Below are 121,896 nucleotides of genomic sequence, written 5' to 3' on the forward strand. Positions count from 1 at the left end.
GGCTCTTTGAGGGCTAGAGTTATGACTCTGTAATGTTAGCTTCTATTGTCAAAGACTCCTAATATTTTCATTTTCCTTTCCCCATACATAAAGCTAAACAAATCATCTACAAATCATCTAATGCACAAAGGGAGCCTCGTATTTAGAATAATTCAATCATGAATCTTTTTTTCAAAGGGGTAATCCATCCCGATATAAATAATTGTCCTGATTGATGTGTTTTCACTCTCTTTTGGCCGTTTCAGGAAGGAAGTCTTCCTGTGCCTTTACTCTTCTGAGCCATGAGCCTCACTCGCTGCCTCGCATTCATCAGACCAGCCCCTCAGGGAGAGGGTGGGTGTTGTTAATAACCAAATGGGCATTTAGTCTCCATCTGACAGATTTCCCATATGGAAGTGAAAAGCTCCCCACAGGAATGTGGATTCTGAAAATTAATGTCTTGCTGGCGACAAGCCGTCTCCTTCTGAGTAGCTTCTGTAAATGAATACTAGTGTAATATCAGCTTGAAATGTGTCTGATGTAGAACTGAGAGCTTGGAAGAAAGGAAGTTAAGCAATGGCTCGAAATAAAAACTTGGACTTGGATGGGGTGGAGAGAGGGAGGGACTCAGAAGCCTAAAGTGGGGAGTGCAAGGACAGCCAAGTGAGAACCAGCACAGGCGTCTCTGCTGTATGGAATATGCATTCGTTATGCTGGCACATTTGGATACTTGATTTTGTCATCTTCACAGTTCAACCTTGATGGTGAGGTCAAATAGATTAAATGGCTTTCTTGAGGTCCACTTGATAAGACGAGTACGGATTTTCATCCGGCTCTTGACAGAACTACTGTTCTCTTATACCCATTGGCAGTCAACTGTCACACTAGTTTGGGGAGTGACGGGGTGGGAGGCTTCAACAAGAAAGGGGAATATATAGGCATCAGGCCTTTAGCTCTCAGAAGAACCACACATGTTTCTGCCACAATGGAGTGTGGAAGCACAAAGAAACACACCCAGAAATATGCCTTACTGGGTACCATAACAACTATGATACACAAACTGTACAATCTGATTTTTCATAGGGACTAAAACATAGGTTTCGTGGTGAGGAAAGTTCTTGCTTGGGTTGAGGAAAGAAAGGGGTTGAGAAGAAAAGAAAGGGGAAGAAGAGGAGACTGGGAAAGGGGAAGTAGAAGAGGAGGAACAGAAAGAAGATGAAAAGAAAGAAGTCAATTATATGGATCCAGTAGGAAAAGAAGCTGAGCTCAGACCAAAATGTCCTCCCTGCTGGGATAGCTGCTCCCAGACTCGCTTCCAAGTCTGGACACCCATGAGCTCTGTGACTTCTGTAAGTCACTGAGAAGGCTCCCACGTGAAGCAGATGCTGACCTTTAGTGATAGTTCTTCTGTGTGTTGCTCAGGAGGCCACCCTTCTAAAGGGGGGTGGCAAGAGGCTGTCAAAGCCTTGGATCCAGGAGAAGTTCCTGGTCTCACTGAGCAGCAGTGGCCATGTGTCAGAGGAAGCTTCTCCTATAGGTCAGCTTCCATTCCAAAAACTCCCTCTTCGCTCTTCTCTCCACAAGCTCCATGATCCACTCTCCTCAGACAAAGACTGCCCTGTGCCTAATGAGACTGATAATCTCAAAACAAATTTGATTTCTGAACTCCCTGATCCAGGCCAACAAGGAGGTTTTTGCATTTAAAATATAAATTCTTGTTTTGTTGGCTTTGAGCTTGATGTCATGAAATATGTAGTAACTTAGACTAACTGTGGCTACAAACACCATCACGCCATTGATATGTGTGGTGGAAAATTAATCCCCACCACTCCACCCCCCATCCCTTACCCCCCCACACACACACACATTCACAGATACCATCCAGTACACAAAACCAGATCCGAAGTTGGACTTGGGTGTCCATCATTGTGCTGTTCCTATTCAGGAAGTAAATTTCTACAGTCCTTTTTATTCTCACAGAATCTAATTACAGAACATTGTAATGCAACAGGGATCTAGAGGTGAACCGAATTATTGAAAAAACAGAAGCCAAGAGGGCACAGAAAGCTATTATGTGTACTCATAATAGATTCACCAAACTTAAAGGTGCTGAGAAATCCAAGTATTTAATTCAGAAGGCAAAACTCCTCTTTCATAGCCCATAGAATAAAAAATGCTTTTTCCTCCAAACCTTCCACAAGCTTTGGTAATTATGTTAGACAAAGGCCAAAAGCATGGAACAGAGTGCAAGCTCTCTAAAGAAAGATACATTGTTGATTTGGGTTAAAGTTTAAACAATTTATCTACTGAAACTGTTGCATACAAAGGTGGCTTATTGTTTTCTATCAAAGTTGTCCCAAAACATTAATAGAAAGAGCTGAAATACACAAAGGTACTCAACCAATGGGTGAGCAGGAATGTGGGCTGGCAGTTTTGAAGGATTGAAGAGGCATCTGACTCTGGGAGCAGTGCCCTGTCCTTCGAGTTAAAACCTTCTAGAGTCATTATTGAAAATACTAAAACATCTTTTATCTGCATTAGAAACTTTAACTTTCAAACACATGGACCAAAGATGGAAACCATAATGCTGTGCATTTCAACTGATAAGTGTTATATGATGAAGATGTGATCCTGAACACAAATTTTTTTTTAAAGATTTTATTTATTTATTTGTCAGAGAGAGAGAGGGAGAGAAAGCAAGCACAGGCAGACAGAATGGCAGGCAGAGGCAGAGGGAGAAGCAGGCTCCCTGATGAGCAAGGAGCCCGATGTGGGACTCGATCCCAGGACGCTGGGATCATGACCTGAGCCGAAGGCAGCTGCTTAACCAACTGAGCCACCCAGGCGTCCCCTGAACACAAATTTTAATAGTAATTGGAAATTTCTTCCAATTAAAAATAGGGAGGGGAAATTCAGGGGATTCAGTTTATGCTTTGATTTTTTGCTTTGAGTCATATCAAGAAACTACTGCAAGAAGGTTTTTAAATATCCAATGTCATTATTCACTAAACATAAGATTATCTCCCTGAGTGAGACATTTCCAAGTGCTGCTTTCGTGATTTCTCCAAGTAGCAGAAGTAACCACACCTCAGAAGTTGTGATGGCGTTGAGGTCTGGGGGAAGGTTTATTCCTCCATCACCTGCCTACTTCCTACTCATACTTACCAACTGGGGATTAAGTTTGTTGAGTACTTTCCAGAGAGCATTTTTTACTTCTTTGTTCCTCAGGCTGTAGATCAAGGGGTTCAGCATGGGGATCACCACTGAGTAAAACACAGAAGCGATTTTGTCAGTGTCCATGGACTGGCTGGAGCTGGGCTGTAGGTACATGAAGATGATAGTTCCATAGAAGATGGTTACAGCAGTGAGGTGGGAGGCACAGGTGGAAAAGGCTTTCTTCTGTCCTTCAGCAGAATGCATCCTTTGAATGGCAATGTAGATGAAGAGATAAGAGATGAGGATGACCAGGAGGGTGAAAAAGACATTGAAGCCCACGACACAGAAGACAGCCAAGTTGCTGATGCGTGTGTTGGAACATGAGAGAGCCAAGAGTGGAGGAATGTCGCAGAAAAAATGATTAATCTCATGAGAAGCACAGAACGAGAGTCTAAAGGTGTTTGCTGTGTGAATGGAAGCATTGAGGAAGCCACAGATGTAGGAGCCCACAGTCAGGAGGGCACACACACCTGCTGTCATGGTGGTGGTGTAATGAAGAGGCTGGCATACGGCTGCATGGCGGTCATAGGCCATGCAGGCCAGGAGGTAGCACTCGACAGTGGCAAAACCCACAAAGAAGAAGAACTGGGCAGCACAGCCATTGTAGGAGATGACTTTGTTCCCTGACTGCAGGGCAGTCACCGTTTTAGGAGCTACAGCTGATGAGTAACCCAGGTCTACGAAGGAAAGGTTACCGAGGAAGAAATACATCGGGGTGTGGAGGTGGGGGTCAGAGTGGATGATCACCATCATCCCCCCATTCCCAACCAGAGTGATGAGGTAGATGAACAAAAATATCAGGAGGAGGGGGACCTGCAGATTAGGGTCTTCTGTTAACCCCAAGAGGATGAACTCTGTAGCTTCTGTGCTATTTTCCATTGAGGTCAACTTGAATTTCATCTGATGATTAAAGGAGAGTCCATGAAAATGGCAAGAAAGTGTAGGCTGGATAATGGGATGGTATGAAAATATTAAACCAGTATGTGTTGACAATGTAAAAGGCACATGCAAAACCCTTCCATTATATTATAGCTTTGAACCCTATGAGGTAGGTGCTGCTATACCCATTTTACAGATGAGACAGTTAAGGCTTGAGGAGCTTAATATTGACCAAAATAACCTAACCAGCAGGGGTCAAAATCAAAGGTCCTGAATCCAAAGTCCCATACATTTAGAGCTTGAATTATCCTGACTGCTTACATCATATAAAACAAATTATGAGAAGTCCAGTAGCATAGTTTTTAAGATTTTATTTATTCCATTTTTAAAAATCAAAAAGAGAGGGGCACCTGGTTGGCTCAGTCAGTTAAGCATCTACTCTTGGTATTGGCTCAGGTCAAGATCTCAGTGTCCTGGGATTGAGCCAAGCCCTGCATCTTCAAGGCTCCCCACTCAGAGAGGAGTCTGCCTCCCCTTCCCCTCTCCCTCTGCTCCTACCCCACCTCGCACACCCTCTGTCTCTCTAAAATAAACAAATAAAAATCTTTTTCAAAAAGTCAAAAAGAGAATAGTAAGAAGTAAAAAATATAAATCCCTCATTTCTCATCTTCTTATTCCACTCCCAAGAATATAGCCTCCAAGGAGATTTCCTAACATTTTCCATGCACGTATAACTAAATGGTACTAATCACAGAAATCACAGCACTGGCTCACTCTATGCAGGCTTTACTCACAGTGAACTCATTTAATTCTTCAGGTTTGATCCTATTATTTTCCTCACTTTACACAAGGAGAAACTGCATAATGATAACACCCCACTCACTTGATTCCGGTTTTTCACCTTTATAAACAGTGCTCCAAGATAGAGCATTTTTCTCTCTTAGATTATTTCCAGTTTGCAGTATATTTTATGTTTGCTCTCCCTTTTCTGGCTACTTTCTGCTCTTAATATCTAGTAGCTTTTAGATGGGACTGAGGAGCTATTATAGTAATAGTAGTAACTATTGTCCAAAGTCACATAACTAATAAGTGTTGGAAGCAGAATGAAAATCTGGGTCTGCCTGATGTTAAGTCCAGAGGTGTTAATCACAACCTTTAATGTCTTTCTGATTTTATTCTTCAACAGCAATTCAATTGATATTTACATACTTATGTGGAGATATGGATGTCCTCACCTCCTGTCAGAAATCACAAATTTTTATTATTAACTCAGGAAACAACAGATGTTAGTGAGGATGCAGAAAAAGGGGAGCCCTCTTACAGTATTGGTGGGAATGCAAGCTGGTGCGGCCACTCTGGAAAACAGTAGGGAGGTTCCTCAGAAAGTTAAAAATAGAACTACCCTATGACTCAGCAATTGTACTACTAGGTGCTTATCCAAAGGATATAAAAATAGTGATTTGAAGGGGCACACACACCCCAAAGCTTATAGCAGCAATGTCCATAATAGCCAAACTATGGAAAGAGCCCAGATGTCCATGGACAGAAATATGGATAAAGAAGATGTGGCCTATATATGCAATGGAATATTACTCAGCTGTCAAAAAGAATGAAATCTCGCCCTATGCAATGACATGGATGGAACTAGAGGGTATTAGGCTAAGCAAAAGAAGTTAGTCAGAGAAAGACAAATGCCATGTGATTTCACTCATGTGGAATTTAAGAAACAAAACAGATGAACGTAGGGGAAGGGAAGGAAAAATAAAGTAAGATAAAAACATAGAGGGAGGCAAGCCATTAGAGACTTTTGACTCTAGGAACAAACTGAGGGTTGCTGGAGAGGAGGCAGGTGGGGAATGTGCTAAATTGGGTGGTGGGCACTAAGGAGGGGACTTGCGATGAGCACTGCGTGTTGTATGTATGTGATGAATCACTAGATTCTACTCCTGAAACTAATACTACACTATATGTGAATTAAATTGAATTTAGATAAATAAAAAAAAAGAAATCTTTGTGATTGAAGCTGGCTACTATTATTAAGTCCTCTCTTCCTGCTCTCTCAAAGCTCAAGAGTTTGGCTTGCTTATCACACAATTAGCTGGGCAACCACCCAGTTCCATGACTTGCTCAAAGCCTCTTGGGAACTTTGTCTTCACAGGCTCTGGCCTACCCAGTCTACTGTGGCCCCTTGGCACACATAGATAAATACTTGATGAATGGGACAGAACATCAACAGCAAAGTATTTAAACATTTTTCATGCTACCTAACTCCACAACAAATTGCTTATTGTTCTCTCATCTATCTGGACCCATGTTTTCTGCCAAAATGTTAGCTTAGACTTGTGGTATGAAAAATATTCAGAAACAACAGTGCAAATGGAGCCAGCAGACCTGGAGAAGGGCTTGTGTCCATGTTCGAATGCACTGTCTCTCTCGCTGTTTTTTATTTTCCCTGAGCATGAGGCCATTTTGCCCTTTTCCTGTCCCTGGAAGTAGAGCAGAGGAAGGGCTCAGACAAGGGAGACAGAGAAAGTATGGAGGAAGGAGAAGAAGGGAGAAACAGGGATGAGAAGGGGGAAATGTCTCAACTGTGCTTGACCTTGGCTTACTTGGAAAGCAGCTGCGGTCATCAGATTGAGGAGTCTTTTTTGTAGGGGGGGAGGTATAGTTAATATACCAGTTTCAGGAGTACACCATAGTAATTCAACAATTCTGTACAATATCCTATGCTCACCATGAGGAGCCTTTCTTACAGCATCAAACAAGGAGACCACCAAGCCTGCCCTATTGGGCGAGGGTTTCACGCACCAGTGCTGTGCTGGTGTCACAAGAACGGGCTCAGCCAGCCAGTGAAACCCTACTAGACACAAACCAGCATCCCTCTTCCACTCCTTACTTTCCAGTGTTTCCCCTTTACAAACAACGTTCCATTGAATACCCCTGCACAGGACTCCTCCTTCCTTTGTTTTTCCTCAGGATAAATCCTACAATTGTATCTTTTTCAGCCTCTTTTGCTTATTGATAGATTCCCATCCTGTAATGTACCAGCTAACTTTCCAAACTGGTGCTCTTTCCATTACATTGATCCAGCCCTTTGATTTTTTTTTTTTCCTCTTGACTTTTGGCATGTGCTTGTTCCCTGTAATTTCACAGTTACAGTATCCTGTCATCTATGATAGGCAATTTCTTGATCTTATGTATTAAAAACTGAGATATGTGATGTCCCCTTGATCACATAATTACTTAATTGCAGTATTTATGCAATGCCCCAGAGCAGGAGTTCTCAACCTGGGCACTATTGACCTTATGGACTGAACAGTTCTTTAGTTGCTGGTGGGAGGAGGTTGCCGGCGGGTGGGAGGACTGTCCTATGAAGTGCTGGACGTTGAGCAGTATCTCTGACCTCTACCCACTGGTTGTGACAACCAACAATGTCTCCAAACACTCCCAAATGTCTCAAATGTTCCCTGGAGGCGGGGGGTGGGGGGAGCAACAATGTCCTCACTTGAGAACCACTCTTCTAGAATTCATAAACTCTATTGATCAGTTCTACATTTAACCACAATTCCATCAGTCACATATACTATACATCTTACAGTGCACACACACACACACACACACACATATAAATGCCTATATCTATGTATAAATATATATACTAAGAAACTAAGACTTGGGGAGATCAAGTGGCTAGTTCAAGGTATGGAGCACCAACTAAATATTGCTGATCTTTGGTGGGGGGGAGACCAGGAAGGGACAACCACTTATTAAGTACTGGGATCCTTTGACTAACAAGAACGTCACCCTCATATCTCATAAACCGACCTCTTCCCCAACCCAAGAGAGGATAAACAACCTGGGAAAAGTCCAAGAATGAAAGGCAGCTGACAGCTTGGATCCTGAATTCTATTCCAAAACACCTTCTCAAAATGTTTGCTTGATCAATTTCCTTGGGTAGAACTGACCCCTCAATTATATTCAATTAAGCTAGAGTTATCACACACTCCCTCTACTGAGCTGTGCCGGATGGCCAACTTCATATGTTAGCAATTAATATTTGAGGCATTTTCTGTGTTCTCAAGATGGACAACCCTTTCCATTATGCATCACAGTCACTGTTGATGAATGTGTCTGGATCCAGAGCAGCAAAGAGAAATCTGAAGGTTTCTTTTGCCCAATGCCATCTCTGCAGGGTTTCAAGGCCAGAATCCAAACCCCATGGTGTTCCTGCCACTGTATTTCTCTTTCTCAAGTCCTGAAAAGGCCTAAAGTAGATATCAGAAGGAGCCTTGAAAGAATAATGATATTTTTAAATATTTGAAGATACTATGGGATAGACCGCTTTATTTAAGAAATAAGAAAATGTGTTGAAAACTGAAAAACATTAAGACTTAAGGAATTTCAGAAGCTTATATCACCAAGATAGAGAGTCTGGAAATAAAAGTTTCATCACAGTTGTTTCTAGAGGGGTTTGAAGACCTACCCCTGACCATCACATCCCATTTGGGGAGTTCCAAAGAAGGTTCTCAATGGAAAAGGACTGGACTGGATTTCACGAAGAAAGAGACAAGGTCTGTCACTGTTCTGTACATCATTATTCTCCATCTAGACTGGTGCCTGGCACATGGTACACTCATATATTTGTTGAATGAATGAATGGACTAGAAGCTCAATAATTGAGTTAGAATAATAGTTTTAGGGGCACCTGGATGGCTCAGTCACTTAGCCTTCGGCTAAGTTCATGATCCCAGGGTCCTGGGATCAAGTACCACATCAGGCTCCCTGCTCAGCCCTTCCTGCTCAGCGGGAAGCCTGCTTCTCCCTTTCCCACTCTCCCTGCTTGTATTCCCTCTCTCGCTGTCTCTCTCTCTGTCAAATAAATAAATAATTTTTTTTTAAAAAAGAATAATAGTTTTATTGTTTACTATCTGGGCAACCATAGGCAAGTCATGTTCCCTCTATCAATGAAGGATTCAGTAAGATCAGCTATGGAAAAATCCAGTCACTATGTGGTCTATGGTGGTTCCTCAATACAAACCAATTAATTCTTTTTCTGTTAAACTGTTTGTCAGTCATACAAACATGGCTTCTGGGTTTTATTAACACCAAATGGTATCTGCATTCTATCTGGCAATGACTAAGTCAGTTCCTGTTTAAGACAAGGTGAGCCAAAATTACCTATGGGAGGCTCACTCCGGCTCCATTTTTTATAAGCTGTGGCAGAGGAGGATAAGAAAATAGAATTGAGTCATTTTTTATACCTACTTCTGAGCCCTTTTCTCCTAAACAAACCCATTATTTTCACTCCCAGCGTGAAGAATGCTGCTTTAGAAAAGGTCAGGGAAAACATACCTGGTTCCTGGGGAATTATGAGATCTCACTTCAGAACTAACTGCCTTCAAGTACCAGACTTTTTGAATATGAAATGGAAAAGCAAAGCTGTTTCGTCTCTGAGAACCTCAGATTTCAAATAGTAAAAGATTTCCTCAGGCTACATGGTAAAAGTGTAAAGGCAGTTGGGCTGGTTTTAGTTTCTTTCCGAACCCAAGTGAGTCATCCCAAACTGGGGGGGGGGGGGACGGGGGCCAAGCAGGAGCTGGCAGTCAGGCAGATTGGGGATCCTCTGGAGGGGTGTTCCCCAAGGTCTCAATCCCAACCCGGGGCTTAGTGTCATGCACACAAGCAATCAAAACACCACTTTCCTGGGGGAATGAAACATTGGCATAAGATGGAAGAGGCTTCAGGCCCAGGGGGAGCCCCAGTTCTTCAAGCACAGGTGAAAATTATTGATCTCAAGTTCCACCAAAAATGTCCTCAAAGGAGCTGGAAGGTCCAACTGTCCCTACTTCAGCCTGCAGATTTCTTGTGGGCACTGGGATTTGGCTCCATCTCCAAGACTAAATGGGGAGAACTTTTTAAATGCCAAATACAGATGGTAAACATCAGAATCCCCGACTTTACCTAAACTCAGCTTGGATTGAAGAATTGAGTTCCGAGGAGCTTTCTTTCAGGAATATTTTTCCCCCCAATCAATCTGGTTTTCAAGAGCTTTCACATGCAGCTTATAGGAAGTGAAGGATTCTATTACAGCACCTCCTGGATTTTCAGATAATTGGTGCTTCCTATGATTCAGGCCGTTGTTACATATGTATGTTTTTCACTGAAAGTTCACACACATCTATAAGAAATGCATTTCCTTTCCAATTTTACAGATATGAAAACTTCTGCCTGGTGTCCAGGCCTTGTTTTCTAATCATGTTTTCTAAGAGAAGGAACCTGGGCTCCTTGGAGAAATGACTGGTTTTTGAACCAGAATATATCAGACAAACCTGGAGGGTCTTACAGTTCCAGTGAGAACATGCTCAAGTCTGTTGGACTCAGAGTCTCTGTGCTTTTACACTATGCTGTACAGCTCCTGTGGGGGTCAGTATGGAAGAGCGGGGATGTTCTCAGAATCTGGGAAAAAGTCCTATTTCTCATAGGGTCTCACAAATGCCTGTTCCAGTAAAGTCGGCTACATCTGCAAAGCTTATTTACTTTTTTTTTTCCATGAAAATTCTTTCATGGAAAAATTTCCTGCTAGAACAGTTAAAAAAATTTTTTTATTAATAGAAAGAAAGAAATGAGAGAAAGAAAGAGGAAGAGAAAGAAAGAAAGAGAAAGACAAAAAGAAAGAAGAAAGAGGGAAAGAAAGAAAGAAAGAAAGAAAGAAAGAAAGAAAGAAAGAAAGAAAGAAAGGAAGGAAGGAAGGAAGGAAGGAAGGAAGGAAGGAAGGAAGGAAGGGAGGGTCCAAATAGGTGGCAAGTTAAGTCAAATTAGACCAAGGAGTTTTTGCACCACTCTTGGAATTATGTAACCTCTAATCTCCTGACCCACACATCCAACTCTGAAGACTAGATGTCCTCCTCATTATTTTATTTGATCAATGCAGCAACCAAGGGGAAAAGAGAGGAAGAGGGAGAGATGGAAAAGATAGAGAAGAAAGAAGAAGAGCAAGAAGGAGGAGGAGATGGAGCCCAACAGGGGGGAGAAGAGGGAGAAAGGGAGGACAAGGAGGACAAGGAGGAAGAGGGGGAGGAAGGGAAAGATGGGGAAGAGGGGGGTGGAGAGAAAGGAGGGAAAGGAGGACAAGAAAGAAGGGGGAGGAAGGGGAGAGTGAGGAGGAGGAGGAAGAGGAGGGAGAGGAAGAGAAAAGGAAGGAGAAGAAATGGAAGAGAAGACAGAAGTGGGGAGGAGGAAAACAGAGAAAACTTCACTTCTAGGACCAAAACTAACAACTGGGACAACCTAGCCAAAACACCTGGCTCTATAAAATAATTTAATATTCTCTTTTATCAGTGTTTAATATTTTTAAAAATTACATAGCTGAAAATGAAGACTATTAACATGGTGAAGTGGAATGGTCCTGGGTAGCGGTGATTGAGAGACCTAGAATGTGCCGCTTACCTCAGATACGTGATCTCTGCGTCTCATCAGCTTCTCACAGCACTGGACGTGCCTTCTTCATTTTCCCTCTGGAAGACCCTTGAGTTCCAGGGAATACTTCGGCTTTGACTTCTCTGGCTCCTTCAACAGTTGGTTTCCTCACAAGTCTAAATAGTGACTTCACATCCAAGTAGTTATACCCTAGGGTTTCAGAAAAATGAAGGGCAAGAAAGGGGCTGATTCTGAGTTGGGGGCTAGTTCAAGCCCAGACCGTGGTGTCTCTCTATCCATCTTTGAGTTAATGCTGCCACCTCGCGACCATTTTATGCCTTCTGTGTGCTGAGCCAACCCTAGTGGTGCTGGATGGGAAGGAAGAGAACTAACTGGTCTTCATTAAGTTAGAATCAAGAAGCTACTAGTCTGGCTAAAAAGTTAATTTCATGGACACAGCATATATCAGCACCTTTGACGAACTCAGAGATCACTGGGTGCATGGTACACAAGACACTGCCGTGTGGGTTCGAATCCCAGCTCTCCCCACTAATGCCTGGAAGGCTCATAAAGTCAGTTAGCCTCTCCATTCGTCGCTTTCTCATTACAGGGTTGTTGTGAGAATTAATTAAGTTAATGGATGCAAAGTACTCAGAATACTAAGCACCGTATAAATGTGTGTTATTTTGGAAACATCTAATTTTCTCCAGGAATAAACAGACTCACAGAGGTGAAGTGATCTGCCTAAAGCCCGAGCTGCTGATTAGCAGCATCAAGGAAACCCAGGGCTCTAAGACTGCAGGCTCATGTGCATCCATTGACTCCACAGGCGTTCCTGAGCCCCACTCAGGTACCAACGTTCTCTGAGGATGACATCTCCCCCTCCTTTACTGAGGGCCCTCTGATGTTAGCTTCTCCTTGGCCACACCTTGATTCCATCCTGTCTCCTTCTGCCTTCCTTGCTTAAAGCTTCATTCCTCTCTTCTCAGGTGGTTCCCGCCACTCACATACTGTTGATCCTGCCTCCACTTCCTTTTGTGAGATCTCACTACATCCATTAATGCCCATTCTCTATGCCCTCCCGTACTCGCTCCCATCTTATTGGTCCACAAACATGCCCAAGTCATCCATCACTTCCCCCAGAACTCTCAAAAGGCTTTCTCCCACCCTAACATACCCAGGGCTATCCCAGGGCCTCTACCATCAAAATTATCAAGGGTTGTCTAACCTCATCTTCCATTCTGTCCTCCCACTGTAGCCTCCACTAACCCACCCCTTCCACTGAAACGATATTCTTTTTTTTTTTAAGATTTTATTTATTTATTTATCTGACACACAGAGAGGGAGGACAAGTAGGCAGAGAGGCAGGCAGAGAGAGAGGAGGGAAGCAGGCTCCCCGCCAAGCAGAGAGCCGGATGCAGTGCTCGATCCCAGGACCCTGAGATCGTGACTTGAGCCGAAGGCAGAGGCTTAACCCACTGAGCCACCCAGGTGCCCTGAAACAATATTCTTAAAGGTCGCTCCAGAGCCCGCTTCACAGACACACATCCAGTGCAGTCATGCAGGGCCCTGTGCTAAGAAGGGCCCCATTCTTGGGGGTTAATGCTCTGCAGCTCCCAGCTCCTGCATGGCCAGCCCCTCCCCCCACCCCCGCCAACCCCCTGCTGCTTCCCACTCTCTTCAATCCACCATGTTCAAAACCATGATGGCTCACCTGCTACCAAAAAGATAATGGACAGCCTCTGCCACCTGACATTCAAAGCAAACTAGACCCAACCAACCTTTCCAGCTTGATTCATAACTACTGTGTATTCTACCTTTTATCCTCACAAACCCCAAATTGGCTACCACAGCGTGTGGCCCAAAGGTGATCCTCAATAGACAGTTTCCTTTCTCCACCTCCCAGCACATTTCCACCTTTGCCTTACTTCGTGCTTTTCCCTCAGGTTGAGATGTTCAGTTTTCTCTCTTTCACTTACAGGTTCAAATTAAAGCCATCTCCACCATGAACTTTTTCTCTGCGATGGTGGAAAATCTGTGTGGCCTTCTATTTATAACACTTCCTCAAAGTGCCTTATAATATTCAGTTCTGTACATTTTCTTTCTCCTTTTGTTTCCTTACCCAGAAGTCAGACAGTCCCCAACTTATGATGGCTCAATTTATGATTTTTTTTTTTACTTCATGACCATGTGAAAGTGATACACGTTCAGTTGAAGGTGTACTTCGAATTTGAAATGTTAATCTTTTCCCGGGGCCAGTGATATGCACTACAATCCTCTCTCAGGATGTGGGGTTGGGGCAGAAAGTTGCAGCTCCCGGTCAGCCCTGCCATCACAAGTGTCAACCACCAATACACCCACAACCATTCTCTACCCACACAACCCTCCCATCTTCCACTCTCAGTACAGAATTCAACACATTACATGAGAGCAGCAACACTTTTATTATAAGGTAGGCTTTGTGTAAGATGATTGGCTCAACTTGGGGCTAAAGTCTGAGCACAGGTAAGGGAGGCTAGGCGAAGCGGTGATCTTTGGTAGGTTCAGTGTATTTCATACATTTACTATATTTTCAACTTAAGATGGGTTTATCCAGACATAACCCTACTGTAAGTCAAGGAAGTTTTCTGCTTTCACTTCTCCCATCCCACGTCTCTGTGTCTTTCACAACCTTTTCGTTAGAGAAGAAATTATCCTGTGTGGACAAGTTCATATTAGGACTGAATGTGCCACCAAGAGAATGTAAGCTCCCTGAGAAGAGAGAGTCTGTCTTACTCTTCTTAGGCTACCTTCTGGAACCTAGAACAGTGCCTAGACAGTGTGGGCCTACTGAATTATGTAAATCCCATTGGATTCTCTGTTTAGTAAATTGGATAAGAGATCTAGACACAGAAATGTCACTTGAGGAGCTCACTTATGAAAAATGTATTTGTGGGGCGCCTGGGTGGCTCAGTGGTTAAAGCCTCTGCCTTCGGCTCAGGTCATGATCCCAGGGTCCTGGGATCGAGCCTCACATCGGGCTCTCTGCTCAGCAGGGAACCTGCCTCCTCCTCCTCTCTCTCTCTGCCTGCCTCTGTGCCTACTTGTGATCTGTCAAATAAATAAAAATCTTTAAAAAAAAAAAAGAAAAAGAAAAATGTATTTGTTCTTAACTCACCAAACATGGTAGTTTTTTAAAAGGACTGTGTGATTCTCATTAGGAATAAAAATAGAAAGGGGCGGGGCGCCTGGGTGGCTCAGTGGGTTAAAGCCTCTGCTTTCTGCTCGGGTCATGATCTGAGGGTTCTGGGATGGAGCCCCACATCGGGCTCTCTGCTCCGCAGGGAGCCTACTTCCTCTTCTCTCTCTGCCTGCCTCTCTGCCTACTTGTAATCTTTGTCTGTCAAATAAATAAATAAAATCTTTAAAAAAAAATAGAAAGGGGCACCTGGCTGGCTCAGTAGGTAAAGAATGAGACTCTTGATCTCAGGGTCACAAGTTCAAGCCCCACATTAGACATGGACCCTACTTTAAAAAGGGGGGGAAGGATAAAAATGGAAAATTATCTCTTTGTAAGTTTGTAAACCTTGAAGGCTTTTTTGTTAGTGAAAAATAAAAAGGAACAGTGTAAATTGGTACTGTGAAATATATTTCCCATCTTTGAAAAGGAAAGCAACCTCCAGCCTCTGTATCACAGCACATTTGCATATATAAGCACATAGAAGATGGGCCGTCTTCATTCCTAAGGATAATGCTCTCATCTGGGATCTTGCCTCCACCTCATCTGTCTCCTTCAGAACCTGATTTAATCAAATTTTCATCCTAAGTCTTCACAACCATCTTAATCTTCACCTTAAGCTCCAGCATCCCCATGGCCACAATCCCCATCCTCTCAGCACACAAACATCCAGGAAACACTTCTCCACTCCGGTTACCCTCACAGCTTCTTCTCTAATGCAACTTTCTCTTCCATAAAACATCTCAAAAGAGATGTTCGTGTTCACGGAATGATTGAACAAATGGTCAAAACTCAAGCGATGCCACAGGAGGTAACAGAATGAGTGGGCAGCAGAGCTGGATGGAAACCCACACCCGAAGGCAAGACCCACATCCCAAGGTCGTCCTCAGCGAACCATGACTTCTTGTGTTAACTCAAAGAAAACAGGATTACCACACAAGCAGAAATCATTATATCCTGTATGTATGTTGGTCAAGACCACAGAGGCCAACAGGAATATCATTTCAAAGATTGGTCACCAAGATGCAGCTGAGATCACTCTTCGGCAAAAAACCTCTTAGGGTGGTCATGGGGAAAAGGGAGCAGTTCTTTTGGAAAAGAATGAATTTTCATCCCTCAGAGCAGAAAGTGAGAAAATAAAACGGGAACTGCATCTGTTAAAGGAATAAGTAGTGGATAAAGCAATGAAAATCTGAACGGATTTGAGTGCAACCTAGAAAGAAGCAGAGTGAAAAAATTGTGTCCACTGAGTGAAAGGAAGCTTCTGGAAGTGAAGACAGAAATGGTGGCGTTTCATGCCAGGCAAGATCCTGCCCTCATCCAGACAGACCCTGTGGTCACCAGCCTCAAAACCACGCTCCAGTCACAGAAGCTTGATAATATTAAATATTTAACAGGTCTGTATTCACCTGCCTGTGGGTGGCTCTGGGATTTTATCACCTGTGGATAGAATAAGGTGTCTCTTTAAAAAAAAAAAAAAAAAAAAAAGACCAAAATTTGCCATTGGTGAATTTAGGATTAGCTAACAGAGTGACACCACCTATCTGGTCATCAGAAAGCATGTAGAATTGTATCTTTGCCACTGTGTTCTTTGAAATCATGTTTTGGGCTGAGTTATGTCCCCACAAAATTCCTGTGTTAAAGCCGTAAACCCCAATGTGTCTGTGTTTGGAGAAGGTGTCTTTAAAGGGGTCACTAAGGTTAAATGAAGTCAGAGGGTGGAGAGCCGATCCAATAGGACTGGTGTCCTTACAAGAAGAGGAAGGGATACTAGGGAAGCATGAAGCAAAAAGGCCATGTGAGGACACAGCGAGAAAGTGGCCTCAGGAGAAACCAAACCTACTGACCCCTTGATCTTGGGCTTTCCACATCCAGAACTGTGAGAAAACACATTTCTATTGTTTAAGCCACCTCGTCTGGTGTTTTGTCACGGTAGCCCCAGGAGACTGATACAAGTAATGATGATAAGGATTTTCCTGGGTATTTCCCTTGAATTATGATTAGGCCACTGACAGGCAATGAAAATCATAATACTGGTAGGTTCCCAAACTTCCTCCCTGTGGCTCTGTTTCCTTAACCCTGGTTTGCTGTTTTCTGTCTGTGGCGAGCCGCTAACAGGATGGATTTCCTGCACCATGGAAATCACTCACTTGTGAGCGTTGCTTTGTCAATATGTTGCTGCAAAGAAAGATTATGGGCTCAAATTCAAGCTCTTCTAATCTCTCAGCACTTAAATTCTATCAGCTTTCATCCTGAGCCTTAAAAAAGATTTCTAAAATCATACAGAAACAACGAAAAGCCTGCCATGGTTTCAGTCTCCATGGCAATGCCAGAGATGGAAGTGATGTTGACTTCGTGTAGCTCTTGGACTCTTTTGTTGATGCCTTTTATGTATGGTTTGGGGTGGTTTACAAAGCCCCTTTTTCCACTTATTATCTTGGTTAATCCTCACAGCAAACCCACGTGGGAGGAATTATTCCCCACATTTAGCCTATTAGGAAACAGATTTGGAGAAGATAAGTGGCTTAACCAAGGTTAACGCACATTGCTAAGTAGAAGACTCAACATTGGAACTTTGATTTGTCTGATGCCAAAGCTACTCTTCTTGATACTATAACCAAAAGTGGCAGCAGTGGCTCACTTTCCTGCCCTGGTGCCCTCACTTGTCTCCTGAAAATGTACCGCCCAGGCCATGTTTCTGAGACCAGCTTTGATGCAGAGCCTCAGCCTAAGAGCCAGTGTCCTAGGCAAAGACGAGGCACACTTTGGTCCGGTTCTAGTGTTATCATTAAAATTGAGTGATTTGGGCCTATTTGCGTAATTGATCATCTTCTCCAAAGGTAAATTGGAAATCATAATTCTTGCCCCCTCTCCTTCTCAATCCCCTCTACCATTTGCTACACTAGATGAAATTCATTAAGCTTTACAGAGCTGGGAGCATTTTAAAGCTTTGTAAACAAAAGTATTGTTTCAAAGTATTATGATTATCAGCGATTGGAAAAACTATCTGATGAGTATTTGCTCATATGCTGACCCCTTCGTAACTTCCCCAACAGACGCTGTGAGTCCCCCACCCCCACCCCAGCCCCCCACCCCATATCAGTTGGCATTGGCTGCTTGGTGCACACTGATGTTCTTGGAAAGGTTTCAAGCACCTGTGACTTAGATGAGGGGCTTTCTTTGGCCACAGAAACATGTCTGGCTTACAAAGTGGGGCAGGCTAGAGGACACAGAGGTGGGGTAGTGGCACTGGTTGACATCCCATGGGTCCTACAATAAATTCCAGAGAGCCTCAAGAATCCTGAGCTCCATCTTCTCGCACACAGCAGTAACATGTTCATCAGTGCACACTGACCTGGACTGCTTCTTCTTGCTGTCTCATTTTCCCCTCTCTCCTACCTATATATCCAGAGACACACACCCCCGCCTCAGTAGACTATTACACACAAATCCTACCCTCAGGGTCCACTTCTAGAAAACCCAAACTCAGAGACACTCCAGAATAAGTAATAGCTTCCCCTGACAGTTTGTATAAGGGGATGAAGTGAGTGACAGACAACCCGCTCCCCCCACACCCCCTGCCTTTCTCTACCTCACAGAGAGTGTGTTATATGTCACCTTTATCTTAGCCATGTTTCTTCCTTTGCTGAAAGCTCTAGAAATTTCACCTTGCTTAACTCACAAGTTCCCTTACATATCCTATAATTTTCTCCCCTCCCACTTTCCCTGCCGTTCAAATTTTTCAGATTATTTTAGGAAAATGTCTCTCCTTCTAAGCTCCTCACTTTATTTTTGAGCCTCCAATTTTTCTTTGACTCATGTCTGAAAAGGCAAGAGCACCTGGAGAGGGAAAGTCATGTTTTCCAAGTGTCATTGAACATAATGAAAATCGTCACCCTCAACCTCTGAAGCACTGAAAAGTGTCCTAAGATCTCCTCTCAGAATCACTATAAATGTCTTTTTTCTCTTCCTCAACCTCTTGTAAACCCAATTTTTGTCAAGTACCAAGTTTCAGGATAAAGGTAAATCCAATTCTCTTAAAATTTTCTATTTTTTTTTGTTTGTAAGTAAAACATCAAGATTTTTCTAAAACTCCTTTCCTGATAAATACACAGCCTTATAGTAACATTAAAGCTATGATAGTTTTCTATGGATGAGCACTAGATAAAGCTGCACATTTAACATCATTTCCAACACATTTTTGCATAGAGAATGACAGCACCCTCTTCTCCCTCCTTCCCCTTAGAGATGCTGATAAGCATTACTCAGCTTTACTAACCACTTGGACAGGAACAAGAAGTTTGTATTTTCCATATACAGCTATCCACAGGGTGCCTCAGACTTAAAATAAGAAGTGTTTCCTTGTGCTCTCATGTAAAAAGCATTGAGAAGATGTGATGCTTGTCTAGTAGTTTTGCACGGTGACATGCAGTGTACATACCCTGCCACTGGTGGGTTTCTTCATTCATTGATCCATTCTTTCACAAGACTCTATGTCTATAAAGGAGAGAATATGTCTAATCTGCTTACACGGTTCTTTGGTCACAGTATTCCAACTCAAATCAGTTTAAGCAAAAAAGAGGACTTATTTGCTCACATAACTTCCCAGTCTGTGGTTAAGATATTGTTATGGTAGGATTGAGTGGCTCAAGAAAAAGAAGACATGACCTTTTCCTTTTTTAAGATTTACTATTTATTTGAGAGAGAGAACTGGGGCAGGGAGGGGAGGGGAGAGAGAGAATCCCAAGCAGACTCCCCACTGAGCATGGAGTCTGACTTGGGGCTTGACTTTACAACCCTGAGATTGTGACCTGAGCCCAACACTCAACCAACTGAGCTACGTAGGTGCCCCGAGATATGACATCTTCATGACTCAGCAATTCTTTTCTCAATGTTGGCTTCTCTCAGGTAGACTCCCTATATGTCACCAAAGAGATATCTCGACAACAATAGGATTTTATTATGGTCACCACCAGAATCTCAACCAAATGAGAATACCTCTTTCCCAATAAACCCAGCAAAGGTCCTGGGAGAAATCTAGTTAGATTTGTTTGGGTCACATGACTACTCTTGATCCAATCACCTTGGTCCAGAAGAACAAAGCACACTTACTGGTCAGGCCTGAGATGTATGTCCATCCCAGAAACTAAGGGATGGACAGCCCCACCCAACCACCTGGGCTGAAGATGGGAGCCTGTGGTACTCCCATTCAATTTCACATCCTCGATTATGTCCAGTCATAGGACATAACTTAGGTTTAATTAACTTGAGTTTTCATACTTTAAGTCAGGTTCAAAGGAAGTGAAGTCCTCTTTGATTCCCTGGTCTGCTCATGCTGAGCTATAGAAGTTGCCCCATCCGCACCTGTGACCTGAGATATCATCATCCGCACCTGTGACCTGAGATATCGTCTCAGTGGAATTGCAGTAGTTATCCCAGGCCAAAATGTTCCTGCTAGTAAGATACAGTATTTGATAGCATGGAGGACAAGGGGAGATGGAGAGGAGAGGGGAGTTGAGGGAAATTGGAAGGGGAGGTGAACCATGAGAGACTATGGACTCTGAAAAACGATCTGGGAATTTTGAAGGGGTGGGGGGTGGGAGGTTGGGGGCACCAGGTGGTGGGTATTGTGGAGGGCACAGATTGCATGGAGCACTGGGTGTGGTGCAAAAATAATGAATACTGTTATGCTGAAAAAAAAATAAATAAATAACACTTCAGAATAAAAAAAAAAAAGATACAGTATTTGGTGAGATGTGGTGATATTCAAAATAGGAGGTAAGAAGAATCGCTCAGCAGGATGCCAGCAGGTCTATTCAATTGTCCAGAATCCATGATCTGTGAACCTAAATGCAGTTAGGACATATCTTCCCACAGAAAATTAATTTAGGTACCATGTGTTTACCATATCTAGGAAGGAGAAAGCTCTTACATAAAGTGTCTCCTTTCTTACAGAATAAATTTGAGACATTGCTGCCGCCTGGCAAAGTTATAAATTTGTAACAAGCACAACTCAAGCCCCAGCTCTTATCTGAGATTTCTCTCTTTCTCATCCAGTGGATCCCAGTAGATTTCCACTTCTCCTTTGAGCTCTGGGTTCTCATGTGCTGCCCTGATGGTGAGTTCTGCCTGGTAACACAGCCTCCACAGTATTTAGGGGGTAGGTCGTCCCTTTTTCAGCACCGTGTGTGAGTGGCTGCCACCACTGCCCTTAGTAGGCACCTGCTCATGCCCAAGACAATTGCCCCTAAAGAAAGTTGTTCCTCCTTCTCATCTTTATTTCAGCCAGAAGAGCTCCCTCTTTGGATTCCAAGACTAAGCCTGCTTTTGATGCTTCTTAATGCTGTGTCTCTAGGGTCCCAGCGAAGGCCTGTGCTTCTGCCCCCCAGTCTTCATGCCACCATCATTCCTGGCTCTCCTCTGTTTTGGACTTCTGTTAAGTTCTGACATGTTCCCTCGGCGCACTAGAAATATCTGCTTGCTTACCTTCTGTATTACCTTGAAACTCCGAAATGCTTTAATGTTTTTGCTTTTGAATATATAGTCCTGCAAATTTGAGATTCTTTACCCCCTCCTCACCTGTACCCAGATTTTTAAAGTATTCTCATCTCCTCCACACAGCCCTTGTGTTTTCAGGAACTTAGCCCTGCCCCTAACTCTAGGAATGGTCTGGTTTGTCTTAAGCCAAGCTGCATAATCCAATCTCCCAGTAAAAATTCCTGGTGAGTAATGATCTAAGCTACTTTGGAGTGAGGATAAATCTCAGGACCTTCACTTGCAAAGCTGGAGAAAAGGGCTCTTCCTCCCTCTACTGGTCATGAGAGAGACAGCATGCGGAGGGTGGCCAGCCGACCACCACGGAAGTACTGCTACAACTTGTATGGAAAAATAATTGTCGTCCTTCACCTTGAAGGACTCTATCCTTATCCCAAAGAATAACTGGCCACATGAATTGAGAAGTTTTTCTTTGAGATACCCATATATGTGGACATAGATACAGGTACAGATATCTAGTGCTCACTGGTAGAAAAGCCCCATTCTTTCAAGATAGATTTTGTTTTTTAAACCAAGAGTGAATAGGTAGATGACCAGTTTGTGTAACAGGATTTCTCTTGTTTTTTGTTTGGTTGGTTGGTTGGTTTTTATTTCCCAAGGAAACCTTCTTGTGAATGGTTTCCTAGCTGCTAAAACGCCCTGAATGCAGCATCTCTTCATGAGCAAATAATACCACTTACATTCATCGTAAGGTGAAAAAGTCTTCACTTCTTAGTTGCACCTGGTCAGCACTGCCTTTTCTCTGACTTCTTAAATATATAGATTCTACCAATATCTCGAAATAGCCAATCATTAAGAAAGAAAAGTGTTAGCACCTGAACATTCTTCCTTAAGGGCTAAAACCTCGAGCATACGTTGCCGAAGTGCCAAGGCAGCCGTGAACACGGTCCTGTTGGCACCTGCACGTGACATCACAGATCGCAGCTACTGTAAGAAGGATGTTTGGAAGAATGAATACTCTGCTTGGTCTGGTCTCAACCGAACAGGGCAGGAGGCCCGATGGCTCCGTGCGTGAAACTCCCACGTAGCTTGGATATGTTGAAGTTCCTGTTAACTGTTACCTCCTTGTAATTCTCAAAACCCCATTATGATACGACCCCACAGAGGAGACAGATGTGACCAAGTTTAACAAGAATCATTCTCTAAGAAGCCTGTTCCCATACCAGTCTAAAGACATTAAATTGGTCCTATTTTTTAAAATAACTCTGGTTGGGCGCCTGGGTGGCTCAGTGGGTTAAGCTGCTGCCTTTGGCTCAGGTCATGATCTCAGGGTCCTGGGATCGAGTCCCGCATCGGGCTCTCTGCTCAGCAGGGAGCCTGCTTCCCTCTCTCTCTCTCTGCCTGCCTCTCTGCCTACTTGTGATCTCTCTCTGTCAAATAAATAAATAAAATCTTTTAAAAAAATAAAATAAAATAAAATAAAATAAAATAACTCTGGTAAAGGATTTTCCTCAGTACCTTAAACTGTTTTTTTTTTAATAAATAATCACACAATTATTTTAAAACCATGGTAAGAAAGGCATAGTGCAGATCTTATCAATACCTCTTTTGAGGAACCAGGATTCCTTCTGAGGCTTGAGATAGGACATGAGAAAGGCAGACTCATCAATAACTAACGAGCTTTTCTACAAATATACGTATGATGTATTGCAGAGGAACAAGTAATTAAATGGGGATTTTCTTGGGGCTTAGATTTCCTAATCCAAACTGGAAATTATCAGATGATCCTTTATAGCAACTTTCATTAGAGATGAAACAGCCACCTTGTCTTTTTGAGATAATTATGAAGTTGAGAAAAATGTGTGTTTTTAAAAAAACAGCTTTATTGAGATATAACTGGTATACAAAAAAACTGGACTTATTTAATATACACAATTTAATGAGTTTGTAGAAATGCATACAAATATGAATTTTCAAGTGTCTAGCAGAGATCTGATTTTTCACTTTGGGTAAACAAAGTGATGAAAACAATTTTAAGGGGCTTTGCCACCTTTTAAGATGATTCAATCATGTCAGTGCAAAAAATAAAATAAAATGTATGTTATGGGCCCAAACTAAGAGAAAAGTTAGTGAACAGGAGTCCCTCCATTCAATTTCTTTTGATTAAGAAAAAGTGCCTATTGTATGGAAGTAAACAAGAGATAGGATATGGATTTAACAGCACAGAGTGTTGAGTATATAACACAGGAAGCAGTTTATCTCCAAACACAGCAGTAAGACGTTAAAACTAAAAGCTGTTTTATTTATCAATGATGTCAGTACTCAAAGTAGTCCAGTTAAAATCTACTTCCTCTTGAAATAGAGAAGGAGTACACTGAAGAGAGACGCAGAGAGCTTCAGAGGGGCCTTAGGACTCCTGACAGTGAGGATAATGCATTGGTCATGGGAAAGTGAGTCAAGGGGAAATGAGGGAGGCGTGAAAAAGCCCAGTGACGAGGGCCAAGGCAGGAGTGAAAACGGGAGAAAGCTGAGAAAACTGGTGGTGGAATGAATGTGCACATGTGGAAGATGCAGCTGCAGAGGTTCTAGAAGCAGGACCTAGATCTAAACCCAGATACTTGACCAAGGAAAAAAAATAAGACTAGAAATGTAAAACCTAAGACTACAAGCCTAGGCATGTAACAATTAGAAGTTCATCACCTTTACTTCCCCTATATGCCCACTGAGCTGAAGAGCAGTAACAACAAAGTATACTCCTTCCCCTCCTGGTTTAAATTTTGTAGGGGATCTGCAGAGACTGTGGGTTCAGCTGAGATTACAGTGGGAAGAGTTTCGTGAAGCAGGCCTGACAATAGGTCTTGTCATCCTGCTCCCTGAAGATGCCCTTTGACAGCTGTGTCAGGCAGAAGGCACAGACGAAGTGCTCGGGATGGAACTTGTGGCCCATGGCACTGATGCAGCGGCCAGTGATGGGCTGTCCGCAACCGTGGCAGAGTGTTCCCCGGCGCTGATGGTAATGGAGCTCACAATACGGACGTCCATCCAGTTCAAAGAAGGAGCCAGAAGAGAAACTGCTGAAGCAGTCCTGGGGGACGGGTGAAGGGAAAGAAAAGGAATGCAGATGTCAAGAGTAGAATATCAGCAAAGTAAAACTTGCAGCCTTGAAATTCCTGCCAGCTACCCGACCAGTGGAGGCGAGAATATCACCCACTTGCAAAAGAGATGAGCAAATGCCCACAGCCTCTTTTACCAGGCCCACATCAATCCCTCACCGCGAGCTGTGAACCCTTTTTCCAGTTGCTGTTCTGCCCCTCAGAAAGGAAGATCCTTGACTTTGCCTAAGTCCAAAAGAGAGGTGAGTGTACAGACCCCACACACAAAGCATTCCGGGTGCCAGACGGTGTCCATGGCTGAGAGGTAGTTTTCCAACACTGGGCGGTTGCAGCCACCACACTTGGGTGAGAACATGGCTAAGAAATCCTTCTGGCAGTATGGCTTCTTGTCCTTCTCATGAAAGCCTGAAAAGGTAAAATCAACAGTTCACGGTGCAGGGTGACACTCTCCACCAAGTTGGAGGCTGAGAGGAGGCCAATGATTTCAATTCTCCCGAACTCAGTGTCCTCATGTTCAAGACCAACCTCAACAGCTCATTATAAGAAATACATGAGAAATAATAAATAAATAAATACAGGATATATTGGGGGACAGGTGCATTAGTGCTGGGCCTGGCTCATACCCAGCCTTTAGTATTAGGGTCTATTTCTGCTCAACATCTCTGCACTAAGTATCACACTGGCCTGCACACAGCTCTGCCCCAGGCTTTGGCGTGGCTAATCTCACCTTACCATTCAGAAATTGGTTCAAATGTCACCCAATCAGAAGCACCTCTTATCAGCCCATATCTGTCACTTCATCTTTTCTAAAATCATCTTTCTAGCATTTACCATCATCTGAAACCATCTTTGTGGTCTGTCTTCCCGCACTGGAGCATTAGCTCTGAAACTAGATACTGTTGGTCTTGTCATGTTATAACTCTAGTACCTAAAACAGCACCTGGAGAAAAGGGCTTAATCTTTAAAAAGAAAGTGCTGTGAAATAATAATTTCTAAGTGGATGCAAGATTCTAAATGTAACGATTCAAACCACACAAAGGCTTGAGTCAAAAATGAGTGGGTTCCTCGTGAACCTGGGAATGAGAAAACTGTAGTACACATGAATCAAATTTCAAAAGCAAGTTAAAAATCAATAAATTTAGCTCCATTAAAAATATATGAATGACTTGTGCATGACCAAAAGCACCATAAACAAAAGCAAGACGAGGGACAAACCTATCTGCCAATTTTATCTCAGAAAAACAGTGGGTAGACTGATAAAGTACGTTAAACATCATGAGGAAGCAGCCACAGTCAAATCAAGAATATGGGACACGTTATCAGACATAGGCTCCAGTTTCTTAACAAATCAATGGTATTTTTAAAAATGGGGAAGAGAGGATCATTACAGGATTTTTAAATTTTGAGAGATAAAATGGCCAAATGCAAGGCATATGTTTTGCCTGGACCCAACGGATTCAAACAAACCAAGTAAATGATGTAGTTTCAGAAATTTGAGAAGTTTAGATATGGGTTTTATATGATAATGAGGAATTAAGAGTTTCACTAGGTGTGAAAGTAGTTATGTTTTAAAAAAAAGTCTTGATTAATCAAAGATGACGCATGTTGAAGTATTTAATGGTGACAGATTTCTTTGATTTGCTTTTAAATATTCCAGCAAGAAAAAGGGGTAGACAGGTGAGTGGAGGTTAGAGGAAATTAGTTTGGTAAAACATAGATAGTTGGTGAACCAGGCAGGAAGCAATTTCCATAATAAAAAAAAATAATTTGTTAATGAATAAGGCTTTCTCTTAAATACTTTAATACTGGATATTTTCACAGTTGGGCTCATGTTAGAAAACCCTTCCTTGAGTCTTATACATCCTATGCCCAGATAAAGAAGGGATTACTTTTTTAAACCCTTTAAAATAAGTCGTCCTGGGGCCCCTGAGTGGCTCAGTTGGTTAAGCATCTGCCTTCGGATCCGGTCAGGATTCCAGGGTCCTGGGATCAAGTCCCTACATTGGGCTCCCTGCTCAGCAGGGAGTTTGCTTCTCCCTCTGCCTCTTCCCCAGCTTGTGATCTCTCTTGTTCAAATAAATAAATAAAATCTTTAAAAATAAACAAATAAAATAAGTTGTCCTCATAAAGAGACAAATAACACAAGACAAAATGCTTTTAGTTGTAATATGTTCAGCATGAGTAAATCATGAAACTCCAAGGAAAAAAGTAAAGTTCTAATTTTTGTTAATTAGGAGGTTCAATTTCTAATTTTAGCTAAGTAGTAAAAATAGTGTTAAATAAGTCTACCTAATACCGGAAAATATATGGGAGTGATTCACGTATTTATATATTCCCAATGACAAAGTTAAATGTTAGTATTCTTTTGGAAAATCATTTGGTAATGTTTATCAAGAATTTTTTTAAAAAGATATAAATATCTTTCTCCTGGGAATTAACCCATACAAATAATTGAAAGAAAATATTATGTCTAAAGATAATCACTGCAGTGCTACTAATACACAAGAAGTAATCTAAATATACTATTATGAACACAGTTGTTTATAATATTTGAAACTATAAATAAAGCTTTTAAGCACATACTTTTTATAATTTGTTTACATAAAGACCTAATGGAATAATTGATATTATTAAAATTATTATTATAAAATTATAAAGTCACATGAGGAAATTCTTAAGTGATGAAAAGAACTTTTAGGTACACCTAACTAAGGTATGCATAAATACTAAATGTAGAAAAATATTACTAGGGAAACTTTTTTTATGTTGTATTTGTTAACAAGGGTAATAGATTATAAGTAAAGATTTCTGCAAGGTTTTTTTTTATCATCTTTACATTGAAAAAAGAAAAATATAATAAATCAGTTCATCTTCAAGCACCTATTTAAGTAATATGTGCCCTCTGCCTTGAAAAGCACTTCTCTAAGATTCCCAGACAGTTTGGTCCTCCACCTCACGGAGGGGCCTGTTCAACAGAACAACAGACCCATCCACCCTGTTTCAAACAGCACCCTATCACTCCCTCTCTCCTAAAATGGTGGGTAAGTTGTAAGTGAATTATAAGCATAGAGTGAGTGAGTTAATTAGCTGGCTAGTTCTGATGATTATTGGTCTCTCTCAACTAGAATATATGCACCATGAGGGTAGAAACTCTGTCTTTTGTTGCCGTATCCCTAGTACCTAGAACAGTACTTAGACACGCAGATAGTAGTTGCTCAATAAATATTTACTGAATGAGCAGACATGTCAACAATGTTACAACTGCACAACTGAGACCATCAAAGGCTCCAGAAGTATGCTGTGGTTTAGAGCCCCTCCAGGACTAACTATAATATGTGTAAACAGGTGCCCTCTTCTGGCTTAGCATCCGTCAGGAGAGCCCGTCTAATGTGAAGATGACCGCCAGCAATCCCATTTACGTAGCACGTGCTTTGTAGCGGTTCCAAATGAGGGCTCTATCTGTGGTACTAAATTGAAATTGAATTCTTCACAGCAATTGCTCCCATCTCACAAAGGAGAAAAGGGAGGCTCAGAGAAATTACATATAACAAACTAGTCAGCAGGGGACCTGATGTTCAAGTCTAGGCCTAACTTCAAAGCCTAACTTCAAAGTCATACCCTTAATTTAAATATACCCTAGTGGTGACCTCTCTGTGAGGACTGATAGCATCAACTGAGCCCAAAAGCTTTGTAAATATGAGAGCTCTACCTGTACTTGCACTGAAAGCATGTAAGCCAAGTGGACTGGAAAGCAGCCCACTGTGGAAACACTACTTCTAGGAGCCCATTTTGATAGTAGCAGCCAGATCCAAAAAGGCAGTAAGAACAGCCCGGGGTTTGGGACCCAAATCAGGCAACCACGCTTTTTCTGTTCTCTCTGGTCATTTTTGGATATCCCTTGTTTTGTTCAACTAGGCTGTCTTTGAAGAGCAGACAACTGAATAGACTTCTGAGCATATACATCTAAGAAACTAATAATTTTATAAGCTGTCCTATGTTCTGCTAAAGCCCCTGGATACAGAAGAACTCACTTTACTTTTTCCACTTTATCAAAGAACGTCTAGAGTCTGATCAAGGACAACAGAATGCAGGAAGGCCTACCACTTCAGAAGAACAAACCAGCACCCACAACCATCCTCCTTGTTTTTGTGTGACCCGGTAGTTCTCAAATTCAGTGTGCATCCGGCACCTGGAGAGCTTGTCAATATGCAGATCGCTTGGGCCTCACCCCCAGAGTTTCTGATTCAGTAGATCGGGGGTGGGGCCCCCAAATTTGCATGTATGCTCCATAAAGCGAGTGACATAAAGCTGAACTTGCCTGTAAGTAGGTGTTACTTAAGAAAATTGTAAGACATGCCAAATGACCTGGGAATGACCCTCATCTAGGCATCTGCAGGGTAACTGGTCTCCAGAATAACACAGCAGGGAAGGAACACCCTCGGTTTCAACTAGGGTGAGTCTCAGGAGAGGAATCAAAAGCAATCAGCCGAACTTGCTGTGATGCCCCTGCATTCAGTGATCCAATAAACTGAGAAAGTTTCAGCAGTAACTTTCCTGGAGGCTCTCTCTGGGGCCAATTACCTCTGGAGAACGGATAAGAAACACTAACAATTAAAAGTGCCACAGAGACAGAGAGAGGTGTTTACACTCTGGGGAGACTCCCAGCCACAGGGGAAATTAGGGAGCACCTGCATGGCCTGGATAATGAACAATTTCAAAAGAAAGACACAGGCACTGAAGACCTGGTCCCTAGGGGAGGATGCTAAGGCCTGAAATGCTTAGAAACTTGAGCCTTCAAGAGGAATTTTCTGAACTGAAACAAAAATGCAGATGAATTTAATTTCCCAGAAGGTTCAGTAGTTAAGCTCTCATTATAGAAACTCCATGTGTGACTATGTGACCTGGGGTGAGGCCGGATGCCACCCAATTAACAGGCCAGCCATATGGCAGGAGACCCACTTACAGAAAGCAAAGGACAAAAACAAAAATATAATGTAGGAGGAGCTTCTGATAAACAAATGGCCTTTTGTCACGTGTCTCAATAAATGCTTTAAGTGTGGCCTGATGAGGACGTAAGGTCGTAAGAGACTTGTGTCGTTAGAGGAGGCCAAAGTCAAGAACAGTGAGTATTAGCTCCCTTCATGGTGCTTTCTGGTCATCCTATGGATGGGATACTTTTCTTTTGTATCTAACTGACATCTCGTCTGGAAACACGCCTGTTATTCTATGGCTCTGCTCACAGGAGACGTCCACAGCACACTCGTCTGTGGGCAGTAAGCACCTGCTGACTGTTCTATTCAACTGACTCTCCCACTTCTGTGGCTACCAATACAATATAAATTTACCAGGACACACTTCAATATGATTTAGATTAAATATCAATTAAAAAATCCTGCTTAACTAAAGCACAATCTAGAAATGAAATTCCTAATGATTTGTGAAAAGCATTAAACAGGCTTCCATGAACAAGCAAATTACTGCAAAGCACTTCGCTAGTGGATTATGTCAGTGCCACTGTTTCTGGGTCTATTGTCAAACAAGAGTGGAGCACAGCGGCACCATGAAAGTAAAGGGATCCAGCTGCAGAAGAAGAACTGAGTCTCTGTCTGGGGGCAGTTGTGATGATGTAGAAACAACACAGAACTTGCAGAAATGGGACCTGAGTTTTGGTTCCAACTCTTCAACTTTCTGGCTGTATCACTTTAAGAAAATTATGTTACCTCCCTGAGGCTCAGTGTTTCCATCTATAACTAGGTAAAATGTGGGATAAAAATACCCTCACCAGACCGTGGTGGGGATTAAATGAATAATCGTTAGGAATGTGCATAATAACCCTCCTGACATTTAGGTGAGTCCCCGTGCCAGTGAAGGGCAGGATACGGGGGATTATTTTCACTCCCTCTTGAAATACCACCAACACAATAGTTAAAGAATTATTTAAAATAGAAATACCCACAAGGAATAGGAGAAAAGGAGAGGAAATGCCATCAATGAGACATCAACAAAGTTTTCCAAAATTTTAAGTAGGTATAAGAGTGGCAACGAGCTTGGCAAACAAGGAAACTGAAGCCTGCATTTCTCCCGAGGGGAGGGGCCCAGACACTTCAGGCTGGCATTCTCCATCGCATCAGAGGGGCTCAGAAAGTGAATGTACAAAATAGTCTTCAAGGCTGGAAAGAGACTGGCTGAAAGTCTGAAGAGCAGTGATTAATTCTGGAACTATCACACCAGAGGATCTCAGGCACTAAAAGACCTACCATATGAACAGTCAGGGGTCTCCCAGCAAAATGACTGGAGCATGCTACTTGCGTACCACACAGCTGAGTCCACCAGTTGACAAGTTCTGCTTATACCCACAGAGCTTCCAATTAACATTTTAGGGGCAACCAAAGATCAGCAGCATTTGGCCGAGACTGGTGTAACAAGGTGTAGGCACAAGATCTAATGGATGTCAATTACAGATTGGGCTTTAAGACATCCCTCAAAGTAGATAGCCATAGACTGTTTATATGATTCTTGAACTCCTCACTCCCTGTGAGGATATAAAACGGGGAGGGAGGAAAGAAAATTGAGAGAGGGATTCCTTTGGAGAAAGCTATGGGTGCTCTACCACCATCACACAGCCAAGAGGGATGTGGTCTGGCATGGTTCCCGCTAACCTCAGGTCAAGAGAGGGACCTCAGTAAAGCCACTCAGAGATCTGGGTATGTGTCCCGAGCCATCAGTGGGATATAGTTGATGGAAAAAATCCATGAGTGAGTCTGGCTGAATAGGGAAACACAGCTGTTAACTGACTATAATCCCACTGAGTGTAAGGAAAAGATGCCAGTTTCCCATGGTCCATATAGGAAAGTGTGAAAGAGATATCTGGGACCACTGTGATCACTTCTAAGAAATCACCAGGAGGGAACAATGAAAACCCTGCAAAACTGACCTGTGTGGAATGGGTCCTTCAACGTACCAAGCAGAAAACAGTTGGTTAAGAGTCTGAAGTTGGACCTGTACCGAATTCACAAAAGCATCCAAGGGGGAAAAAAAAGTTAAACATCTGCCAGGTCCAGAGAGCATGACGCGAATTTCCATCAGCACTGAGCAAGTTAGGACTTTCCTGCCCTCCAGGCTCAACTTCCTCCCTGCCAGTTTCAACCCTGAAGGGGTCAGATATCAAGATGAGCAACAGGGGTGAGGGTGGTGGATGCTAAAGGCAGGAAAGGACAGAGGAAAGGCCATAGCACCCTTCCCTGGTCTTCAGCAGTGTAAAGGCCCGACCAGGGGACAGTAGCAGTCACTTTAGTATGCAGGTATGTGCTGGTTTATTTATTGAGTGCCGGTCACTTTAAGTAAGTTGGATGCTTTAGCTATTACACAGATGGAATTACCCAAGGACTGAGTTTTGTGTTTTGTGTCTGAAACTGATTTTCTATTTAGAACTTTTTATTAACAGTCATCAGAAAAGACATGGGACTGCCTAAGTTTTTATTTAGTTAAGAGGTGAATAGTTTCCCTGCTAAGTTAATTCAAAAAGGACAGGAAAAAAAAAAAAGAAAGAAGCTTTCTGATTCCACGCATGAGTCATACTTGTTCCAAGCAAACATAAAAAGAAGTCAGGAAAAAAAAAGAAATTAAAGTAAGGCAGAAGAAAGAAGGGAAAAAAAAAAAAAAAACTTGGGAAAAGAGAAGGACTAATCACACAGAAAGGATCAGGAATAAGAACAAAATCTTAAAAACTTCTCAACCATAGAAGCTGGAAGACAGTGAAGGGAGATGTCTTCAGAATTATAGGGGAAAATAGTTTCACCTAGCATTCTATGCCCTGGCAACTTAAGGTAGACAACAGAATTACAATATTTTCAGATATTTCAAGGTCTCAAAAGTTTTACCTCCTCTTCATTCTTTCCTAGGAGCTGTTCCACTAAAATAAAGGTAGTAACATGTATTAAAAGACCAGGGATCCAGGAAACAGAGAACCCAAAGATAAAAGCAGTCAAGTAGCAAAAGGAATTCCCAAGACAATGGCCAAGAGTAAATGCTTCACAGCAGGCCTGAAGAGAAACCATTGAAAACTGGGGCAAGAGGATGGAAGTCTCCTGGAAGGATGTTTCCAAGACAAAACCAGTGGGACTGACCCACTACCAGATGCAGCTGACTATTTTGAGAATGATTTCCCAGTCCTGTCACATCAATTACAGCTAGGTACAAAGAAAATTAAGCTAGTGAAAAAAAGAAATCTAAATATTAACTTCAGGGAAAAAATTATATGAAAAGGATTCCATGATAGTGATACTAATTTTTACTGTGTTTCCATGTGCCAGGCACTGTTCTTAAACACTACACTGTCATTGTATCTTAAAATCCTCATAATTACTCTGTAAGGCAAGATTACAGGGTAGGCCCATTTCACCAATGAGGAAAGCAAGGTACGGAGGGGTCAACTGACTTGAATAAAATCCTATCGCTAATAAATACCACAGCCCAGATTTGAACCATGTAGTCTAAACTCTTAAAATCTGTGCTCTGTTGTAACCAGATAATACTTTGCTATAGGGCTCAACAGTGAACAATATTGTCATGGCTGTGAATTGTGAATATGTGCACATTGAATACTGGTGTGACCTGTAACTATGACCTGATTCCATACTGAGAGAATGGGGGGAGAGGAAGAATGTTGGGGGTAAAGTGGGGTAGTAAATCCTCTTTCCTGGTAGGAAGTTAATATATAATGGTTAAAATTAGAAGGAAAAAAAAAATCAACCTATAGTAACAGATATAAATATATTACAGAAGAAAAAGCTGAAAACATTTGGAGAGGATAACTGGATTTGGGGGGCAGAGAAAGGAAAATCAAGGGACTGATGCTTTTCACTATAATATTTGAGCTTTTAAACTATGCATTTGCATTTCTTCAAGAAAGCAATTTAAATGATATTTGTAAATATTGGGGAAAGGTAAGGAGGGGTGGCATCTAGTACTAAAATGGGCACATGGACGCTGGCGGCAGGAACCGGGACTAGCAGCAAACCAAGGAAAAGCTCTGCTGGTCTTCTTGCCACCCCCTGGGACCTACCTTCTGCACCAAACACCTCTCCGCAGTGAAAGCAGAAGAAGTGCTCTGGGTGCCAGGTTTGGTTCATTGCTGTCAGCACTTTCTGGAAAAGGAACACACAGAGCCGTATTAGAAAGCCACAGAGCTATAAACCAGGACTGTGGTGCAGGAGCAGGAAAAGGGGGATGACTTACATCCAGGATGGGAGCAGCACAGTAAGCACAGCGTGGGGAAAAGAGATCGTGGTAGTCCTTGGAGCAGTAGGCCAAGCCACTCCGCTCAAAGAAGGGCTGGGGGCCAATCTCCTCCTTGCAGTGAGTGCAGACAAAGTGCTCTGGATGCCACACTTGCCCTAGAGCATGGATCACCTGGGGACGAAATAGAACATGGCAGGTCACGGCAGCTGGGGGCTGAAGGGCCTACTGGTCACACAATCTGGGACAGCACTTTTCCCACAGTATTCCACGCAAACGGCACCTCCTGGGGTGACCTAACATGGAGGTCTAGACCCTTCTAGGTCCCTTCTACGGGGTCTGTTGTCCATGCTTTATGGATAGTAAAAGGGTGCCCAGTTTCCTGACTAATCATGCTGATAAAAGTCTGTAGGTGTTCGTTAGGTGCTCTGGAGGGTGGGGGAACCAAACCTGAGCATAGGAGAGACAGACAGGGAGGGGAAACTACATTCTGGCCTGGAAGGGATCCCTGGAAGAGGAAAAGGCCAAATGAGAGTTTTATTCCTCTGGTCTGAGCACCTCACTCCTGCCCCACGCTGAGTCAGGACTCAGAGCCCTCTATTGTGGTTTTGGTGAAGGATGATGTAGAGTGGGAGTCTGTGGCCATGAGTTGGAGCTGAGTCAGCTGAAAGTTACCATCAATCAACTTGACTGGGAACGCTGGGACAGAGGGGCCACGGGAAAGTCCCTCCCAGGACCGGATGTACAGAAAAGCAGTTAAGAGTCACACTCAGGAGTCAGGCTCTCCTGGTTCAAATCTCCCCTCTACCTCTTTCTGGACTTGGACATGTCAGTTATCAACCTGGAGCCCTTGGTTCCCTCGTCTTTACAAAGGAACCATAATACAGTCTCCCTTTCAGGGTTGATGTGACCATTAAATGAATCTTCATACTCATTTAATAAAATGAATCTTTTATTCATCTAATAATGAATAAAATTCATTTCATTTCATTCGTAAAACTTCATTTAATAAAATGACTAATTTTAAAAAACGAGTCTTTATACTCATACTTGCAAAGCACTCGGCTCAGTGCCCGGAGCACTGTAAGGGATGAGTGATTACTAGCTACCATGAAGACATCTTGGAAAGTGACAGAACAATCCTTGATGGGACAGCAGACAGCTGGCTACAGGACCCACACCCTGGCCCATCACACCTTCCCAGCAATCGGTTTCCGACAGGAAGCACAGTGGCCCTTGGACACTGTGGCAACTCCAAGGTCCTGCAGATCCTGCTCCAAATCCCCCAGCATTGAGTCCAGAGAAGCCTTGGGATCCTGCTTATTCGCTGGGTGCTTCTTGCTGGCATCTGCTTTCACTGCAACCTGGCACCAGGGAAAGAACCATGAAAAACAATCAGTCTCATGAATATTTGCCCTCACTGGCATCTGCTACATGATCCCTTAAGCTCACCTCTACAGACTAATGTTTTCTTCCATACCCAACCTCCATCCAAGGCACTGGAAGAGTCCAACATTGTAACACCAATAAAAATGCTTCCATCTCCCTTTTATCCTCAATTCCTCAGGCCAGGTGAAACACCAGTAATCTTCCTCCATTTGTAAATCTTTTCTGAGCATGGGAAATTGAGTGCACGAAGATGCTACCTTTCCTCTTTCCTCACTCCTTCAATGACCACAGGTCAACAATTACTTGTATCTTCTTTTTACCCATTTATTCTACAGTGTTTATTGAGCACCTAGTTTGTGATGGTCACAGTTCCAGACTCTTGGTATAGAGCAATGCACATGGCAACCAAGAAAGTCTGCCGTCATGGAGTTTGCTTTTCTGGGAGACAGACAATACATGGATTAAATAAATGAATGATGTGGTGTCAGGCAGACATGAGACATAAGTCATATATCAAGATAGAAGTGCCAGAGGGTGGGACAGTGAAAGAGAACTGATTTAGATGAGAAGGTCCTCTAAGGAGGTGGCATTTGCACAGATGTACTGAGGGGCCCAGAAATACTGAATTGGTGGGAAAAGCACTCCAGAGGGAAGGAAGGCCCAGAGGAAGGGAACAGTTTGGTATGTCAGGAGAAAAGTCAGAAAGGTTGGGGTGCAGGGGCTGGAACAGAGGGAGAGGGGGTAGGTATGGCAGGAGAAGGTGATGGAGAGAGAGGCAAAGATCGTGTGGGGCCCTCATGGTAAACTCAGGTTTTATTCCAAGGGTGATGGAGCTTCCAGAGGGGTTCAGGCATGAGAGGGAAAGAATCTGACCCACAAGATCCCTGTGGTAGCTGAGGGAGGAGTTAAGTGTGGGCAAGCAAGAGTGGAATCAGAGACCCTAGCTTGGAAGGAGATTATTGTTAACAGTTCAAACCAGAAATAGTGACTTGGTCCAGTGTTAGCAGAGAAGGTGATGAGAAGCTGGTAAGACTAACTGATGGATTGGATTTATTTAAGGAAACCCCCCAAAATAGTTATTAGAACCCACTCAAAAGAAAAATCTCAAATTACAAAAAAGATGCGATGCCCAGCTTGTCCTTCATCAGTTCACATCCCGATTTTCTCTCTCAACTCCCTTCCGACAGGGCTACTACTCCCATCGACTTAATACTTCCTGATCAGGAAACAGGTGCTCTCTAGGGCCTCCACCACATCAGATTTGCACGCACTAGACAGACATTCGAAGTCTCCCATCCGCTGCCCTCGCTTTACCTTTCCAATCTCCTCTTTCATTACTCACTAAAAGCCTCCATTGTTCGAGGCCAGCCAGGCTCCCTGCAGTCTCCTGAATGTGATTTGTTACTATCTGCCCTGAGGCCTCTATGTATCCTATTTTTACTGCCAGGAATAACCTCACATTATCTCACTAATCCAAAATGCTCATTTCCCTTCAAGAAACTTATCAACTGACAGATTTCCTTCCTCCTCTATTATATAATGTTACTTAATGTTGAAGAGATTAGTGTTCCAAAGGTTACCGTCTAGAAAGTCCAAAAGGGTCATCAACATGAAGTAGGTAAAAACAGAATTTTATATGGATATACACATATACAAACACGCGCACATATATCTATCCGTATCTCCATCTGTTTGCTTACAGATTCCGGAATACTTCCAAATGAATATATAAGAAACAGGATTCAGAACTGGATGAGTGGGGACAGGGCTGATAGGTAAATAGTTCACTGCAAACTTCTGTACTTTCGATTTTTGTGCAACGTGAACGTAGGGCTCATTCAAAAAATAAACAGATATTTTTAAAATGTAAATAAACCGCAACACATGCTAAGTTAATTAGGAAACACAATTAAAATTCCTAATGCAGATTTTTCCCCAGTATGGTCAGATATATGATACAATGAGGAATGTACCCAGCTTTATTATAGGCACTAAAGAAAAATTATTTCTGATGTTCATTCACTTGTTCCTTTAATGTGTCAGGATCTTTGTAGGCACTGGGAGTCCACAGGTGAGTCACAAAGATCAGGCTCCTGACCTCTCCAGTCACACACTTTTTTATATACTGCCTTGCAATTATTTCATAGTCACTATGTGCGCATACCAAATCCTCCAATCAATTCAGAGTGGCTGAATTCTCCACCTTAAGAATTCTAGATGATTTCCCTTAACAAATTATTAAACCCAGTTCTCTGATTTCCATCCCCCCTGCCAGGGCACGTGAGCTCACCACTCATGCTCCAGAGGCTAGAATGAGGAGGCAGATTTTGTCTCTGTATGGGGCTCAGGACTCCTCATCCTCCCTGCTTTCAAAGCCACACTCTGATCTTCCTGGCTCGGCCTCCGTTTCGCCTCCTTGGTCCCACACAGTCAGGTCTCCCTGGGTCCTGCGCACTGCATCCAGCCTTAGGATGCCTCTGCCCTCAGGGCTCATGCCAACTGGAAGAGCCTCTTCTCTCATCTCTTTGTGTCTCTACCCTTTCCATTCTTCAGAATCCATCCCACATCCCATCCCCAGCTCTGATAAAGTCTCCACATTCTTAATAGCGGCTGCACATATTTTGATACACCATCTGTGTTTTAGTCCACAAATGTTACATGGGTTTCTGCTTCGTTTTACCAAGCACATTCCGCGCTCCTTGAGATCAGAGCCTGCATTTCGTTATCTTTTGTGTTCAGATAATACACAACACAAAGTTGAGTCCATCCCTGAATTAAACTTAGGCTGGGAGAACTAATGACAACCAAAACTTCCAAAAGGGGACAGCAGAGCTGAGCTCTGTGGAGACATACTCAGGAACTGTACTCACCTGGGCCTGCATCTCACACAGGTGGGCCATGAGCTCATCCAGCTGAGCAGCTGCTGAGGTTTTAGGAGGATGTGAGGCCTCCTCTGGCTCTTGGACCTTACTACAGGGAGAGAAAAAAAAAAAATCCTAACACATTGAAACTCAGATATATGTCAAGCCACACATAAAATACCAGAAAATGCAGTTTTAACTATTAATGGCTTAGATGTGAATAAAACTAGAGAAAGAAAGTATTTAAAAATAGGTAGTGGAGGGGCGCCTGGGTGGCTCAGTGGGTTAAGCCTCTGCCTTCGGCTCAGGTCGTGATCTCAGGGTCCTGGGATTGAGCCCCTGAACTGGGCTCTCTGCACAGCAGGGAGCCTGCTTCCTCCTCTCTCTCCACCTGCCTCCCTGCCTAGTTGGGATCTCTCTGTGTTGAATAAATAAATAAAATCTTTAAAAAAAAAATAGGTAGTGGACTACAAATCTGAATAAGGTCCCCCTGCCGTTTGTCTCTATATCTCTTTTCTGGTCATCTCAAAAGCTGACCATTGTTCTCAAGTGCATGAAGAAAAGTGCTGGACGGGTGGCTGGCAGGCCATTCTCCCCCAAGAGTCAGGTTCAAAGTAGCTTCTAAAAAGACCTTTAAGAAGACAATGGCCTGATATACATTTTTAATTTTCAAAGCATTCTTTTTGAAATTACAAAGCATTACACTTTCTCTCACTGTCCGGCAAAAGATTAAAAACTAAGTAAGAATAAAGAGCAAGCATCAGCAAGCTAAGGTCCATGGGCCAAATTTGGCCATGCCCATTCCTTTACACAGTGCTGCTTTCTTACAGAGTTTCTTTCTTACAGAGTTGGATAGTTCCAACAGAGACCTCATGGTCCAAGTTCTAAATATTTACTGTCTGCCCTTTACCGAAAAAGACCACCGATAAGAGTTTAGACAATGTACATGATGTTGGTTTCACATCCATATAATTGTGAATAAACTGATGATTAAAATTTGGACCCAAAAAACAGAATACAGAGTCTATTCAAACACTTGCCCAATTGCTAGAAAAAATTTTTAAAGATTTTGTCAGAGAGAGGAAGCACATAAGCAGAGGGTGGTGTGACAGGCAGAGGGAGCAGACTCCCCACTGAGCAGGGAGCCCGACTCGAGACTCAATTCCAGGAGCCCAGTATCACGACCTGAGCCAAAGGCAGATGCTTAACAAACTTGAGACACCCAGGCGTCCCAGGTGTTAATTTGTTAGCTAATTAATTGTGTGCGAGAGCACAGAATAAAAGCTCAATAAATTCTAAGAAGTAAATCATACACACCATATTCTTCTATTGCTTTAATACAAATTAATCATAAGAAATCTACCTGCTTAATAAGTACAAATTAACCCTAAGTACAAATTACAGTACAAATTAATCACAAGAAATCTACCCACTTAAGAAAAAATAAAGCAATTCCACATAATTCTTGAGACGAAGAAAAAAATTAATTGAACTTTCAACCTATTTAGAAATAGCAATGAAAGCACATAGACATACACACACACACCCTTCAGAGGTGAAGCAATACATTTTTTAAGATCGTATTCATTTATTTGTCAGAGAGAGTGCGTGTCATGCAAGGAGAGGGAGAAGCAGACTTCCCGCTGAGCAAGGAGCCCAATATGACACTTGATCCCAGGGTCCTTTGGCAGACACTTAACCAACTGAGGCACCCACATGGCCCACCAATATGTTATTAACAGGAAAAAGTACAAACGGACTCCAGTGCGATACTGAAAAATAAGACACTAGAAGCAAATAAACAAAACATCCAACTCAAGAATCTAAAAACAGGGGCGCCTGGGTGGCTCAGTGGGTTAAGCCGCTGCCTTCGGCTCAGGTCATGATCCCAGGTCCTGGGTTCAAGCCCCGCATCGGGCTTTCTGCTCAGCAGGGAGCCTGCTTCCTCCTCTCTCTCTGCCTGCCTCTCTGCCTACTTGTGATTTCTCTCTGTCAAATAAATAAATAAAATATTTAAAAAAAAAAAGAATCTAAAAACAAAACAAAACCAAAATAATTTAACAGAAGAACTAAAAGTATAACTTATTGAAACAGAAAACAAACAGAAAGTGAGGTTTTGGGGAGCATTATGTAAATTTCAAGTACATAGAAAAATATGGAAAATCACCAAATAAGTTCCGTAAATATCACAGAGACTCAATACTAAAACCAGACAAAAACTGCCTAGTGTATGTGTGTACGTGTGTGTGTGCACGAGCCTGTGTGTTGGGGAGGCTGGGAGGGTAAAAACAACAGAAATGAGTTTTAAAAACATCCTGGCTATATAGTGTCATGCCAGTGTTTCATGCATGGTTCAACATTAGAAAAAGGATTACTATAAATCATTATACTCAAGAACAGGAAAAAGCGGGCTGCCTGGGTGGCTCAGTGGGTTAAGCCTCTGCCTTCGGCTCGGGTCATGATCCCAGGGTCCTGGGATCGAGCCGCGCATGGGGCTCTCTGCTCGATCCCAGGGTCCTGGGATCGAGCAGCGCATGGGGCTCTCTGCTCGGCAGGGAGCCTGCTTCCTCCTCTCTGCCTGCCTCTCTGCCTACTTGTGATCTCTGTCTGTCAAATAAATAAATAAGTAATTAAAAAAAAAAAGAACAGGAAAAAGCTTTATAAACATATTAATAGATGCTGAAAAGCAATAGAAAACAAATTCTACCACAATTCCTATTGCTGAAGCCCACGGAAAAGAAGTTTCATAACCTGATAAAATATAAAATCTATAATGAGCCTCATATTTAATGGTCAAATACTAAACACATTTCTAATTAAGAGCTCTGTGCTTGGGGCGCCTTGGTGGCTCAGTCCTTAAGCATCTGCCTTTGGCTCAGGTCATGATCCCAGGGTCCTGGGATAGAGGCCCACATGAGTCCCGCATCAGGCTCCCTGCTTAGCAGGAAGCCTGCTTCACCCTCTTCCACTCCCCCTTCTTGTGTTCCTTCTCTTGCTGTCTCTCTCTCTGTCAAATGAATAAATAAAATCTTAAAAAAAAAAAAAAAAAAAAAAGAGCTCTGAGCTCAGCAGGGAGTCTGCTTAAGATTCTCTCCCTGGGGGGGAGCCTGGGTGGCTCAGTGGGTTGAGTGAGCCTCTGCCTTCGGCTCAGGTCGTGATCCCAGGGTCCTGGGATCGAGCCCCGAATCGGGCTCTCTGCACAGCGGGGAGCCTGCTTCCCCCTCTCTCTCTGCCTGCCTCTCTGCCTACTTGTGATCTCTGTCTGTCAAATAAATAAATAAAATCTTAAAAGAAAAAAAAAGAATTAAAAAAATTTAAAAATTAAAAAAAGATTCTCTCCCTGTCCCCCTCCTCCACCTCTCTAAAGTTAAATAAATAAATAAAATCTTTAAAAAAGAGAGAGAGAGAAGGACAAGGATCCTACTATCATTGATGGTCTATAATTTTATTGCAGACTGAATTACTGGATGCATTTGAGAATACAAATAAGAGATTTATATACTGAAAAGAAAAAAAGCAAAGCAATTCTCATTTCTATTTTCTCTTTTAAATAGATGGTATGATCACCTACCTGGAAAATATAGGGTAAATGACTGGATATTTATTAGAATGTATAGAAAATATCAGGATGGTTACTAGGTACAAGGATAAAATGAGGGGGTGCCTGGCTGGCTCAGTGGGTAGCATGTGACTTTTTTTTTTTTTTTGAAGATAGAGCACGTATGTGGGAACATGAGCTAGGGTGTGGGGAGAGTGGGAAGCACCGAGGGGCAGAGGGAGAGACAGAATCTTAAGCAGACTCCACGCTTAGCCTGGAGCCCTGCGATCATTACCCTGAGATCACAACCTGAGCAGAAATCAAGAGCCAGACACTTAACCGACAGAGCTGCCCAGAGGCCACAGGGCATGTGACTCTTGATCTTGGGGTTATGAGTTCAAATCCCATACTGGGGATGGAGCCTACTTAAAATAAAAAAAAAAAAAAAATTAAAACTAAAAGAAGAATAAAATGAAATAATTAGTATCTTTCCTATAGACCAGTAGTAGCCAATTTGAAAATCCACTGGGAAAAAAGAACATGTTCACAATACCAAGAAAAAAATGATAAAATATTAAGGAATCACTCTAACAAGAAATGTGTAAGACGGGGCACCTGGGCTCAGTTGGTTAAGCCCTTGCCTTCAGCTCCGTTCATGAGCCTGGAGTCCCAGGATCGAGTCCCGCCATCGGGCTCCCAGCTCCTCGGAGAGTCTGCTTCTCCCTCTGACCTTCTCCCCTCTCATGCTCTCTCTCTCTCTCTCTCAAATAAATAAATAAAATCTTAAAAAAAAAAAGAAATATGTAACACTTCTATGAAGAAAAACCCATTGGTAGGCATACAAGATGCATATAAATGATGATGCATAATATGATGTTAGTTTCTCCCATTAAACTATAAATTCAGTGTAATTCATACAGAAGTCCTAATAGAATTATTCAAGTTCATTAACAAGCTAATGCTAAAATTCATGGGCTAGAATGCTTGAGATAATTTGGGGCGGGGGAGAGAGATCAAGAGGGAAGACCTGTCCAATAGATGTGCTTTCCTATAAAGTGACAATAAAATTTGTGTCATGTTGGTAAAGAAACAGATAGACAGATCAAAGGAATGGAAGAGAGAGAGCCCAGAAACAGACTCCTGAACCATGAGAATTTTGCATATGCTAAATACAGCATTTCAAATAATCAGAAACAGACTATCAGACACAAAATGCATGACAACCTATTTGAAATACAATAAATTTAGATCTTTAACAAACGCTACACATGAATAAGTTTTAAATGAATTAAAGACATAACTGTGTTTAAACATTAAAGTACTAAAAGAAAATGGGGGACATTTTTTATTATTTGGGGTGATGAAGACTTTCCTAAGAAAGGCATAAAACTCTGAAATGAAGCCAAAAAAAAAATATCAATACGGCTAATCTCAAAAAAATTTGAACACATATAAATATTTAAAACATAAACAATATGCAAATAATAAAAAGTCGACAAATCAATAAGGCACGCTAATAGAAACATGGGCTAAGAATTAAAAGAAAAAAATACAAGTTTCAGAAAAAGAAATTTGAATGTTTATTACTATATGAAAATATGCTCAATCCCAATCTTTAATATGCAAATTAAATACTGAGACACCAATTTTTACTCATTAGTCAAAAATGTGAAAGATTGTTAACATGAAGTATTGGCAAAAGTCAGGATTATTTACACATATGCATTTACATACATCGTAGATAGCAATGTAAATTTTAATAAATGTTTTTCGAGGCAGTATCTACCAAGATTTCATAAGCATATATCCTTGGATTCAGCAATTTCACTTCCAAGATTCTATCCTACAAAAAAATGGAGCTATACATACAAAGGCATATGTATAAGTATGCTCCTTAAGACATAAAAAAGTACAGTCTTTATGAACAAATTAAAAATAAAATAAATGGCCATAAAGTTAAATAAATTATAGATACATGCTAAAGCATACTATGCAGCTGCTAAAAAGAATGCAGGCATAGATTTATATGAACTAAGGAAGATGTCTTTTTTTTTTTTTAAGATTTTATTTATTTGATAGAGAAAAACAGAGAGACAGCGAGCATAAACAAGGGGAGCAGCAGGCGGAGGGAGAATCGGGTTTCCTGCTGAGCAAGGAGCCCAATGTGGGACTTGATCCCAGGACCCTGGGATCATGACCTGAGCAAAGGGCAGACACTTAACCCACTGAACCATCCAGGCGCCACAAACTAAGGAAGATTTCTAAGATACATTGTTAACTTAAAAAAGCAAAGCTCACAACAATATGAAATCTATCCTTCCATTCATGTAAATTTATAAGCACATATACATAAGTGTGATTTTGCATACACAAAGGTGTGTAAGGAGACATATCTGACAGCAGTTACCTATGGGGATAGCAATTAGGTGGTAGGAGGATACATTCAAAGGGAGGTGGTCTAACTTTTTACTCTGTATATTTCTGAATTATTGAAGTTATTTTTACTATTAAAAGGCTAAATATAAAGTTCATGTAAGTATAGGAAATTTTAAAACTGCAGAGAAATATAAAGAAAAAATTAAAATCACATATAATCCTTCTTTTGAGAGGCAATTAATTATTCTGGACATGTTGGCTTACACCAACTATGCCCTTCTATGATTGTGCCTAATTTTGGAAAATTAGAATGACCTTTTTTCATATCTTAAAGTGAACATTTTCCAAATCTTTATTTTCTTATCCAACGTTGCATTCATGGCTAGTGCTTACTGTCCACCCTATACCAGGCTCTCCATAAAGGGTTTTACACATGTTTTCCCTAAATACTAATAACAACCTTAAGAGTTAGGTATTCTCACCCCCAGAAGAAAAAACTGAGGCTTAGAGAAGTAAAAAGCTTTGCTCCATATAATACAGCTGGTAAATAACAGAGTTTGGGCCTACAGACTGCAAAGCTTATGATCTCTAATACCATGCTCAACTATCCTCCAAAACAATGCTTAAAGGTTATCCAGCTTTCAAATGTAGAATGTACCATAATTTATTAAACCACTTATCATTAGACAGCTAGACTGTTTCTGATTTTCACTGTTATAATACAGTATATAAATATTTGCATCCATATCTGATTATTTCCATAGAGTAAATTTTGAGAAGTGGAAACACTGAATCATAAAGGTAACCGACTCTGGAGTAATGCTGTAATCAGCATTAACTAAGCTTAGCTAACAACCCACGAAAATGACTCTGACTCTCCCTCCCTCCCTCTCTCTCTTTCCCTCTCTCACACACACATATACACAAGCACACATGCACACAAAGCCATAAGTAAAACCAAATATTGTAAGTCTTCCACTAAATATTTTCAAAAAATGAAAACGTAGATGTACTAGTTTACTTATTTTTGTGTGTTTACCAACCAGCAAAAAGGCAGAAGGAAAACAACTTCTCCTCTTAAAGAAAAAAGACTATCTTTTGGGTACCACATGTCCCCTACTGATTTGCTTATGTTTGAGTATTTAGCTATAAGAAAAAAGTAGGAGGAAGTGGGTACCTTCCCCTTGGAAGATAAAAGATTTTGTCTTTTAGGTATAACATGGCCTCCTGCTAGGCACAATTGTTTTTGTTTATTTGTTTAATCTAGGAACAAAAATGGTCAGGTATGCACGTGCCTGATTTGGTCCTTGAAGGAGTCCAAGAAAGTGCAGGGAGCTCCTTACAACACTTTGGGATCATAATCCCTTAGTCCTTGCTGCCATAGGCATGTGTCTTGAAAGTACAAAAGCAGCAGGACTGTCAGCACACTCTCTGCTCTGTTTCCCCGTGTAGAATAAATGTGGCTTTTTTTTTTTTTTTAAGATTTTATTTATTCATTTGGCAGAGAGAGACACAGTAAGAGAGGGAACACAAGCAGGGGGAGTAGGAGAGGGAGAAGCAGGCTTCCCACCAAGCATGGAGCCCGCCAGGACCCTGGGATCATGACCTGAGCTGAAGGCATATGCTCAACCGACTGAGCCATCCAGGCGCCCCTAAATGTAGCTTCTTGTATGGGTCTGTATGATCCTAAAAACCTGTCCATCTCACAGTTGGGGCATCCTTGTGCTTACTAAAAAAAAAAAAAATACTTACCAATTTTTAGCAAGAGTCCTAGAGCAGGAAGGAAAGAGAAGTAGACCATTTTTGTGATAACCTAATAGTAACTGAGTCAACAATATAATATTCTAAATAAGAATGGAAAGGCCTTAAAGAGTTGGTGATTACATCACTATAGGAAGTGTTCCAAAAAAGAGAGGAACCTCGAAATCAAAGCTCCTTTGAGGTGTCCCCTCACATCTTGAAGATGGTAAATTTGCTTCGCTATGTCACGAACAACAGTCTAATTCATGAGTCAGAGATTTTAATAAGATCCAAATACAAGAGATGTGTTTAAAAGAATACAGACTCCTCATGTGAGGGGCTTCTCTGTGCTGGAGTTTTCCCGTTCACTCCTCTGTAATTTTTTAATGAATTTTTTTCTCCTTATTCTTACCAAAATTATTTTTGTTCATGTGCACATTTCTAAATTATTGTTCATATTGCTCTTGATATATAATGACACTAGAAATACGATTGCATCACTTAGTACTGAATACAGTTTCAAGGTTGGGAGCAACACTCAGTCCACTTAAGCAAGCTGAAGGAAATCGTGGACACGGAATGTGGGAGTCTAGTTTCTCAGTCTCAAGCGCTATCTCTACCTGGGAGCCTTATCAGCTCTGAGTTACGCCAGTCATAGGGATTTGCATCAGTCTATTACATATTGACAAGACCACCTGGATTTCCTATCAGTCTCCCACGCAAATCGACAGGGCAAGTATCACTCCCTACTTGGGGAGGTAAATCAGTCACTGCCCACTCAGGAAAATGCAAACACACTGGGAGTAAGCAGAAGGAATTCAATCCAGAAATTTGATTACACAGGTGATGGCAGAACTAAAGAAGCAAACAAAAGATATTAAAGTAACTTAGAGATTAGCCACAGCAGGTAGCCATTAGGCCAAAGGGACCACCACGACCATCACCAACAACAAAAGGCAAAGTTGCTAAAAGCCAGGGGCCAAAGCAGATAGGCACATGCTGGAACTGCAGCAGATGGGTCTTGTTTTAGCCAAAGCCATAAATGAGGTGTAGCTGCTGACTGGGATGACGATGTGGTGGAGAGACTAGGGGAGGACCTGTCCTGACTTGCTTGCCCTGCCTTCCGCCCTCCAGCTCTCTGCACAGTGCCTCCCATGGGTCAAAGCCCCGTGGGAGAAAGCCAGCAGGGGTCAGCTCCCCTGGAATACAGAGCAAACCAAAAAAAGAGAAAGAAATGGGTCCGGTGGGAAAAAGATCAAAAGACTTAGACAGTGGCATGCCATCGATTGATCACAATGCCAGATACACAGGAAAATCGCTGTTGGTCATGCTGGTTTTTACGTTCTGCGGGCCTGTGGTCACTAATATTTCGACTGAAGTCCTGGTATCCAGGTTTTTAAAAGTTAGTATTTAGGGAAAGCCTATGCATGCCAGGCACTATTTTGTTGTTGTTTTGCTTATTTTGATTTTATTTTTTTTTACAAAAATGATGGACAGGGTTGTCTAGGGGACATCCCACTAGGCAGTCTCCTGGAACTGGAATAAACTGGAAATTATATTAATAAACTGGCCTTACTCCCATCGAAGTAGAAAGTGTCCTCAGGTGGGAAGTTATAAAAAGACTTCAGGATAACACAGGTCCTTCCCTTATTTGGCGTCCTATGTGTGCACTACTGGCGGCAATTCTATAACCAAATAAGGTGTGGTGTGATACTCTTTACCAGCATGAACCTTTGTTATCTTGTTTCCCTTTTAATTAGTTAAGCCCTTCAATTTGTTTCCCAGAAAGCTGTCTGATTTTTTTTTTTTTTTTTTTAAGTTACAACCACTACCTGAAGAGAGAACAAGAAAAGCAGCCTTGGCCAGCAAAAACAATTTAGTAAGTGGATCTGTTTCAGTACATAACGTTTTTAAAAGGAAACCTCCTTCCCCGGCTAAATACATCTTGAGCAAATATAGAAAGAAGAAGTACCGATTCATTAGAAGTATATTTTCGGTATTCTGCTGCTGAGACCCTCTTGTCTCAGTCTGACCCTGATCCTAGTTTGTTAGGTGTTTCCTCTTCCATGAACTGGAGCATGCTATTTCAACTGGCCCGGCCGAAACATATGGGGTGACTAGAACTATTTACATTTTTTTCAGGTGGTGAAGGAAACAGCAGAGCCCACCAGCTTGGACAGCCCATCTAGAAGCCACATACCCTCAGTAACTGCCAAGTGAGCTTGGCAGAATTCCACCTCTGCTCAAACACTGTGGAAGAGGACGAGGGACTTAGCAGGAGTCTAATAATGAACACATGCTAAAGCAAACTGTTGTCCAAACATGGATGGATAACAATTATCTCATAACATTAACTTTTTAAAATATTTAATAAAAAACGTACCTGTAGATATTGGGCTCCTGGATATGGGTTGTATACACGAGCTGTACCTAAGACATATAAGTGACAGAGAAGAGCAGAGAATGAGTGTCTTTAGAATAATGTTGGCACTCATCTACACCCTGAATTAGAGGAGGTTTTTAGCTTCTAAATGGGACTGATAACTAGCATATCTCTGAGATCATTCACAGGGCAGAGGAATACCAGCCATCCTACAGCAAAAGGCCACATTCTAAGCAGAGCAGTTGGCAATGGGAACAAAGAATAGTGTCCCTCTCCCTGCCCCCAAGGCAAGAAATCGGGAAGTTGATGTACTCACATAGGAACAACAAAACAAACAAAATGAATCAGAACGGGGGTGGGGGGGTGGGGGGGGGTGGGGGGGGTGGGGGGGTGGGCGCCTGTTGGCTCAGTGGGTTAAGCCTCTGCCTTCCGCTCAGGTCATGATCTCAGGGTCCTGGGATCAAGTCCAGCATCGGGCTCTCTGCTTAGCAGGGAGCCTGTTTCCCTCTCTCTCTGCCTGCCTCTCTGCCTACTTGTGATCTCTCTCTGTCAAATATATAAATTTTTTTTAAATCTTTAAGAACAAACAAACAAATAAAAAAATAAACAAAATGAATCAGAACAAAGCCCCTTAACTAGACAGGATGGTGTCTAGGGGAAAACTATAACACAACTAAATTTAACATACAAAAAAAAAATAATAATAATAATGTGTGTCCTTAAAGGATAGTTGACCAGCAGCTCATTTATTTATTGAACAAATACTGATTGAGTGCCTGTCATGTGCCAGGGCCAGGGATGCAGCAGCTGAAAAACAAATGCACAAACAAAACTTGTCTGCCCTAACCTTAAACTATGGTGGTGAGAAATAGGTAATAATAAAAAAAAAAATAGTAAGAAAAAGAATAAATCTATTAGTATGTAAAACTCATCAGAAGGTGGGAGATGAGGAATGGGGGAGAGATGGCAATTAAAAATATATTGATCAGGGAAGGACTCACAGAGTAGGCGACACTTGAGTGAGGACTCATAGAAGGTGAGAAAGGTAAGCAGATTTCAGAGGTAACATGGTCCAGGGAGCCCTCTGTGGAACAGAAAGGAGGCCAGGGTAGCCTGCACAGTGAACTGGTGAGACAGGGACGGGAGTAAAAGGGGCCAGATCAAGCAGGTAGGGTGACCATATAATTTATTGTTCAGACTGGGATGTTCTTGAAAGTGAATGAGGGGAAGGTACCAAAAATAATACCACATAATTTTAAAATATGTATTTATTGACTAAAAATTTGGTTTTATTATATTGATGAACCTATAAAATACTTCTGTTGAAAACTTTTCTTTTTTTTTTTTTTTAAGATTTATTTATTTGACAGAGATCACAAGTAGGCAGAGAGGCAGGCAGAGAAAGATTGGGGGAAGCAGGCTCCCCACCGAGCAGAGAGCCTAATGCAGGGCTTGATCCCAGACCCCGAGATCATGACCAGAGCCAAAGGCAGAGGCTTAACCCACTGAGCCACCCAGATGCCCCGAAAACTTATTTTCAAAATAAAATTTTCTAGAATACTTTTAAATGACATGTAGCTGTAAACATCAATTTCTTCTAAGATTTATTTATTTTAGAGAGAGAGAGTGAGCACATGCAAGGGAGGGGCAGAGGGAGAAGGAGAGAGAATCTCGGGCCGACTCCCCCGTTGAGTGAGGAGTCTGACGTGAGGCTCCATCTCATGACCCTGAGATCATGACCTGAGCCAAAATCAGGAGTCAGATGGTTAACCAAATGAGCCACACAGTTGCCCCTAAACAATAATTAAAACAAAACAAAACTTTTATATTAATTATTCAAATATTTTTAAACAGCACAGTAAATAATTATTCTTGATATAGACTCACATACCTTAATTGGTTACCTAGCCATTGTTGTCTCTAACGTTGTGATGCAGAAATTTTTCTGAAAGATATCTTTTTTTTTTCCTTGGTTTCATTCTTGAAAGATAACTTTTTAAAAATATGATCTTATTATTTTCATAGTTTTTAATAAAAAATAAAAACTCTGCAAACTTCTGCAGAGCTGCATTTTATGGTTAATATATTTTGAAGTTGTTGACACTTTTTTTTTTAAGATTTTATTTATTTATTTGACAGAGAGAGAGATCACAAGTAGACAGAGAGGCAGGCAGAGAGAGAGAGAGAGAGAGGGAAGCAGGCTCCCCGCCGAGCAGAGAGCCCGATGCGGGACTCGATCCCAGGACCCCGAGACCACGACCTGAGCCGAAGGCAGCGGCTCAACCCACTGAGCCACCCAGGCGCCCCAAAGTTGTTGACACTTTTAATTGATGTTTCTCTGTAAACCATTATTTTTTAAATTGAGAAAATACTCCTGCTTGACTGCTGCTAATTCTCTAAGTTCAGGACATATTCTGCTAAATGGAGGATATCCTCAATTGTTTCTCATATTAAAATGTATAACTATTTCTACCCCAATATTTTCATAGGTGCTATATTTCTGCCTCAACTCAGAGCACCTTTCTTCAGTAATGTTTTTACAAGATGAGCTCTTAAGTTGTCTCTATTCATGATTCTTTTTAACGTTTTGCCAAATGTAGATACTGCAAAATCATAGGCCTTCACAATTCCATCCCATTCTGGTGGAGAATATAAATTTATCCAATTAAAATTAGAAACTCCATCAAAGGCAAGATTTTTCCAAAGCACAATTTTCAAATTAGGTAATTAAGACATTTGAGCTCCCATCTTTTAACTTGTTCAATTCCTCCCCAGCTTTTGTCAAGAGACATTTGAGCTCCTTCCTTTTTGCAAGCTTTGTTTTACATAATTGCAACTTGCTAAAGGCTTCAAAAAGCTGAATTTTCATTCTACATTCACTGAATAATTTGATTAAATATTTTTGACTGATTTTGCACATAATGCAACCTATATTTAAGTTGCTTTACAAAGCATTTTTTCAAAGGCTCAGGCATTTCTAAAAATCTGATGGATGACAGGCAACACAGAAAAAGCCTATGAAGCCATGCTGACATGTCTCCGTATTCAACATCAGCTTCTGTCACGAGAGCTTTGTAGACAAGTTATATATACATGTACTGCAATTGTGTAAGTACATATTTGTAAATTTTGACATTTGCAGTTTCTATTTTGATTGGTGGAATCCTGCAGCTTCTTTGGAGGCAGTCATGAATTCTGTGTACATCACAACCAATTCCAAGCATGTTTCTGCTTTATAGGTTTTTACATCTGTAAAGAACATATTTTTTTTTTTTACCATAAATCTGTACTCCACCAAAACCTGTATTCACATTACCACCAACCCCCCCCACACCCACTTTGTCTTCAATGTTGAATTTTTACCACGGCATGAACATTATCAGATGTTTCAATTCTTTTTGACAGAAGAATGAATGTCCAAGTATTTTTATGTAGATCCTTTGGATTGGATGGAAAAAACAAAAGTTTTTGGAATTAACAAATCTTCTGACTGAGGTGGCACTGATATAAAGCTGACATTATTTGGTGGCTTACAAAGGGAGCCAACTCAATCGTCACGTTTACTTTAGTTACGAGCAAAAGATACCTTGAAACTGAAAATGAGCAAAACCAATTTACAGGCATCACTTGATCCAAACAGGAAGGTGTGCTTCCCTCTGACAGGCAGACACAACTCCTGCAACTGTACGTGTTAAAGCATAAACTGTACATGTTAAAACATGTACAGGCCACTCTTCTGAAACTATTAACTTCTGAAGAAGAGGCTGATGCTTCTTCCCCATAGCTGTGTCTTCCTGTCTTCCAAGGGGGCAGTAACCTCTCCACTTGCCTCTAGGGCGGCCAGGAAATGTTGGCAAATATTTTGTGCAAATTACACATTCGTCGTCAATTTCTTGAGAAGATTAAACATGTAATTTTTTTTTTTTTATTTTTTTTTAAAGATTTTATTTATTTATTTGTCAGAGAGAGAGAGAGGGAGAGAGAGTGAGCACAGGCAGACAGAGTGGCAGGCAGAGGCAGAGGGAGAAGCAGGCTCCCTGCTGAGCAAGGAGCCCGATGTGGGACTCGATCCCAGGACGCCGGGATCATGACCTGAGCCGAAGGCAGCTGCTTAACCAACTGAGCCACCCAGGCGTCCCTAAACATGTAATTTTGGATTTGGTTTTGGTTTCAGCCAAATGCTGCTAAAAGCATCTACTGCAAAAATAAAAGCATTGCCAAATAATAAAATAGCTACAGCTTTACATATACAATTAAGGCCAAAACTGCTTTACCGAGAACATTTAGATTATGCTACACTCAATGGCAATGCTTAGCCTCTATTTCCTAAACACAATTTGTATGACATTAAGCCACAGGTTCCCATATTGTTCTCTGACCCTGAGGATGCTCCATGCATCTCATGAACATGAGCGGTGGTATACCAAATGGCCAGCTGGAGGAAAAGCCTCAGAAGTTTTCCTGCCACCACCTAAGACCAGAGGAGTTGACTGTTCCTGACTGTGCTTAAAGCTCTTAGCTTTAACAAACAGCACCCTGCATATTATCCCTGAAAGGGTGCTTATCAGTTAGGATTTGTCTGAACAGGATCAGGAAAAGAAGAGATGAGTTATCATTAGCCATCTTTTGGATTGAGCCATAATAAAGTTAGAACTCTGTTCACTGAATATATTTCACATGCTACCAGATGAGATGTTGGAAGAAGCCAGAAGAGCCAAACGGAGGTCTATCAACCCATGCTGGTTTATGTTAGTGGGAATACTAATAAGAAAACTTCATAAAATATGGGAAATCTAGGGTAAATGGCAAAGCCAATAACAGAATGTTGAGAAAACAAGCAAAAACCCAGGGCTCTTCCAAGTGAGCCAAGACATACAGTCACCCCACTTAGGTCAGCATCAAGACCAAGGCTTTTACTTCAAATGCAGATGGAAATTCACAGTGGGGTTCTGAGTAGAGGAATGACATGATCTAAGTTTTACAGGATCACTCTGGCTGCTATTCTGAAAATAAAATGCAGGGGACAAGTGTAGCAAACCAGCTAAGAGCCTGTGGCTATGATCTTGCATTGAGGAAAAAAGACAGTATCTTCCTAGCAGAGAAATAAATGTGCATCCTTAAAACCATGTATATGTAGCTGGAGAGAAGAACAGTTAAAGGGGGAACGAAACACAAGCTCAAACTTCAGGTCCACGCAACCTGTGATTTCATACCAAGCGTACACAAATGAATCAGAATATGTAGTTCAAAGCACCACATATGAAGAGTATCTACTTAATTCCTCTTAAACTAATTCCATTCTCATCAAGCAACTTCCTAATTATAAAGTAGATTCATGTAGACTGACCAACAGCAAGGGAAGATATGTATCAGCAAATTCTATTCTCTGTTCTACTTGAATGGTTTTGACTCTAGCCAGAAATTACTAAATTGGATTTCTGGGTTTTTCTTACACATCATTTTTATGAGTTTAGCTTATTTGTGTTGTTGGTTCCCTAGAGCATCACCGTCTGTAGGTATACTAATAATTGAGTTTCCTAATACATTCAACAGAAAATAAGACCTGGAAAGTTATGACCTTAAAAAGTCATGCTGATAAGACTTGTCTCAGCTGCCACTTGGCCTCGCCCAGGTGACCCCCCACCCCCAGTCTTGGTGAGTGCTATTCCAGTCAAACTGCAACATGCGGCTCTCATACCCAGACAGTCATACCAGAATATTCTGAGTAAATGAGGGAATACTGTGTTACCGTGCCCTCGTTAGAAAAAGTTCAGTTCTCAAAGGCTTATTCTTCTCTGATGATTTTCTGAATTCTCATCCTTTCCAAAAACGACAACCTTCAAGTTATTATAGAGGGATTTTTCTTTCTCTTTCCTGGATACATGATTCTCTTTTCACATCACTTTATGTAAGATACAATTAATTTTCAGAAAGGCACTCAAACTATATATATTCAAGGTACTCTAATAAACGAAAAGTTACCGGCAAGGAACGTGTATCATTCTGAACAACGGTCTCTGAAGTCTCAGCAAGGTCACTGTCCTTTCTGGAGCGCTGATCTAGGGGAAGAGGAGCTGGGCTGGAGGGTTCATCACTGTCCTGGAGGGTGGAGTGCTCCAGTTCCTCCAATAAGGCATCTATATCATAAGATACAAGAGAATCATAATACAGAACATGGGATGATTCCTCTTCTGGGATGATTTCCCCCTTAAATATCACCCCTGTGCCTCCATTCACCTCCTTCTTCTCTCTTGGGTTAAGACTATCTTCAATATCTTCCCTTACTTCTTATTTTACTTCAAGATGTGGTCTATTCTCCCAGAGGATGTTTAATACCTCCACATAATGTGACCTATTTTCTATGGTTGCATCCAATTTCACAGCATCTCTCAAGAATTTGACTTCTTATATTGCAGCACACTAATTTTTATCATTGATTTAGGGTGGGTTGCCCACAAAGATCCCCATTTAGAAAAAAAGGAAATCCTATATATTTTTCCTACCAGAAAAGTAAAATAACAATTTTTTTCCTAAATGTACCAACACAGTAATGCTTTTTCTTAACCCTGATTATTGTTTTCTTATATCCCAAGTACGAACAAAATTTTCAAATCAAAGTAGAAGTATTCTGTCTTTTAGGGCATATAAGGTTAAAAAAAAAAAAACAGGGTGGGGGGAGATCAAGGAGAAAATAGATATTGCAAAATCAAGCAAGATGGCATTGCAATCCAAATCTTGAGATTTGTTTCTGCTGTAGTTTTCTTGGAAAAAACCAAAGCACTTTACAAGTTATCAAACTACTTTTCTGTTACAATGAAATTAATAATAATTAATAAAAATGTACACATTACAGGCACTATGCCCAGGAATTTCTGTATTTCATTTAGTCATCCTAAAGCTTTAAGGCAGGTGATATTGTTGTCCTTATCTTATAGATCAAGAAAGAGACTAGGGCACCTGGGTTGCTCAGTTGGCTAAGCATCCAACTTTTGATTTCGGCTCAGATCAAGATTTCAGGGTTGTGAGACTGGCCCCGTGCCCCGTGGAGCCTGCTTTCTCTCTCCCACTTCCTCTGCCCCTACCAACCCTCTCCCTCTAACAAAAAAAAAAAAAAAAGAAAGAAAGAAAGAAAAGAAAAAGAAAAAAGTAGTGTCACATTGTTACTGATGCAGATCCTGTCTAATCCTGGGCTATCTGATTGTAGCCCTTGCACTAACTTCATGTCAAACATTCAGTCCCCGTCTTGATGTGGATTCTCAGGATCATCTTGGCACGATATGACCTTCTCTGAAGCCGTTTCCTCGTCTACACAATCAAGCAATTCTATTACAATTTTTTTCAAATTAGGGGCTGAGACCCATTAGTGGATCTCTGGTGGATTTTTTTTTTTTTTTTTTTTTTTACCACAGGTCATGATTTTTAAAAGTTTGCAAAACAGTGGATTATACTATTTGGCATTGTTTGATTTCTGCAAATTAAGGGCTACAGGGACATATTTACCAATGAACATGACATATTTGATACTGCTTTAAAATAATCCGGAACTGAAAGGAATGGGTGGGTGTATTAATGAAACAAGATTGGCCAAGAGTTGATCATTGTTAAGCTGGTTGATGAGCATACTAGATTTCATTAAACTATTTTCTTCACTTTTGTATATTTTAAAATTCCTCATAATCAAAAGTTTTTTCAAAAGAAGGAAAAAAGAAAAAAAAAACTAATGTGGAAAGAGAAAGAAAAACTAATTTTCTCATAACTTTACTAGCCAGATTGAATGCCAAACTTCTGGGTTCCAATTTTTTGTTCTATACCCCTCTAAGAAGATATAGTCCTTTTGTATTTTATAAGTTTTGCTCCAACCAGACTTCATGGATCTTCTTGGATTCAAAATAACAAGACATTAAGGGGCGCCTGGGTGGCTCAGTGGGTTAAAGCCTCTGCTTTCGGCTCAGGTCATGATCCCAGGGTCCTGGGATCGAGCCCCGCATCGGGCTCTCTGCTCGGCAGGGAGCCTGCTTCCTCCTCTCTCTCTCTGCCTGCCTCTCTGCCTACTTGTGATCTCTGTCTGTCAAATGAAATGAATAAAATCTTTTAAAAAAAATAAATAAATAACAAGACATTTATAGTAAAGATTAGGGGAGAAGGGATACTCTCTGTAAGAGAAGCAAACCATATCTCTAAGAGAAGGTTACCCTTAGAAGCATCAGTGAACCAAAGTTAGTGAAACTCTCTCTTCTGGGTCATGAGTTAACAGGGCTTTCTCTTCCTGTTTCCTAGGAGTGCACATAACACCAACACCCAAGATTTTCTTGCCTTCTGCCAGATCCCGTAATTTGCAGATGACTAATTTCAGTATGACAAACGTGGGATTATAAGGCGGGGGAGGTATTAGATGGAAAACTCTGTAGTCCTTCCCTGTAGCCCTTCATCTGCAGAAATCTGGTAACATCAACACTAACATAAAAGGGATAAAGTGAGGTCTCTTGGGGGGATCTCACTGGATTGGAATGATTTCATTCAGAGCCAGAATCTGTTCCTGGTTCCCCTTTTTCATCCCCGAGTAATGAAAGTTTAGGTAAAATCTGCTGGACAGAAACAAACCATCAAGTTTGGAGGAAGTACTGCAAAAAGGAAATACCGCCTGCCTTTGCTGACCTGTCTTGCACCCTATATCTCTGCAGCTGGGAAGAACGACCAACCCTAAATCTGGGTAGTTACTGAGCTACTGACAATCCGAACAAAGATAGATTACATGAATGTCACCTTCCAGGTGGCTTGATACGTTCTACATTTCTGGACCAGATTCCTCTACCATTCATCCTGCTCAAGTAGTGGAAAACTGTGCAAATCTAATTTTTAATTTTTTAAAATTATCTGGGTTGTTCTATTGGTTGGAACACCTGAGCCAATGCACTACTAAAAGAGGAGACTGCCTTGTAGCTTAATCGGTTTTGGTGTCAGGGGCTCCTGGAAGTGATGCTGAAAACATTTATTGTTCTTCTTAGTTATCTCATTGGAAGAAAAAACAAAGCAGATAATAGTTATTTCAGAGAGTTGCTTCAGACATTAACATGATTAATGTATGCAAAAATATCAAGTTTTAGTTTAAGTCACTAAATAAGTATTACTTCTTTTTTTTTTTTTTAAAGATTTTATTTATTTATTTGACAGACAGAGATCACAAGCAGGCAGAGAGGCAGGCAGAGAGAGAGGGAGGAAGCAGGCTCCCTGCCGAGCAGAGAGCCCGATGCGGGGCTCCATCCCAGGACCCTGGGATCATGACCTGAGCGGAAGGCAGAGGCTTAACCCACTGAGCCACCCAGCTGCCCCAGGTATTACTTCTTTTGAATTACCCGCATGAAAGCCATTAGGTATTGCTAAAATAAGAAAGAAGGCTAGATGCGAGGGAGCTGGACTTTGAACTCAGGCAGAAATGTGAACTTCCCTACTCTCACAGAGTTAAGAATCTGGTTTCTGCTCCAAGTCCAAAATACTTTCTACCCCACACTTCTAAATAGACTTTACCTCCAAAACAGTTTAATATTTATTAAATACCACCTTTCCCTCTTCATTAACATCTCTTCCCTCCTGTAATTTGCTTATCTTCCTCTCTGCTCCTCTAGTTCTCAAATTACGCTGCGAACAATTAACACCACCACCAAGACGATATGCAAGATACGTTTTAGGTTGTTCCCACTTTTGATGTACGCAAAACATACAAAAACTCAGAACACTGTGTAATTAATACACCTTGGAAATTGAGTAAAAGGTTAGTGACTTGGTGTTAATAAGGATGCCAGCAATAAAAGTCAGCAAAGGATAAGGAATGAATCCCAAGAATGACAAACCTTCCATTACTCCAGGGATTGGAAGTCAGGGATCTGTCTGAGCAATGTGGCCAATTGTTTCACTGCTGGTTTTAATTGTTCGAAATGGAAAGAGTATCATATTTGCAGGCCACAGTAATCTGTTACTTCAGAAGTCCTCTGAATAAAAAGCTTAGCAACAGAATCACTGGAGTTTTAGCGCTAATTCTCCTTGATTTAATACTAAACCATGGAACAAATGAAACCACCCTGGCCTTGCTCCAACGTTTACAGATCTCTCATTCTCGTTCTTCTATTCCATTTCTTTTCCTTATAACACCCCCTTTATCCCTCTCCCTTTTCTTTTTTTCTTCCTAAATCACAAATCTGTAGGTGCCAACTGTGTGAGCACCCTATGACGTGCAACAGCCCGCAAGGGGCAAATACTCATAATAAAATCACAATTCGGTCCAAAAGTATTTGTGCATAGTTTTCCCTGGTGAGCACCCAACTTTCAGCCTATTTGTGCCACTGAAAAGAGTGAACCAATAGTTCCCCAAAACAATCATAGTTCCTCATGCTTCACTCTTGGTTGGACTGAGGTCATGAGAGAAGTGGAAGCAAAATCTTCCAGTACCACCCTCCCTCTGGCTAGAAGTACACCCCACCACAGAGATGGCAGCCAAGTCTTCATTCCCCCAGAGTTTCTCCTCCAAGAAGGTCCTCACTCACCCAACTCTTCCATTGTCACACACCCAAGATGCTCTGGTCCCACAGGTTGTGAGGAACTGCTGTGGCATGTGCTGAAGAAGAGGACCGTAAAGGAACTGAGTGAGACAGTGTGAAGCAGCCTCTATAACCCTTTTGTTTCCTGTATTTGCTTAGCACTTCCTCTCTTTTTGATTTGGTGAGTTTCTTTTTTTTTTTCTTTCCTTTTTTCTTTCGTTCTTTTTCTTTCTTTCTTTCTTTCTTTCTTTCTTTTTTTTTTTTTGGTAAGTTAGAGTTTTGAAAATGGGACACAGAAAGATGGGTAGTAGGATTTGAGTTGTTAGTGCATTTGCAAGGGCGAGATTCAAAATTAACTTCAAAAAAATTGAGCACCTACTATGCACCCGGATTCATGGACCTGTGAATTCATGGGATAGCAGACTTGCACTTGTGTTTTTCCCCAGTGTGGGTATCCCACTGTGACTGTGCATCAGAAAACCTGCTGTATGTGTCTGAATGTGAGTGTGTGAGTGTGTGTGTGTGTGTGTGTGTGTGTAACTGATGACCATGGAAGTGGTTTCCTTCATAAAATTTCCATCAGAGTTAACCAGCAACCAATTCATTTTGCTGTCTTTATTTACTCAATGATCCAGAAATTAGGCTTACCTGCTTTCCTGAATAGACTGTAAATCCATTAAAAGCAGTGCAGAGTAGCTGTCACATTTGAATTTTCGGGGCTACTTGTTCTTTCTGCGGTCCAAAACACGAACATTTGTAGTGATCATGAAGAATGAAACTGGAAGACAAGACACGACGTGTTTAGCTGCAAATATCTCAGGGAAGGATAATTTCTGCCTAGTTATGTTGCCTAATAGCAGTTTCTCTGAAAAGGGACTCTGAGATTAACTTTTATTTTTTTTAAAGATTTTATTTATTTATTTGACAGAGAGAAATCACAAGTAAGCAGAGAGGCAGGCAGAGAGAGAGGAGGAAGCAGGCTCCCTGCCGAGCAGAGAGCCCGATGCGGGGCTCCATCCCAGGACCCTGGGATCATGACCTGAGCCGAAAGCAGAGGCTTTAACCCACTGAGCCACCCAGGCGCCCCCTGAGATTAACTTTTTTTCACCTTTTTTACCACTGTGATTTTACTCACCTTGAATGAAATAAAACATTTACAAAAGGCCAAATATGAGATAGCAGTATGTAAAGAACTATAATTATGGCTCTGTGAAACATAATATTATCTCCATTTTTACCAGTGGTGAAATAGATTCAAGGGATAGTAACTTCCTAAAGATAACAGAATTACAGGTAGCTTAACTATTTACTATAACCCAGATTTAATTTCAATCCCTGTGATCTTCCTTCTGCAATACATGGTCTTTTTTTGGGTGATGTAAAGGAATCATTCATTCTCCCTTTGCATTATGATGCTGATTTTTTTTTTTTTTTTTTTAAATAAAAAGGAGATTCCCGTTCTGCATTACTTGGAGCAGCCATTGGATGTCAGTGCTGTTCCAAAAGTCTGCTCCAAAAGTCCAAATGGGTTTGAAAAAATTCCCATCCCCACTAATCCATAATAGTTTTTACAACTGAAATGTCACTGGTCCTATGAAAGTGCAGAACACTTGGAAAATATAAAACATTTGCCTAATCTGTGGTGGTAACTGAGCCAAAACACTGAAAGGAAAAATGCACTTCAGCCCTTGGCTTGCAAATATTAGACTGTATCTGCAGTTTAAATGAATGATTAATGTGAAATTTAGAATTGGATCCCGAGATCTTGTTTCCATCCGCTTTCTGTAAGTGTGTGTGTGTGTGGGGGGGTGTTATCCCCAGATGCTTTATTTTCCAGGGCTAAGAACCGTTCTTTCAAACCGCTCCTTGATTATAGTGCATGAAAGGAAAGCTGGAAACCCACTGCTGTCACTGAATGCAAGTTGGAAAACAAAAGGAAACTGCCATTTGACGCATTAGGATAATTTAGTTGCACGCGCTAGTGGACAGAAAAGTAATTTCTGACAAAGCTGCTATTCTGACTGTGCTTCCTGTGCAGCAGAAACATTCAAAACCACAGAAGCCAAGTGGCTTCGAGACAGGTAGCACGAAGGAGGCCTTCGGTTTCTGTGAGTAGGTCACAGAATCACGCTAACAACCCTTCCCCTTCCTCTTTCCCTGCAGCCCAGGGACCACAGCCAAGTTAAGCAGCCGACGCCAGCTCCTTGGCACCGAAAACACTTAGTAGAACAGCAACTTTACAATTTCCAGACTTTTATTAAGACCCAAATGAGTGGTGGGATTTGTGTTCCGCCCCGAGCACCTGACAGATCCAGATTCAGTCCCTGACCTCCAGGAGCTCACAGGTTAGTGAGTCACAGAATTACGAGGCGAATACTGCAGGCATGAACGCTAGGAGGTGCGGAGTAACCAACCCGAACTAAGGGCTACTGACGTGGCCAAGCAAGAAATATTTCGCCAACACCAACTTAAAAACTCGGGAAAACCATCCCAAGCTATCCCGACCAGCAACTGGTTTGCCATTTCTGCTCGGATCTGTGCCGGTGTCGCGGCCTAACCCGGAAACACTACCTCCCTGAAAGAGCAAACGCGGACTGCAGAAAAAGTAAACTACCTTTCCCATCGTGCATCAGTCAAAAACCTCCCAGCATCCTCTCCGCCCCTTCTTTCTCATTTTTTTTTTCCCTAAAGCTTAGGATATTTGAGACTTCATTTCCCAAGATGCCTTCTGACAAGTTGACCCTGCGCATGCGCCAAGAGGCGGGCCATCCTTGCCCTCACGACCCCGCCTCTGTTCTACCGCCGCCATTTTTTCAGAGACTTTCATCCGGCAGTCGACGGGGTTTTTTTTCTTAAAGGAGAAGCGACAACTCAAAAAATTTCCCCCTTCTTCCCGCAAGACCTGGCGGCGCTGGGGACAGAAAGGCCACACACAGGAAAGTGGGATCGGGGTGGAGGCAGAAGAACGCCAAGGCTCCTTCCGCGGCTTAAGGAAGAAGGATAGAGAGAGCCCTGTGGCATTAGCGGCTCCTTAGGGAGGCAGGTGCGCGCGCAGCCAGTCCAGCGTGCGCGCGAGGCGGGGGAAAAAGGTGCGTTTTCCTCCCACCAATCTCCTCGCGGGACCTGCTCCTCCCATTGCCCCCAGCGCGCGTTGAGCTCGTGGCGCAGGGGGTGGGGGTGGAGGAAGGTCACTTTAGGATTGTCGCGAGACACAGCCGTTTAACGGTGAGAACGGGTGCGCGGGGAAGGAAACCTCGCGCGCTCCCTTGGAGCCGTTTCCTGATTGGTTGAAGGAAGGGGTGGGGGAGGGAACCGGGGACGTCGCTGCGTGAGACACCACGAGGGGCAGAGCGAAGAAGCCGTTCCTCCTCTCCGATTGGTCCGCTGAACGTCTGTGCCGGGCGCGCGCGCGCCGCCAGCGGTAGCGGGCCTTGAGTGGCAGGGGGCGGGGGGGGCGCCCTCGGAGCTGGGCGGAGGGGAGGGGGGGGAAAGAGGAGCGCAGAGTGAGATTGAGCCGGACGCTCCGGGAGGCAAAGGGGGCGGGGGGAGCAGCGCCGCGGCTGCCGCCGCCTCCGCCTCCGCCGCCTGGGACGAGGGGGTGGGGGACGGACGAGCCCCGATGCCGGGGGAGACGGAAGAGCCGAGACCCCCGGAGCAGCAGGACCAGGAAGGGGGAGAGGCGGCGGCGGCCAAGGCGGCTACAGAGGAGGCCCAACAACATAACCCTGCGGCGGCGGCGGCGGCGGCGCCTGCGGGGACCACTAGCAGCCGCGTGCTGAGGGGAGGTCGAGACCGGGGCCGGGCCGCTGCGGCCGCCGCCGCCGCCGCTGTGTCTCGCCGGAGGAAGGCCGAGTATCCCCGCCGGCGGAGGAGCAGCCCCAGCGCCAGGCCTCCCGACGCCCCAGGACAGCAGTCCCAGGCCGCGAAGCCCCCGTCTCCAGCTCAGGGCAAGAAGAGTCCGCGACTCCTGTGAGTAACGCAGTCTTTCAGGCGGTGGGAAAGACCCCCCTCTGTCCGCACGCAACCCTCTCGGCTCCCGTAGCGCCCACTCCACGTGACATCCTGCCTGCTCTGCCCCCTGCCGGCTCGCACGCCAGATGTCACGCCGCTCCCCTGCTAGCTGCCTTACCGCCGCTCTCTGGCCCTCCCCCCCCCCTCCCCCCCGGGTCCTCGGTCTGTGGGGCCACTTCCCCTCTCCCTGAAGTCGTCTTTTGTGGGATACACCTCTTTTGCTCTGTAGTGACCCTCCCCTTCCCTGCCGCCGCAGGCTTCGCCCGCACTCTGGCATCTGCACTCCCTTTGTGAGCCTGTCCCCCTCGTTCGGCGGCTCTCCAGTATTACATCACATCCCCATTAGGAAATCAGCACAATCTTAGCCTTCAGAAGTGTGCGTGTCCGTCCCCCCCATTAATTAGCTCAAGAGGCAGTTGTACTGGTAGCTTCATGTAGCTTTTTCCACTCTGCTAAATTTTCACATCACGTTCCACTTGTTTTACAAATCTGGTACTTAGGGTAAAACGTGGCTCTGCCAGTCTTTCACTCGAGACTAGCATGGTATTTTTTAGTGTGTTTTTTTTGTTTGTTTGTTTAGTTTTTGCTTGTCTACTTGTGTTTATGTTTTAGTGTAGGAACTTCGTCCTTACAAATTAGACTACTCTGAAAGGGATTACCTTATTATCTAGAAACAGTGGAGGGACCAGGAACATACATTTTAAATTTTAAATTTAGTACTAAAATGTTCCTATGTTGGAAATACTGAAGTGCATGTGTTTGTAAATTGTAGTTAATCATATTAGTCATTGAATTCGTTAATTGAAAACATTTGTGTCTTTTGACTTTCAAGTGAAAAAAGTTGATAAAAGGGGAAATTAAAGTGGGGGAATCAGAGTTTTAAGTGCCCCCACCCAGAGAGATTATGGCAAGATTTGGCTTATACCAAATTTAAAACTTGAAACACACCTGTTCCAAAATAAAGAATTAAGTCTGTGACCTGCTTGATTGCCTTAGAAGCTTCTCAGAAAGAAAAATTAAAAGGTGTCATGTTGTGGTATTAGATCTGCTTCAAATTTTTGAATATTATTTAAGTTAACATAATTTAGAGAATTTATTGTGTAACTACAGTTCTTTGGACAACAAAGATCTGTACTTACAAATTACTTGGCTGCAATTAGTATTCTAATTGCTATAGATGAATTGCACAGTCACAAAAATTTTAAGATGTTCTGTATTTCATTTTACCAGTTTGAAAAGAGCTGTCATTACTCTTACTTGAATTAATTTTCTTGAATGAATTTGTTAAACTGTGTATGCTTTAGTTCCACTATCTGTAGGAAATAATGTTAATCCTTATGAGATAGTGAGAAGGATAGCATGTGACACAAAGCCTGGTACATAGTACATAAAATATTTGTTAAAAATTATTGTTTTGAGTTGTGATGGAATGATAGAGGTATAAGTGGTGTGTAGTGATTCTCATGTAAACGCTGCAGAATTGGAATCTTTTTCATTTATTTCTGTTGCCATAGAAGGTTAATAATTTAATAATGTATTTCTTAAATGCCCTTCCATCCTTACCTACACATTTGAGAGTAAAATACAACTAGAGGGACGCCTGGGTGGCTCAGTTGGTTGTACGACTGCCTTTGGCTCAGGTCATGATCTCGGTGTTCCCGGATCGAGTCCGGCATCGGGCTCCCAGCTCCACGGAGAGTCTGCTTCTCCCTCTGACCTTCTCTTCGCTCATGCTCTCTCTCTCCCATTGTCCCCTTCTCAAATAAATAAAATATTAAAAATAAATAAGTAAATAAAATACAACTAGATTTCCTTGCTGCATTTCCCTCCCACTGTTTTACCACTACCAGTTTTACTTACAGAAATGATATCTTAAGATAAACTAGTGCAGTATTTTTTTTTCATCTCATTGTTTGTTTGTTTTCTTCACTAAGTCTTGGCAAAAAGTACTTATGGGTCTTTTTATTTCTACAATATAAAAAAAACAGTTGAAGTTGGATGAAGATGACTTGATTAAATCCCTTCAGTTTTTTCTTCATGTTATTCCCTGTGGGGAGAAAGATAGTCTTAATTCTTAGTGTCCCTCCCTCTCACATCCACTATCATAAAAGATAGTAGTGTCCTTTTACCTTCTCTTAGCCTCAGAACTGTCTCCTAATTATGTATTTTAAGTTACGCAGTTTTGATCAGATTGTTAAAATAAATTTTCATAGTGATAATTTATTTGTTCCATGTTTTTAATTTACTGCATGCCTTGGAAATCAGAGGAGTTTTAAAGCATCTCAGCTAGGTAAATCATGATTGAGCAGTACCTGGGCCTGGTTCTGTGCTGAGATAGGCTTTATGAAGGTAAATGAGACGTGGCCCTTGTCTTCAAGACCTCGCAGTATGGGGGAAAGATGCAAAGATTAGTGGAGGTTTGTCAGACGTACCTGTGGTTTACAGATTTTCAAAGTGATAAAGTAAACTTTAAAACTAATTAAGAAATGTAACTAATCCTTCAAGACATTTCATGAGATTTTTGAGTATCAATTTACTGAATCCTGGTCAAGTACCTTCTGACCTTCTCTGTTACCCTAACAACATGTGAGGTATTTAATCACCCCTTCTGTTCACGTTCTTTCACCATGTCCCACCATTTCCTCCTACAAATCCTAATAGCTGTTTCCGCCTACATTTGTTTCTCTTGACTGAAGAAACAGCAAAATACACGGCAGTTTAAAAGGTCAGTAAATACAGAGATTTGGATTGATTGAAACCTCTTTTTCTGCTAGAAGGCAAAGTAGTGCAGTAGAGAAAGCATTGGACTGTATAGTTAAAGTTTGTGTTCTCAGCTTTCCACTGCTCAATAAGTGACCTCAGGCAAGTCACTTAAGCTCTTTAAATCAGTATCTTCATCTATAACTGGTAATTTATGATTTGTTATAAGCATATGTGTGTATAAATGATAATTAGGTTACAGTTTTATATAAATTTACGTTTATAACAGCGTTTTCATTTGCTTTGAGACATTCAAGAGTTAATGAAAAGAGCAGGAAATCCTTGTGAAAGGAAATAATTAGTGAATTTGCTCAAGAGGAATTCATAAAGTTAAGTGCTAAAATCGTTTTAAAATAAAACTTAAAGCCAGTTAAAAGGAAAGATAAACCAAATTTGAAGAAAGGTTATATACATCAGTACTACTTAAAAATTAGGCTCATCATTTGCTGTAATTTGGTCCATAAACACCAGAGTTCAGATTCTTATATTTTAAATGCAGATATTTATATGCATATCTGATTTTAAATATATATAATATCGATTTTTCTGATTCATAAAGTTAAAACACCCATGTTTTCTACTAATATGGAAACTAATAGTTAAACTAAGACTAGGTTAAATCGCAAAAAGGCTTCTTTCCATTCTACTGTGATAAGTCCTCTGCATTTCCTAGCCAATGGATTTCATATAGAACTTCAATAAATACTTCTTTAAACTTACGATTTAGCTGAGTAGCCCTATTGGCTAAAACTGCGTATTCTTAGAGGTACTCCTACAGGTTCAGGTGGGTTCCAAATGAAACAAATACTGCTTTATTTTCTGGGATATGGAATTCCATTTTTGTTTTGTTTTCTTGCGTAAGGTAAAATAGTAGTAGACCTTCGAGTGACACTTTCTTGGTATATCATTTTGTACGGAAAAGGTGAACATCATGGATAGTGAGAATAAAGAGACAGTAATATTCTGAATTGAAAGAGCTTTTGTGGCTCTTTGGAGAAAGTTCCAGTTCTGTAAGTTTAAAATTCTTAAGTTTTCCTCCCAGGGAAATCAGTATGGTAATAGAAACATCTTCCCATTCCAAAAGGTGTTTGGAGGGAAGTTTATTGTGTAATGTTTCTGTATTTATGTATTATATCTATACTTTAGAGTTAGGATGATCGGTTGTCTTCTGTTAATTATTAATTAGGACATTGATGATATAATTTAAAATAAAGTAATACCCAGAGTTTAAGAAAGTGGGATGAGAAAATGACAGGTGTTCTTTCTAAAGAGAACAGAATTTGTATTACATTGCATCTCTGTTTACTTGGATATTCTTTTGTAACGTAACAGTTCTCATTTACATCAAGTTTACTTTAAAAAAAATAAAACAAAAACAAAAACACTTCGTACCAGCTCAAGATACCATGTGTCATCTTTATAGTAAAGATCCAGGACCTGTGGACTTTTGAATTTGGTTAATGGCTCCAGGATAGAGGTTCGTTATACTGTGCTTAACAGTTATGAATGAAAGAAATGTTACCAAATTAAAAACATGACAACAACATTTTTTAACAGTCTATAACACATTAGAGTCTTTACTGTTGCTAACTTGTAAAGTACAAGTTATATTAATTTCTGAAGTCCAATCTGTTGGCCTTTGTAGAAATAGATTTTGACTTGGGTATAGCAAATGAATAATTTGGGGTTTTCTGTTAGGTTCATTGAATTTTTATTATGAAAATTATCAAGTATACACAAAGTAAAAAAAAAAAAAAATACAATGAAATGCCCATGCCCAGTATTTACCACTAGATTTAGCAGTTATCAAGATTTTGCCATGCTTATTACCTTTATCTCCCTGTGCCTTTTTTTTTTTCTCCTGAAGTATTTTAGAGAAAATCTCAAAACACTATTTCACCCCTAGTTACTGCATTTGGTAAGACAAGGACACTTTCTTATATAACCCACTTAATAAAACAAAATCAATATTTTCTTTGTATTACTTTTTTTTTTTTTTTTTGCAGTTAAAAACTTTTTGAATGCTACTCTAGCTGTATGCTAACAGACTGGATAGCTGCATGATAATCTGTTTAAATTTACATTAATTAAAATTAAAAATTCACAATCCTCAATTACAAACAAGCTGTTTCAAGCACTCAGTAGCCACACATGACTATCATATTCGACAGTGCAGATATAGAATATTTTCATCACTACAGAAAGTTCTGTTGACCACACTACTCTAGATGTGTTCTGCATCACTCTGAAAATGAACCTGAAAGATAAATATCTGTGTTTTAGGAATGTATGCAAGATTGTTCATTTAATATTTGGTTCTCATTTCTTTCAGATGTGTAGACAAAGTAACAACTGACAAAGGTAAGACTTGGTCATTCTTACTCTGTCGTATATATTAACACTGATTATTTTGTGATCGGATAGGAAATAGAATAATCTCCAGCCTGATAATTCAGATCTTCCCATTTTAAAGTGACCTTCATTTAGTAAAATAAAATAATTGGAGTAGTTAGAACCTGTGTAGCTAATAGGTGTGGGCTAGTGAAACATTTGGCATTGTTTGGAAACCTAGTGATGGGAAATCAGATTATTTAATGTCGGTTTATTATAATTTGTTTTTAGCTGTTTGCATTTGTAATAAAGTAACTAGGAGAAAAATGATACACAACACAGGGTAAAGCTTAGACAAAATCTTGGTACTGGTAGAGACTCGAATTATAAATGCAGTTTGAAGAATGTGGAAAGAGAAGTGTTCTAAGATTTCAGCCTGGTGAATAATTAAATGGGATCATTTGGTTGTTTTTCACCAAACCAAATATATATATTAAATGTAGTCTTCTGCTTATCTCGATTATAAAGGAAAGCTAATGTCCACCTTTTTCTTTTAAAGCACTTCTTTAAGAAGATTTCATTCTGGCTTTGCAGATTGGGGTTATTAAAATTGCCCCTAATATGCTTTACCTCATACATTATTCATATAAAATATATTCATATATGTAGTTATTGGCTGTATTTCTTGATGTTAAATTCAAATATACAGCATCCAACTTAAAACTTGAGTAGATAAACTATTAAGCATATTTCATTTCTTAAGTCTGACAGAAATCTACTTAATATCTGAGGGTTGGCCAGTTTATTGTATATGTGCATGTGTTTATAAATAAAAAAATTAAGATTTTTCCCTTCACAAAGAATGCTTTGAAAATATGTAATATATAACACGTATAAGGCAAGTTTAAAATCTGGATTTTATGCTACTTGGAAGAATGAGACTGTGGTTAGGAACCAATAACTTGAATTGGTGGCTGCTTTGTAAATAATTAGCTATCAGGGATCGGTTTCTTTGTTCTCTGAATTTTAGAATCTGAGGCTGGTATTCATAGTTTACTAGGCAGAAGTATTTGTTCTAGGCAAATTTTTTCTGTGAGAAAACTTTGCCTGACCAATTTGTCTAGCAAATTCTTGGTATTGTTGCTGCTGTTGCTTGAAAAATAGGATATGTCTGCCAATAATGGAAGGTCTTGTGCTCCTTATTTAGAGATCATTTTGAAATGTTATGATGTGATGGAAATGTAGAGACAGGTGTAATCAAGTACCACAGCAGTTTTTATTAAAACAAAGGACAAAACCTCCATACCTGCCTTTATCCAGCTAAAATTACTTCATGTGTCTAAAGAGTATGTATAAAGGAATTATTTGGGTTGCTTTGAGGAGAACTTGGAGGATGTGGTGGAAATTTCGAATCCCTGTTAGAGATGAATTAATTGCTCTTTGTGTAGATTTCTTAAACCAGAAAAGTTGGCTTGTTACATAGTTGTGCAGCTGTGGTAAGATTAAAACTGCATTCTGGGTAATGTCAGTCTCAACATCAGTCCCGTTCTAATTCACTTGTTAAATGCTCTGGATCTGGAGTTAGAACTCAGGGTTTGAATTCAAGTTCTGCCTTTTATTGCAAATAATTCACTACCTGGAATCCAGTGAACACGCAGTAAAAAGTAGCTATTTGTAAAATCTTGAAAAAGTACTCCCATGCGGCTCCTATTTTCCATCTCTTTTGGTTCATCTTCATCTCCCGTCTTCATCTCTTCAGCTCTTACGGTAGCTGTTCAACTTCGAATACTATATAGGTACCACATACATTTAAACAACTAGATCAGGGAATAAAGAAATGGAGGCTGTGATGGTCACATTTCCCTGCGCTCTTTAATATTTAGAATTCACTTCAGCTCTTCCTTTTTCTTGTCACTTCTCAGAAAGTTGTTCTGCTACTCAGGAATACTTTTCATGTTAAGTCTGCTGAATTTTAGCTGAAGTAACTTGTACTTGTTTCAGAGGTTGAGGTTTTTTTCAAAACTTTGAACAGGTTTTGATATTTTGTAGAGGTACAGCTAGCTCTGTTTGATGGATATTGATAAAATGTTTTCAGGATTTTTGTTTTGTTTTCAGGATTGTTCTTATTTACTCCAAACGACTTGAAATTATATACTTTCCTCCTGTCAAAAATCACAAACTTTGACAAGTTTGAACAAATAGTTTTGCACACACACAAAAAACAACTCTATTGTTTTAGAATTATTAAGTTGCAAAGTGGCATGTTCATTCTTCACACTGAAATAATAGTGGTCCCTGTTCTTGCTGTATTTATTTAATCCTGATGGGTATTTATAAAAACAAATGGACATTTGCAAAAATAGTGTTTATTAATTCATATATTCATATAATTTATTAATTCATTGAATAAGTAATTGTTGAACATCCCACTATGTGTCCAGCACCACTGAACTGATTAAAATAATGTGATACAGTGTTTGATGAAGTTAATATGTCAAGGGAAGACCTCTTTTGAGAAGGCGACATTTGAGCTGAGACCTGAATACACGAGAGCCAGATGAAGAGCATCCCACACAGAAGAAGCAAAAAGGGCAAAACTTAAAACATGAAAGCTTAGTTTACCACTGCCAGAGGATTAACGTCATCACAGTGGAGCTTCCAAGAGTGTTAGCAGAAATTTTGAGGCATGGAGCCTGGCAGGGTCCTTTTAACTTGGTTTTAGTTTTCCTTCTGTTCTCTGGTTTCAACCAGTACTACTTTTATGGGAATGAAGTATAGCGATAGTTTGCCTCAGTGTAGTTTATTAGTTATTCTAGTATTACTTTATCCACTAATTTTCTTTCACTTTCAAAACTCCACCTGAAACTGTACAAGATAAATCCTTATTAAAAAAGGGAGACTATAATATCTTAATGTTTACTAGAGTGGGTTTCACATGTTTCATGGAATAGTATTAGAGTCAAATGTGGTAGGTGCTTGAGTCATCAGTGTGCTAGTTTATTTGTTGCAGGACCTCTCAAGAGATCGTGATTGTGAGTAATAAGCAGTATAAATACTGGGACACCTGGGTGGCTCAGTGGTTAAGTGTCTACTTTTGGCTCGGGTCATGATCCCAGGGTCCAGGGATCAAGTCCCACACAGGGTTCCTTGCTCAGTGGGAAGCCTGCTTCTCCCTCTGCCTCTGCTTGCCACTCCCCTGCTTGTGCACACTTCATATCTCTAACAAATAAATAAAATCTTTTTTTTAAGGCAATATAAATACCACAATATGCAGTAACTACCTAACTTAATTGACTGTAAGATAGCCCCCCTCTTTTAATGGATAGTTCATAAAATTAGAATTTTTAGAAAATATTTTGAAGTACTGGGTGTTTGAAAATTTGATTGTATTAAACTCTGGGTCTCACCTTTTATTTAAAATCATTTTACTATTTTTAGTTACTCTTGTTATGGATGGGGTAGTAAGATTGCCTTGATGGAATCAGCAAATAATTTCATAATAGATCTGGGAATTTACTTAGATTGTTTAGAGCTTTGACTATTTGGCTTATTTAGTTTATGATCAACATATTTCCTGGAATCACTAGTAAAATATTAGCTTGTTTTGATAATTCTTTCCTGGATCACATCCTCAGTTTTTGTTCTCATTGATCTAATTTATAGATAATAGCTCTGTGTTCCTTTTTTTTTTTTTTTTTTTTTAAGATTTTATTTATTTGAAAGAGAGAGCATGACCGGGGGAGGAGCAGGAACAGGGGTAGAAGCAAGACTCCCTGCTGAGCAGGGAGCCTGTCAGCCCCAAGACCCTGAGATCATGGCCTGAGCCAGAGGCAGACACGCAACCGACTGAGCCACCCAGGCACCTCTCTTCCTTTAAAAAATTAAAATTTATTTACTTTTATCAATTATAGTTTTGATTTCATCAGAGTATTTCATTTTTCCTATTTTAGAATACCTTGGATTATTTCTTACCCTGTCATTTCCAGTACTCGTAAACAACATTTTTGTTATTCTTAAATATATAGAACAGTCATTCCTACCGGTTTTTCCCACTCCGTTGAGAAAAATCTAATTTATAATTTTTACCATTTAGTTTTTGTACAAAAGGGTGATCTGACAAGTTACTCAGGACATTATCTTCACAATTCTCTCTTGAAAGATTTTGAGTCTCCTTGGCGATAACCTGGTTTCCCTAGTTAAACTGAAGTCTCACTGGTTTTGAATAGAAGTGTTCTGGAAGGAGATTCACTAGTTAAAAAAGGCATATACTTAGTTTCAGTCTTAACTCTCAATGTACAATCACCTTTAACGGAAGCATTCTTCACAAATCATACTCTTCTGAAATGGCTTAAATAAAAGTTTTAAAAAGAGAGCCTCGGGGCGCCTGGGTGGCTCAGTGGGTTAAGCCGCTGCCTTCGGCTCAGGTCGTGATCTCAGAGTCCTGGGATCGAGCCCCGCATCGGGCTCTCTGCTCAGCGGGGAGCCTGCTTCCTCCTCTCTCTGCCTGCCTCTCTGCCTGCTTGTGATCTCTCTGTCAAATAAATAAATAAAATCTTTAAAAAATAATAATAATAATAAAAAAATAAAAAGAGAGCCTCATTTTCCTTAACTTCTTAATATTGCTGATATTGGAATATTTCAAAATGGACTTTACTAATTATTTGTGGGAAACAAATAGAGCTAATTATAGAAATACACCTGATCAGGTTTCAGAAACTGGAGTTTCTGACTGTTAGGATAATGTTCATGTCTCAAATAGCTGACAGTATGTATAGCATTTTGTCTATCCTGCTTTCTAGGCCTTTTCTTAAGGTAACAGGAACTATGTTATTTCTCTCAGTATGAGAATGATCTACTCAGACATCTCATTCCTTGTTGGGAATGCCCCATGTCCTTTCAACCATTTTTAGTTCAAATATCTTGGCCTCCTGTGGTTCTTCCACTCCATCCTAGTTTTCTAGAAGTACAGACATACCTCACATATATGTGGATTGTGACATGGGCTTAGAAAGTACGTGGGCTTATCAGCTCACTTCAGTTTGGGATATTTTATGATTCAGATAAATGAGTCTTTCTGTCCCTTACATAGAAAGAAAGAATTCTGTAACAGTTCACCTATTCTGATTCAACTTATGTAGAAACCATCTCAAACAACCCTTGTAAGTTTATTTTGTAATATATAGTAATTATTTTATATTGAGATCCAATTCCTGCCATAACCATTTGAGAAGTGCAACAGAATGCCCTGGTGGAAGTAAACTGAAGCAGGAGTGGACAAGAACCTCTGACAAAAAGGAATTAGCTCTGCTGTCATGCCACTTGACCTTTAAGTCCAAGAAGGATCTAGCTCCTCTGAATTAAAACTAGCCAGATTGATCTAACTACATCAAGGCAAAGGCAAAGACCCCTTTAGATTCAGTACAAGTAATTGTCTTAGAGGTAACTGTGGTTGTATCTTCTGCCTATACATGATCTGCTAAGCTCCCAGCTTGTATCCTAGCTTCTGATTGGCTGATTCTGCTTGTGACTTTGCCTCTTTTAGAATTTCTAAACCCTCTTTTCTTTACTGTGACTCGCCCTAAATTCTGTCAGGTATCTGTTGATTTTTATAACAACCTATCCAAAAACTCAGTGGTTTAAAATACAAAAATTTGTTATTTCTCAGTTGGGCTCTTCCCTCTCCTCCTCATTGGTCTTTCAGTGTAGACATTTTCATGTCATGGTGGTCTCAAAGCAGTGTTCCAAAAAGGTTGAAGGCAAAAGCTGCAAGGTGTTTTGATGCCGCCTCACATGATACAAGATGAACATACAAAAAAATGAATTGTGTTTCTATATATTAGTAACAAATATACTTCAAACAAAATATATTTCAACAAAATATTGAAATTATAAAATGAACAAATTATACCATTTAAGTAGTATCAAAAAATATGAATTACTTAGGAATAAATCTCACAAGACCTGAAAGTACAAAACACTGTTGAGTGACATTGAAGACTTAAGTAAATGGAACAAATGATGTACCATCATGGGTTTGAGGGCTCAATATTGTTAAGATGTCATTTCTCCCCATTTTGATCTACATGTGAAATCTAATCCAAATCAAAATTCCAGTACATTTGTTTGGTTTGTTTGTTTTTGGAGAGTTTTGCCCTTGCAAACTTCTTGAAGGAGTTGACAAACTGCACTTTGAAAGCCTTAAGCTTGCACTGGTCAGGAACCCCACCATGTTTCTAAGAGTGGGGTTGATTGTTTAAGGAAAGAGGAAGGGGTAAAACAGATACTTGGTGGGTACCCAACCCCAGCTACTATACATGCATATCCTATAATTTGTTTAACCCTTACTTGATTAAAGGACACTTGATAATTCTCGGTGTTTTTTCTGGATTACAGGTGATATTTTTGAAAGTCTTTTAAGATAACACGATACATATGCAGAAGTACACTTGTCATAAATATACAGCTTCGTGAATAGTCGCAAGGCAAGCTCAGTTATGTAATCATCAGCCAGCTCAAGAAATAGAACCTGATCGACCACCCCCAAGTATAACCAGCATTCTGACTTTGAACAGCACAAATCTCTTTTTGCCTTTCTCTTGATTCTACATATATAGAAAAATAGAGTATGTGCTCTTAGGTAGGCCTTCTTTGCTCAGCATTATGTGAGGTTTCTCTAGGTTGTATTTTTAGAGATTGTTCATTTTCATTGTTGTAGGCCAGTGTGGAAGTATGATTTATTCATTACTGTTGGTTAGTATTTGGGTAGCTTTTAGTTATTGGCCTTTATGACTAGTGATGTGTTGCATATGTTATTAATATTTTATTGAGACATAATTTTCACACCCATTTCAAGTGTGTAATGCTATCCATACAGGTTTTCCTTCTCTGGGCATTTTATAAATGAACTTGTACATAGAATATATGTTTTTTTGTTTTTTGTGTCTGGCTTTCACTTTGCATAATTTTGAGGTTAATTTATGTTGTGGCACGTATCAGTATTTCATTCCTTTGTGTGGTATTTCTGTGTATGGAAGTACTCCATTTGATTTGTCCCTCAGTTAATCTACTTTTTAGCCATCTTGAATAATGATAGGGTGAATATTCATGGGCAAGCTTTTGTGTGAATGGATGTTTTTATTTCTTTTGGGTAGATATCTATGAGGGAAATTTCTAGATTGTATACGGTAAATGTATGCTAAAGAGACTGGCAAAGAGTTTTGCATACTGGCTGTGATATTTGTGTTCCCTAGTGATCGATGAGGATTTCTGTTTCTCCACAATCTCAACAATGTTGTTACTGTCATTCCACTATCCTGTCAAGCCAACCACTTTAGGACAGTGGGGCACATGGTAAGACCAGTGAATTCCATGAGCATGGGTCCATTGCTGCATTTCATTTGCTGAGAAGTGAGTTCCTTGTTCAGAGGAAATGCTGTGTGGAAAACCATGACTGGGATAAGGCATTCTGTGAGTCCATAAATGGTATTTTTTACAGAAGCACTGTATGCAGGGAAGGCAAATCCATATCCAGAGTGTTGATTTATTGCCACTTCCATAATGGAGTGGAACCTGCCATTAGGGAGCTGGCTGATGATCCTGGGGAATGGTACTCTATCAGGGACTTACTGCTGGTCTCTGCTGCTAGTAGATGGCACTCCGCAGTGCCTGTACCCACGTCGTCCTTGGTGAGAGTCTGGTTTGTTTTCCAGCAGTCTCAGCTCTACAGCTGTAGGAAGTAGGGATTTCTTTCAGGACAGGCACAGAAATGTTCAGGTCATTTATGTGATGCTTCAGCTTGGAATTTGAGTCCCTCAGCACATGCCTGTGTTTCTCAACTTTGTCCAGTGCATTTAGAAGCAGCTAGCCAATTTCATCTTAATCAGCTTGAAATATTCTAAAGTAACGAATACATGATAACCAGAACTTTGTCTCTTATTTAATTAGTGTTTGATCAGGAGTACGCATTGGTGATTTTTTTACCTGTTTTTATTGCTATATCATGCAGTTGACGTTCAGTGTTCTCTTTACTACTGAAAAATAGAGTCATTAGTGCCTTTAAATCTAATCAAAGAAACAATTCCAGAAATCCCAGATCCAGTTCAGAAAACTCATCCTCAAAATTCTCTTTAATAGGAAATTTATAGCAATACAGGCCTGTCCCAAGAAGCAAAAAAAAAATCTCAAATAAACAACCCAACCTTACACCTAAAGAATTAGAAAAAGAACAAGCAAAACCCAAACCCAGCAGTAGGAAGGAAAAAATAAAGAGCAGAGTAGACATAGACAAAAATAGAAACTAGGAGCTGGTTATTTGAAAAGTCAACAAAATTAGGGGCATCTGGGTGGCTCAGTTGGCTAAGCATCTGACTTACGATTTTGGCTCAGGTCATGATCTTAGGGTTGTGAGATCGAGCCCCGCATTTGGCTTCTGGTTCTGCACTCAGCGGAATGTCTGTTAGCGATTCTCTCTCTCCTTCTGCTCCTTCTCCTGCTCACATATGTGTGCATGCGTTGTCTCTAAAATAAGTAAAAATAATAAAAAATAAAAATAAATCAACAAAATTGGTAAACTTTTAGCCAGACTCTTTTAAAAAGGAGAGTGAGGACTCAAAATTAGAAATGAAAGAGGAGAAACAAAACTGACACCACAGAAATACAAAGGACTGGGGCACCTGGGTGGCTCAGTCTGTCTAACTTGTCTGTCAGTCTGTCTAACTTGATTTTAGTTCAGATCTGATCTCAGGGTCATTGGTTCAGGCCCCATATTGAGCTCTACATTGGATAGAGCCTACTTTAAAAAAATACAAAAGATTTATAAGAGAATATTATGAAAAATTAAATGCCAAAAAATTGGAAAGCCTATAAGAAATGAATAAATTCCTAGAAACATACAACCTCCCAAAACTGAATCAAGAAAAAATGGAACATTTGAACAGACTGATTACCAGCAATGGAATTGAATCAATAATCAAAAAACTCCCAACAAGCAAAAGTCCAGGACCAGAGAGCCTCACAGGTGAATTCTACCGAACATTTAAGGAACAGTTAATACCTGTTCTTCCTCAACTATTCCAAAAACTGGAAGAGGAGGGGAAGCTTCCAAATTCATTCTGTGAGGCCAGCATTACCTTGATACCAAAACCAGATAAAGACACTACCAAAAAAAGAGAACTACAGGCCAATATATCTGGTGAACATAGATGCAAAATTCCGCAACAAAATAGTAGCAAACTGAATCCATCAATACATTTAAAAAATATTCACCACAATCAAGTAGGATTTTTCCCCCCTTGGACACAAAGCTGGCACAGTATTTGCAAAGCAACCAGCATGATCTATCACATCAGTAAGGGAAGGGATAAAAACATGATCATATCAATAGATGCAGGAAAAGCATGTGACAAAGTACAATATTCATGAGAAAAACCCTCAAAAAAGAAAGTTTAGGGGGAACAAACCAACAGAATAAAGGCCATATATGAAACTCCCCAACTAGCATCATATTCATTTGTGAAAAACAGCACTTTTAAGATCAGGAACAAGATAAGCATGTCTACTCTTAGCACTTTTGTTCAACATAGTACTGGAAGTCCTAACCACAGCACTCAGACAAGAAAAAGAAAAGGCATCCAGATTCATAAGGAAAAAGTGAAACTGTCACTATATGCAGATACTTAAAGCCCTAAAGACTCCACCAAAAAGCTGTTAGAACTGATAAATGAACTCAGGAAGGTCCTGTGATATAAAATCAACATAGAGAAATCCATTGGATTTCTAGACACTAATAATAAAGTAGCAGAAAGAGAAATTAAGAAAATAGTCCCATTTACAGTTGCACCAAAAATAATAAAATACCAGGAGTAAACTTTACCAGTTTACTCCTTGACTTGACTGTACTCTGAAAACTATAACACATTGATGAAATAAATTGAAATGACACAAATAAGTGGAAAGATATTTCATGCTCATGGATTGGGAGAACAAATACTGTTAAAAAGTCTTATACAACCAAAAGCAATCTACAGATTTAATGTAGTCCCTATCAGAATACCAACAGCATTTATTTTATTTATTTTTTTTACAAAACTAGAACAAATAATCCCAAAATGTGTGGGGAGCCACAAAAGACCCTGAGTAGCCAAAGCAGTCTTGAAAAAGAACAAAATTGGAAGTAAAACAATCCCTGATTTCAAGCTATACTACAAAGCTATAATAAAGCAATATGGTACTGGCACAAAATAGACACATATATCAGTGAACAGAATGGAGAGCCCAGAAATAGATCCATGATTTTCTGGCCAATTTGTCTTTTATAAAGGAGGCAAGAATATATAATGGGAAAAGGACAGTCCCTTTAATAAATGATGTTGGGAAAACTGGGATAGCTACATGCAAAAGAATGAAACTGGACCACTTTATTATGCCATATACAAAAATAAACTTGAACTAAAGACCTAAATGTGAGACCTGAAACCATAAAAATTTTAGAAAAGAACATAGGCATTAATTTTTCTGATATTGGCCATAGCAACTTTTTTTCTGTCTCCTAAGGGGAAACAAAAGCAAAAATAAACTCTTGGGACTATATCAAAATAAATGCTTCTGTGCAGCAAAGAAAAAAACCAACAAAATAGTCTACTGAATGGGAAAAGATAATTGCAAATGACATACTCAGTAAAGTTTTAGTATCCAAAATATATAAAAAACTATAACCCAACACCAAAAAAATCCAGTTTACAAAAATGGGCAGAAGACATGAGTAGACATTTCTCCAAAGAAGACCTCCAGATGACCAACAGACAAATGAAAAGATGCTCAGCATCACTCATCGTCAGGAAAATGCAAGTCAAACCACAATGAGGAAAAAAAAGGCAAGAGATACCCCCTCACACCTGTCAGAATGGCTAAAATCAAAAACACAAGAAACAAATGTTGGTGAGGATATGGAGAAAAAACACTTTGTAGTGTTGGCAAGAGTGCAAACTGGTGCAGCAACTATGGAAGACAGTATGGAGGTTGCTCAAAAAATTAAAAACAACTACTGTATGATGATACAGTTAATTCCAGTACTGGGTATTTACCCAATGAATACGGAAACACTAATTCAAAAAGATACATGTATCCCTGTGTTCATTGCAGCAATATTTACAATAGCCAAATTATGGAAGCAACTCAGGTGTCCATCGATAGATGAATGGGTAAAGAAGAAGTGGCTATATATACATATATAATGGGATATTACTGAGCCATTAAAAAAAAGTGAAGTTTTGCCATTTGCAACAACATGGATGGATCTAGAGGGTGTAATGCTAATAAGTGAAATAAATGAAAGATAGCTATCCTAGGATTTTATTATATGTAAAGATAGCTATCCTAGGATTTTATTATATGTAGATTTTAACAAAGAATGGGGCGCCAGGGTGGCTCAGTGGATTAAGCTGCTGCCTTTGGCTCAGGTCATGATCTCAGGGTCCTGGGATTGAGTCCCGCATCGGGCTCTCTGCTCAGCAGGGTGCCTGCTTCCCTCTCTCTCTCTCTCTCTCTGCCTGCCTCTCCGCCTACTTGTGATCTCTCTCTGTCAAATAAATAAATAAAATCTTTATTAAAAAAAAAAAAAAAAAAAGGACCTGCACAGAAACATTTAGACTGCTGTTTGACCAAACAACTAGGTGGGGTTGGAGAGGAGGTGGTTTGCCACACAGCAGCCAAGCAATTCTCAGACACCAGTAGTATATCCAAGTATTCAACCAAATTCTGTCGCTGTGAGCGCCTGGGTGGCTCAGGTATTTAAGTACTGCCTTTGGCTCAGGTCATGATTCTGGAGTCCTAGGATCGAGTCCCATATCGGGCTCCCTGCTCGGCAGGGAGTCTGCTTCTGCCACTGCCCTCTCTCCTCTCGCACTCTCAAATAATAAAATCTTAAAAAAAAAAATCTGTCACTGTCTATAAGGAAATAGCCTCAGATTCCATAGATTAAGGGCTCAGGCTTAGAAGACTGCTTCCCCACTCCCCATTCAGATGCGGGTAGGAGGTCCAGGTTGTTACTGTTCTGAACAACTGGCTATAAATCACAAGTTCCTATGACCCCCTCCTTGTGTTCAGTTAATTTGCTAGAGCTACTCACAGAACTCAGAAACATTTTACTTACTGAGTAGCTGGTTTATTATAAAAGGATATAACTAATTCAGGAAAAGCCAGGTGAAAGAGATGTATAGGGCAAGGTATGGGGGAAAAGGGCAAGAAGCTTCAGTAACTGAACTAACATGAGTTGGATACTTGATGAGTCACAGATAGAAGCTACACCAGGCAAGTTGTTACAGAAAAGAAACTTTATTTGCAACAAATAAGGTGATCTCGGAGAAAAACTTCCAAAGCTGTGCTGCTCCTAGTAAGGGTGAATGGGTTCCTTTTATTTGGGGTTAGGATGAATATTTAGATAGAGAAAGTTTATCATATGTAGAGTCTGGTGAAGTCTGTATATGTACCTTAAAGAAACATGCTTATATGTATATGTTACAGAAATGAGGCTTGTGCTCCTTGGGCAGAGATTTTAGTATTTTAATGAGGTAACAGTTGTTGGTCATTTTAGGGGTTGGTTACTCCATGGTCCATCTAGGCAGGCGCAAGTCAAGAGTTACACTCAAACTGGTTTGGGTGGTCTCGACTGGCTTGAAGTCTTGTCTGGACAGTCACTATTGCTTGAGGGGTGGTTTCCGTTTCCATTTGCTTGAGTTAAGAGATAAGCTAGAAAGAAGAGCTTAAGTAAAACATGTGAGACAAAGGTCAGTGAGTACAAGCAGGTGGGCAGTAAAGGTCAGGTCTTGGGGTGTAGCTGGTGTTATTTCCCTCCCCAGTCAAAGCATGCCATTCTCCCCAAATCTCCATGTGTTTACCAACCTGGAAGCTCTTTGAACCCTGTCTTGGGTTTTTATAGAGGCTTTATTGTGGTCATGATTAAGTCATTGGCTGTTGGTGTTCCAGTTATCCCCCAGGCCCTTGTCTCTCTAGAGGTAGTGGGGAGGGTGGGGGAGGGAAATAAAAGTTCAACCTTCTGGCAACCTACCTTCCTTAGGTGGGGTCAGAAAGTCACGTTATTAACATGACAAGAAACACTTCTGTCACTCTTAACAGGAAATTGCAAGGGTTTGGATGAAGACCTAATATATATTTTTCTCACAGATCACAACATCACACTAGCCAAGTTGACACACAACACATAAATGACACTAAATTAAAATTCATGTCTGAAGTTTATAGCAGATTTTGTTATTTGTTAACTGTCATTTTTGCTTTCTCTGTTTAATTTGATCTTTTATCCCATTTCTTAACCCTTTCTGTTCTTGTTGTTTTCTCAGCTTAACACCTTTTCTTCGAGGTTTTAATTCTTGCTGTCATGTTTTTAATTTCCAAGAGTTTTCTTTGAGTGTTTTACTTTTGTTTGTTTTTTTAAAGATGTATTTATTTTAGAGAGCAAGTGTGAATTAGGGGAGAGGTAGAGGAAGAGAGGGAGGATCTAAAGCAGATTCCTCAGTAGGGAATCTGCTTTAGATCCTTTACCACCAGAGCCCAATGCAGGCTGGATCTCATGACCCTGAGATCACCATCCAAGGCATAGTCAAGAGTCAGCTGTTAAAGTAACGGAACCACCCAGGTGCCCATGTTCTTTAACTATAAACTTACCTCCCATCCTAGGACATAGTAATGTATATACATATTTTTTTTTCCTTCTGTTCCCTGAGTTGCCCATTTCTTTCAGGATGTTTTTCCATTTGTTTCTTGAGCCTCTCAGAAATTTTCATCAAGTTTTGGGTGTTCCCTGAATTCTGATTTTTAGAGTAAAGTACTAAAATGCTGATTGGGAGGTCTGTATGCATAGATTAGACTTCTGTCCACTATAAAGGGATGATGTGGGCCTGGTCTTTCCATAGGCCATTTCTGTTTCTTCAGAGAGAAATTCTGGTATCTATGGTTACATGAGGTAGGTGGGAGATCAGTGAGGAGGGTCCTTAGCATTTATTATTTTTGCTTCCATTTAATTACCCCTATTCTCTGATAATACTTCACCTCTACTCTTACCTGAAACTTTTGATGCCAGAACACGTCTAGTTCAACCTTTCCTAAATCATAAGCCTCTGCTCAAAAGGAGGGATAGTTGCAGGCAGCTTGGGATGAAAGGGTCTGGGTGTTCAAACTACTTTTCAAACCTTCCACCTGCTCTTTTTTTTCAGTCTTAACTCTTTGCGCCCTCTTTCAGAGGCACCTTGTGACTCTGATTCCTATTTCTGAAGTGGCTAAGAGTGTAGACGTGTGTGTGCTTGCTTGCTACTTGTTTATTTGCTCACCTTCTGGTGTGAGTTTGAACTCTACTTGATGTATAGAGTCTTTATCGCTATCCACGTTTTGGTCTCCTAAGATTCTGTTGAAATGAAATCATAGAACTTTTGTCTCCTTTTGAGTTCCTTTGACTTTGTGTTTCTTAGTCACTTTTAGTTCTTTTCTGTCATTTTAATGATGTTTTACAAGGAAACAGACAAAAAAGTGTATTTCAATCTGCTGTGTTTAATAGAAGTTCCCCTGCACGATATTTAAAACTTAAAACCTTGGGGCGCCTCGGTGGCTCAGTGGGTTAAAGCCTCTGCCTTCGGCTCAGGTCATGATCCCAGTGTCCTGGGATCGAGCCCCACATCGGGCTCTCTGCTGTGCGGAGAGCCTGCTTCCTCCTCTCTCTGCCTGCCTCCCTGCCTGCTTGTGATCTCTCTCTGTGTCAAATAAATAAAATCTTTAAAAACAAAACAAAAAACAACTTAAAACCTTGATTAATTATAATATTCCTCATAATTCTATCAAATCTATGTAACATTCCACCATATCTCTTTTTGTTGTTTTGTTTCTTATATCTGAGAATGTGAAGTGTGAAAGAGTAAATCATAATATTTATGTTGGAGATAATCTCAAGAGTTCATAATTTTATAGATGAGAAAATTGAGACTATCAGTTATGTCTTTCGCTTTAGAATACATCATCCTGACTTAATATCTTAATATAGTTTTATTTCTTGCTGTTCTTTGGTTGGCCGGGGGTTTTCCTGCTGTTCTTCTGGGCTCATTGGGCAGCTGCAGTCACATAACACTGAAACGGCTGGACGGGGCAAGATGGGTACACTGGCATATGTGGCAGTTGGTGCTGGCTGTGAGCCAGCACCATGGTTTTCCTCCTTATGGCCTCTCATCCTCCACTAGGCTAGTCCAGCGTCTTAATAACATGGCAGTCTCTGGGCAGCTTTCCAAAAGGGCAAGCCTCACTTGGAAAAGTGCCTCTCAAACCTCTGCTTGTGTCACATTTGCGTCTTCTATTCTATCGCCAGAACTCTTTGTATTCTGTTGTTTTGGACTTTCTGTATCACTGAAAATCTTGGGCTTTGCAGTAAAACCAAAGGGTTAGAAAGTTGATTGTTAACATGGCTTTAGGATAAAAGATTCTAGGAGATGGAGAATTAGTGATTCCAACATTTCCTAGCATCAGGTTACTTGGTAACTCATGCATCCTTTTCTAAATGTGTTGCCAGAACCACGATGTCTGACCACTGGATTAGTCTTCTTTTGCTGTGTAACAAATTACCACAAGCTGAAAACAACACCCGTTTGTCATCTCTTAGTTCATCTGGGTCAGGAGTCTGGACACAGCTTGGCTATATCCTCCACTTCGGGTTTCACGAAAGTCTAAAGTTAAAGAGGAGATGACCAGTAGATAGTTGGTTATAAAAGTTTGGGCTTTTATTTTTTTATTTTTTTTTTTTTAAAGATTTTTATTTATTTATTTGACAGACAGAGATCACAGGTAGGCAGAGAGGCAGGCAGAGAGAGGAAGGGAAGCAGGCTCCCTGCTGAGCAGAGAGCCCGATGTGGGGCTCGATCCCAGGACCCTGGGATCATGACCTGAGCCGAAGGCAGAGGCTTTAACCCGCTGAGCCACCCAGGCGCCCCAAAGTTTGGGCTTTTAGACAGTACTTGAACTCAGAGTGGATGAGGTCATGCAGGTATTTTCGGTAAAAAGAGAAGCAGGCCTGTGAACACCAACATTTCAAGAAGAGTATGGAGGGCCCAAATGAGACCACGAAGGATGAAAGGTCCAGGGAGAACAAATGGTAGAAATGAAGGAAAGGCAAAGCATTTTAAGTTTCGGATGGGGCAGCTGGGACAGTAGTGGCAGATGCTACCAAAAGATTATACATGATTAAGAACAGAAAGGTAGCGTTAGCTTTAGTTGAAGGGATCTGTGGATTAACTATATTCCATTATAGTTTTCTTTGTCTTATTTTCAAATCCTGTTTTACTTTATGTACTTAAAAAATAATAATCCTGAGAAAGGAGTATATAAGCTTTACCACATCCTCCGGAGGAGTCCATGACACACAAAGGTGAGAGGTCCTGCTCAACATTGTTGACCTTGGTAAAAGCAGTTTTAAAGGAACATTGGTATCATAACCAAAGTGCAAGATCTAGAGATAAGGATGTAGAATGCCAAGATAGAGGACAGAACTGAGTTCAAGGTTTCTTTACTGTGAGAGTATCACCATTAAAGAGCATAGTCTTCAAAATGGATTTGAACTCTGCTTTGCTTTGAACTTAACACGTGACCTTGGGAAGTTTTCTTAACTTTCCCATGTCTCAGTTTGCCTATCTGTAAAATTGAGAAAGTATGTAATGAGTGCTTAATGAGAGTATTGAGAATTCAATGTAAAATGAATCAGTGAACTACTTAGAACAGTGGCAGTCACATTTTAATATTCCTTATTATTGATCATTAATTAGGTTAGCTCACGTGCTAAATCCATTTTTAGGTGATTTTGTGTATGTGCTGTATTTTCATTGTATATTGATTTGTACTTTAATTATTAAAAGGCAACTCTTAAAAAAAAAAAAGGCAACTCTTTCCCAGTGTATGGCGAGTGCCTCCCTATTAAAGTACCACCGTCCTGCTTTACTGAGTAGATACCGAGACCCCTAGGAAGGTGGCTGTTAAGACGGATACTGTTTGACAGGCAAAAGTAGATTATGGAGAGAATGATAAAGAATAAGAGGAGACTCCGGGACTGAGTTGTGGCATTTAAATCTAAAGGACAGAGGAGGAGGAGAAGCTACCAAGGACGACCGAAAAGGGGAAACCAGGGAAGTGGGAAAAAGACCAAGGAAGTGTGATGCCGTGAAAGCCAACTGTAAAAAGATTAAGTTAAGATGGGAATTGAAAAATGTCAAACTACATGGAAGACATTGGGAACCTGAACAACAGCTGTTGTGGTAGAATAGCAGGGCCAGAGGTCACATAGCCATGATGCCTCTTTCTTTCTTACCTCTGCATCTCAGCATGGTCAGGATCATCTTGTTTTGTGTACCGCCCGCCCAGACTTGACCTCAGGTCTATCAACCTTTTATCTATTAGAATTTTTAAGTCAGGTCTTTAGTAAAACTAGATGCAATACAGTTGCATCCCAGTTCATTCTCTTAATTGCAACTCTCAGACTACCGCTCCTCTATTATGAATTCACCGTGTGCTACATTGATCTCTATTCAGGTCTTGTAACTCTTACTTTATAACCTGCAGAGATTCTCTAATCCCTGTCTAACTTCAGATTTCTTAGGCTTGGATTCAGAACCTCTACAGTGTGGATTTCCTCAGCCTTATTGCTCACAATTCTCCTTAGGTGGACTCCCAGATTTCTCCCTGTAGTATTTCTGAACCCCCGTTATCTCTGAGCTTTTCTGTTTTTGCAGCACTGTTGTGCTTTTTCCTTTTCCTGAATGTATGCTCATTGTCAGTGTCATACCCGTATTTCAGTACAACAGTCTTTACATGCCCAGATACTCTGCTGTGCTACATTTTACCATCAAAATGATGATAGACTACTTAGGAGAGAATGGATTAAAAGATTGAACAAAGCAAAACTGTACTATGGTTAGTTTTTTAAAATAGATTTTATAATACAAACTACTTCTGGAACAGAGGAACCAGTGAATAAGCAAATATTGGGAATACCTAAAAACATATTTCATGAAAGTTGAAAATTATTGTATGTGGAAGATACTAAATCTAGATTATATCACTATAATCAGACATGATGATGTCAGTTCCCCTTTGTATGTAGGTAGCCCAGACCCCTTCCTCTGAACTTCAGACCCACTGATGTTTTACTCAGCAGATATCTCAGATTGAACTTGTCCAGGCTGGAATACATATTCTCTCTACTGTTTCCTCAAAACAACAAAAGACACCTGGTCTTTTTCTGTGAGTTCTTTCACCATCTGTCCAATTGTGCAGGTCATAAATGTAGAAACTAAATCCATGTTCTCTCTCTGTCCCTCTTTGTCTTTTTATGAAGTCATTCTTTAGTCCTCTGTGGTCTCTCTCCTAAGTATTTTGCAGATCCCCAGTGCTGTTACTCTTTTCAAGCTATTTGTTGCCTAGTCTATTGCAGTAGACTTTTAACTAGATCTCTTTGAATCCACTCCCCGCCCCACACACAGGTCATTCTGTAGCCTGCAATCAGAGTGAACATTAAAATTGCAAATGTCATCATGCCACATTTCAACTTAAATTCTTCCTCTGGCTTTCTGTGGCTATTAGGATAAAATCTAAAATCCTTCAAGGATCTTTAATTTTTTTTTTTTTTTTTTTTTTTTTTTTTAAGATTTATTTGAAAGAGAAAGCACTTGAGCCGGGGAGGGGGGGCGGCCTGGGAGAGCAGGAGAGAGAATCTCAAGCAGACTCCATGCTGAGCACAGAGCCCCATGCAAGGCTCAACCTGGGGCTCCATCTTGTGACCCTGAGATCATGACCTGAGCCAGAATCAAAAGTTGGACGCTGAACCGACTGTAAGCCACCCAGTCTTCCCAAGGACCTTCTTTATTAGACATTTTCCTGCCTTTTCACCAACGGTATAAATGACAGTTTCTGGCCTATTCTCTCTGCTCCAGTCATATTGGTCTTCTTACTTTCAGTCCACATCTCATGACATTTGCATGTGTTCTTCCTTCCTACTTCCCATCTATCACCTAGCTAGCACTTACTCATCCTTCAGAGTCCAGCCATATTTATTCAAATTTAAATGTTAAATTTTGAGGTATAGCGACTATTCAATTAATGAACACTAGTTTTCAAAGTGACAGTATTAAGAATATATCCTTTCAATATATCCTTTTCTCAAACCTGTGTCTAAGCAAAGTCTCTCTCTCTTTTTTGTTTCTGTTTTTTTTTTAGATTTTCTTTATTTGACAGATCACAAGTAGGCAGAGAGGCAGGCAGAGAGAGAGGAGGAAACAGGCTCCCCGCTGAGCAGAGAGCCTGACTTGGGGCTCAATCCCAGGACCCCGTGATCATGACCTGAGCCGAAGGCAGAGGCTTTAACTCACTGAGCCACACAGGCACCCCTAAGCAAAGTCTCTTAACTTAATGTTTTTAAGAGACAGAACTAATTCACCTAATGACTGTACTTTGAAAATTAATAGCTTAGTTTGTGATTTTCATTTTTTGACCGTAAATTTTAAGATCCATAGAAATTTTATAAATGCTCATTAGTATTTTTTTAACCTTTATTTTCTTTCTCTTGGTGTTCCAGTGAAAAGGTAAGAAAGAATAGGTAAGGTATAGGAATAGGTAAGAAAGAAAATAAAAGCATAGATATAGTAAGTAGTGAGGAAAATGACTAGAACAAGAAAGAAAAATCTAAGTATTTACACATATGTGCGCGCACGCACACACACACACACACACATACACATAGTCTTGTTGTTTTAAAAATGGGTAAACCAGGGGTGCCTGGGTGGCTCAGTCAGTCAAGCGGCTGGCTTTGGCTTAGGTCATGATCCCAAGGCCCTGGGATCAGGCCCGGCATCAGGCTCCCTGCTCAGCGGAGAGCCTGCTTCTACTTCTTTCCCTCTGCCTGGTGCTCTGCCCACTTCTGCACACTCTCTCTCTCTGTCAAATAAATAAAATCTTAAAAAAAAAAGTAAACCAGATTGAAATACACTAATCATTTAATTTCCTAATTGAAATTTGAAAATCTCTCAGCTTTGTTCTGGTTTTTAATCATAAAATAGTCCTTCTATTTTTCTGTTTTGAAACAATCGTGCAGTTTTAGATTAAAAATTCACTTTCATGGAATAATTCTTGTAGTCTTTAAGCCAGTTTGTTGCATGAATGAGACCCTCTCTTGACAACTTGAACTTTCTGCTGAGTGGCTGTGAGCCAAATCTGAATAAAGCCCTTCACTAGCACTTTTCCTATTTCTTTTATATGGTTGGGAGTGGAATAATAGAAAGAATACAGACTTTGAACTTAGATATATCTGGCTTCAAGTCCCAGCTCTACAGCTTAATTTGTGAGGCTGGGAAAGTTAGTTACTTGCTTTCCTCATCTATACAAACAAGAATAAAAATTACTTGACAGAGTTAGGAAACTAAATTTGAAAAATATTATCATACTGTCAGGCACTTAATATTTATCAAGTATTTTTTAGTTTTCCAGGCAAAAAATGGAAATATTTAAATAGAAATGAGAAGAATTTTACTGTGGTTTCTTTCCAGTTTACCAACTATTCCCTGTTTTTACCCCACAATCATTGTTAGCTTTGTAATCTTGAACAAGTCATTTAATTTCTCTAAGCTTCAGTTAGAAAACTAGGGCAGTCTGAAGGAGAACTAGATCATACTAGGATAGCCCATCTAACTTGAAGTGTTTTATCATGGTGAAGTAGCTCTCATCTTTTGTAATTTGATGAGTTAGGTTATTTTGAAAGAATTATCTGTTGCTGTAGAATTGAGATAAATTACTGTTACATTTCATCTTTTGCTACCCAAAAGAATTAGGAGTAACTTTCCTGCCATTAGTGTCAGTATCTTTTTTTCTTTATTATAGTATCAACCATTCTTTCTTTGTCCCTTCTTCCTCTTTCAAGAATGTGTTGGGCGTCTGGGTGGCTCAGTGGGTTAAGCCTCTGCCTTCGGCTCAGGTCATGATCTCAGGGTCCTGGGATCGAGTCCCGCATCGGGCTCTCTGCTCAGCAGGGAGCCTGCTTCCCTTCCTCTCTCTCTGCCTGCCTCTCTGCCTACTTGTGATCTCTGTCTGTCAAATAAATAAATAAAATCTTTTAAAAAAAAAAATGAATGTGGTTGTATTCTCTGTGCCTACATGTTACGTTGCTCAGACAGTAGTTTACCTGATGTCTTCCTTCACTTAGGCTATTGTGGGTTTTTTTTCTTCTTTCTTATTATATATCAAGGAACCTGTCAACTGCTATTATGAGAAATAGCTAGAAATTATGGTTTTTTTTTTTTAAGATTGTATTTATTTATTTGACAGAGATCGCAAGTAGGTGGAGAGGCAAGCAGAGGAGGGCAGGGGGAAGCAGGCTCCCTGCTGAGCAGAGAGCCCAATGCAGGGCTCCATCCCAGGACTCTGAGACCATGACCTGAGCTAAAGGCAGAGGCTTAACCCACTGAGCCACCCAGGCACCCCAGAAATTGTCTTTAAAGTGCCATGCAAAAGAAACTTGGTTCCATTCTATCTGGTCATGATAGTTTATCCTAATATATGGGTTATCTGTTGGTTGTCAGTTTCTGTTGTTGGAGACTGACAGTGCCTTTTGGGATTTTTTGAGATTAAATTAACAAACTTAACTATTTTATATTTTATTTTTATTTTTTAATTTTTTTAGAGAGAAAAAGAGAGCAGGGGAGAGATCAGGGGAATCTCAAGCAGGCTCCACATCCTCTGTAGAACCTGTCTTCAGGCTCGATCTCACAACCCTGAGATCATGACAACTGAAATCAGAGTGTGGTGCTTCCCCTACTTTGCCACCCAGGTGCCCCAATATTAACCATTTTAAAGCATACAGTTTAGTGACATTTAATACATTTATAATGTTATACAGCATCATTTCCATCTAGTTCCAAACATTTTTATCCCCACCAAACTGGACCCCAAGGCCATTAAAAATAGTCATTCCCTATTACCCCCCCTCCCTAGCCTCTAACGAAGATAATCTGCTTTTACCTCATTTATCTTAAAACATTAATTTGAAGAAAAAAACACATTAATTTGAATTTACCTATTCTGAATATTTTGTGTAAGTGGATGTCTACGTATGACTTTCATGTCTCCTTCTGTTGGATTGCATGGTACTTTCAAGGTTCATCCATATTGTAGCATGTGTTAATACATGTTAGTATTTCATTCCTTTTTATGAGTAATATGCTCCTGTATGGATATACTTCATTTTGTTTCTGTTCAGTGTTTGATGGACATTTGGATTATTTTCACATTTTAGCTTTTGTGAATTGTACTGAAATGAACATTCATGTACAAGTTTGTTTGGATACCTGTTTTCAGTTTTGAGGGACCATCCCTAGGAGTGGAAATGCTGGGTTATATGGTAATGTTATGTTTGTTTTTGAGGAACTGCCTGTTTTCCACAGTGGCTGTAGCCTTTTACATTCCCACCAACACTGTACAAGAGTTGTAGTTTCTCCACATCTCTCCCAACATTTGTTATTTTGTGGTTTTGGGTTTTTTTAAGTTATTATTAAAGCTATCCTAGTTAGTGTGAAAAGGTAATCTCACTGTGGTTTTTATTTGCATCTCATAAATTATTTATATTGAGCGTCTTTTTGTGTATGTTCTTTTGCCATTTGTGTCTTTGGAGAAATGTCTTAAAGACCTTTGCTCATTTTTTAGTTGGTGTTCGTCTTTTTGTTGAGCTGAGAGTTCTTTATATATTCTGAATAGTAGACTCTTATTAGATATAATGCCTGGAAATAATTTTCTCCCATTCTGTAGGTTTTTCTTCTAAGGGTTTTTTAGCATTAGCTCTTATATTTAGGTCTTTGATCCATTTTGAGTTAATATTTATATATGGCATAAAGTAAGGGTTCTACTTCATTCTTTGCATGTAGATATGTAGTTGTCCCAGCACTTGTTGAGGAGACTGTTCTCTCCCCACTAATGGTCTCAGCAAACTTGTTGAAAATCAGTTGACCATAAATGCATGGGTTTATATAGACTCTGAATTCAATTCCTTTGGTCATTTTGTCTGTCCTTATGCCAGTACCACACTGTGGTACTAATTGATTACTGCAGCTTTGGGTTTTTTTGTTTGTTCTTTGTGTGGGGGGTGGAGGGTGTTTAAGATTTTATTTATTCATTAGAGAGAGAGAGCGTGCACAAGCACAAGTAGGTGGAATGGCAGAGGGAGAGGGAGAAGCAGGCTCCCTGCTGACCAGGGACCCTGAGATCAGGACATGAACTGAAGGCTGTCGCTTAATGAACTGAGCTATCCAGGTGCCTTGTTGTGAGCTTTGTTGTGAGTTGTAAATTGTGAGACTGGGATGAGTAAAGTGCGTCTTTTTCAAGATTGTTTTGGTAATCTGGGTCCTTTAAATTTTCATGTGAATTTTAGGATTAGGTTGTCAATTTCTGCAAAAAAAGAAGCTGGGACTTTGATAGGGATTATATTTAATCTGTAGATCAGTTTGGGGATTTAACATCTTACCTATATTTAAGTATTTTATTGTTTTTAATTGTAAATGGAATTGTTTTCTTATTTCCCTTTTTGAATTACTCATTGCTGGTATATTTAAAACAAAATATTTTTGTGTGTTGATCTTGTATTCTGCAACTTTGCTAAATTTGTCACGTTTAAAATTTTTGCAGAATCTTCAGAATTTTCTTTAGAAATAAGATAATTTCTTCTGCAAATAGAGGTAGTTTTATCTCTTCCTTTCCAATTTTGGTGACTTCCCCCCCACCACCACCACCTTAACTAGTGGCTCTGGCTAGAACTTCCAGTATAGCTTTGAAAGAAATGGAGAAAGTGGGGGGCATCCTTGTCTTGTTCCTGATCTTTGGGAGAGAGCTTTCAGTCTTTTACCATTAAATATGTTAGCTCTGCGGTTTTGGTAAGTGCTCTCTTTCGGGTTGAAGAAGTTTCATTCTGTTCCTAGTTTGCTGTGTGTTCTTACCATGAAAGTCCTCTGAATTATGTTAAATGCTTTTTCTACATTATTTGGGATGATTGTGGTATTTTATATTCTGTTAATGTGGTATATTATAACAGTTGATTTTTGTATGCTGAACCACCCTCATAATCCTAGAATACATACCATCTGATCTTAGTGTTAAAATCCTGCACTGCTGACTGGTTTGCAAGGGAAGTTGGTGAGTTGTTTTCTTGTGGTGTCTTTGTCTTTGGTATCAGAGTAATGATGGCCTGACAGAATGAATCAAGAAGTAAATGGTTCCCTCTTTTATTTTTTTGGAAGAACTTGATAAGGGGTTGGTGTTGATTCTTTAAATGATTGCTAGAATTCACCAGTGAAACCTCTGCTCCTGGGCTTCCCCCCCCCCCCCCCCCCCCCCCCCGCCACCATTGGAAGGTACTTGTTTTTGGAAGTCATCATTTTATTTATTTTTTTGTCTCAAATTTTTATTTAAATTCTAGTTAGTTAACACATAGTGTAATGTTGGTTCAGATGTAGAATTCAGGGATTCATCACTTAGAACACTCAGTGCTCATTATATCATCTGCCCTTCTTTCTTTTTTTTTTTTTTTTTAATTTTTTTATTTTTTCAGCATAACAGTATTCATTATTTTTGCACCACACCCCATCTGCCCTTCTTAAAACCCATCACCCATTTAGCCCATCCCCCACCCACCTCCTTCCATGAACCCTCAGTTTGTTCTCTGTAGTTAAGTCTCTTATGATATGCTTCCCTCTTTTTTTTTTTTACCCCTTCCCATATGTTCATCTGTTTTGTTTCTTAAATTCGACATATGAGTGGAATCATATGGTATTTGTTCTTCTCTAACTTACTTTGTTTAGCGTAACACTCTCTAGCTCCATCCATGTCATTGCAAATGGCAAGAATTCATTTGTTTTGATGGCTAATACTTCAGTGTGTGTGTGTGTATACAAATATATATATATATACACATACCACATTTTTTATTAACATATTATGTATTATTTGCCTCAGGTCTGTGAATCATCAGTCTTACACATTTCAGAGCCGTCACCATAGCACATACCCTCCCCAGTGTCCATAATAAGCCAGCCACCCTATTCCTCCCCTACTACCCCCCCAGCAACCCTCTGTTTCCTGAGGTTAAGAGTCTCTTAATGGTTTGTCTGCCTCCTGGGTCCCATCTTGTTTCATTTTTCCCTCCCTACCTACCACGATCCCTCGCCCTGCCTCTCAAATTCCTCATGTAAGAGAGATCATATGATAATTGTCTTTCTCTGATTGACTTATTTTGCTTAGCATAATACCCTCTAGTTCCATCCACATCATTGCAAATGGGAAGTTTTTGGAGTTTTTGATGGGTGCATAGTATTCCATTATATATCAATCACATCTTTATCCATTCATCTGTTGATGGACATCTAGGTTCTTTCCATAGTTTGACTATTGTGGACATTGGTGCTATAAACATTCGGGTCCATGGTGCCCTTTCAGAGCACTACATTTGTATTTTTAGGGTAAATACCCAGTAGTGTGATTGCTGGGTCATAGCACATACCACATCTTCTTTATCCATTCATCAGTTCATGGACATTTAGGCTTTTTCCATAGTTTGGCTATGGTTGATGATGTGCTTTGGGAGGTTTTTGATTACTGATTCTTTGTTTTCACTTGTTGTATGTTCAGGTTTCTGTTTCGTCTTGAGTTTTTTAGTGTGTCTAGGTGTTTATTTCATGTAGGTTATCTCATTTGTTTGCATATAATTGTTAATTGTGTTCTCAATCCTTTTTATTTCTATAAGGTCAGTAATAAGGTCTCCACTTTAATTTCCAATTTTAGTAATTTGAGTTTTTTTTTTTTTTTTTTTTTTAACCTTAGCTGAAGGTTTCAATTCATTAACCTTTCCAAGTAACCAACTTTCAGTTTTATGGATTTTTCTCTGTTGGTTGCTATTTTATTTATCTCTGCTTTAATCTTTATTTCCTTCCTTCCACTAGCTTTGGCTTCCTTTTTTCTTTAAGGTGTAAATTACTGATTTGCCATGTGTTGTTTTTTTTTTTCCCTTCTATTTTAATGTAGGCATTTATGGCTATAAATTTCTCCCCAAGCATTGCTTTTGCTGCAGCTTGTAAGTTATGCTATCTTGTGTTTTCCTTTTTACTCATCTTTAAGTGTTTTCTAATTTCCTTTGTGATTTCTTTAACCTATTTGTTTGAAGAGTGTATTGTTTAATTTCCACATATTTGTGAATTTCTAGTTTTCTTTCTGCTGCTGATTTCTAGTTTCATTCCACTGTGATCAGAGAACATTCTTTATATGATCTTTTTAAATTTCTTGAGACTTGTTTTGTGGCTAGCATATGGTCTTCCCTGGAGAATCTTCTGTGTGTACTTGAGAAGACTGTGTATTCTGGTTTTGTGTGAAGTATTTTTTATCTCTTTGTTAGGTCTAATTTTTTCACAGGATTGCTCAAGTCCTTTATTTCCTAGCTGGACTTCTGACAAGTTACTCTATCCATTACTGAAAGTAAGTCTCTCTCTTATTTTGGTACTGGGTATTTCTCCCTTCAATTCTGTCATTTTTTCCTTCATATATTAGGTTTGTATATGTTTATAATCCTTAAAGCTTCTTGATTGACCCTTTTATTGATATACAGTATCCTTTTCTGTCTCATAACAGTTTTTGACTTGAAGTCTAGCTTGTCTTCTATTAGTAGAGTCACTTGCCTTGGGTTGAATTGTTTCCCCCAAAAAGATGTTGAATACTTGTGAATGTAATGTATTTGAAATAGGATCTTTGCAGATAAATAGGTCTTCATGGTAACTTGTTATGGAAGTCCTAGGAAACAAATACAGAGTTTGGTACTGGAAGTGATGTGTTTCTGCAACAAAATACCTGAAAATGTGGAAATGGTTTTGGTTAATGGCTAGTACCTGGGGGGAATTCTAAGGCAGTTAATCATTAAGCAGCCTGAATTGCCTTAAAAAAAGGTTGGCAGAAATACAGATGTGAAAGGTAATTTGGGGAGGCCTTAGAAGGAAATGATAGACATGTTGATGGGCAGTGGAGACAAGGTGATCCTTGCTATAAAGTGGCAGATAACTTAGCTGAATTATGTTCTCTTGGGTGGAAAGTAGAACTTCTAAGTGAGGAACTTGTATATTTAGCTGAGAAGATTTTTAAGCTATGTGTGGTAAGTGCAGTCTGGTTTCTTCTTACCACTTCATACTAAAAATGAGAGGAATTAGATAAATTAAGGAATGAATTGTTAAGCAAAAAGATACCAGTACTTGGAATCTTTCTATATTGTGTGCCCATTAGAATAGGTTTTTAATTACTGTTTTATATATACCTGACTTTTAAGCCATGTAGGGGAAAAATGAGGAGTTACAAATCAAAAACACAATAATACTGTTTTATATTTATTTATGTAACTGCAGTTTTTTATTTCCTCATACATTTTTGAGTTACTTCCTAGTGTCCTTTCAGCCTGGGGGACTCCCTATAGCATTTTTTGTTGGGCAGATCTTACTAGCAACAAATTCTGCTTTTATCTGAGAATGTCTCCATTTTGAAAGGGTAATTTGCCAGATATAGATTTCTTGCTTGACATTACCACTTTATATATGGAATCCCTCTACCTTCTGGTGGTCTCTGTAGTTTCTGGTGAGCAATAGGCTGTTCATGATATTGAGCATTTCTTATACCTGATGAGTCATTTCTCTTTCGGTTTTCAAGGCTATATTTGGCTTTTGACAGTTTGATTGTAATGTGTCTTGGTGTGGATCTCTTGAGTCATTGACCTTAAAAGTAAAACAGCCAATTATTTTACCACCAAAATAGGTTTATTCAGGAATAGCAAAAGAATTAGAATTCTGGACAAGCAAGCAATAACAAAAGCCATAAGCAAATCCTGTGAACAAAGGAGACGAACTTTTGGTTGGGGGAGGGAGGTAGAGGGCTGTTATAAACACAAAGTCCATTGGAGTAAACTAGGAGTTTGAAATGTATTAGACTTTCATTGGCTGAGTTGTGACTTTGTCTCATTGCCTGGGCTGTTGCCAAGCAAGGAAAAAAGTCGTCTTCCTCCTGCTGGGATAGTAGATTGGGCTTCTTTCTTTCTCTTGGGGTCTGCAAAGGATTGCAACAAATGGTATGGCACGAGAGCTCCACTTTCTGGCCAGCCAACTCCACTGTAAATATGTTTCCTTAATTCAGTTTCACAGAATTTGTCCTACTGGAGTTTGAGCTTGTAGAGCTTCTTGTTTGTGTAGATTCATGCCTTAACTAATTTTGAGAAACTTTTAGCCTTTATTTTTTTCAAATAGTCTTTCTGTTCTATTCTCTGCACTCTCCTGAGACTCAAGTATATGTCATTATTCCTGAGACTCAAGTATATGTCACTACGTTTAATGGTCCCATGGGTATCTTAGGCTCTGTTTTCTTTCTGTCCTTTGGACTGGATACTCTTACTTGACCTGTCTTGCCAATTTGTTCTCTCAAATCTGTTAAATCCTCGAGTGAATTTTTTGTTTCATTTGTTTAACTTTTCAGCTCCAGATTTTGTTTTTTATAATTACCACCTCTTTATTGACATTCTCTATTTGTTGAAACGTTATTATGATTGCTGTTAGTTATTTGTCAATGTTTTAAAGCCTTTAGCTTTTTTGAGCATATTTTTTTTTTTTTAAAGATTTTATTTTATTTATTTGACAGAGAGAGATCACAAGCAGACGGAGAGGAAGGCAGAGAGAGAGAGAGAGAGAGAGGGAAGCAGGCCTCCTGCTGAGCAGAGAGCCCGATGCGGGACTCGATCCCAGGACCCTGAGATCATGACCTGAGCCGAAGGCAGCGGCTTAACCCACTGAGCCACCCAGGCGCCCCTTGAGCATATTTTTTAAAAACTGTAGTCTTTGTCTTCTGTCATCTCTTGTCTCTCTTTCCTTTAGCTTGTGTTCAGTGAGTGATTTGATCAAGATTTCCTTAAAGATCTTGTTTAACTCATCTTTTTTTTTTTTTTTTTCTTAGTGTTCACTTGGTTGCTAAAAACCAGAGTTTTTTACAAAGTTGATTCTGGTGTGTGTATGTATGTGCATGCACACGCATGCATATGAATGCACATTTGTTTCTGTTGAGGGACATTTTTGCTGACATCAGCCTCTGATAATGCTTTCTTTTTAAGACTAGAGTTTTGGAGGAATGGGGTGGTATTCATAAAATAGGCTATTATACTTTATAGGTAAAAGCAATTCTCATCAATTGCCATCATTTGATCGAGGTCAGGAAAGGGTGTGGCCATATAATCCTTTCATCATGAAGGAAAAAACCTTTACAGGGAAGTTATGGAGTGGGTTTAAAGTCCAAATTAGTTGTATTGAGTAAAAAGGAAGGCTCTTCATCATTATTTATTCTTCTTTATAGAGGATGTTGAATTGTTCCCTCTGAAGAAATTATCTTAAAAGCAGCCATGACCTAGATGGAGAAGTTCTTGATTGCTAGTCTCAAGACATGATTTTTATATCTGAGTCTTCTTAGCTAGCTTTGTGATCTTGAACAAGTTGTCTTTGGCCTTGCAGTTACTTTATGGGTAAAACTCATTGGACTGTATATAATTTGTTCATTTTTGTTTTTTTTTTTCCCCAGTGTTCAAAGATTCATTGTTTATGTACAATACCCAGTTCTCCATACAGTATGTGCCCTTCTTGATTACCCCCCACAGGCTTGCCCATCATGCACCCCTCTCCCCTCTAAAACCCTGTTTGTTTCTCAGAGTCCACAGTCTCTCATGGTTCATCTCCCCCTCCAATTTCCCCCAGTTCACTTTTCCTTTCCTTCTGATGTCCTCCATGTTATTCCGTATGTTCCACAAGTAAGTGAAACCATATGATAAATGACTTTCTCTGCTTGACTTATTTCACTCAGCATAATCTCCTCTAGTCCCATCCATGTTGATACAAAAGTTGGGTCTTCATCCTTTCCGATGGCTGAGTAATATTCCATTGTATGTATGGACCACATCTTCTTTATCCATTCGTCTGTTGAAGAGTAAACAACTCCTCAAACTCAACACCCAAAAAAACAGATAATCATGTCAAAAAAGGGCAGAAGAGGGGCGTCTGGGTGGTTCAGTGGGTTAAGCCTCTGCCTTCAGCTCAGGTCATGATCTCAGGGTCCTGGGATCGAGCCCCGCATCAGGCTCCCTGCTCAGCGGGAAGCCTGCTTCTCCCTCTCCCACTCCCCCTGCTTGTGCTCCCTCTCTCGCTGTCTCTCTGTCAAATGAATAAGTAAAATCTTTAAAAAAATAAAAATAAAAAAAAATTTTAAAAAAAGGGCAGAAGACGTGGATAGACACTTCTCCAGTGAAGATACACAAATGGACAACAGATGCATGAAAAAATGTTCATCATCATTAGCCATCAGGGAAATTCAAATCAAAACCACCTTGAGATATACTGCCTTACACCAGTTAGAATGGCAAAGATTAACAAGACAGGAAACAACAAATGTTGGAGAGGATGTGGAGAAAGGGGAACCCTCTTAAACTGTTGGTAGGAATGCAAGTTGGTACAGCCACTTTCAAAAACAGTGTGGAGATTCCTCAAAAAATTAAAAATAGAGCTACCCTATGACCCTACAATTGCACTACTGGGTATTTACCCCAAAGATACAGATGTAGTGAAAAGAAGGGCCATCTGAATCCCAATGTTCATAGCAGCAGTGTCCACAGTAGCCAAACTGTGGACTGTATATAGTTGAAGATATTTTTAATTCTAACCTTTTTTACTATTATTGTTATTATTATTATATTATCTTGATACTTAAAGTAGCTCAGATATGAGAAAGGCACTAATGAGTGGGAAGGAAAATTGAAAGGAAATGCATAACTAATTTAATAATTATGTCCAGTTATTAGGAGTTCACTTTGCTGTTCTCTACATTTCAAACTATTTTTATTTCAGTACTTCAGTATATTCTCATAAAACTGTCAAAGAGTATAGTTAAGGCTGCAGCGGCCCTCCATTCACCACCTTCTTCCACAGCGGAGGAAACTTTATTTTTCAGATCTTAAAAAAAAAAAGTTATAGTTTCATGTTTTGTTTTGTTTTTTTTTTGCTTAGTTTTTGTTTAACATAGTATTTTTACCAGCAATTCTATGTCATTCTTTACAGATACCTAATATTCCATCTCACTAATATGCCATGGTTTATTTGAACATTTTCTTATAGAGGATAATGGGATAGGTCGTTTCCATTCTTTAGCTGTTATAAACATGAACCTCCATGTGCCAGTTTATTTTCCTAGGATAGATATTGAGGAATTACTGGGCATATTTTTGGACCTTCTCTGTAAGTAACCAATACTTACCAATTTCTTGTACATCCTTCCAGAAGTATTACCGTATAAAAGATATATGTCTTACATATATAACATTTATTTCTCTCAATATAAAACAAATGTATACCTATATAATATTTGGATATTATATGGATGTGGGGTTTTATTGCACAATTAAGTATCATGGAATTATTTCTATGCTGTCCCCTCCTGATGTTTAGTTTTCTGCTCTTTCACTACTAAAAACAGTGTATAGTGATTGCCTCTATACCTAGGTCACTTCATAAGTGTGATTATAATTCTGTAGAATAAATTCCTAGTAGTTGAAATTACTGTGAAAGGTTGTGTATTTATAATTTTGATAGATACTGCTAAATTGTCCTTCATAGAGGTTTTGCCACTGCATGTGCTATCATCTGTATTACTCTTTTCTCCAGCCTTCCTAATACACACTTGTCAAACATTCAGATCATTGCCAGCATGATAAAGAACAGTGGTATCACACTAACCGTTTTCACTTGAGTTTCTCCCATTATGAGAGGACTGACCTTTTCGTTTGTGTGAAAGCCATGTGTTTTTACTGAACTGCTCTTTTTCTGTTGTGCTGTTAGACTTATAGCAGAATTTGCCATGCGGAAAATTTCTTTTATGTTTATATTGTCACAGGTATCAGTATTAAGACCTTAAATTTTGTATTGTTCTTAGAAAGGCCTTTTACATCCTGAGAGTATTAAAAGAATTGCCCATAGTCAAAATATACATTTAATATACTAACATATATATAAGTAATAAGTTACTCTAGGGACAAAAGTTATATTAAGCTTTTTTATTATTTATTTATTGCTCAGGAGTGAATGACCCTACCTCACTTCATTCACGCTTCAAAGCATGAAGAAAATATAGGATAACAGGGATAGATTGTTTGTGTACCTTTGCACAGCATCTCATAGGATGACTAAAGTAGGACTTGTCATGATTGCCCTATAGATCAGTTCACTCTCATGGTGTGGTTCTAAGAACTATTGAATAGAGTCAAGGGAAGGCATTTTTAATATGGGATTCCTCTTTAGCAATTTCTTCAGCATTGTTCAGTTGCTAAAACATCTGGAGCTGTGATTGTTCCTTTCTTGTGCTTCTGTAAGAAGTTCTGGCTATCTTTCTGAGAGCACTCACTTAATTCAGTTTCTTTTGTCTTGGATGTAAATGTTAGAATCTCATGAATTGAATTGGGTGCATTTTGCATACTTCTCTTAGTCCATTTTTTAGTAGATATTACAATATAAAACTGCTGCTTGACCACATGGAAGTTTTAGAACGATGACAGTAAGGGTAAGTTTTCTCTCATCTTGTTTCTGGTATCTCAGTATAAAAATCTGAGGGGCTTTGCTCCTGAAAAATAAATTAATTTACCTTCTTTTTTATTAACTTTTTATTTACAATAGTAGGTATACTGAGATGGTTATTGGTTAACCATAAGCAATGGTATATGTTTTCATCTAGATCCTAAGGAAGAGAAAGAGGAAGAAGATGATTCTACCCTCCCTCAGGAAGTTTCCGTTGCTGCAACTAGGCCTAGCCGGGGCTGGCGCAGCAGTAGCAGGACATCTGTTTCTCGGCATCTTGACACAGAGAACACCCGAAGTTCTAGGTCGAAGACTGGTTCATTGCAGCTCATCTGCAAGTCAGAACCAAATACAGATCAGCTTGATTATGGTACAGTACACGTGGAGTATGGTTCTTTAATAACCGGTTGCCTGCTCCTTTTAAATGTAAAATAGCTTATCTTTCACGTGTAGGTATGGTGATACAGGGGTTCCTTTATAAAGATAAGATTTTGTTCTACTTTCTTTCTCCAGATGGAGCAGAAGAACATCAGTCTCCAGGTGGCATTAGGTAAGAAACTTCATATTTCATATCAAGTTGCCTTCTACTTGAAAGAGCGTTGAGCCTTTAAAAAAAATTAACTTTGGTTTTGTTATTTAGTTCAGATGTCACTTCATTCTTGATGAGAGCGTTAACCATGTAATCTTTAGTTACCTTAGTTCCGAAAGCAGGTCTTGAGTACTTTCTGTATTCTGGCTTATTCTGTGTTAGCCACTGATGGGAAGTGTGGATGTTTTAAGTGGGATTTTTGAAATTTGTATCCCATGGTAAGTCTTGTGAATTTTTGTTTTCTTGGCTTATTCATCTTTTTGGTAAAGCAGATCACTGCAATACTAGATACAGGATTATGAAGTCCGTTGTTTTGTTTGTGTTTTAAGAGAGGGAGAACGGGTTGGTGGGGGGTGTTAAAGGGTAGAGAGAGAAGGAGAGAGAATCTTGACGTAGGGCTCCATGTCTCAACCCTGAGATCATGACCTGAGCTGATATCAACGTTCGGTCGCTTACCAACTGAACCCTCAGTTCAGTTGTTTTTGTTGCTGCTGCTGTTTGTTATTTTAGCTCTTAGTGATGTTGAGCAGTCATCACCTTACCTTTATTTAATGAAGGAATAGTATTTCTAGGATTTATGTATTTTTAGAATTACCACTGTGAGGATAAAACAGCTAGATTGCAGTCCAATTAGACCATAAGGATGAAAATTCTAGATAACTTACTGTGAATCTTTGGCAACCTCTAAATAAATTTAGCAAATAAAATCCAGTGGGATATAATCCTTACAACTAGAATTTCTAATCCAGAAATGTGCTTCTTTTTAGTAGTGATGAGGAGGAGGAAGAGGAAGAAGAGATGTTAATCAGTGAAGAGGAAATACCATTCAAAGATGACCCAAGAGACGAGACCTACAAACCCCACTTAGAGAGGCACGTCTTGGATTTTACTGCAGACATGTCAATGAAAAATAAGTTAGGAAAGCACTGCTGCATGCTTTTATTTCACCTTGTTGCTGAACTAATGGGTATAGACTTAATTTTAAATGAGTAATTAATTATGTATTTAACATTGTCCTATAACTCCTTCTCCCAGCCCTCTCTTCTAGTTACAGAACTTTATTTTTATCATATCCGGATTTTTGGATGTCTTCGTACTCCATCTTGATGAAACAAGATATCAGTTGCCTGAATACTTAGTTTTTTTTTACTTTTGTCCTTCTCTTTACAACTCTAGTTGAGTTCTGATTCCCAGGTATTGTTAGCCTGACGGCTTTTACTATGCACGTGAGGAACAGTTGACTGGAAATCACATTTCATCAGCTAAGGATCATAATTTTACAATAAATCGATGATAAGTGCACATTTACCCTTACGTTACAGTTTCCATTGCAACGATCCTTTGCTGGATACCAATGTTAAAATGTGTTTGTGTTTTCAGGGAGACCCCAAAACCACGGAGAAAATCAGGGAAGGTGAAAGAAGAGAAGGAGAAGAAAGAAATTAAAGTGGAAGTAGAGGTAGAGGTGAAAGAAGAAGAGCATGAAATCAGGGAGGATGAGGAACCTCCCAGGAAGTGAGTAGGCAATTACTACTAAAAATGGAAACCTAACAGATGTTGCAGCCACTGGTGGGGAAAAGAGTGGGAGTGTGAGGAGGGCTACTGACAGGTGCATATTGTTGCCTCAGGCAGCTGACAGTTCATTGCAGAGGCTCTCTCAAAAGCTTGGAAAGTTTAAATTGAATCCAAAGCCGTACTTAAAGACGTCTAAGTGAGTGGGCAGGACAGTAGCAGCTAATGGCATGCAGAGCGAGTAAAGATAGCAAGAAAAAGTATGGGAAATGTGAATCCTCCAAAGAAGGGCCAATGAGGGCAAGTGATTAAAGAATCTTGACTTCCTGTCCAGCAATCATTGCCTGTTGCAGAAATAAGATTTGTTTTAAGTGTTTAGTCTTTTTGGTTCTATTAAAAGGAGAGTATAGTTTATATTCTTAGGGTTTTTAGATAATAGACTCTTTGATTCTACTTTTTAAATTGATTAAGTGATAGAGTTTTTACTGGAACTACTCTTCAGGTAGTAACCTTGAGGTTTATCCAAACCTTCCATGTAATGTGTAGTTCGTGATACGTTTATATTTAACTTGTAGTGCAGATTTATTTCTGTGAAATTACTTCAGAATGACATCTTTGTTCAGCTTGTAAGATATGTTTTTGGTTCTGTGTGTTCTGCGTTACCCTCTGTTTCTGCCACCTGCTCTTTGATGTTGAGTGTATGTCTTTAGTCATCCTTCACTCTGTAAGCTTCATTCTGGAATATGTGGACAGTTACTCTATTCTTTAATTATAGGAGAGGAAGAAGGCGAAAAGATGACAAAAGTCCACGATTACCCAAAAGGAGGTAATTTATATTCTTAACTATGTTCCTTATTCCTGGTGGTAAGCATTTTGCTCACATAATTACTCATAATTACCCTGCAGGAATGGCTGTTTAAAAATTTCTCAGATGCAACTTTACTAATGTCCTTGATGCAGAATTCCTGTGTTTTTATTCCATTGTAGGGTCTTAAAGTTTCTAAAAATCTTAACACTTCTTTACCTTTTGGGGGGTTACTAGTTTATTTTGTGCTGTTTTTTTAAAATTCTTATCAAACAGTTGGTAGTTTCTGGTTATTTCTAACAAATTCTGTGCAAGCGATATACTAGCAAAGAGATATTAATTCTTCATGCTATAAAATTGCTTTTCCCCGTAATGCATTGAGTTAAGCCACTGTGCAGAGTGCCTCTTCTGTTTGCTAACTTTTCTCCTACGTATTGATAATAGAAAAAAGCCTCCAATCCAGTATGTCCGTTGTGAGATGGAAGGATGTGGAACTGTTCTTGCTCACCCTCGCTATTTGCAGGTTAGTAGATTGTTATGTAAGGCAGCCTTTCAGGTTGTGTTCCGTTACTGGTTCTTACATTTCATGAGATGCTATAATTTGTGAACTTGTGTAGGCTTTATCATTGCCGTACAGTGTCAAGAAAAATCTTTCTTTAAAAAGGCATAAAATTACTTTAGTAATTGGGTTAAAAGAAAAATGTCTAACAACATGAGGTCAAATAAAGGATTTCCTTGGAATCTTGGAATAGTCCAGTGTTTCCCATTGTGGTGGTATAAATACTACTGATATAAAGAGATGATTGTACCGACACGCTAAAGACACAGTTAAACAAACTTTATTATAATGTGTATTTTTAAAAAATAAATTTAGCAACTCTAACCTGTGATTTCTTAAATAATGTTTAAAGGAAATAATTAATTTTTAGGGTTTTTGGTTTTTGGGGTTTTTTTAGTAGATTTTTTTTTTAATGAATTAAAGATGCAGCCTATATTTAGGTCTGGCAGAAAACATGAAAGTGAAATGTTTATAGCTCAAGCTAAAGAAATGCCTGTTTGATTTTTAGTTTAGCAGCAAGGATAATGCGAGACTAAGACCCTAACCCTGATTCTGTCTCTGTGATAGTAGTGATTGCTTCTGTCCTGCCACTGTATTCCATGTGCTGCACTAAGCACCATACAACTTGTGATCTCTGTATCCTCGCAGTAATGCTGTGAGACACTTAGAGTTACCTCCATTTTACACATGAGAACTGTAGCTCACAGTATTTAAGCACATCTCCTGAGGTCACACTGCTCATGAATGACAGACCCAGGTTGGAACCCAGGTCTGTCTTATTGTCATAGCCTGTGTTCTTAACTGTTTTATTATACTGTTATTCCCCGCCCCCTGCCATATTCAGAGTATCTGGTTTCACTTTAGCACTTTTTTGGGTAGGGGGTGGGGGCAGAGGGTTAAAGAGAGAGAGAGAGAGTCTCAAGCAGACTCCACCCGGCATGGAGCCTGATGGGGGCTCCATCTCAGGACCCCAATCATGATCTGAGTCAAATCAAGAGTTGGACGCTTAACCAGCTGAGCCACCCAGATGCCCCTCTTTAAAACTTTTGACTTAGCAAAGGAACAGGCTTTCAGGAAGCCTTCATTTTTTCCCCTCTTTATTTTCTCTTACTATTTTAGCACCACATTAAGTATCAGCATTTGCTGAAGAAGAAATATGTATGTCCTCATCCCTCCTGTGGGCGACTGTTCAGGCTCCAGAAGCAACTTCTACGACATGCCAAACATCATACAGGTACTTTTTTAAATAAAATGTTTTATCAAGTGTTAAATGCATTCTGCTTTTAAATGTGTGTAGATGTGTAGATTGGTGATTATATTTCTTCCTAATGTAAATCTTAGGAGTCTACAGTCAAGTGTGAGAGAAAGGTATGAAAATAAAATGTACTAAAACAAATTTTGCAAGGGATGAGCAAACTAGGGCTTTTTACTTTTATCCTTTGACATTTTTTTTTTTTTAAGATTTTATTTATTTATTTGAGAGAGAGACCACAAGCAAGGGGAATGGGAGAGGGAGAAGCAAGCTCCCTGCTGAGCAGGGAGCCCGATGCAGGACTCGATCCCAGAACTCTGAGATCATGACCCGAGCCAAAGGCAGACGCCTAATGGCTGAGCCACCCAGGCGCCCCTATCCTTTGACTTTTTAAAGAACTTCTATGACCAGAATAATTTTTTATTGAGCTCATATCCTGTATCAACTGTTAACTGCTTATCCATCCATTCAGCATTACCAAGTTCTCTTGTTTTATCCTTGTTTTACAGCTAAGAAACCAGAGGCTTTGCACATTAAGTAACTTGCCTTTGGTCACACTGCTAGATTCTAGTAGTACCAGGATTTTCTAATGCCATTTCCAGTAGATACTTGCAGGAGCTTTTACGGACTGGAAGTGGGGATTATGAAGAGAGAACCTCGATGGTAAAGAGGCTTGCCTGTTGGTTTATGGTAACTACTAAGTAGCTTCTGGCACTTCTGCTACTACTGCAATCATGGAGGCTAGCTACTGAAGTCACATGTCATCTCCTGTAGGAGTTATTGACTCAAAAAGAGAAACTGAATGTCTGTATTATACATAATGTAGGATGATTTCAGATTGCATTCATTTTTAGCCACTGACAGTCTGTGTACAGTTCAGCTAATGGGAACAAATGAAGATGGGTATTAGTGCTAATTGAGTAGGTGCCAGACTCTGTACTGTTACATGCCATGTTCTCCACAGTCATAGAGGGTAAGACTAGGAATTCTAGTTGTCTCCTACCCCAGAGTTATACTGATAGATGTACCCTTCCCAGTGTTTATTATATGTGTGACTTAGGCAAGTTACGTCTCACTTTCCCTCATCTGAAAAACAAGGGATAATAATGTCACTGATACGGGGAATTAGTGTAAGGATGAAATGAGATCACATATAAAGTGCTGTTTACTGCATAGGGCCTGGCACAGAGTAGACATTTCAGAGCAGCAGGACTTGAGCTCAGGCCTGAATCACTGCAGAGTATAGTCTCCGCATTATACCATGCTGCTCCCTGGAGAGGGCTGTCTCCACTCCGTTCCTTGCAGCATGCTGCCTTTTTTCCACTCCTCCCTGTTAATTATGTTGTTCTCTACAAAAGTAGTTTCTGACAACCAGTTTAGACTACTTTAGCTAAATATCATAGGCCTACTGTGACAAACTGACTGTTTTAGAAGTTCAGTCCATTCCAGATATTTACATCTGGTTAGTACAGTTTTATGATGTTATTGTAGTTCTCTTTTTCCAAATTAGTGCAGACAGATTCCCTTTGAAGATGTGATTTATTTAAGCAAATGGATGCCCCACCCAGGCTTGCCATGTGACTATAAAGCTAGAAAGGTGGACAAGACCTGGGAGACACTTAGAGTTGTGTCCCTGGGTTAAAAGTGCATTTTTAGACCTTGCCTACTCAGCATGTAGAAGATAGCCCAAGAGGCATCGGTGGCACTTGATCCGCTGTTCGAGATGCAGCATCTCAGACTCTGCTTCAGACCTGCGCAGCTAGCCTCTGCATTTACTAATATTCCCCATGGATTCCTAAATGTATTCTAGCTTGAGACAGAGTTGGCTCCTCTTCTTGTTTTGACTTTAGAATGATATGGGATGGAATATAGAATTAAATTGCATACTATTTGCCTTTTAACTTATCCTCATGTTTTCCCTGTGACTTTCTGTAGCAGTTTTAAGTGAAAACGATAGAAAACAATAGTGGTCATTTATTCAAGAGCTACAGAGCATCTCTATCTGCTTCTCTCCCAAACCAAGTGATAAAGAAATAATTAAGTGCAGTGCTCCTTTTTGGCCCATAGATTCAACACCATGTTACCAAATTCATCAAAATGCTGTGAAGTTTGAGGGGATTGTGAAATGACAGGGAGATAGTTGAATGCTGCAGAAGATGTGGGGTAGGAGAATAAGATAAAGAATATAGGTACTATTTACATATATTTGAAAGCAGCAACTTGAACCTCTTGAGAGGAATTTAAATTGTTTATTTTGGGTAACAGTTTTTAAACTTGAAACAGAAGATACGAGTACCACTTTAATTGTGGATCACTTTTCTTCGAGGTAATGCCAAATTCTGTGGTGGTGGTGGTGATTTGAGTGCCAAAATTCTTTATATGTAAGCTTTCAGGGAAATGTTTTTTCAGGGAAAATGTTCTTTACTTACTAAGCAAGTTTTCCAAGATCTGGATTACAGGGATTGAGATTGGGCTTCTAATTCTCATATTGCCATTGTTTGTTTTGCTTTGTTTAGCTTTTTTTTTTTTTTTTTTTTTAACAAGGCCTTATGCTACTGAATGTATGGACTTTTAAAAAAAAAAGTTGAAAATGGTGTAGTTCTTTTTAAAATTTTATTTCTCCAAGGTGTTTTATACATTGAAACAGCGTTGCCCTTATTGTAACTGACTTGACTGATGATCTGCTTACTTACTGTGAACTGGGAAAATTAAATACTTATAGGGATTTTCCATGGAACCCTAACCACATTATTTTTCTTTTTAGATCAAAGGGATTATATCTGTGAATATTGTGCTAGGGCCTTCAAGAGTTCTCACAATCTGGCAGTCCACCGGATGATTCACACCGGCGAGAAGCCATTACAGTGAGTGTTACTTACTGGTGGGCATGTGGGTGAGAAGTGTGTATCAATCCTACTTTTTGGTTAGCCCCCATGCAAACATTTTAGTCGCCACTGCTATTGACTTTTACCAAATTAGAATGAGTATTGATTGGGAATGCTACTTAGTGAACTTTTTCTTATTCCTTCAGTTTTTCAAACAAATGAAACAGATTAATTTTCCATCTAGTTAGCTTTTCCGAATTTTTCCCAAGAAGTGTGTTACTGACTATTGCCTATATATGTGACCTCTAAATGCTTGCCCTTACCCTGAAGAGGAGCCCTCTTCATTTCTCTGATCAGCCATTTCCTTTTCCACTCTTCCTAGATGCGAGATCTGTGGATTTACGTGCCGGCAGAAGGCATCCCTTAATTGGCACATGAAGAAGCATGATGCAGATTCCTTCTACCAGTTCTCTTGCAATATCTGTGGCAAAAAATTTGAGAAGAAGGACAGCGTAGTGGCACACAAAGCAAAAAGCCACCCTGAGGTGCTGATTGCCGAAGCTCTGGCTGCCAATGCAGGCGCCCTCATCACCAGCACAGATATCTTGGGCACTAGCCCAGAGTCGCTGACACAACCTGCAGATGGGCAGGGTCTTCCTCTTCTTCCTGAGCCATTGGGAAACTCCACGTCTGGAGAGTGCCTCCTCCTAGAAGCTGAAGGGATGTCAAAGTCATACTGTAGTGGGACAGAACGGGTGAGCCTGATGGCTGATGGGAAGATCTTTGTGGGAAGTGGCAGCAGTGGGGGCACTGAAGGGCTGGTCATGAACTCGGATATACTCGGTGCTACCACAGAGGTTCTGATTGAAGATTCAGACTCTACTGGACCTTAGTGGAAGGGAAGACTTTGGGCAGTGGGACAGCTCAGACTTTGTATTTAAAAGATAAAAAGGACAAAAAAAAAAAATTTAAAGCATTTAAAATCTAGTAAAATAACTGAAGGGCCTGCTCTTTCCATTGTGAATCACAGCACACACACCTACACCCTCTCTTCTCCCTCTATTGTCCCCTTCATAAAATTGATGTTGCCTTTACCAAAAAGGTAGGCAAAAAAGAAGAAGCTCTTAAAGTGAGGGTTATCCTCCTACTTGGTTCCAGCCAGGCAGACTTCCTGCTCACCGGCAGATCCCTTCTTAAACCTGTAACTCTGATGTGCTCTGGATCAGCTTTTAACTCTTGATAGTATATTACTGTCCTCTAAACCCCTTCTCCTCCACTGCTGCCCTATGGTTCTGGCTTCTACCCACTGCAGCACACTTACTTACCCCCAAAGTATCATACAGTTCTAATCTCTGGAGGCTGGCAGCTTGACTTGGCACTTTAGGCCCCTTAGCAGGGTGAGCTGTTAAAACAGCACACCCCTCTCACTCAACCCCATTTCCTCCATTCCCTGCTGGGTTTCAGAAAGGAAGGATTCATGGGGACCACCTCCCTCCTCTGTGACCCCAGCACTTCAGTCCCCTTCCACCACCTCCATCTGGTTCTCAGTGGTGCTCACTAGCTTGGAAGCAGGCTCCCTACAGGGAGGAGGCTGCCCTCTGCATGGTTTCTCTGACCATAAGACAGGGCTCTGTATCAGTGAGACAAGTCCCAGACTAATGGCAGAAATTTGCACTTTGAACATGTGTGTTTTGTGTTGTGGAACCCGAGATTCCTTATTTATTAACGGAAAGTCTGATTTTTTTTTGGGTGGGGGGGGACTTCGTTGCTATATTTTGTGGGGCTGGGAGAGATTAGGTTATTCTGACATGGGGTCCTTTCCATAAGAGGTACTTTAGAAGGCAGGATATAGGGTTGAAGAAGCACAGCCAGCCTCTAAAATCATAGCTCTCCAGTGGCCTTTAACAAAAACTGGTCCTCAGCACTAACAAAATCACTACAGTAGCCTAGTGCTTTCTCGGAAGCCTTTTTAGGGAAGGATGTTAGGTTTTTGGTAATTAGTGCTCTTTGAGTTCTTAGAGCATTGAGATTTAGAAATTTTAAGGGGATGAGAAGGGTTGTTCAGGGTCTGAATTACAGATAAAAGATTTTCTCTTGTGAATTTATTTCTTTTTTTATCCCCATTATTTCTTTCTAGACCTTCCTTTTGGCCCAATTCTGGCCCCTTGCTTTGTTTTTGGTTTTGCTTTGCTTTATCATTGTTTCATCCCAGATCCCAATTAGTGAAGGACACTACCATTAGCAAAGAGATAGTCTACGACTCGTACAGTTTGAAGTTAAAGAAAATCACTCTGTTTCCTTTTTATAAAAATAACACTTCAGAAGAGGAAAGGCTTCCATAGACAAAATTAATAATCTGCATAATAATGGCTTTGGCTTTCACCTAAAATTCTGGGAATTACCACTTCCATTGAGATAGGGATTTTCTTGGGGTGGATTGCTTATTACTGGCCATGGGAGAGGCAGGTGATGTTTTTGTATAAGTGTATAACTCCCAGAAGACTAAAAACTTATTTTGGCTCATTTTTAGAGAATTAGAAGGGCAGTTTCTATCCTGTGTACCTCACAAGCTGGAATTAAAGGCTTGCCCTATTCATTGTTTGTCAGAAATGTGTGATGGCTGTTGGAAAGAATGAAGTTTTGCTGAGAGCAAAATAGGGAACAGCTTGTTTTTCACAAACACTAAAACTACAAAGTTTATCAATTTTCTCTTTGATTTATTTTTTCCCAAAAGAGGGGGTAACAAAATGTCATCTCTGAAAGAGGCTCACTTTACACCCACTAGTGTCAGTGGTTGGGATGCCAGGGAATAGGGGAGTCAGACACCTACAGTGAACAGACTTAAATGCACTATTGTTTCTTTTCAGAGTGTTGCAGATTTGCCATCCCTCCAGTGTGGGGGTAGAAAATGGAATAAGGATAGAAGGGATGTAGAATATGCTTTCCTGCCCACAGTAAGGATTTGGAATTGACTTGGTATGTTGAGTACATTTGAACATACTTATCAGGTTGATTGGGTGGGTTTACAACAAGGTTGTTCCACTCCCATTATAAGTCCATTTTGTACTGTTTCACTAGCTCGCATCTGTACCCCACACTTACTTTTGTCTCTGTCACATTTATCTCCTTTGTCTCTATAAGTTATATTCGCAGTGGTCAGTCATCAGATATTTTAACCACCTACACAAAAGCAAACTGCATAAAAAAACTTGAGATTGAGGGAAAATATGTTCTTCCTTATATCACACTCCTCCCCACCAAAGCAACAAGTTAGTTCTAATAATTAGAAATTTTCTTTTCTTCCTCCTTTTGTTTTTTGTCCTCTTTATAGGTATCACTTGCCTATAATTTGCTTCAGTAAATTATTACAGCAGTTTGCAGTCAATCTTAAAATATTCTTCATGGACTTTATCTTTTTTCCTTTTGAGAAAGAGATGCTAGCACAATAAAGAGTGGTGTAAGTAAGCTGTCTTATACTAGGCCCTCTTCCTTTTGCCTGTCTGCTTCTCATGCTGTTCACTTCTGTGTCCTTCCAAGGAGCCCTTGCAGTCTTAAAATTCTGCATTTTCTACTCTTAGTCAAATTGAGTTACCTTTTTAATAACTCTCCCCGCTGCATATTCTCCAATCTGAATTGGCAGCTCAAAATTCTAAAAATGTAATTGATATACAAGTATTATTTCTAGGAGATGCGCTTTCCCCTAGTCTCTGGTTGTCCAAGGTTATTCTGCATAATTGAGACTTACTATGCTCCAGAGAGTTTGGAAAAACACTGGCCAGGATTACTGGGAATAAAAAAGAATTCAGGTATGGAAAAGCATCTACATAGAGCACTTGAACCTCCTTTGTACCTGTTGGAAAAAATATAAAGAGTGTACTAAACCCGGCTAAGGCTATTACAGTCTGGTTGTTTAAAGTACCATTTTTCCTTCCTTTTTCCCACTTTTCAATGTACTCAAGAAAATTAAAAAATTGTAATGGATCAATTTAAAATATTTTTATTTCCTAAAAGCCTTTTTTGCCTGTTGTAATGTGCAGGACCCTTCTCCTTTGATGGGAGAGACAGGTAGTTACCTGAATCTAGGTTGAAAAGGTTATGTAAAAAGAAATTATAATAAAAGGGATACTCTGCTTTTCAAATCCTTGTTTTCTCTTAATCTAGGTAAGGCATATCCAAAATAAATATGTAAAGAAGAAAAATAAAAGTTGTCTTCATGGAAGCAACTTGTTTTCCTTGATTGTACTGAGTTACAGTTATCCAAAGGGTTAAAACAATTGATGCTGTTAACTGAGAATCCAGTGGCCAGAGCACGACGTTTATGTAAAGGCAGGTGCTATTGCTTCTCTCAGGCAGAGTGAGATAGTTCACTTCTGACTCTTGGTTCTTGATCGCTAATGCTGAGTTGCCATAGGATTCTATGATCATCTGGCCAGCTTGGAAACTCCTCCTGTGTTTGAGCCTTCTGGAAAAGATGGCCTTATTAATCTAGTGGAGAGAACTTTAAGGATGCTGTGAGGTTTGTTAGTCTGATAACGACAAAACCTTGATAACATTTCATATCAGTGCTTTTTCACAAAACTCCATGTCCACAGCAAGTACTAACTTTAAAAAAAAAAAGGAAAGAAAAAATAGAATCCTCCTACCTTCTTAAAAGGCCTACTGTGGGCTGCCAGTCTCACTTTAACTCCCCTCCACCCCTTGTTTTATTGTTTCCCTGTGGAAGTTTGTACCTGAGAAGGCATGTGTTTCCATTTAGAGAAAATGTCTATGGTATGAAATAGTGAAAGTTAGTTGATTTGGGGATGACTTAGCTCTTTCTGGGAGCATCATCTTCTAACCTACAGAGTTAAGTTAGATGCAGTAGAAGAGAATTCTGCACCTGCTTTTAAACTCTTTTGCCCTTATTTCAAAGCCCAGCTCATTCTCGGAATTTGTTAAGAAGCAGTGTGGTATGACTGGGATAAGGAAGAAAAAGAAAAGCATGTTGTCACTTGAGACTGCCTTAGAACTGTTTCCCAGTCAGGGTTGGGTGTTTCCTGTCCTTTGGAAGAGAACAGGCCTAAACAGTACCTTCTTCATCCTGTAGCTGCGAGGAAGGCACCGAGATCGAGGTTAGAGATGACTTACCTGGCTGATGTTTAGTCGAGTGTAAATGAAACTAACTTTAAATATGTAATGAAACAATAGAAGTGAAAAGATGCTGTGTTTTTAAAGGACGTATTTCACATAAATTTTATTTCTTGAGCAAAATATAAAAAACCTAAAGAATGAAACTGCAAAGTCAATGGGAGAATCAGAGACCTATATTTAAATGATATGCCTGCTTGTTGGATTTTGTGCAACATTTAGTTTCTTTAAGCCTTAGTTTCTTAATGTAAAATGGGGTAAATATTTATCTCACAGAATTATCCTAAAGATCAAATAAATAAAGGCTTTAAAGCCTTTCACACAGTGTCTGTCCCAGCGTAGCTGCTTAATCAATGGCAGCTATATTGATGATAATAACTTAATAGTATTGAATACTTTACCAGGCCAAAAAAGGAAAGAAAGAAGGAAGAGGACATGGGGGGTGCAAGGGACAGTGATAACAAAATGAACTGATTATGTGTATATAAAGTAGATCACATTAGGCAGGGGTGTCATGAGGATTAGTGTGATAGTGACCTTGTTGCTAAGTGCAAAAGCAAAACAATGACATAAAAACAAGTAGGCTCGGCACTGGTGGAGGAGAGAGATGGAGGCAGACACTGCAGGAAAGAAAGCTGATTAAAAAGGGGCCTTTGATTCCACAGGCACAAAAATCCACAGCCAGGAATTTGCTGCCACCTCTGAGTCAGGCAGGGGGGTGGGGGTGGGGTGCACAATCCCATTAGTAGAGAATGCCCAGTGGATTTAGTCTGAGAGTCACATTTCTTATTTGGACCAGTGTAGACAGAAGCAAACCCAGCTCACCCTTGTTTCCTGGGACAGTTGAGTTAGGGGATGGCTTTTGCAGAGCACTCACCGCTGACCCCTCACCGCCGGGACCTCTGTAGCCGCTCTATCTGGCTAGCAAGGAAGATTCGTTCAGACCTGACTGCTCTTTTGGAATCTTATGTAAGTTGCCTAATTTGCTGTTGTCTGTTTTCACTTCATCTCTTCTGATGCAGCTCCTTATCATCATGTTCCAGCCCCCATTACCAGTCATGAAGACGCTAATCATAAAATCATTCATAGATTGTGTGCCTATTACTTGACATGGTTCCTTCCCTTAAGGAAATTCCTGTGACCTTATTTTCTTCTCTGGGCTGTTGAGGAGACATGTTCTTTGAATAAGAAAATAGCCATAGGTTTCTGGGTAGGATTGGCTACATGTCATGGAGACTATTCCTAATTTGATTGCCTACAGTCTGAATTCTCCCAGAATAGATTAACCATGGGCCCTCTAAGTGTGGGTTCTTCATCCACATTGTTCTGAATTTTTGAGCTATGTAAATGAAAGAATGAGGTTTATAGGATTGGGAGAAGAACAGCATAAACCCAAAGAATTTCTTTTGTACAGTATTAGCCACCCACTCTTTCGTTACATATATCAAGTCTCTTTGTGTCTGAGTGGTCACCTACACTATCAAAAGGACCCCCTAGAAGATTCATTGGGGACTTAGGGAAGTGTCAGAGGAGCTAACCATGCAGTTCCAGGTTGGTTTTCTGATAGTGGGAGATCCCCATCAGTCTCCACCTAAGCCCTGCTATTACAGAAACACTGAAAAGAAGAGTTCTAAATTTAAATTCTCTGAGAATTTGTTTATACAACCTCACCAGTTAGAAGTCAGACTCTTTGAAGTGACGTTTTTTATTTTTAAATTTTTCTTTAATTCCCACTGAATTCTTTAAAGGATTGTCTTCACCATTAAGAGTGGATAATGAAGGAGAGGTGGTTAGAAAAATTCTGCAGTGGGTTAATTCTAGGGCTTCTTAATAGGTCTGGTCAGTGTCTTCAAGTTTTAAAATACTTAAAACTCCAGTATGATTCAAGTATTCCAGTTTCCAGGAGGGAGTTCAAAAGTGGGAAGGAAAAATTGTAGACCAGTGTTTTTCAACCTTCAGAATCTAATGAAAGCTGCAAATTCTCCCACAAAAAGTGAATAGGTAGTCAAAGCAGTATATATCATTTCAGAGAGAGTAAGGTCTTCCTAAAGTCCAAACATTGGATCCCAAATGAAGAGTTCCTTTTGGAGAATTTTTATTTTCTTTACAATTTGGATCCTTGACCAGAAAGGTTTATAAGACTTCACATGAGATTTAGAAATTAAATGAAAATTTTGGGATAATTACAGAAGATGTGATGTTTTTATGTATCCTTGGCCAGATGAAGCATCAGGGCCTGAACGAGAACATAAACCTGGACTCTGTGGATGGCGTGCCAGTGGCAAGCACTGATCGGTGGAGTGAGCTGACTGAGGCAGAGCGACTCCAAGAGAACCTCCAAGCTTATCGTGCCTTCCATGCTATGTTGGCCAGGCTTTTAGAAGACCAGCAGGTACATTTTACTCCAGCTGAAGGGGATTTCCATCAAGCAATACATACCATCCTGCTCCAAGTTGCTGCCTTTGCTTACCAGCTGGAGGAATTAATGATGCTCTTGGAACACAAGATTCCCCCCAACGAGGCTGATGGGATGCCCATGATTGGTGGAGATGGTGGTCTCTTCGAGAAGAAGCTGTGGGGCCTAAAGGTGTTGCGAGAGCTTTCACAGTGGACAGTGAGATCTATCCATGACCTTCGAGTCATTTCTTCTCATCAGACTGGGATTCCAACACATGGCAGCCATTATATTGCTAATGACAAGAAAATATAGTAATTATCCCCTCCTCTCTCTCCCTCCTTCCTTTTCTATGGAATATACACTGCCCTGAGGCCTCAGTTTCCCATTCTTGTTTTGAAAGGTTGAAAGTTTTCTAACCTTTGAGACCATAGGCATTTTCCTCAAGTAGGGTTGGAGACATGGACAGGTTTGATCTGGGGGTGTGTGTGTGTGTTGCAGCCATAATGGAATGGAGGCAAGGGCAACACTCCTTCCACCTTAGTGCTCTAACCCTTCTACCCACTAAGTTAACCTTACAAGGATTTAATAGTCTCACAGGATAAATATGTTTAACTTTAGTCCTAGATGACTTTTCTGGGAAGATTAATAGTCCTGGACTCTAGCCAATTCAAACTCCTGGATAATAAAAATACTAACATTTATTAAGTACTATATTGTAGCGGTATGCCGGGAGCTCTGTGTATCTTAAAATATTCACAACAACCCTCTTGAGGGAGGTAGTGTTATTCCCATCTGGCAGATGAGAAAACAAGTTCTAACTTGGTCAAGATTACCCAACTAGCAAATGGCACACTTAAGTTTGAACCCAGGTATTTCTTATCCCAAAGCCTATGTGCCCTTTACTTTGGAGGCCTGATTATGACCCTCTGTCACTGCACCTCTTTGCTGTAGAGAGTTGGAAAATACATTCATGTATTCTATCCCCAGCACTGGAAAACAATCCCCATTATATGTCCTTATAGGTCAGTGACACAATTTTAGTGTTAAAGGCGGTATTTGTTGCCCACGCTTGGCAAAAACGAGAGCATTAGAGATGTTAAAATTCTGTTTGGGGAAAAGAGTAGGCCCACCAGACTTCTGAAATTAGGAAACTGAAGATATGCTGTAATACAGCCTGCTTTATAAAGTGTTCACAAATGTTTTGGGGTTGGGCACAGCTCAGAGCAGCTTACCTCGTATTTATGGTGATCAGCAGTACAGCGATACAGGCCCTGTAAGCAAGCATTCACGGACAATGGTTGGAATAGTACTCAGGTTAAAATGTCACAAAACTCCTTTACCACACATTCTCTGGACTTAGTCATGAGGAGAGGGTGAGGCCCACTCTGTTCCCAGTGGGAATGCCAGCAATTCTGAAACAATATATAGCACAGCCTCCATGTTTCACAACAAAGGGACAGGGCGCTGTGTTTAATGTTCTTGAGAGAAACACTGTGAAAGACACCAATGGGCAAATGTGGGAATTAATAGAAAGGTCATTTGTGGTCGGGTCTGTGGACTAGTGGTGCAGCATAAATCCAAAAGTTCCCAGGTGTTACGGTATTTCACACTACCAGTTAAACCCACCATCTTGGATGCAGGACCCAGATTAATTTAGTTTACTTACTTGAAGCTCCTGTGCTCTTAAGTGAATCAGGAGTCAGAGAGGGCTAGCACCCATAGGCTGCATGAGATGGGATGGGGGGACCTAGCTTGTGTCTTTTTCCCACAAGGGTTCATGAGGTCAGTGTTAAAAGGACTCTGGGTTGAGCACTGTGGCAATACAAGGGACATAAGGCCCTGCTCTGTAGTCTGCATTTGTGGAAATGAGCTTGTATGCATAGAAGACATCAATACTGGTTGAAATTGGGAGGCACAGGTGTTTTTAAGTGTTTAGGGAGTTAAAGAAAAGGAGCTCAACAAGGACCCGAAATCCCTTTCTGGAGGAGGGGGGAGTTCAGTTGTGTCTCAGAGGTTGGCTGAGTACCAAATAGAAGAGAAGCGACAGAGACAAGAAAGAGTTGCCTGTTTAGAAGAAAGTGAGGCAGTAATAAACATTCAGGTCCCACTGCCACTAGAAGTTTATCATTTGGTTTTATTTCATTTGTAATTTTGGAGTAGAGATAGACACTTCCTTAGTAAATGCATAGAGGCTTACTTCATTCAAGCTTTTTCTTCCAGCTGGTTCTGCTTCAAGAGCAATATTTCTCATTGATAAAGTACCTGTGAAACTCTTAGATTTAATTAAATTAATGTGAAACTCTTAGATTTATCTGTGAAATATTTTACACTCTTTAATAGATAAAAGAGGTGACTACAAATTTTTAGTGCGGAATAACTGATAACAAAGTTGCTGAATCTGAAAAGAGTGACCCCTCTCCGAGTGTTTATATTTAGGAAATGTGACAGAGCAGACGTCAGCAGAAGTTTCAAAAGTCAATGGAACATGGCTTAAGCTCTGAGTTACGTGCGAAGGCATATTTATATGTAAGAGGCACATTTGAAGTGGCAGAGTGTCCAGAAAAGGTACAAGTACTAACTATTGAATGGGAGGAAATAGGAACCTGTAGAAGTCTCTATTAGGTCACAAGCAGCAAGTCACCAGAGTGTACTCCCAGGGTCGTGCTGAGTTCTGTACCAGTTTCTTCTTCAAGAAAACTTGCAACATGCCTCAAAAGAAGTATGGAGAAAATCCTTAGAAAAGTGTAGATAAAATAAAAGAGAAGTGAGCACTTACCTTTAAAAACAAAGGCATAAATGTGAATGGATCTGAGTGTGTAGACTGCATCATGCTTATCTGAAATGGACAAGACAGTAAAAAAGGGACCAACAATAGGTCCATGTTCTCGGTGTGTGTCTTAAATACAGATAGGAATAATGGCAACACTGTGGAAGTATGGTTTCTTTAAGGATCCAGAATCCAAAAGAAATTTTTGGTCTTTAGATTTTACTTTCCTTGTTCCTTAGATCTATATATGGATTGGATCTCTGGGGAATCATATTTTTATATACATGTAAACTGTATAATACATAACTATAAAATTTATATATAATGTATAACATGTAACTATATAGTGATATATATATATATATATATATGTATGCGTGTGTATGTGTGTAGATATAAATAAAAGGCATGAATGTAGTTTCTAACCCCAACTCCTATTTTGTAAAGAGTATTCCTCTACCCCACAGCCTGTAGAAGTCATCTGTGGGAGAGAGATTTTGTTCTCCTGAATCTGTTAAGGAATTGCATATATGAGAGAAGATAAGCTCTTTTTACATTGATTTAAGAAGGTGGTTTGGAAAAAACTTGCAAATTGACACAAACTCACAATCATCGAATAAAAATAGCTTTGAAATAATCAGGTTTGAGGGAAATGAGAGTTTTAATAAAGTCAGAGCCTTGGTATTGCTGTCATTCCAGCCTCCTGTGGATTAAAGCCCAATGGATGACTCACTCTGGTAACCAGTGGTCAAACAGAGGACAAGTGAATATTTCAGGGAGACCTGTCTGAGAAGTGGTTTAGAATGACTTCGTGAATCCTCAGCTCCTCAAGTAGCTGAGCACCATCCCTCTATTAATACTAAGGAGTAAAATAGAAATGCAGGAAGTGAAGGGGCTTTCACCACAATGAGAAAGTCATGAAGAAGAGGGGGGTAAGAGTTTGGCTATCACTTCAGTTGAGTTACGGTGTGTACATGTGGGTTAGTCTCTAGACAGTTTTCAGACCAGGGCATTTACAAAAGATGGTTTGGCCTCCTGCCCACCCAAGAATGAACCCTCTGAATGTTGGTATGTTGAAAAAGTGAATGTGATAAAAATGTCATCTTTCCACTCAAAAGCTTCTATAGAGCTCTAAAGTCTATAAAGACAGTAAAAATATAATTTGATCTTTTGGTGAAATGTGTGAGGTATACAGTAACATCCATGTGCGCGTGATTCTTACATGACTTGGAGCCGTCTGTTTTTGGCAGAACATAAAAGATGCAAGAACGGCTAACAATAAAGATCTCGGGCGCCCGGGTGGCTCAGTGGGTTAAAGCCTCTGCCTTCGGCTCAGGTCATGATCTCAGGGTCCTGGGATCGAGCCCCGCATCGGGCTCTCTGCTCACCAAGCTCTGCTTCCTCCTCTCTCCCTGCCTGCCTCTCTGCCTGCTTTTGTGATCTCTCTCTGTCAAATAAATAAATCTTTAAAAAAAAAAACAAAAAAACAATAAAGATCTCGCCTCAGCAGGACCATGAGTTGCTTCTTTTATTTCTGTATCTTTGGATGAGCAAGAGGAATTTCAAGTGATTTCAACATTGGATGAAATATAATCCTCCCAGCCAGGGCCATGCTCAGTCAAGCGTGCCGGGTAAATCACCATGGTGCCAGGCCACTGGGAAAGTCTCCCAAGGCCAGCCAGCCTAGGAAAGGTAGATTGCCCCATACATATCAGCTGGCCTGCAAGTGAGGCAGATTTCCTTTCCTATGGTTTAATTTCAAGTATTTGGACCCAAAGCAAACTTTTGAAGGGCAGAGGAAAATCCCAATTAGCCCATTTCTAGTGTAGTTTGAAGGTAGAAACGAAGTTAGGAAAGAGAATTACCAAGAGATGCTGTGTTTTTATCCACATGTTCAAGGTATGAATACGGTGTTTACTTAGGTAGTGTCATTTATCCTCTGAAATACCATCTCACAGATGAGGGAAGCGAGAATGAGCATCTACTTGCCCAAGTCCCTGCCCTAGTACCTGACAGGTTTGGAGTTCGAGTTCTGGCTCCAAAACTCACTACACCCACCTAGGCTGTGGGCCGCCTAGCAATAGAGGTCATTTTATGTTGAAATATGTTCTCCATCTCTGTAATTCATTTTCCTTGGATAAAGCCAATATGGACTTGTGACAAATCCTGGTCTGTGACAAATCTGGTAAGTTTCCAAACTTTGAGACAAGTCACCTCTTCTGAGTTTCCTCATTTATAAAACAGAAATGAGAACTTCACAGGTTGATCAATGGTTTAGACAAGTATCTGAAAATACTTGTGAATGACATACAAACATCGAGTATATAATGGCTCAAACAGCTTGGATTCGTGTACGGCCTTCCGCTGAGAAGAGCGCTCTCAGAGAAGGTATCTCAGAGTATCTCAATGTCTCAGAGAAATACCAGTTGCTCCCCGGAAGCCCATCTGGTCACAGCCTAGACGTCACCCTGTTGCGCCTGTGAGCCTTTGGCCCCTAGAGACCAACCCAGCAGCTGCCGGGAATCCACACCTCCTGAGACTGGCTGTCGTCTACACTCAGAAGGTACCATTCAGAGAAGGTGGGTCAGACAAGGAGCCCCCTGGCAGACACTTCCCAGGGTGTGTGAAAGCACGCATTTAGACTTAGAGTCCCCTGCTATATATCCCCACCCTCCAGGGCTAGAGAGCTTTGGGAATCTGCCCTGGCTAAAAAGTAGAAGAATTAGCACCACGACTTAGTCTTCCTACTTCTCCATTAGACCAGCCTCATCCTAGGAGACACCCGGTATTTCTGCAACCTTTTCATTCCCTCGCATCCAGCACTTTCTGGCAACCCTTCCTCTAACAAGCCCTCGGAAAGTGTGGGGACAACTCATCACCCAGACTTCTCTGGCCACCCCAGCCGCCACCTCTGCTATCATCTGGTGGTCTTATATATATAATGCCATCCCTCCCTGGATACGGGAAAAGTAAGACCCAGTCCGAGGTAATGGTGAAAGGTCCTATTCCTTCCAGGATAAGTGTCTTTCGAATGAGGGATCCAGGGAAGCTTTTTAAAAACATGTTTCTGAGGCAGGTGTCTATCTTTAGGTCAGACCAGCCCTATGCCCTACCAGTAGGTAGACATTTAGGACTGCTTTCTCTTCCCTCAATTACCCCTGCCTCTTATCCTCAAATCTTGGGGCTGGAGGGAGAGTTTGAGGTTACACAGAGAACATAGTATGCCACTTAAAAACAAAACAAAAACAACAACAACAAAAAAAAACAGTACTAAGCTCAACAGGCTTTGAGCCGTTTCCTGCCCTGCTCCAACCAAATTCAACAACAGTACGTATTGTATGTATTGATGCTCCCTTTGGACCAGTAATATACAGAAAAGAATGTTAATCATAGTATCAAACATTTAATCAGTGTTCATTTAACACTGTGCCAATCATTGTCCTAAGTGCTTTAGATGCATTAACTGCTTTATTCCTCACAAAAACTATGAGGTAGGTACTGACCGGGTTCAGAGTAGGCCACCCCAAAATGTGCTACTTTGGCATATTGATAAGTTACTTAAAACAGCCTGTGCAGAAAGGATACTCTGGCCCCCCTTTGTCCCCTGAAAGCAAGAAATATATCTCCATGGGAAATTACCCTCCATGTGCCAGGGGCGGGACCTCATCCACCAGAGAATGAACTGAGGGCTGAGAAGGCTGTTTAAACAAACCTTGTTACTTCTTCACTCATTTATTACCTCAAGCCCAGACTCCTTGCTCTTGTCAATTCTTCACAGATGTGTTTGTCTAAAAGGTGTAAAAGCTGCCTGCTCTGGTCACTTCTCTGAGTCTCATATTTTCCTATGCGAATGTATGAAATGAAATGTATTTTTCTCCTCTTAATCCGTCTTCTGTCAA

General features: G+C 40.3%; 4 protein-coding genes across 9 annotated transcripts; 2 read left to right on the forward strand and 2 right to left on the reverse strand.

Moving 5' to 3' along the window:
* Positions 1-3,123: 3,123 nt before the first annotated feature.
* Positions 3,124-4,077, reverse strand: LOC125078806 (olfactory receptor 5B21). Its single transcript, XM_047691998.1, has one exon. The coding sequence runs from the start codon at positions 4,072-4,074 to the stop codon at positions 3,124-3,126; it is 951 nt and encodes a 316-aa protein (XP_047547954.1). The 5' UTR covers positions 4,075-4,077.
* An 18,988-nt stretch (positions 4,078-23,065) lies between these two features.
* Positions 23,066-59,168, reverse strand: LPXN (leupaxin). 2 transcript variants are annotated; one of them, XM_047693130.1, is made up of 11 exons: positions 59,020-59,168; positions 58,378-58,448; positions 53,822-53,976; positions 47,840-47,886; positions 45,469-45,486; positions 37,812-37,911; positions 34,749-34,916; positions 33,553-33,726; positions 33,380-33,461; positions 24,572-24,720; positions 23,066-24,287 (listed from the first exon to the last, which is right to left on the reverse strand). In XM_047693130.1, exons 1-11 carry the CDS (start codon positions 59,046-59,048, stop codon positions 24,018-24,020), a joined length of 1,263 nt encoding a protein of 420 aa, XP_047549086.1. In that variant the 5' UTR covers positions 59,049-59,168; the 3' UTR covers positions 23,066-24,017. The 2 variants fall into 2 exon arrangements, with proteins under 2 accessions (XP_047549086.1, XP_047549087.1); XM_047693131.1 differs by lacking the exon at positions 45,469-45,486 and having other exon boundaries at positions 59,020-59,135.
* Positions 59,169-61,191: 2,023 nt separating this feature from the next.
* ZFP91 (ZFP91 zinc finger protein, atypical E3 ubiquitin ligase) lies at positions 61,192-119,362 on the forward strand. Of its 5 annotated transcripts, none has more exons than XM_047693127.1 (12): positions 61,192-62,340; positions 67,475-67,503; positions 100,321-100,533; positions 100,677-100,713; positions 101,520-101,624; positions 102,133-102,267; positions 103,040-103,090; positions 103,514-103,592; positions 104,748-104,862; positions 107,645-107,744; positions 108,088-108,460; positions 110,573-111,516. In XM_047693127.1, the coding sequence occupies exons 1-12, from the start codon at positions 61,991-61,993 to the stop codon at positions 110,675-110,677; spliced, it is 1,692 nt and encodes a 563-aa protein (XP_047549083.1). In that variant the 5' UTR covers positions 61,192-61,990; the 3' UTR covers positions 110,678-111,516. The 5 variants fall into 5 exon arrangements, with proteins under 5 accessions (XP_047549083.1, XP_047549082.1, XP_047549085.1 ...); XM_047693129.1 differs by lacking the exon at positions 110,573-111,516 and adding an exon at positions 118,697-119,362 and having other exon boundaries at positions 61,193-62,340; XM_047693128.1 differs by lacking the exon at positions 110,573-111,516 and adding an exon at positions 113,701-113,772 and having other exon boundaries at positions 61,193-62,340.
* CNTF (ciliary neurotrophic factor) lies at positions 113,688-115,555 on the forward strand. The gene is made up of 2 exons (XM_047693132.1): positions 113,688-113,801; positions 115,054-115,555. Exons 1-2 carry the CDS (start codon positions 113,688-113,690, stop codon positions 115,540-115,542), a joined length of 603 nt encoding a protein of 200 aa, XP_047549088.1. The 3' UTR covers positions 115,543-115,555.
* Positions 119,363-121,896: the final 2,534 nt, after the last annotated feature.

The sequence above is a fragment of the Lutra lutra genome, chromosome 10 (genome assembly GCF_902655055.1).
Source record: "Lutra lutra chromosome 10, mLutLut1.2, whole genome shotgun sequence".
In the NCBI taxonomy this organism is placed as follows: Eukaryota; Metazoa; Chordata; class Mammalia; order Carnivora; family Mustelidae; genus Lutra; species Lutra lutra.

Coding starts and splice junctions, on each gene's coding strand:
- LOC125078806 (XM_047691998.1), bottom strand. CDS start 4,074: ATGGAAAATAGCACAGAAGCTACAGAGTTCATCCTCTTGGGGTTAACA.
- LPXN (XM_047693130.1), bottom strand. CDS start 59,048: ATGGATTTACAGTCTATTCAGGAAAGCAG. Junction 58,449..59,019: donor CAGTCTATTCAGGAAAGCAG/GTAAGCCTAATT, acceptor CCTCTTCTTCAG/CACATGCCACAGCAGTTCCT. Junction 33,462..33,552: donor GTGCTGCTCCCATCCTGGAT/GTAAGTCATCCC, acceptor TTCCTTTTCCAG/AAAGTGCTGACAGCAATGAA.
- ZFP91 (XM_047693125.1), top strand. CDS start 61,991: ATGCCGGGGGAGACGGAAGAGCCGAGACCCCCGGAGCAGCAGGACCAG. Junction 62,341..67,474: donor AAGAAGAGTCCGCGACTCCT/GTGAGTAACGCA, acceptor CATTTCTTTCAG/ATGTGTAGACAAAGTAACAA. Junction 102,268..103,039: donor GATGAGGAACCTCCCAGGAA/GTGAGTAGGCAA, acceptor CTTTAATTATAG/GAGAGGAAGAAGGCGAAAAG.
- CNTF (XM_047693132.1), top strand. CDS start 113,688: ATGGCTTTTGCAGAGCACTCACCGCTGACCCCTCACCGCCGGGACCTC. Junction 113,802..115,053: donor CTGCTCTTTTGGAATCTTAT/GTAAGTTGCCTA, acceptor ATCCTTGGCCAG/ATGAAGCATCAGGGCCTGAA.